General features: G+C 39.3%; 2 protein-coding genes across 2 annotated transcripts; both read right to left on the bottom strand.

The window, feature by feature from the left end:
- Positions 1-43,494: 43,494 nt before the first annotated feature.
- Positions 43,495-56,596, bottom strand: LOC128741512 (uncharacterized). The gene is made up of 4 exons (XM_053837383.1): positions 55,619-56,596; positions 44,366-44,848; positions 43,940-44,308; positions 43,495-43,856 (listed from the first exon to the last, which is right to left on the bottom strand). The coding sequence occupies exons 1-4, from the start codon at positions 55,668-55,670 to the stop codon at positions 43,768-43,770; spliced, it is 993 nt and encodes a 330-aa protein (XP_053693358.1). The 5' UTR covers positions 55,671-56,596; the 3' UTR covers positions 43,495-43,767.
- Positions 56,597-64,862: 8,266 nt separating this feature from the next.
- LOC128743470 (GILT-like protein 3) lies at positions 64,863-95,342 on the bottom strand. The gene is made up of 5 exons (XM_053840060.1): positions 95,248-95,342; positions 94,731-95,113; positions 65,266-65,424; positions 65,047-65,193; positions 64,863-64,977 (listed from the first exon to the last, which is right to left on the bottom strand). Exons 2-5 carry the CDS (start codon positions 95,016-95,018, stop codon positions 64,885-64,887), a joined length of 687 nt encoding a protein of 228 aa, XP_053696035.1. The 5' UTR covers positions 95,019-95,113; positions 95,248-95,342; the 3' UTR covers positions 64,863-64,884.
- Positions 95,343-144,179: the final 48,837 nt, after the last annotated feature.

Genomic DNA, 144,179 nt, shown 5'->3' with positions numbered 1-144,179 from the left:
TAAGCGGTCGCGTCGTGTACTGAGTACACGGCGAATAATACTGCCTATATCTCAGGACTGACATGAAATAGAAGGTTGCGGTTTTCGACAAAGTTGTTTATCAATTTAAGACGCATCTGGAAACGAACAATAAAGTTTGAAAACTGATCCGCTAGATGGCGCAAATGGCAACCAAAACAAATGATTCTAGAATCTCGATACTAGAATCTCTAATATCTCGGGACTGAGAAGAGATAGACGATTGCTGTCTTTGGCAAAGTTGTTTATCTGGACGAGATCAATCTGACTGCGGATAACAAAATTCGGAACTGATACGGTAGATGGCGCTTATAACGAGCATATTGAGTTTTTTTTGGAATATCTCAGAGTCGTGACGAGATAGACTGTTATTGTGTTCTACAAAGTTATTTGTTCGAACAAGACACATTTGGAAATTCATAACAAAGTTTGAAACTGTCTCAGTAGGTGGCGCGCGTGGTCAAATTATAATCTTATGATGATATCTCATGACCATGATACGATAGAAAGTGGCGGTTTTTGACAAAGTTGTGTGTCTAGACAAGACGAATTTGAAAATGATCGGTCAAATTCAGAACTGTCCCGCTAGATGTCGCAGTTGGTAAAATCATATTTCTTTTTGCGATATCTCAGCTTATGTCGAATAAACGGTAAAATGGCTTATCTGGTCTGGAAAAGAACACCAAAATGTTTGTAAATAGTATTCTTTTGACGATTTTCCCAAAACAGAGTTTGTGAATCATCGACAATGTTGACAAACTGAATAATGCACATATCACCTAGGGATACATGATACTTATTCAACTTACCCAAGTAGCACACTTACGATACTTTTATTTAAATCAATTTATTAATGACTCACATTAGTTGTATAACAATTAGTTGTACAGTTTTATAATGAGTATGTTATTAGGGAAGCTTGCTATGGTATGTTGAGGTAATGCTTTAAACATTAGAATGTTAAAATTATGTTGACACTTACCATAAAACCATACAAAACGAGCATTTGTTTGTTTTATTTCCTGCTATGATAATGAGAATGAAAAATGTACATTAGATTCCTAACAATTCTATAATATTCTTATTACGGTCACTTATATCATACAGGAAATAACACACACGTAATACAAGGAAAGAGTAAAGAATTCGAGCCCAATGAAAAAAGCAAGCTGTTTTGCAAATGAGTATCAAGAGAGTGCACTTCAGTCGTGTTGTCGCGTTAGCAAAACAAATAGCTTTGGTTTTATCATCACGCACACGTTAATAATTGCAAGCATCAACGTTGCCATTATGCCTGTCTGCCAAGTTAACTCCGGGATACGTTGCTGGCCTAACAAGCCACTCGTCGTATGTTCGAGTCTCGACTGGGCGGTGCCGCTTCAGAGTTAATAGGATCTTTGCACTAGCCCAGTGATTTTCCTGTACTCTAATAACCGGCAGCGATATCTATCGATAAAGAAGGGTCAAGTTCTGAAGGACGTTTATATCCATGCATGGTTTTGCTTTGCTGATAAATCTAGATTTTACCAGATTTTTTATTGCATGCCAGACAAAGTTCTAAATCTTCCAGATATTTGGTAATGTCCCAGATTTTTGCCAGATTTTTGTTTCTCCGTTCTGCAAAGGAGTCATCGCTCCTAATTTCAGACAACATTTTGTACCGGCGTTGATCAAAATTGGCAAGACGTTTCCCGAAAAAGTCCTCCCCATCGGTCAAATTGATCGCCAGATTTTGACATTTATTCGTGTTTGCCAGGTTTTCGAATAAACCTATTAGCGACCCTGGGAAGAATAGGGACTCAAACACTCTAAAATATTTTTTTAAGAATGTGATGGAAACGCAGCACGGGTTTCCAGGAATCTTGTTCTGGTGATATTTCTATATAGACGATGTAGACGACGAAATTGCTTCGTCAAAAGCATTTTGATCAGTCTGTGCTCTTCATCTTGTCTTTTGATAAAAGTTGAAGCAATACGTATCAATTGCTTCTTTCAGGAAACCATAAAAATAGCTGTTGATTGACTGGAATTGACAACGCAATCGATGATGAAAAGGACAACGATACGTTATCTAACGTGTTTTGACTACAGAAACCACTTTGTAGCGAACAGCAGTGTTCTATGCCATCATGGTTCCGCAATATTCCGAAAATAATTTGATTTTCTCATCATCTCCACCTACTACTACTTCATTCCGAATTTAATTTACCTTCATCGGAAGCATATTGACATGATAAACAACTTTGTCGAAAACATCAACCTTCTATCTTGTCATGGTTCGGAAATATCGCCAAATGAATTAAATTTCACCGTATACTCCATCTAGCGGACTAGTTCCAAACTTCAGAGTTCGTTACCAAATGCGTCTTGGCTTTACAAACAACTTTGTAGTAAATAGTAACCTTTTAGCTCATTACGGTTTTAAAATATTCTTAAATGAATTTAATTGCTTCATTATTAGCGCCATCTAGCGAATCAGTTCCGAATTTTGTTGTATATCACGGGATGTGTCTTAACTAGATAAGCAACTTTGTCGAAAGTCGCAACCTTCTATCTATTCACAAACTTGAGTTATTGCCCGCCGTGTACTCAGTACACGACGCGACCGCTTGCGTAACTTTTTTCATTTCAAAAAAGTTACGTTAGTGGTCGCGCTGGTGTACTGAGTACACGCGCGCGGACACACCATTTTTACAAGCATCTTTCGACCACTTTTTTTATTTCTTTTTTCTATATTTTGGCATCATTAGAAAGAGGAAGAGTAGATCTTCGAATACAACCAAAACCTGGTGTGATTTGATTAAAATTTCGATGATTTTTTCGCGTTTTTCGAAAACGCGTGTACTCAGTACACTAGCGCGACCGCTCTAGGGTTAATGATGAACGACTATTCTTTATCAAATGTCCATTAAAAATATTTCACCTCTTGTAATGCTTATAGCAATTAAAAAGAAATAAATTACGGAATGCCTCCGTAAAGTTCACTTATTTCAAAATAGGAGAACTACCAAATAAAAGACATGGGCAACAAGCCAAAACTGCAAGTTTTGCGAACCGGATAGATGTCTATCGTTCAAATGTCTCTTTACAACCCGTTGTCTGTTCCGGCTCATTGCATACTATCACGACTACGGTTTCGAAGTATGCCGGAATCTAGCGGCTCTGCGAGAAAATGTGTTCTCAAAGTGCTGGCTGGCCGGCATTATCGGCAGCTGATTTGCATGGGAAATTTTAATCGACATGCAAATGGCACTCACATCAGGAAATGTAAAATCAAATTTCCACCCAAGCGTTGTGGTGCTTGCGTTTACTGCGTTGATGCCACATAGTTTTCGCCTTTGAAAAGTAAGGAAGCCGGCTTTACTTCTGCCGTAGTTTGTAGACAGAGCAGTTTGTTTACCCCCTGTAGCCCCAGGCAGAAGGCCAATTGAACTGCGAAAGCTCATTAGGCTTTGACTGAAAGGAAAGTCAATTCAATGGGAAGAAAGCTAAAGAACTGACCGCATTGATGTACGGACCGGTAGCTCATTAAGATACGCACTATTTGCGAGTCATGCTTCAGTTCAGTTTCTCTATAAACACTCAGCACATTCAGCACTTGGAAGAAACTTCATTGCTTAGTCGGAGTTCCCAAGTAGGATGCGTTTGATGATCGCTGTGTGCACAGCCTGTGACCTATATTCCATTATATTGGAACTTGAAACGGCACCCGTTGCCATAGGGTTGCACCGCACACGTTATGAAACCGAGAAGTTGAGAAGCACCTTTATTTCCATTAGACGAATCTCATAATGTTTCGCCGAAAGTTGTTCGTTCCATGTTCGGCTGTGTTGAGGAAATTTTACAATGTTGTATCATGTAGAAGCACCACCGCCGTGGAGAGTTGAGCAAGTGGTTTAAATTTCACGCATTATTAATAATACGCTGCTTGGAATCCAATCAGCGCTCCAAGAAAGGATGCCTCTCGTTGTTACCGCAACTCTCGCTTTGTGGTTACAGAGATTGTAAAAACTTTTCCAAACTGTTTGAATGACAAACAAACCCGACTCCATCGAAATCAACAAAATTAGTTTGCAACCAACGTATCTTTTTCAAAACAGCAATTAAATGTTAGCTGTGTATCCTTCCATCGGGGCATCCACTTGAAAGTTGTAATAAAACAACGATCCACTTACACGTAATTGCAGAATTAATTACTCCAATTCTAAGAATTGCCCATCTAGCACCCCAGAAGCCGAGAAACCGTTTGACTTTTCAGTTTCCACCTCCCCACCCCTGGCAAGTGTTTTATGACTCTCTCTACCGGTAACCACGCTTTCCCCGCATTCTTCCCGCGGTGAACCACTTTCGTGAAAACCCACTTCGCGTCATCTTTTTCCCGATGCCAACAGAACAGCATAGGTTTTTACGATGGGGTAGACCGTTCATCCCTTGGTCGCACTCTCGTTCCTTGTGCACAAGGACGGCCACGGAAACGTCATCATCATCATCGCATCGGAGTGCTGCTACCTTTTAACGCACTCCACTTCCGCACCGAAAGGAAACTACACTCATTTCGTATAATTAGTTCAACATGAAATGTTCATTTTATACCGACTGCTCTACCTTTATGCTCACTATTTTGCATAGCTTTACAGTTGCGATATTGTACAGCTCAAGAATGTAATAACATTAGTAAGATTGTGGCCTCTCATATTGCTACCCAGCACCAGCACAGCAGCGGCCGACGGAAGGGGAACCTTCTCGGATAAGAAACCGACCGACTGACTGGATTTTGAGCAGCAGCTGCCTAACAAAATCTGGCCAGGCGGTTTTCTACGACGCTTCTTCAATTACAGGCTTCTCTCTCTCTGCTCAGCTCAGCTCCAAGGAATGGGATCAGCTTAGTTTTCATTCCCATTATTGCAAACTGTGTACCTACAATCCTGTTTACCAGTGTCGTCACACTTTTCGACCCACCCACGTAGGGAAAAGAGGGCTTACGGCGTCGGTGTAGAAAGAAATATTTGCTCAAACAATAGGGCTGGGTGGTTGAAATTGGACTGTGTTTTGGATTTTTTTTCGGGTGGTTCACTTGCACGCCATTTTGCTGTTGTTATTAAGTATGTAACATTTAGTTTAGTTTTGGGTCCTTAAAAGTGCACAGAATTTATATTTCATTTATTATTTAATTCCAAACTTTAAGTAACTTTGTAACTTTGTAACTTTAACGTGTGAGCTTCGTGACTTAGATTATTGAACATAGCTAATATTTATTTGTTTTGATTGAAGATTGAATTGGTTGCGGAAAAGGCAAATAGAGGTCATCCTCTTGTAGGCACAAAAACCTCACCGTCTTGTCTTAATGATGTACAAATTACAAATTGAAAATACGGAGACCAAACTAGGCATGCGTTTTCCAATTGCCAATTAAATAGTATGGATCCCTAAAATCCCTTCCGATGTTAGATATGTCATGTCATAACCTGACACTTTGCTGTGCTTACGATGAGCTGATTCTTGCGACACCAGATAATATACAGCAAGTTTTGCAAATTACAGCAGTCTTCGATGGATCATCGAATAGCCCAAAAGTAAAGCTGCATCGTTGAAGTACAACGAGAAGAGCAAAGGGCCCATGTTGCTGCCTTGTGGTACACCCGATTCGTTGATGAATGCGGAGGAAAGACATGAGTTGAGCTATACACGTAGTGGTCGATCACTTAATCAGAAACTTTACCACTCGACGAAATGTAGCGATCCACCAAGCCGGGAAAGTTTCCGTAAAAGTATTCGATGATCTACGCGGTCAAACGCAGCCTTCAGATTGGTGTAAACTACCGTCAAACGCGGTAACTTGCAACAGTTCTCAACTATGAGTGCAAATAAAAACTTATCTAGTTGATTTCTCTCAGTGAGGATATTTTCTTTTTGGCCTCTTCTATGGCCATTTTCGGTATATCCAGAGAAAAACTGGCATATTTCCGACTTACCGAAAGTATCTTACACTCTTCAGGTGTGCTTTAGTATTGCTTAATGCAAAATTAAATGAAAACTTGCCTTGTGAAGTTAACGGAAAATAGATTTTTATATCTACCAGCTGTTGCAAGTTACCCCGTTTAAGTACTTGTTTTACGAATAATGTGGTAACAAGCAGAATATACAAAACTAATCATCATAAATCAATTATTTTGTTTCCTTATTATTCATTTTACTGTAAAAAAATGTATGTTAGGCTTCTAACGAAAAATTGATAATGAATTAGACACCATGTTGCAGGATTTTTTCAAAAACACTAAAACAGCAAAAAATCAACATAACAGTATCTAAGACTTCTTTGAACTGTTACCAACAAGATTCAGTGACTGAGGTAAAGTAAAAATTGAAGTAACAGATCAAGAAATACAATAAGTTGGATCGATATAGCGTTGTTGCATGTAACCCCACTGTTGCAAGTTACCCCGTTTGACCGTATATTATTTTTTGATTTCCCCTTTTCGGTCTTATCTCTTTCCATTTTTGCTTTTTTCTCTTCCAAAATTCCTTTTTCTCTCTCCTCCTTCTTATTTTTATCCTTTGTCTGTTCCGGTTTTCTTCTGTTACATGTTCAGCCTTTTCTCCCTTGTTGTCATGTCAGTTATATGTTTGACTTTCTTTTTTCCTTTTGCTTTCCGGTTTTCCCTTTTTATCTTTTATTTCTCGTCTTTCTGTTTCTAATTTTTGCCGTTTTCTTTGGTCCGTTATTCCTACTTTTCTTTTCTTCTTTTTCTGTCCTACTTTGCCATCCTATTCCCATTTTGTCCCATCATTTTCCCGTTGAACCTTTTCCTGTTTTTCTCGTTTCCATTCTCGTTGTTTTTGTTTTCTTTTAGGTTTCCCTTGTTTTCTATTCCATTTTTCCTTTCTTGTCTCGTTTCCTCTCTTATTTTTTCTCATTCGTTTTCCCACCTTTTGTGTCACGTTTTTTTCTTTTTTTATTACATCTTCCCTCTATTCGTCCCAAGTAGCAATTTGGGTTTTATTATACTCTTATGATGGCATTTAAGACTAAAATTGGTCTTGAAGACCACCATAAGAGTACAATAAAACTCACACTGTTGCTTGGGGTGTTATTTTCCCTCAATTTATCGCTGTCGCACGCTATGTCCGAAGGTACTTATTAGTTAACTCACATGCACCTCAGATTTTTCTTCACAGGATGTTAGTATTAGTCAAAACAATTAATTTAGAGAAAGTCTTAAAATATTCTATCTTGGGTTTTTTGAAAAATTCAATTTTCAAGATTATTTAGGGGTCATCCCTCTCAAGAGATTATATTCGTTGTAGTCGACCACCTCCGATTTCAACCAAATTCGGTATAATTGCCTATTCCGACCCCACATTTAATTTCTCTAAGTTTTGTATGGATTGAACAATCCCCCTTGCAGTGACATGCAGTGAAAAATGAGTATTTTCGAAAATCTGTGAAAAATGGAGAAGCGTCACTGCAAGGGGGATTGATCAACCCGTACAAAAGTTTGGGAAAATGAAGGTGGGGTCGGAATGAGCAATTATACCAAATTTGGTTGAAATCGGATGTGGTCAACTACAACGAATATGATCACTTGAGAGGCAATGACTCCTAAATAACCTTGAAAATTGAATTTTTCAAAAAACCCAAGTTAGAATATTTTAAGACCTGCTCTAAATTAATTGTTTTGATTAATACTAACATCCTGTGAAGAGAAATCTGAGGTGCATGTAAGTCAAATAATAAGTGCCTTCAGACATAGCGTGGTCGTTTTTCTTTTTTTTTTCCCGCAGTTCTGCCTCCTTTTCTTCTTTTCCTGTTTCGTTTTTCGTCCTTTTCTGTCTCAATTTTTCTCTTTTCTGTTCCGTTTTTCGCCTTTTGTATTTAATTTTCAGGCCCGTTTTTTGTTTTCATCTGTTCCTTTCTTCGTCTTATTTTATCTTACTTTTCCCCCTTTTCTGACTCGCTCTGTTTTTCGTTTAATCCTGTTTGCACTCCGTTTCCAACAAAAAGAGAGCCATTTGCCTTGTTTTCAGTCCTCGTTTCTCAATTTTCTTGTCTCCGTATTTTATCTTTCTCTATTCCCCTTTTTCTATCCCGTCTTTTTTCCCTTTTTGTTCTGTTTTTTCTTCTCTTTTTCTGTCCAGTCTGTCGTCATTTTTTTCTCTTTTACTTTGTTTCGTTTATCACTTTTTTTCTATTTTTCCTTATTTTATCTTCCGTTCTTCCTTCCATTCTTTCTCTTCCGTTTTCTGTCCAGTATCCTCTTTATTGCCCCGTCTGCCGATTTTTCTCCCATATTTTATTTTCTACTGGTTCTCTTTTAACGCACTACATTCCCTTCCATTGTGTCATTATTTTAGTTTTCTTTTGGTTTTTTTTTTCATGCCAGCTTTTCTTCTTTTTCTCTCTTGCGTTTTTTACCTTTTTCTATCTTGTGCGAAGTGTATTTTACTACCACAAAGAATTGACCAACCCTTACTTGTTGTTAACTAACTGCAGACGACTGACCGTGATCAGCAGTCAAGTCGTTGAACGCGGTCAGAGTCTAGACGATACCGATTATTGCCGATAGGATGATGCACCGAACTATTCCTACCGTTTCTTACGACGGTAGAGCAACGTAACACTGCCGAGATGGTGAGATATGCGGGCATTTAACCCCCACATCTCTGAACACTCTCACAAGATGAAATATATCTTCTCACATGATAAAATATGATTAAAAACCTTAATTAAAAGCATAGAAAACTTTGTTGGTTACGTTTCGGCTTACTGTTTTCGTTTTATTCGGCCATCATGTGATATTTACTTTATTCAATAACAAATGTACCGAAACTTTTCATTCGTCGTGGTCGAACCGGACCGTTATATTCTATGCCAAACAGAATAATTTCATTTACCAATGGTCGTACCGAACATGTTCGGAACAGTCGGTTATGTTTTCTGTGTTCAAAAAAGGAAACAAACACGATATAGTAAATTATCGAGGAATAATATCTCTCTCCGCTGGGTCGAAATCATTTGAAATTCTAGTGGCAAATGTTCTACAGCGCGAGTTTAAGTCATACAACTCCATGGATCAGCATGGCTTCTACCCTGGTAGATCCACAACCACGAACTTGCTTCAGTTTACATCTCACAGTATACAAAACACGGAAAACGGCTTGCAAGTGGACACTACTTATATTGTCTTGAAAGCTGCGTTTGACCGTGTCGATCACTCCACCCTTCTGGCTAAAATTGAACGTCTTGGTGCATCAAAACATTTTACTGACTGGTTGAAATCTTACCTTATTGGTCGCTCGCTCTGTGTCAAATTGGGAAACATAGAATCAAACAGCGTGTCTGGTGTTCCTCAAGGCAGTAACCTAGGACCGCTGCTGTTCTCACTATTCTTTAATAACGTCTGTTTCATTATTCTGCCTGACTTTAAACTAATTTATATTAACTAATTTAAAAACCTCGGCTTTATCGTGAGAATTTCCAGAGAATTCACTGACCCGTCCTGCTTGCGTTCGTTATACGTTTCTCTTGTCCGCTCCATTTTGGAGACTTCAGCTGTAATATGGAGTCCATATACTGAAATTTGGATTAATCGGATTGAAGCAGTACAAGCTAGATTCATACGTTATGCCCTCAGGTTTCTGCCTTGGCGTGATCCAAACCAGTTGCCAGCCTATATTGACCGTTGTCAATTGCTAGGCATCGACAGGCTGGTAAAGAGACGAAGTATTTCTAAAGCTATTTTTCGTTGGAAAAGTGTTGACTGGAGAAACAGATGCTCCAAATATCCTGTCAAAAATCAATTCAAATGTGCCTTTCAGAAATCTGAGAGAACGGGATTTTTTGCGTCTTGCATTCCACCGCACCGAGTACGGTCAAAACAAACCCGTTAGGGCGATGTGTGACGTTTTTTAATACTACGTATGAATTATTTGACTTCAATATTTCAAGTGATACTTTTAAAAATAGACTTAAGCAATGTAATATGTTACTGTCAAATTAAAATTCGTTTCGTTTCGTTAAGTTACTACGACAGTTGTTGTTATCGGCTCTTCAGTTTTTCTGAGTTTGGATTGCAAAATTACTGTTTTTTGTATCGAAGTTTGCTTAAGGCGATCAATAACTATTCTTAGTTGAGTGATATCGTGGAGTTATAGTAATCCGTACGTTTCTCCGGTGGAAAAGGAATATTTTTTCGTTACTGCAAAGTGATTGTTTTGTTTGCGCGGCTTAATCACCGGCAGCACCAGCTTTTTCGTCAAACGCTTCTGGCAGTTGCTTGAGTCTGCTTTATCTACCTGCTACGTACCAACGCACGCAACGCAATGGAGAAAAAACAATGCTGCGAATGCAATAATGAAATAAATGATATCGAACCAATGCGCTGTGGTTTTTGCGAGGCTTACATGCATATAAGCCAGCAATGCTGTGGCATTAACGTACGTGGATTGAGAGATGCGTTTACTCTGGGAAAGGTTCTACTCATGTGTACTGCATGTAGAGATGAACTAAATAACCGCAGCGTAAAAAAATATATCAGTGATATGCACTGCCAATCCAGCGGTCCATCCGTTCTATCTGCGCAATGCCAACGTCTGTGTGATGTCGTCGAATCATTGAGCAGCAAAATAGACAACATTTCACTGAATAATATGCCACCGCTTGCTCCTCCACAAGACCCAACCGGCTCACCAATCTGGCCTGTACACTGAGAATATAATTTCGTATTGTTCTTGAAAAAACATTCGTAAAACTATATTCGTAGCTGGTACAAATAATTTCATACCATTTAAAAACATTCGTAGGCTTGTTGTCTACCGCAAATGTTGTTATTACGAATGGTTCGTATTTTTTACGAGAGCACATTCGTAGCTGTCTAGCATCAAACCCATTTGATGCACGGTTGTTGTCTGGCATCATTATCGACGAAAACGGGATGCGAAGATTGTAGGAAGAGAAAATAGACTTGTGCATTTAAGACCTTCTTGGTATGCAGTAGCTGTGGTTCTATGGTTTGCGGCGCCGTCGGCTGTTCGTAAAGAAGAATGACAAACGAGCTCAGTTCGATTTCCGATAAAATCAGCTTTTTTCAGAGATAATAAAGATTTCACTATTTTCCGATAGGTGTCAGTATGTTACATTACCGACACCTATCGGAAAATAGTGAAATCTAGTACTATTTTTATCGACAGCCTTTTCGAGCATTCGTAAAATCTACGAACCATTTCGTAAAATGCAATAATTCGTACGAATGTAGCTTTGTTAATATGTACAAAACATTCAGGATTGATTTTACGAATCTACTTCGTGGTAGAAAACAACGAAAGAATTCGTAAAGCAAACGCTCGTTTTCGTACTATAAACCAAGTTTTATTATCAGTGTACGTGGTGTTAAACGTCGTCGAGAAGAACAGCTGCCTTCCAGTGCGGCGGCTACCGATCGCGGAACAAAAGACATTACATTGAATGATCTTTCGGTTCCTTCTATTCTGCCTACCACCGTACCAGCAGCTAGATTTTGGTTGTATCTCTCTGGCCTGAATCCGTTAGCTACTGACAGTGACATGCAAAAAATTGTGTCACAGTGTTTAAATGTTCCCGACACTACCGAAGTTGTACGACTAGTGCCCAAGGACAAGGATATTAGTCAATTGTCCTTCGTGTCGTACAAAATCGGACTTGACCCGGCGCTGAAAATTCAAGCTTTGGATCCTGCATCCTGGCCGGCTGGCGTACTATTCAGGGAATTTGTAAACCAGCCAAAAAACTTCAACCGACGACCCACTGCAATGGACGAGATGATGATTTAAATTCAGGGCGTTTTTATGTGGACGATGGGAACCTTAGGGCTCCCATCAGAGGCGAGTATTTATGCGATAATTCTGTTCCTACTGCCCTAAGTGATTCCGTATTGCAGTGTGACGTCGATAGTGCGCATGACATCACTCTCTATCTACAAAGTGTACGCGGATTGAGGACTAAAATCGACGAATTCTTCTTGACGACTCACGAGTGTGATCTTGACGTAATATTTTTAACCGAGACCGGACTAGACGACCGCATCGACTCGCTTCAATTATTCGGGACATCTTATAATGTTTTCCGCTGCGACCGTAATCCACACAACAGTGACAAATCCAGTTTCGGAGGTGTACTTATTGCCGTGGCGCAATGCTATCCTAGTTCGATCGCCGAATCTGCTAACAGTGCCCACGTAGAGCAAGTTTGCGTGAATGCTACTATCCGTGGCAAACAGCTGTTACTTTGCTGCCTGTACATTCCGCCCGATAAGAGTCGTAGCACCGACATTGTCAATATACACGTTTCATCTATTTGTGAGCTGTGGGACAAATGTACTGATCGTGGCTCGCTTCTGGTGTGCGGCGATTTTAATCAGCCTCGCATTGAATGGGGATCGGATGGAAGTCAAAAAGTATCCACAGCACATCTGCCCTGTGCGAGTGCCGCTTTGATCGATGGTATGAATTTTCTGAACCTTACACAAGTGAACACAGAGCGAAATCATCTCGGGCGCACATTGGACCTGGTATTTTGCACCTCTGGATGCTTATTGTCTATCGACCGTTGTGTTACCCCGCTGCTGCCTGTCGACCCTCACCACCCACCGCTTGTGATGTCGATGCCTGTCTGTGATAATGGTGATACTGCTACTGCTCTGATTGATGAAACAAAAAAATTGAATTTCCGAAAAATCGATTTCTCTGCACTGGATCAGCACTTGCTCTCTATTGATTGGAGGGCTCTACTGGAGTATAACGATGTGAATGAGATGGCATCGAAGTTTTGTGAAACTATTTCGCGATGGTTGAACTCCAATGTACCTCTTGTGAAACGACCGGCTTCGCCTGCGTGGAGCACCCCGCATCTTAGGCAGTTGAGAAGGGAGCGCAACCGAGCACAGCGTGCACATCGGAAACGTAAGACAATGCTGACACAGCGCAACTTTAAACGTACTAGCGATGAATTTCGTCGTTTGAATGCGGTTCTGTACAAATCATATGTCCTGCGTGTGCAAACCGATCTCCGGAAACAACCGAAAAATTTTTGGAATTTCGTTAATTCGAAAAGGAAATGCTCCTCCATCCCTTCCCACGTGTGCCTTGACGGAATCGAATCCACTACCGTTTCTGATTCTTGTGAGCTGTTTGCAAACTTCTTCTCATCTGTGTTCGCCAATAAAACAGCCTCTGATCGTGATGCACAAACCGCTGCTTCATACGTTCCTGCTGATCTGGTCGACTTGAATGTGTTTGAGATCACTACCGACATGATAATAACTGCTGCAAAAAAACTGAAGCGTTCTTTCTCTGCGGGGCCAGATGGCATTCCAGCTGTAGTCTTGAATCGCTGTATTGTACCATTGGTAGTTCCTTTACGCATTATTTTCAACAAATCATTCGAACAAGCTAAATTCCCGAATATTTGGAAGGAGTCGTTTATATTCCCAGTGTATAAAAAAGGCGACCGCCGGAATGTTAGGAACTATCGCGGAATTACTAATTTGTCTGCCGCGTCAAAATTGTTCGAAATAATTGTTAGCAGTATGATGTTGTCTCGTACAAAAAACTACATATCTCCAGCTCAGCATGGCTTCATGCCTGGCCGTTCCGTTTGTACGAATTTAATGGAGTTTACCTCTTCCTGTATTTCGCAAATAGAGAATAAGAAGCAAGTGGACGTAATCTACACGGACTTGAAAGCAGCTTTTGATCGAATTGACCATACAATATTGTTGCATAAACTTATTCGACTCGGTGCCTCTCAACAATTAGTGCAATGGCTCAGCTCGTACTTGCGTGACAGGGTATTGCGCGTGAAGCTTGGCTCGTGTATCTCTGCGCAATTCACCAATACCTCAGGTGTTCCGCAAGGTAGCAATATGGGACCACTGCTTTTTTCACTGTTTTTCAACGACGTTACGTTGCTCTTGGATATCGGATGCAGACTTGTGTACGCTGACGACTTGAAACTGTTCCTACCTGTTGGAAAAACTGACGATTGTTGCCGCCTGCAAGCGTTACTTGATACATTTGTTGACTGGTGTAAACGAAACTGGCTCACACTAAGTGTGGCAAAATGTGAGGTGATAAGTTTCTACCGCATTAAAAACCCGATTGTATTCAACTATCAGATTGAGGGGTCTGAGCTGCGCAGAGTAGACTACGTTAGTGACCTTGGTGTGTTACTTGATACTAAACTAACATTCGACCTGCACCGTGAATCGATAATTTCGAAGGCAATGCGTCAGCTCGGCTTTATTTCGAAAATTGGTCGGAACTTCAACGATCCTCATTGCCTAAAATCGTTATACTGTGCCCTGGTTCGACCGCTGCTTGAAAATTGTAATATAGTTTGGTGTCCTCAGCAATTAACATGGATCCTGCGCATCGAACGAGTGCAACGAAAATTCATCCGGCTTGCCTTGCGACATCTACCTTGGCGCAATCCCGAGAACCTCCCGCCATACTCTGATCGATGCCGTTTACTTGATCTTGACTCATTAGACTACCGACGAAGAACCCAGCAAGCTGTATTCGTAGCCAAAGTCATCCATGGTGAAATCGATTCTCCCAGGCTTTTGTCACTACTGGATTTTCGTGCTTCACAACGGACTCTACGTTCTATTGGCCTACTACAAGTTCCATTCCATCGTACTGTTTTTGGATATAATGAACCAGTTACCGCATGTATTAGAACCTTTTTGAAAGTTGAAGAATTATTTGAGTTCGATGAGCCTTCGCATAAATTTTTGCAGAAGATAAAAGCCTCTAATCTGTTATAGTAATTAGACTTCATGTAGACACTAGTCAGATGAATTACAAATATAAATAAATAAATAAAATGTTTAAAGTTAATGTTCAGTGTAGTTTGCTTCATACTAATATTGTAGTTGTTTGTAGGCATTAATCATGTATTCTTAGCAAATTGTAAGCTGTAAATTGTAAAATTGTTAATTGTAAACAGTGTCAAAAGATGGTGGGGTTTTTACGCGCACTTGAGGGTCAACCTGGAGTGGGCTTTTCCCCACCCACAAACTTCATTGAGACCTATAAAGGTCAGATGAAAAATTTAAATAAACAAATTAAACAAATATGTATGTGTATTTAATATACTGAAAACGAGGGGACCATTTCCTGGAAAAAAAATTTTTTCTGCATATTCCGGAAGGCTAACATCTTCAGATATGTTGTGCCGGAATGTTTTTTCGATATCTGATCTTGTTAAAAAGTTTTTTTCGGAACCGTGTTCAGCGACGGTACATGTATCTCAGAATCAAAGGGTCCAAATCTAAATTTATACGTAGCTGTTTTTTGATATCTAGATTTTCAAAAATTTTATGAGCTTTTAATTAAGGAATTTTGATAGAAACACATTAATTTTGAAAAATGGCCGCCATTTTAATAATTTTCAAATTTTCAAAACCTGCTACATAGTAATTTAGGTAATGATCTAAAGTTTCAAAATCATTTCTGAAATCCGTTCTTCGATTCCGACACTGAACTCCGTTGGTTTCCGACACGTGCCACCAGCAATCAGCTGTTTTCTAGAGAGCATTTTTACATCTATTTAATATTAATAGTAAATATTCAATATTGTATCTGGCAGCTAAATCTGCATTATTTTCCTTAGGGTCAATACGTATACCAATGTATATGACGGAACGCAACAGCAACATTGCCGTTGTTTCTCTTTCTGTCTACAGTGACTTCAGCATGTCGCAGTTTGATTACAGTTCAGTGTAGTTGCAGTTTCAACAATGTGGTTTAAAAAATAGCACATATAGTTCACACAGCACATTAGTTTCAAACAGCAGTTTCAGTCCAGTTTGGCGGGTAGTATGGTATACATCTTCAATTACCCATACCTCAATAACAAAAGTGCCCCAATACTTAACCAAAATCCATTATTTTTCGACCAGAATAGGGTGTGATTTATTAAACAAATCATTATATTTTGTAACCAGTAAGAGATAGATAGTTACTATGTGCAGCTAAGTTGTTTATTTTATTATGTTCTACAACTTTTCCGAATTCTTTTACGGAGTCGCTCTGTCGGTAAGCAATCAACCGATCGGTTCGACCTACGGCGGAAGCTAAAATGATGACATCGAAAAGTTTCACCCCGCGACTGGACGGACGGTGAGAGTGCGCGCTGGAGAGGGCAGAAAGAAAAGAAAAGAATTATTTTTCGATCAGAATAGGGTGTGATTTATTAAACAAATCATTATATTTTGTAACCAGTAAGAGATAGATAGTTACTATGTGCAGCTAAGTTGTTTATTTTATTATGTTCTACAACTTTTGTGAACACACACTGTTGGGTGCATTTTGAGACACAAAAATTTGTATCACCCTAATAAGTGGATTTACGGTCACCCTAATAGTGTAAAAAGATGCGCTATATTTTATTAACAAAATTCTTCAAAGCTACACCCGTGAAAACTTACGCACTTTTCAATAAGATCAGGAAATTAAATAAAAAGAAAACTTATCCAGACTTAGTAAGTTCGAAAACAGACAGTGAGGAAGCCTTGCGTAGGCGAAATACATATCTGTCAAGATAAGTTTTCTTTTTATTTAATTTTCAGGTTTCGTATTCTACTAAGACGCTCCAAAAACTTCAGTCAATAAGATCAGATATCGAAAAATAATTTCGGCACAACCTGTCTGAAGGAGCCTTCCGGAAACTGTAATAAAAACATCGATTTTTTGGACTTTCCAGGGTAGGGTCCCCACTTAAATATCAATTCTACTCAAGAACCTGTACCTGTACTCTAATAGCCATAATCCCATAAAAGCCATAATAATAATAATCATGTATTCTAATAGCCGGCCCAAGGCTTTTTTTTGAATATTGATGAAAACTAACACATTCAAACACATTCAGTTAAAATATGCTTGAAGACATGTCGAATTCTATTTCAAATGTCAAATAAAATGGTATAACAAAGGTTCCTTTCACCAACAGGTGGATTAAATCGGGTTTTATAAGCAAAAATAGTTTAGCCCTTTTCAAAAGTTAACCTGGACCAATTTCGACAAAACTAAGTATCTATGCAAAGTTGTTAAAATTCATGAAATTTTACACACACCAAGTTTCATTGAACTCTCAAATACGAGACGGCCGTTCGTTGGAGATCAGGCAGCGGTTCTACTGGACTGACTCAACGACGGCGCTCTCGTGGGTTAGGTCGGATCAATGCAAGTACAAGGAGTTCGTGGGCCTTCGTATTGGTGAAATACTGGTGAAATATTGGTGAAATACTACCTGTACAAACCTGTCGGAGTGGCGCTGAACGTCGCAGACCATCTTACAAAGTGGACGAAAGATCCTGAAGTAAGTTCTACGAGCGCTTGGTTCACTGGACCGGGGTTTCCATATCTGTCGGAAGCAGATTAGCCGAAGCAGAAGTTACCGCGTTTAGATACGGAGGAAGAACTAAGAGCGCGTCTACATGTTCACGACGTGCAACCCGAAATTTTAGATAAACGGTGCTAGGAAGGACGCTAGCCTGCGTGTTCCGGTTCGTGTCAAACTGTCGAAGAAAGCCACAGGAGTTACCGCTAGAGAAGCTGAAGCCGACAAAAAAACAAGCACAGTAGACTCTACCAATTGATCATCCAGTGTCACGGACGCCACTGCAGCAGAACGAGTATAAAGAGGCGAAAAACTGGCTGATGCGCACAGCTTAGGTAGAGGCCTTTAGCGACGAACTCAAGATCCTTAGATCAAGTAAACATCATTAACGAAGATTGCGCAGACGGTCTGACATCAGCTCGGATGAAGTGGAATTTCAATCCACCAGCTTCACCTCACATGGGTGGAGTCTGGGAGAGACTAGTTCGTTCCACGAAAGATTTGCAGGACTCAATAGCCGATGAAAAGCGACTGACGGATGAAATACTGGCTACCGCGATAGCCGAAGCAGCGGAAATGGTAAACAGTCGTCCGCTAACGTACGTAGGTCAGGAATCGGATCATTTCGAAGCCACAACTCCCAACCGCTTTCTCAGAGGAATCTCTCCAAAGGAACCGAGGCTCCAAGTATGTTTCAAACAAGATAATTTCATCTTGTAAATTTATGACCATTGAGGTCTCTCTATGTTTAAAACCTAGCAAAATGATCCAGGTTACTTTCCCTATTCCGGCTGTAAAACGAAACAACACTCGCAACTGGCTTAGCATTTCTATTCCGCATCATCGCACCCGTATCATAAGGTAAAAGTTACTAGCAGCAGCGACGTTATGCGCTTCCAGCCAGGCTGCTGCAAGTAAACATAAACATACACACTCACACTCACACACGTACACACACACAGACACACGTGTGGTGCTATTATCTCTAAATTCTTTGGCAACAATTTACTGCTGGAAAATTGCTTAATAAATTACAATCTCTGACTTTGCTTTTCTTAACTCTGCAGAAGCTCTTGCTTGCATGGCACTAGCAGCGCCACATCCAACATTTGTGTGCAAAGTGGTTGGGCTTGCTTGGCATCGAGCCTGGTTGGTTGCATTGAATCGAGCGCTGCTGGGAAAATGTTTGCGGCTTCACAATACCCTGTCACCGTCCTCGTCCCCCTTTCCCACTCCCCCGCCGTTCCCTATTGTTTTCACTTACACACATCCGAGCGGGCTCATCCTGCCAAAGGTATCCCAATTGGTTTAATTTGGCTGGTTGTATACATTTTTATCTCCGCAAGAAAACAGCTGCAGCTACTCAGCTAATGGTTATTTCTTGTTCACTTCTTTCCCGCTCTCTCTATCTGCACTGTAGCTAGTGTGGCAGTCGAACCGACAACAAAAAGAAAACGTGCCTGGGAAAAGAATTGCCATTTTCCGTTGCACCAAAACCATAGCAAAAGGATTTTATTGTTGATCTTGACTAGCACCGGTATCATCACCTTCCTGTGTCCCAGCAGAAAGCGTCTGCTGCTGCATCGAACCGGCTTTCACCTGCTCGGGATCAACCGGAAGCAAAAATAATAGTCACTGTTTTCTTCCTTCTTGATGTGAAGTAATTTGCTGTTTGTTTGGTGGTTTTGTTCGGAGATTAATTCGTTTGAAATCGCTCGGTCATGGGGGATTACCAATCATCATCCCACGAGTCAGTGTAAAATGGCGCTGTTGAGCAGGTCCTATAATTGAAATGCTGACTTATGATTGGATGGAGGCAAACTGCCTGGCTTTATCCAATTAGCCATTAGCATGAGTAGCTACAATGTTTTAGCTTGTTTTTTTTCTTTCTTGAGAACGCTCTTGAAAAAATCCTCTGAATTTACTGCGAACAATTTCGAGTGGTTTGAGATAATTGACTGCTCGCAGTTTAGCCCAATCGGCCGGGGGAATTTGAATTTTAACTACACATCATTTCACTAACGAACCAACGAATGCCATCTCTCAAGATCAAAAAAGCAAACCACGAACTGATAAAAAATAATGACTTTTCGTTCATTCTCGGGACCAAATTATAATGGCAAAGAGCGGAAGTATCCGCAAATTGAAAGCTCAACCGGCTGGCTGTGCTGCTGCTGCAGCGAATGCGCCTTCTTTGAAGTATAATGAATATATTCAGCAATGTCAAATTATGACCGATCCAATTGCGACCCGGCCGCCCGGCAGTGCGAGCAGAGCAGCCAGTGTGCGGTTGTTGGTATTCAAATTAACCAACCAACCCTCCCCCGCAACCGTCGAGTCGAGTCGAGTCGAGAGGGCTTCGAGCAAAGAAAACTGAGCCCATCCACACCCGAAGAGGCTGAACAAAAAAAATAAAGCAAACTGATGATTTTCAGTTACTTTCGGTGGGGTGGAGGCAAGGCAAGATCGCGCGAACACCGACAGCATTAATAATCGTTTTCCGTTGATTGACTTTTGGCGAGCATTTTTGCTCCGAATTCTTTTACGGAGTCGCTCTGTCGGAAAGCAATCAACCGATCGGTTCGACCTACGGCGGAAGCTAAAATGATGACATCGAAAAGTTTCACCCCGCGGCTGGACGGTGGGAGCGCGCGCTGGAGAGGGCAGAAAGAAAAGAATTTTCCTCCGATTTAATGAAATAGGAAAATGTAGCCCGGCACAGATCAGCGGCGGAAGATTCAGTGGCGGACTCTTTTTTTTTTATTTTTTCGCGAGATGCGACATACCAGTTAGCTCGCAGACAGCAAACTAGCTGTCGGCATCGATAATGGTGGCGACTAACGCCGTTGATGGAGATGCAATCAGAAGACGATTGTGGAAGAATTTTTAATGAAATCGAACTTTTTTCAATCGTCTCACAAATGTAAATCGATGTTCGAGTCATTACATTTGCCGATAACTGCAGATCACAGCAAATGCGAAGGAAATAGGTTATTATGAATAAATGGTAATTTGGCGACAGTTTGCGTTACATTAGCTTAATTGATGGAGCCACCAAGTGCACTGTGCTACGCTATTATCATTAAATACACGTTAAATTTACAATTGAATTATTAATTATTTTTACAAATCGGGTTTTAAAATGTCGTGACATAACATAATCTCAGTCAAGTCACAATTCTATTCAACTATTTAAAAAATTTGTTTACTATACTTGGACGACAAGTCCTTGCGAAACATTAGAGGTTAAAGCCTGCTTAATAGTTATTCCGGACGCATAGAACAACCTATAAATCGGAGCTAGAGTGCCGCAAAAAAGCCCATAAATGACTGTATTGCAGTATTTTCATTCTGCTCTTAGCTTAAGTTTCACAGTGCTACATGATTGCATTTCACTGGTTCTGATAAAATTTCGAACTTTTGCAGAGTTGAAACTGCAACTGAATCAGTATGTTTCTTCCTTTTGGAACGCATTTTTTTAGTAATATTGACTATCCTTCCGCGGGGCCGAAGTTGTTGTTTGACAATTGCCCAAAATTTTTCAATGTCTTCGAAAATATTCGTACAGACTGTTGCTTAAATTAAATTCTTAATTCTCTTTACAAAATCGTTCTTACTAATCTGAAAATCAAACTGATTGTAGACAACGTTAAAAGCAAGAATGCACACACTGAATGGGTTACTGTAGCCATAGTTTGTTCTATTGAGTGGCAACAGAAGTGCGTCATGAGCAACTCTGTAGGGTTAGTCCAGGGCAGTTGACGAAGGGCGAACCGTATGAAGTATTTTTGGACTCGTTCTGACTTGAGAGCGTACGAGACGTGGTGCCCACACTGGTGCTTTATACTCAAGTATACTTTGTACTAATGAGCAATACAGTGATTTAAGAGCATGGAGGTCTGTAATGAATGCTGTATGGCGCCAAACGGCACACAGAACAAAAAAGCCAACGATTTTCCGGATGGCGACCGGTATGCGAGCTCGTTTAAGTACAGGATAAAAATATGCGGGCCCAGTACACTCCCTTGAAGAACTCCACAAGTGACGTTGAATGTTGCTGTAGTTTCATAGTTAACCTGATTTTTCGAAGGCTTTCGCAAATTAAATCTACTTGGTGACGAGATTCAACTACAAGGAGTGTCGACATAAGCCATTAAGTTTGACGTTTGTAGAACAACGTTCGACAAAATCATGCTGAAACTCGCTGATCAAAGGTTTTGCAGCATTGCTCAGGAAACGATGGACTACCGTTTCGAAGACTTTAGCAAGATAACATGCTTCCTGCTTTGAGAATTGGAACAATTTTAGCAGTTTTACAAATGGACGATAATGTATAGTCAGCAAGGGAACGATTAAAAATCAGCGATAACGGTGCAGCCAGCTTTTCCGCGCAGATCTTGATGATAAATGGAGTCAATATATTCACTCCAGCACCTTTTGTGACATCTAAATTGTTCAGCACTTCAATACATCCCTATCCGAGAAACGGTTTCATCTACAGAAGAACAACTCAATCGTTGTATCCAGTCAATTGTCGAAATTTTATTGCTTAACAAGCTGAGTTCGCACCTTCTGAAGTCGAGGGCGTCGTTGTCTATCGTGGCGTTTTTGCTGTAATTTGGTACCGTGAACTGCACGTCGAGTCGTAGACCGAACGGATTGTGATGCTCGTCTATCTTTAACAGTGGCAGAGGTTTGTCAAGTTGTTCGACGTAGTCCGGAATGTTAAGATATGCTAAATCGAGAGTTCTACCATTGACGTTACTCAGCACATTTATCTGTACAAAACCTGATGCGGAAGCCGATTCTGTAAGCACAACTTCTTATTCTGTTGACACATTCGTGGGTAAGTATCCGTTAATATCGTCGTCAAAGTGCCAGCAAAAGTTAGGGAAGGTGCAGTCACCTAATGCTACAAGACTGTCGCAAGGCTCTGGAATGAGTATTGTAACTTGCAGGATTAGTGGGCTAAGATAAATGCCGACTCATAGATTGAATGGTGTGCTAGTGCAATACGAATGATAGCTTATTCTAGTTGATTGCAATCGTCCATTGAAATTGCACTGCAATGATGACCTTCTGATGACGGCAGTGATAACTCCGCCGTCCCTCAATTCTATCGCACCTTGTTGTTTCTATCGCACCTGAAGTAAGACAGTTCAGACGACTCCTCAGCTCGTTCGACTACTATCCCCAAAAAGCGTCTACAGTGAATTTCCCTGTCCGGAATCCGAGCCGCATTTTTGACATACCATGTTCACCTTTCGTGTACGGCGTCAGCTTGTTTAGGGTAATCGTCTCTGACGGTGTTTTGCGCATGTATCCAGCAGGAATATTGGCTTATATAATGCTGGATCCCCCGCAAGTTTTCCTGGCATAATCAACAGCGCTAACTTCTGGATGTTCCACCTGTCCGGGAAACAACCATCTTCTAGACATTATTGCAGCACTGCCCTGAACATACTCGGGTACGCTTGTATCGCTGTCTTCAGGGCCACATTAGGGATTCCATCCGGACCGGACGCCTTCTTGATCTTCAGTCGTCTAGTCACTGTCACTAGCTCATCGTCGGAGACTTGCAGACAGTCAGCAGTTTCCACCTGTTGTAAGCCGTACGGCGTTGTTGGCTATGTGTCGTAGGATCGAGCTTCGGGAAAAGTCCCACCACGGTCGCCTTCAGCTTATCCGAGCACAGCTCCCTAGTAGTCACAGGTCCTTTGACTACTCACGATACGGCACGCATTACCCTACGGGTAGGCATCAGCCTTCTGAACAGCTCCTTGTAACAGCTGCTTTCGCCAATCTGAAAACCATGCTATGCTCTTCACGCTCCCATGCCGTTCCTTTGGCGTAGCTAGGAAATTTCCCTGGGGGCTTAGGGCCTAGGGGGTACCTCCCAAAAAAATTCACTATGTATGAAAATATCGATCTACTAATAACTAAAATCTCTCAAATGCAAAATTTATGTAAGCATCATCGTCGTTATTGTCGTCAGCAATATAGAGAGCCGAGGAGGCTCGTACTGTTTCATCGCCGTCAACGGTTACCGTCCGTGGAAAGCACGCGTTTGTTTCCTTCGAGTTTCTTTCTTTCATGTATTTGGTCTTCGACGCATTTATTTTTTGCACTAAAGGGTGTCCCACATCAGATTGCACCACAGAAGATACACTGTAGAAAATTACCTATTGGGTATTTTCACTTGAAAATTTGGGTAGAAGTTGCTTAGAGTATATTGTTTACACTGTATTTTTATCGCTGTCAATTTGTCGAAAATTGGAAAAAATGACTTTACCAGAAAAGGAACGTCACGAATTGAATTTGCGTAAGCACCTGTCAAATCCTCAAATATCTTATCGGGACATTGGAAAACCACTCTAGATCGTGCACTCAACTGTGAATCGTAAAACGTACGTTACTAAGAAACTCTGAGCATCGAACGGAAGGAGAAATGCGGTCAGAGTGGATGTTTTAATAGTGATCAGGATCACAAACGTGTCGTGGAAGCGGATCGTGGAAGGAGAATCCCAATGCTTCGGTCAAAAAGTTGAATCTGTCCAAGTCTTTCGTACTAAGTGCAGAAGGCTCCCTATCGTGCCGAACGGCAAAATTCTCACCCTTATTCTGCGAGTCACGTGACTCAATACGACAATTGTCACTCGTCATGACTCGCCACGGCGAGTCGAGTCACCTAGCTGACAACCGTGTCACCTACACGCTTAAAAAATTTGACCCACTTTCACGAAAAGTGGAACAGCTCAAAACATGCGTATATTTTACACACTATTTTGAGTAACTCACATTTCACCCAAAACTGAGTAGTACTGACATAAACTACGAGTAAATTTAACTCAGTTATGAGGTCGACCTAAACTACTCAGAATTGAGAAATTGCCATTACTCAAATTTTTGGGCTGTTTCACTTTTTGTCATAGTGAGTCGGTTTTTACTCATTTTTGAGTTGAAAGTCACTCATTTCTGAGTTAATCTTATTCATTCGCGGGTTAAATTTTTTAATCGTGTAGGTAACAAACCCCTGTCACCTAAGTGTCAAACCGTGTCACCTAGGTGACAAAGCGAGTCACCTGATTCGCGGCGACTCCAAAATAGTCACGTCACTCGCCTCGCAGAATAAGGCAACTGTGGGAAAGTCACTGGTCTGGAAACTGCACACCCAGATGCTGACGAAGCCTCATTGTCTCATTATGAATGATGAGACTTACGTCAAGGCGGACTCCCTGCAGCTTCCTGGACTATTATTCTTCATCACCCAGCACAAGCTTGATGTTCCGGAGGAAATAAGGAAGCAGAAGCTTTCAAAGTTTGCAAGAAATGCATGATTTGGAAAGCGATATGCTCATGTGGCAAACGGAGTGCGCCGTTCGTGACTACCGGGATTGCAAACGGGCAGATCTACCTCAAGGAGTGTCTACAGAAGCGCCTGCTTCCTCTGTTGCAGCAACACGAGGGCCCTGCGATTTTCTGGGCAGTTCTAGCTTCGTACCATTATTCAAAGAATGTTCTGGAGTTATATGAAGCCAACGGGGTTACTTTCGTACCCAAGGACATGAACCGCCCGAACGCACCGGAACTAAGGTCCATCGAAAAATACTAGGCTATTATGAAGCAAGCACTAAGGAAGCATCCCAAGGAGATCAAATCTGAGGAAGACATGAAGAAAAAGTGGGTTATGGTATTGAAGTTAAATGAAAGAAATATGCCAGAAGCATACTAATGGGTTATATTTTATTGTCTGGAAGTTTGAAATGGTCCAATCTATTAGGTAATTTTCTACAGCGTTTCTTCCGAGGTGCAATTTGATGTGGGACACGCTTAATTCGCATAGACTTTGCCTTTAGTCTTGCGTAGATTCCCCTCGCCGTCGCAAAATTCTTGACTATGGTAACTCTAGGTAAAACCTAGGAATTGTTTCAATACCCGCTTGTCGCATCACCCCCTCAAGAGTGATGCTGAACAGCATGCAGGATAAGCCGTCCCCTCGCCGCATCTCAAAGGGACTCGAGAGTGTCCCGGGATGCACACGAAACAAATCACTCTATCCAATGTAGCTCTAATCAGTTGCGTCATTTATTCGGAAGATCGAATTCGTGCATTATTGGCCATAGCTTATCTCGATCGACTATATCGTATGTTGCTATGAAATCAATCCAGCTTTTTACGATCCATTATGGCGGACAGCATAATCCGTGTTCGTAATGTTGGAACAGCATTTTTGACATTTCAGTATACAGTATACCGTGAAAGCACCTAAATCCGATCACCTAAGGCATGATTCATCTTTGAGTCCTCACTGAAAAATAAAGCTTTGACATTTATTTGCCTGGTATGTGCATTTAGCAAATATTTTTAATTATGTTTCATGGAAAAATATTAAAATGCCTAAATTATTTAACGAAAGTTGCAAAAAATGCATCAAAGTATGATGTATCAGTGCACCTAGTTCCGATTATCAATTTTAAGGGGTGATTCTAATTCCGATCACTGGTGGATTTCCCTCTTACTTACTTACTACTTACTGATTCTAATTCCGATCACAGGTGTATCTAATTCCGATTACTTCATGATAAGCTGTTAAAGTATAAAACTATTGTCAACTTGTTACAAATGGATCTGAAATGTTTTGCGTTTATATAGTCTGGCGACGATCCCCCTACCAGTCATCTTCTGCTTGCGTTTATGACCATTATTATCATTAGATTAATATAAGCGTGTAGGGTGCTATATCTCTGCATATTAGCGTTGGTAAGAGGAAATGCTTATCACCTTAGGGACTGTATTGACTCGTTTCATAATGCCTGATTTTTATTTTCAGGTATAATAAATTCAAGTTTGTCAGGTGGTTCAGTAACTCTTGCATGTGCATATTATTTTTCGATATAAATTGAATTACGGCTTATGACCATTATTATATTCAATTTATAAAAAATGTATATTTTATATCTTAATTTTCGTAATTATGACTTTACAAGAAAATTTTCGAATGTCTCATATAATTGGTGATTACATACTGAGTGTCGTCTCGTATGGCAATTTAGCATTGTTCGTTTTCGTGCCTCGCTCGTTGCATTTATTCGACAGCGGTGGTTTTTGAAGATCATTAAATTGACTTGAGCACACTTAATAATGACGTGTTTACATACCAGAACGTATATTGAAGCGTTTTAAACGACGCATTAGACACGTGAAATCGTTGCTTAGGAATATCGCGCGCGTGACTACCATTATATGATAATCTAATATCAAAAACTTGATAGCTTTTGAACAACTCCCTGATAAAGTAGTCAGGGTTTTTAAGTATTTTTTATGATCGAAGGATGCCGAAAGGTAACTCGCGCAACCATAGTTTTCGATGTAATTGCCAAATTGACGGCATTCGGGCATAGCAACAAATATCTATCGGTATCTAATAACTGCTCGCGCTATTTCGGACAAATCGAATAGGTTTTTAGCACATAAGCTTCAGTATCGGTGAACTGATTTCTCATAGTTTTTTTATATCAATATTTCGGATTTCTTAAAATTGAAAAGCATAATGGAATCACTCCAAATATAAAAAAAAAACAAAATAGAAAGCATCGTAAAGTTTAAACATAATTATGATCCAGTAACACAATTATAACACAAAAAGATCATAAAAAAGAATGAATAATAGTACATGACAGAAAATGGGTTATATGGACCAGAGCACTCACATTGAAAATAATTATATCAAATATATCCACAATCTAAGAAAGCATTCAACTATGACCTATAACCCAAAGACCATAAATAAGTGCAATGACAGAAGTAATTAACCGTTATGTGTGCGACAAAAAAAACACCTTTAGCAGGGCGACAAGGGTACCCGGGTACCCAAAATTGATATTGTTATAACATCAACATTTTTAAACCGATTTCGATGAAACAGGTGTCATTTGATTCGTTTATTTATCTAGTTTTGAATCATTTGGCCATTTGGCCACTAAAAGACATACGGGGCCCGAAAATCCGGAATTCCGACAGAGTGTCCGCTGTGAGGAAGAAAAATGATTGTATTGCAGGAAAATCAGTCATGCGGATATAAAAACTCTAAAAATTCATACAATGTACTATTTCATATAATGAGATGAATCAGGTTGGCCATTCCGGAGTAGGTTCCTGTGGGGTCATGGGTGGCCAGTCCAGGATTGGAGGTAAAACCTAGCAATATGGGTATCAAAGTTCTTGGAATTAGTTCGGTAGGTGATATTTTTTACATTTCGATGTATTCTGATTGGTTATTTCGAAAATGGTTTCTACGGGGTCACAGATGATACCGCAGGATTCAAGATAATGCTTAGCATTATCCGAACCGTTCAATACGTAGAACCATCCGTTATACATTTGGAACCAGTTCCGAAATTATCAATCAGTACTAAACTGACCATTTCAGTTCAAAACATCTAAAAGATCCGCTAAACCAATTCTAATATTGGATTAGGCACCCAACTCGCCATCTGTATCCCTACAGGAACCAAATTCTGGAGTGACCAATGCGATCTAAAGTCACCAATTTATATAATTAGATGAAAAAAGGGTCCACAGTGTCAAGTTCAAAGCTAATAGGTTTACTGAAAGCTGATATTCTTTCAAAACATGCGGCTTCCCACGTTTTACCGGATGTTGCTCCGGAATTACCGATTCCCGGGAACTACTTGTCATTTGATGGCCAAACGCTTTATCTAATCAAAACTAGATAAATGTACGAATCAAAAGCCACTGGTTTCATCCAAATCGGTTTAACATAACTAAAGTTATGAAGATAGCAAATCATGGGTACCCGGGTACCCTTGTCGCCCTCCTACGTAATAAAAAAATTCAAGTGACTCTCATTGCTAAACCCCTTTATGGATATGCACCAAAAAACCTCAATTACTTAAGATCAACGAGTTTTACGATGTCGCGAAATTTCAATGACGTATGTTTTAAATTGAATGAGTTATAACTATTTTAAAACTGAAAAGGTACCCGGGTACCCTGTCGCACACATAACGGTTAAAGAAAATCACTTAAAAATCATATCTTTAAAGTACACAAAAACAATAACATCAATGAATGGGAGGGTCCATCAGGGTACTTGTTAGAAGCAGTGTGCTTAGGGAGAGTGAAGTGGTCAACTTCCTAAGGTTAACCTTGGCCCGGCTAACAACACATTGTGGATAATGAGCGGGCCCTTCTCTCCACCTATTGGGGCCATTCTGCATTGAGAGGGCTTACTCAACGATTGACTCATGTGATCTACCTTCGACGTTTTCATAAAGTTTTGACCAAAAATAATAGTAAAAATCAAATCAAAAAGGTTGCATTCCAGACACGACCGCGTAGTTGGCGTAGAACTACGTTAGGCTGGTTTTCGCGAAGAAACCTCGAATATTAAAAAAAAATTTACGCCATATTGGTATATATGAAGCATAATATAGCGTAAATTGAGAAAAAAACAAATTTTGGATGGATAGTTGGCCTCGTGGTACGACACTAGTCTAATAAGCCAGACGTCACATGTTTGAATCTCGGCTGAAAGAGGCCAGATAAGAGGTGCAGCGTCTTGCATTCAAAATACAAGGAAAGAAATTAGGACCTTCCCGTGTGCGACAATGAAATAAATAGCCACTGGTAGCGGCGTGAAAGTGGAGCTTTCGTGAAATACCCTCCCTCGGCCTCTCGGAAAAAACGACCATCTAATACAGTCCACTTTGTTCTCCGCTGCCTACTGAACAAGCTCCATTGCAGCTTTGAATGCAGCTACCCAAGTAACAATTTCTGGCTGATCAAACGCTTTTATAGCTGAAGTTTTTCAACCAGAGGCTGAACTATGGCTTAGTTTTAGAAATAAAAACCTTTTTTCAGCTCTTAAACATCTAAATTTGGTGATTTTATCAGACTTCGGGCTTACTAATAGCTGCTTTTGAAGCTGCAATGGAGCTTAATAGAGGCTTTTGTGCGTTTTTAAATAACCAATTTGCGCAAAGCTGGAAACAAGGCGCACAGAGGTTATATAAAGGGCGATATAATTGCTTAATAAGTGTTTTTTTCTTCCTCAAACGAAATAGGTTGTATAAGTTCTTCAATTTTGGCTGAATAAGTATTGTAGAATTGTTTACATAAATTTTATTCGGTGCATATTCTGCTATGGCTGAATAATAATGGCTGCTAAAATGTTTAATCAGCGCATAAATGTTTTGTGGGAGGGCTATTTATTAAAATGAAAAATCGTTTATTCCGCTAGTATAGCACAATTATTGAGAATATTGACGGGTTGTGGAGAGGTTGAAGATGCTCCTAATCTGCTTGTGACACTATTATGTGAAACAGCTGAATTACAGCGCATTCGTTGGCTGCTTAAACACCTATAGAATACAGAGGCCTTTGCTTAAATTTATTCAGCGTCTACCACCTGTATTCAGAGTTAAATCAGCTGTAACCAAATCTTGTAGGCTTCATCTATGTCTGTTTTCGAAAACGACGTATCTGTCGTTAATAAAATTAATAGTAGAATTTAATCGGAAAGTTTTCTTTTCTTTAATTTCAACCAATAAATAATCATAAACTTTTACTTTCTTCCTAACAATTCAACTTTTATGGTAATTATGAATTTAATTGAATAGAAAGATATATGAAAACAAAAAAAATATTTTTGTAACAGTTGACTTCACAGCACTGGGTATAGTATATAATTGACTAAAACGTACCCGATTTTTTTTTCAACCACTGAAAATAAACTCAATCAACATAGTCAGATTTTTGGACACTAATCAGTCAAATCTCCCCAATAAACCAGATTGGCGTTGTAAATACATATTTTACGGACCACAAATTCTACGGCAGCAAAGAAAATAATATATTCACTTCGGTTTGATGCATATCGTTAGCGCGAAGGCTAATAATGTCTCCGCCACAACTCAAACCTAAGTGTGGGAGCTGTGGCTTATTGCCAAAGAAGCAAAAGCGCTCTCAAATCACGCGATTTTAGCATGAAATTGCTATAAAGATAACCTTCGCCGGAGGGGCATAAAAAGTGTATGTATAAATTTCGTCAGCTCTCGAATTTTTACTTGTTTTTCTTGCTGAGTGAGTTAGCTCGCCGGCACGCTAGCTCGGTCGGTCTACGCAAAAGACATCAGCAAACCATTTCAGCACGACAATCTGCATAAGAAATAAAATTAAAAAAACAGAACAGGAAAAGAAACACAACAAACCGCGCGAAAGGCTGGCTCAATTTGTTCTCAGGCGATAATGTCTGTTTCACGATTTAAAAATGCAAATGCTCCACTATACTCGGTGATTGCACGGGCAATGCAATTGATTCACCTAGCAGAATTTTCGCTTTCTTTTTGGGTAGTTTGCTGTAAAGCTCAAATTTTTGCAAGAATTCGTTGAAATCGGCTTGTTAACATGGTAAAATATCGCTACTAACAAAGTCAGTCCCATTTGCCGGGGACTCCCAACTCAAGTTGTAGAGCAAGAAGCAAAGTCAGCAGCAAAGTCGAATGCAAAACCATACAAGCGCTCGTATCAGTGAACCGCGACGATAAGCAGTGAAATCTGTTTAGCATTGAAAGAAAATAGAACCCATGAATACGGAATGACTTGAGCTCACTTGGAGTATGTTTCTTTTTCGCCGAGTGACATTGAAGCGGCAGTGGAGCTGAAGAGTAACACCATACGATGTTGATTCTGGTTGGTAGGGTTTTGGACAATCACGGAGCGTATGCATTTTACCCCTCCGCGCCTGCAGTTGGCTGTGCCTGTGGTTGATGGAGCGTAAGGAAATAAAAGGATAACCGCGTGCGCGCCTAAATCAGATCAACGTCAGGAATGAAAGCAAAAGAAAAACACCTACACAACACAGACACCCAGCAGACCCAGAACGAATTGCGTGCGAGTGAAATGTCTTCTTGTCGCTTCGCGAAGAAAATCCTAGCCGAATCCAGCCAGCAGCGGAAGAAACCGTCAACAGTCGCTGCACGCTCGAGCAATCGAGAAATGTTATCTGTCCAATCAGCGGGAGTCGTTGGTTGCTTTTTTATCACTAATGAAAATCGTAACCACCGCCGAGGGTGTCGTTGCGTTCCTGTCCCGCTCGCACGAATCTGCTGCGGGGGCAAAATTAAAATCATGCTAAATTTATGCTTCAATTTATGCGTACACATCAGTGCGGGAAATGTTGTGTTTTTTCCTATGGAAAACCTTTCGAAGAGTCGATAAATCTGGTTGCGCACTTAGGATGTAACAAATTTAATGTATCGACGAAATTGGATCGGTGTCACTTTGCGTCGTGGGGTTTTTGTAAAAAAAAAGGAGAATGTCGTTTAATTTGCAATGAATTTATATTTGCGTATAAGCGTTTGATGGGTGTGATTTTCGTCAATTCAGGGCTTGGAAACATTTTAGCGGTTTTTTATGTGTAAGCAGCCTTATGAAAAATAAATCGCTTCCGTACAGATACAGTAATAGCTATTACATGTATTGTAAGATGTGAGCCATAAAACATTTTAGGTTTGACATCAATTTTAATTAACAGATTTTAAAGAGAACATATCAAGGTAATTTATTTCTAAAAAGATCATAAAATAAAAATAAAGGATGAGAAAAAATTTATGGAAACCAGCTGTAAAAAGGACTAATCATCGCTGAGTGTCGTATAGAGTTTCAAATACCATTGAAGAAGTAGAGCAGCAAGAATGTGGACGGCCTCGTTACGGTTCTGCTGGGTAGCAGCTTGCGAAGCACGATCACTGCATTGGCGACTCGAAGAACAAGCACTGCAATGCAATGGCATTGTCTGTCTGGTATCCTAATTGAAACGATTCAGTGCTAATGTTTCCGACGAATCGGTCAACTGGAACCGTATGTACATCATTTTATCGATCATAAAGTGGCTTGCCCGAAATCGCCAGTAAGCATACATACAGTGACCGGCGAAAATAAAGTGCAATCTGTTCTTTTCACGCTATGAATTGTACATTGCAGTTTTGTAACAATTTCCAATTTAATCTATTTATTATACTAGATACATCATAATGTCTAGGTTGAACGCAAAGGGCCAGACACTATGCATACGGATTTTAACTCGACGCGGAAATTTGACAGAAAATCGATAGAAAACTGTGAAATTTTCTCAACGTATTAATATTCCTATGCATTGTGTCTTGGTTTTAAAAAAGCAACCAATTATTCATTTTGTGGATGAAATTGGTCAAAATTTCACTAAATGCACTCCAAGCAGTATAAAATGATAGTAGGAGTTTGTCAGAATAAGTTCCTTTGTTTGCATCACGGCTATTTCTTCTTCTTCTACCAGCAGAGAGACGGGGTGGCTCTTGCCGTATCAAGTTTTCGTTGTGCGTCTCGACACACGCAAGTCGGCTTCAACCTGGTCGAGCCACCTAGCACATTGGACCCCTCTATTCCTGGTGCCGGTGGGGCACAGTCGTTCGGCATTCTTGCGATGCGGCCGGCCCACTGTAGTCTCCCAACTTTCGCCAGGTTGTAGCCGTCGCGGATCGATTGTGATAAAGCACGTTGCTTAAGAGCCACTCCTTTCGGAGGCTACCGCCAAGATCGTATTTGCCCGGATGAGACTGCTTTCTGCGAGTCCAGTTGGAATCCTTTCCAAGAAAAGAATCCAAATCGGTCCAGCTAGGTACACAAGCTTCAACCAAAAACGGGTGCAAACACACTCGAAAGTCAACTTAACGAACTAACAAACTTGCCTTCAAGAATTCCCACCTATCAATCCCTATCACTGAAGCTTTTATCATCACAGGAACTTATAGTACTCACCACCAGACAGCGCTGAACTAAATGGAACTGAACGAATGCTGGTATTTAACATAATCATACCACGAGGCGGACGAGATCGACTAAAGGTGAAAACTAGGGAAATCTTTCAGTGTTCAGTTCTACATAACTCTTAGAAGCCAAGACAGATTGCATTTTCGATAACCGGTTAATTTTATATTCAAATTGGGGTTAGTTTCTAATTCTAGTATGTACAGCTTTTTACAACATAACGATTACATAACGAAACATTTCTCACTACTCTAGCTAGTGTGCGATTTCTCTCTTTCTCTACCTTCCTAACTATATTCCAATCTGTCTTCACTGTGCGGGCATGGCCTTATCGAACCTTATTAATGAATTTTATCCCGAGAGTCAAGTGTCACATGGTCAATTTTGCACTCCCGGGAGCGAATGCAAAAGCGTTTCGGGGACAGTCATAAACGCGGCAACAATTAGGTTTGAACCAAGCTCACGGCACAGCAGGTAAGTCTTGGCGGGTACACTCGACCCAAGCGGGATTCAACCACATGGCCGCCTAGCGGCTTCACTTGCCACGTGGCGTCTTCAATGGTCGGCACTTTAATTACGGCATGCGAGAAAACTGAACAAACTCACCGACTTCTCGCTTCTACTCGATGCAATATGTAGACTGGATCTACTGCTGCTGACGGAGCTGGCTGGCGATCACCGATCACTGAACGCTGTAGCGGGAGATGGTGTTGGCTGGCAGTGATCGGCTTTATTTAACTACCGTTTACCGAACACGTGCTTATTTTGCGGCCTTTGCCGCCGGGAGGGAACTGCAAAGGCCGGCCGAAAAGAGTAGATTCGGACCGGCAAGTATAAAAAACGGCCGTTTTGATCTTCCGGGTGTGATCCGTGTGGATTCTTAGCCGACGCTGGCTCGATGCTGTAGTAGCGGTTGACGAGCGATGGGGCAACGTGCAGAGAACATGCTCTCGTGCCGTTTCTCCGATTCTGGCACTAGAGAAATTTGAGCCGTCTGGCTCGCAGACAAGAAAGGTCATTTTTATAACAATGCAGAATCATGTTTGCATTACTCATGCATAACAGGAAAAGAAACGGACCGAGATGGATGTTTTGTGAAACGCCGGACGCCGGAACTAGAAACGAAGACGAAACATAATCTTCTATCTTAAGGGGCTTATTGCGTCCGGTCAGGTGTAAACGCAGCCAGGAGTGTAAGCTACCATCAAGAAATATTTATTAGAATGGTACTATCGACTCGACCCTACATTAGTATTGATGTCCACGTGGCGTGTGAAAGGTCAAATTTCCTGATTCTTGTTAGCTTCCTGGACTATTGTTCTTCACGACCCAGCACAAGTTTGATGTTCCGGAGGAAGTAAATAAGTAGAAACTTTCAAGTTTTACCAAGAACGGGGACTGTAAACGGGCAGATCGACTTCAAGGAGTGTCTACAGAAGCGTCCCCAAGTAGCACACTTTAGGTCCATTTAGTCAAAGCAATCGGATTACGACTGAAATTTGTCATATTTTGGTAACCATAACAACTTTATAACATCCGCGCTAGTAGGGTCTGTTTCCTCTGTTGAACCAACACAAGTGCCCTACGATCTTCAGGCCGAATCTAGCTTCGTGCCACTTCGTCAAAGGATGTCCTGGAGTGGTACGAAGCCAACGGTGTTACTTTCGTACCCAAGGACATGAACCTCCCCAATGCATCGGAACTAAGGCTCATCGAAAAATACTGGGTTATTATGAAGCAGGCACTACGGAAGCACCTCAAGGAGATCAAATCTGAGGAAAATATGAAGAAGAAGTGGGTTTCCATATAGAAGAAGCTACAGCCAGATGTTGTACAAAACTTTTTGAGTGTCTGAAAGTTTGAAAAGGATTGGGTAATTTTCTACAGCGTTTCTTCCGTGATGCAATTTGATGTGAGACACCCTTTAATTGCGGATTCTCTATGCTGTATTTTCAATCGCTCGTTCCAGGAAAGAAAATATCTGTTCATGTGGAAGGCAGTCCTATATGTTTCCTATTTTCAAATCCGGTGAACGTAGAACTTCGAACTGGTGTAACTACTGTACTGATATAACAACCCAAGCAACAATGTGAGTTTTATTGTACTCTTATGGTGGTCTTCAGAACCAATTTTGGTCTTAAATGCCATCATAAGAGTGCAATAAAACCCAAATTGTTACTTGGGAAGTCTCTCCGCTGCATTGAAATTTTTTGAGATCATTATGAGTGATGCTCCTTTAGAGCGATTGAAAAGTTATATTTGCTTTGACCAACATGGTTTTATGCCTCGCCGTTCAGTAACAACTAATTTGATGCAATTTACTTCTACATGTACCTGGAAAAGTAAGCCCAGGTGGATATGATATATATATACCGACTTAAAAGCCGTACTTAACAAAATTGACCATCCAAATACTGCTCTATTAACTCCATTTTTCAATATATCTGGAGTTCCAAAAGGAAGCAACCTGGGAACATTCCTTTTCATCCTGTTGCTCGAGCATGACTATCTGAAACTGAAACTTTACTCCACTGTGCAAGCCATAGATGATTGTGAGCGTATATAATCATTGCTTGGTATATTTGCCAGTTGTTGATTTAGAAGAAAAAAGTTATCGCCGAGAACCGAAAAATGCGTAGTGATCACTTTTCATTGCCTCTTAAGGCTTATCACTTTTGCATACCAAATTGATGGTGTCACATTCTCGAGGCTAGATCAGATAAACGATAAACGATTCCCCCTGCTGCTTTCCGCTTTGAATTTGTGGGCCTCGCAAAGGACATTACGTAACGATACACTACTTTTGCTTAATTTTCGTAGATCATCTTTCGGATATAATGAACTAGTCGCGGCATGCATTCGCGTCTTCTCGTTGGTGAAAGAATTGTATATTTTTAACGAATCCAGCCACTGTTTTAGAAATAAGATTTCTAGATCTGCCATGCTATGAATTAAGTTTTTATATTAGTACTAGCTGATCCGACAAACTTCGTATTGCCACAAATTAAAATGTGTTGTACATAAATCGTGAATCTTGGATGACCTTTGTCACAATCTCGAGTTTTGCAAGTTTCTGAGGAGTTCATGGGTGTTTTACTATACAAATTTTGCTCAAAGTAAAGTGGAAAACAACTCCGCCCATTCCTTAGCCTGATAAAATAAAGCGGATAGCATTTAAATATTCGCTATCATTACAAACCATTTCGCCGAATACCATTTTGCGGAACACCAATTCTCGGTTGACCCCCTCCGTAGTGGCCGGCGCTGCCGACGGCAGGTCGCTGGCAACACTCGCGGTCTGTGGCCGACTCGCCCTGAATCATCTAATGTTACTATTGATAGTTTTTGGTGGTCTTGTTATTGACTAATGCTTTATGAAAGAGTTCAAAATTTCTCGAGTTCGATTAGTTTATGAGTTACGCAAAAGTTTCTGTTTTATTTGTATGAGAGTCCTTATCCCCCTACCACAGGGGTGAAGGGTCTCAAACCAGCACACATAGGAGTATTTGACCCAAAAAGTTGGCCATAAGTCCGAAATATGAAATACATGACTTTTATTTATATGTAGTATCTGTAATCTCAGCGTAGTCTACTAGTCACGTTAGTATGATTTTGAACTGAATTCATGCTTTTCTTCGCTCAGCAAACTGCCTATTTAGAACGCCATTCGGCAGTAAGTTTTTTCGCTTTTAAAATGCGTTCTTTCGCTCGTTGGTGCAAAAACCTAAAAATCCGAGTGAAATAGTGTCTATTCACCATGGGTAAGTATTTATCAGCAAAGAAGAATGTTTTTCAATGGTTTTCATGTATAATTGCATAAAATAAATGAATGTCTTCGATACGAATAGTGATTACGAAAATTACCCCAAAAATAGTGGTAAGATTTTGATACTTTAATCAATGTTTTAGTAACCTTCCGAGCATGTCCCGGCAAAATTTCAATCACCATCAGATAGGTCAAACATCACAGAATATAGTAGAATCGAAAAATCTTCCGCATGTTTCCGCTTTGTCGTTTTTTAGACATTTAATTATTTTAAGGTAGGAGTCGTGCGGGTCAGACCGGCACAGGGGATAAGACCAGCACCCATAGAGTTTTACTAGAATGCATTAATCAATAGTGTTATTAAACACTCAACATATTTGTATTCATTATTTCAGATGTTTTAAAACAGGTCGAGCTTACTAAATCGTCAAATATCAAAATAATAAACAAAATAAATGCGAGTGTCGCTGATGCGCAGCCCGTTGTAACTTTTCGCGAGCAGGTTTTAAGCTTTATTTCTCAGAAGAAGTTTCAAACTAAATTTTAAGTTTTTATATATTCTAGCTAGTATGGTTTTTCATCAGTGAGATTTAAGTAGAAATATGATTAATAAATGTATAAAAATCGTCTTCTTAAAAAACGTGCCATGGGAGTAAGACCGGCACCTTTCGAACGGGGTAAGAAAGGCATACTTGCAGGTCGCCGGCAACAGTCACAGTCTGTGTTTGTCTCGCCCTGAATTATTTCACACACTCGTTCAAAGTCATTTATAGAGAAAAAGATGTTATTCAATGTTACGGAGAACCCTCATTATGGTTACCGTACATGTACCGTATTAATGACTATCGTCCGATCAACAAATCAGTAAACTGACCACTTTCGCGGATGTTAACGGAAGTTATTCGGCTCTAGTCATTAAGGTATATGATTTGACTTCTATTGGGTTTGCCATCGAGTTCTAGAGTGATTCGAGGAAGTACATGATGGGCTTAGTTAATTTTAAATTTCTTTTATTCTCATATTAGGTATGTATTCACGGTTTCAAACACTTTCGAAATTATAGAGTAAACTTCGGAAGGTATGTTTAAATTATTCTTAATAAAAAACAATATACTGTACTAAATACAACTTTGGTAGGAAATTTTCTAGAACACAATGCAACAGAGATGTTTTGAATAGACTTCTGCTTAGTTCGGATCTATTGATTAGTAACTCAAGGCCGATACCAAGAAAAAAAAGCAAACCTTTTTCGACCGAAACGTTGAATATGTTGGAGGTAAATCAATTTCAAACCGAAGAACATGAGAAATTTAGCGACTATGAAACAGAAGACTAGAATGTGATGATGCTTCTATACGTATACGTACACACCTACACATTTACATACATACATACACTTTTACATCACACATACACCTCTACTAGCTCACATACATACAGACACACATACATACACACATTCCAACACCTAATAAACGGTTATGTTCTTAATCGGTTTTTTATAAATATAAGAGAAAGACACGAATTGCACTTTACAGGGAATTAGTTGGTAATTTCTTTAACTTTGTATGCAGAATTAGGAAATATTTAATTTCTGATCATGTTTTATCAATATTGACTGGAAAGAAGCAATTTAGAATTTTGGCCAGCTTTTTGGGGCAAATACTCCTATGTGCAGCATTAAAAATTCCTACCTCCAAAACCCACACTTGCCAAATTTGGTTCCATTTGCTTAATTGGGTCTCGAACCCCCCACTATTGAAGGGGGGGGGGGTCATAATTCCCCTCCTAAAGAGGAGAGGGGTCTCAACTCACCATAGAAAAAAAATTTGCCTGCAAAAACACCCACATGCCAAATTTGGTTCCATTTGCTTGATTAATTCTGGAATTATGAGGCAATTTGTATTTCATTTGTATGGAAGCCCCCCCCCCTCCTAAAATGGTAAGGGGTCCTAATTCACCATAGAAAAAAAGTTTGCCTCCAAAAACCTTCACATGCCAAATTCTGGGGTATCAGTTTACCATAAAAAATTCTTGTCTCCAAAAACACCCACACGCCAAATTTTTTTTCTATTTTCTAGATTAGTTCTCGAGTTATGCAGAAATTTGTGTTTCATTTGTATGGGAGCCCCCCCTCTTAGGGAGGGGAGGGGTCTCTAACCATCATAAAAACCTTCGCTGGCCGCAAAAACGCCTACATGCAAATTTTCACGTTCAGTAGTTTTCGATTCTATAAGGAACATACGGGCTGACAGACAGAAATCCATTTTTATAGGTATAGATATTCATCAAGATATTTAGTTTGACTGACGACCGTGCAGTGATCGAAAGGTGGAAGCAGCAATACGATGAACATCTGAATAGCGTGCAGGCGGAAGACCATGATAGCGAAGGAAGTGACCACATTGGTGCAGCAAGCGACGAAGATGTGCCACCCCCATCGATAAGGGAAGTTAATGAGGCTATCCAGCGGGTGAAGAACAACAAAGCAGCGGGAAAGGATGGCATTGGAGCGGAACTTATTAAAATGGGCCCGGACATGTTGGCCGGCTGTTTGCATCAACTGATTGTCAAGATTTGGGATACGGAACGACTACCGGTGGAGTGGGAAGACCGGGTTCTCTGCCCTATATACGAAAAGGGCAATACGCTGGATTGTGAAAACTACCGAGCGATCACTATCCTGAATGCCGCCTACAAAGTGCTGTTCCAAGTCATCTTCCACCGACTATCGTCAATAGCCAATAGATTTGTGGGAAGTTACCAGGCCGGCTTCATGGAGGGTCGCTCTAACCAAATCTTCACCCTGTGGCAGATCTTCCAGAAGTGCCGCGAATTTGGAGTCCCCACGCTTCACCTATTTATCGATTTCAAAGCCGCATATGATAGCGTAAACCGACAAAAAAAAAATTGGACGAAAACGGCTTTCCAGGTAAACTTACTAAACTTATCATGGCTACGATGGGTGGGATCCAGTGCTGTGTGAGAATCTCGGTTGTGTGAGATTGTCGGACTCTTTTAGATCTCGCAGGGGACTTCGATAAGGAGCTGGTCTTTACTGCCTGCTATTCAAGATTGCGCTTGAAGGTGTGATAAGACGAGCGGCAATCGAAATGCGGGGCACGATTTTCAATAAATCCAGCCAATTTATCTGCTTTGCTGACCGTATGGACGCTGTCAGAAGAACATTTTAGGCGGTGGAAGGTGAGTACACTAGACTAAAACGACTAAGCAGAGAAGATTGGATTAAAGAAAAATACGTCTAAAACGAAGTATATGCTGGCGGGCGGGACCGTGGTAATCGACGGGAATGAGTTTGAAGTAGTCGACGAGTTCGCATACCTTCGTTCAATGGCAACAAACGACAACGGGCTTAGTACGGACTTGACATTTACGGTCGAACAATCTGAGCTCCCGTACAAAGTGCACACTGTACAAAACGCTAACCAGACCGGTTGTTCTCTACGGGCATGAAACGTTGACACTGCTAGAAGAGGACCTACGAGCACTCGTAGGTTTCGAACGGCGGATGCTAAGAACCACCTTTGGCGGAGTACAAGAGAACGGTGTATGGAGGCGAAGAATGAACCACGAGCTCGCGCGTCTCTACGGCGAACCAAGTATTCAGAAAGTGGTTAAAGCTGGACGAATACGTTGGGCAGGACATGTTGCTAGAATTCCGGACAACTATCCTGTAAAAATGGTTTTCGCATCGAATCCGGTAGGAACAAGACGAAGAGGGGCACAACGAGCGAGGTGGCAAAACCAGGTGGAGCGAGATCTGGCGAGCACTCACTGGGTGCCCGCGGAACTGGAGACCAGTTGTCATGGACCGAAACAGATGGAGAAATTATACTGCGCAGGCCTTGTCGTAAGACATTAGGCCAATTAAGTAAGTAATTATGAGCGATGGCTAAGTTGTAGACCCACTAACACAGGAAGAGGTTAAGAAGGCAATCAGTGTGCTGACATAGGTAAGGCTACTGGGAAAGACGGTATCCCGCTTGAACTTCTAAAAGCGGGGAGCGAGCGGCTGTACGAAGTAATCCATCGGATCATTGTTAGGATCTGGGAGGAAGAACGAATGCCGGAGGGTGGACGGCCTCATTTGCCCTATTTTTGAAATCGACTTAAATGTAAAGATCCTATTGGCACCGTCCAGTTGAGATTCGGACCTACGACGACTGGCTTGTTAGACTTCGTACTCCGGAGCTAACTGGGCGTGCAAGTTCCGGAAGTACAACTTGCAGACTCATCATATTTCTGGACTTTAAGACGGTTTACGATTCCGTCAAACGAAATGAGCTGTGGCAGATATTGCTAGAACATGGCTTTCCGACGAAACTAATTACGCTGATTCGTGCAAAGCTGGATGGGACAAAATCATGCACCAAAATAGCGGGCTCTCTAACCTGCTATTCAACATCACCTTAGCAGGTGCAATACGAAGGGCAAACATGGAAAGGGACGGAACTATCATCACGAAATATCAGATGCTTCTTGGTTTTGCCGACGACGTCGATATCGCCGGAGTCAATCGTAAAGACATGGAAGGGGCCTTTAGGCCTTTTAAACAGCAAGCAGCGAGATTGGGACTTACCATTAACACCGCCAAAACGAAGTACATGATTGCTGGCAAGGAATGTAGGAGACCGAGTGGTGTTGGTGCCGAGGGGGAGTTAGATGGAAAACGATATGTAGCAGTGAAGGAATTTATATACCTTGGTACATTCGTGACATGTGACAATGATGTAAGCTGTGAAGTGAAACGACGAATTGCAGCCGCGAATCGGGCGTTCTTCGAATTACGTAGCCAGCTGAAGTCCCGTAGTTTTCAAATTTGCACAAAACTGGCACTCTACAGAACACTGATCCTCCCGGTGGCCGTTTACGGACATGAATCATGGACGCTAAAAGAAGCTGATCGACGAGTGCTTGCGGTTTTTGAGCGAAAAATTCTGCGATCCATACTTGGTGGCAAAATGGAAAATGGAGTGAGGCACAGACGCATGAATCACGAGCTGTACCAAGTATACAAATATGCTGATATAGTGAAGATAGTACAATGTGGCAGGCTGCGGTGGGCTGGGCATGTGGCCAGAATGCCCGACGAAAACTATTGACCCCGCACCCGATGGTTGTGCGCTGTCGGAGACGATGCACGTTCAAGCGATGTTCGTGAGGATTGAAGAACGGCAGCCCAAGACCGACAGTACTGGAGGATCGTAATTCGTTCGACGCAGGATCGGTCACGGACCGTTACCACTAAAGTAAAGTAAGTGATCAAAAAACCATTTCATGAAACGATGAGATTTAAAAATGGAAAAGGAAAATCTTTCTAGGAAAAATTCCCAATCAAACATGGTGGTCCATTATTCACGCCGGTCACTGTAGGTGGATGGGTAAAAAGTACGACATACGCTGCGATGCCCCATAGACGACGAGCGTTGCGTAACGCGACTTGCAAATACGTCGATAGCAAACCCGTTCTAATGCGACAATGATTCTGCCGCTCCCGGCGGCGGGGGAAGTCAACCACCCCTTAGCTTACAGTACGGATGCTGGACAGGAGACGGACGCCCACCACCATCCCCACTGCCTCCTGTTGCGTGTCTCTAGTGCCACTGGACACATTCATTTGGAATTTACAATCATGACTCGCATATTTCCCTTGGTTCTCGTAAAACTTCCGCTCGGTGGAAGCTCCATTGCCTCCGGGAAGTAAAAGTACCCGCCAACATTGGCCGAGTTTCTGTGCGACGATGAAAATACTTGCCCCTCGCACTTCAGTCGTCATCATCGTCGTTATCGTCGTTGAGCTTTTGGGTGAGAACAACGCACTTTCCACCCTTTTGTGAAAGTGGATAATAATGGTGTAGTTGTAGCTGGTACCCGTGACAGCTGGGGCGTTTGCAGCTTAGAATCCCGTTCGTGTATTATTTCCTCTCGCCCGCTGGCAGGGTGGCAGTGACTGGCTGAATGGCTAACCGGTTGATGCGAGAGGCATTGTAAATGCAAAACTTTCCCGAACCAGGGACTGCGCATTTCTCCATCCACACACGCACACACACGTACACATACACACAACACATATGAGTGTTGTTGGCTTTCTGTTTCAGGCGCCTATCGCTTGAGTTGCAGTTTAGTCGTCAACCGGGACCGGGGCGGAGGATGCGCAAAGGAAATCCAGCAACGCAACGGTGAATTATCATTACGACAGTTGCAGTGCGTTGCCGGAAGGGTGACTGAATAAATAAGAAGCCGCATGGTTTACACGCTTGGTGGGATTTTATGGCAATATGCCGCGCTCGCGACACAAAGCGGTCGGTCGTCGGCTTATGAAGCGGACCGTATGCGTCGTCGTGCAATGATTGGAAAACAATTGCGCCCGATGCAGGGCAGTATTGGAATATGCGAGGATTTCGCTAAACCAGATTGAATTTTCACTTTGTGCCGTCGGCTTTCTTTCATGATCCGCATAATAAACTTACATTTCGTATAAAACCTTACGTACTTCGTAACTTTATTTACAAACTTCGTTCAAGTTTTGCACACTTCAGTGGATTTTATTTGCTATTTACACTACTGCACTATAAGACTTACTACAGTACACTATAAGTTGTCTGGTTTGCGTCCATCCTAATCACGAAAAGCAACTGGTTTTTGATCACTGCATGTACACAACAAAGAAATTAAGCTCGCCGAAAAACAAATCACATTCGAATATTGTTTCATTCGCTGTTTCTCTCAGTCTCACCAAACAAAACTACCAAGCGCGACTTCATAACAAACTAATCAACAATTCTACCACTAAAACACCTAGAACAGTTAAGCTGCTACATAATCGTTGCCTGGTTGTGCCGCTCCTCACTGTGAAAGACAAAAAAAAATCGGAAAGGAAACGAAAATTAGCCATTCACCCGAACGAATGGAATGGAGCTCGAAAAACCTACCGAGCAGCATTGCTTCGCGATTGTCGATGGTGGGCTGTTCCCACTGCAGGATGCTTTCCTTGCCCTCGCGCCACAGCACCGGCGACAGACTGGCCACGCACTTGATGCGCATGATGCCGTTCTCGTAGTGATGGGGAGCGACCACCACGTTCAGCCCCAGGTGGCTGATGATGAGACCGTGCGCATTTTGGAAGCGTGGATACGGCACCAGCAGACTCGGATCGGTGACCAGCTGATCGTTGAGGTACCACTGCAGGGTCGACGCCGGATAGGATCGTCCGGAGGTGCAGTTCAGCTCGAGCGTTTCTCCCATGCTGTAGGAGTTACGCTCGACGTCGCCGTTGATGTGCGGACCATCCTTCGGAATGTCTGTGAAAGAGTTTAATTGCATTGATTTGCCGGTTGAGTGCAATCGGGCTAACTCACATATCACATCCATGCGTCCCTCGCCCTGCACCGAATCGAAGCTGGGAGCCTCCGCCGATATTTCACATCGGTACAGACCGGAAGATTTTAGGGTCAACGAGCGTAGTAGGACCTTCGTGTTGTCCGAATGATTCGGGTCGACTCGTATGCCTTCGATCTTGTAACTTTTGATCGGCGGGTTCGCCGATGGTACGTATCGGTAAAATTCTTCGTTGTCTTTGTACCACTTGACGGAGTAGATTTTTTCCCCGATCGAACCGTAACCGGGGCCACCGACTCCGCCACCACCGCCGCCGCCGCCACCTCCGTCGTTGTAGTAGTCATCGTTGGAGGAATGCGTTCGGGAACTTCGATAGTCCGAACGATCCCGGTAATGGTGTTGATTGCCGTTGGCTAGCTCGTACTGGCACTCCAGCAGAGCCGACTCGCCACGAAATTTATAGGATGGAATTCGAACGTGCCGCAGGTGCAGCGGGAAGATACCTGCAGAGAGGATAATTTTATGTACTTTTCTATTTATAGCAATTATTTTACAACAGATATCGAAAGTTAATAGATCACTGATGAATTCATGTTCTGCGTTGGACGTGTACCTAGAAGACGTTTATGACTTTTCAGGCTCAGCGTGCATTTGGAAATGTTCAAGGGAAAATCCAAAGTGGCTAATGTTTTAATGTTAGTGTAACAACTGTACTCCACACTGTACTCAACATCTCATGTGTTCAATAACAATCAAAACGTTTATTTGAATAATGTAAGGATTTGTAAAGCATGTCTAAAAACGAGGTTTGCAAACATAAACACTAGTTAAAACTAGTGTAAACTTCCAACCAATTCTCGTAACTGCGGCAGCACCAATCGACGAAAAAATCAATCAATGGTGGTACATAGAACAAAAATAGTTAGGATCCCAAGTTATTACCTAGGGAGGCTCTGAGACAAGCTAGATTGTGACGTATACAATTTCACAGCGCTTTTTACCTTTATTATACCGGCAAAATCACAGGCGTGCTCAGATATAAACAAAAGGTGGGACACCTAACCTTTCAGGAGCATTTTATTGCCTGAACAATCGAGTAACCGTAGGTTGGTGAATCTATTATCTATACCTATAAAGAAGGATTTCTGTCTGTCTGTGGTCTGTCTGTATGTTCCTTATAGAATCGAAAACTACTGAACCAATCGGCATGAAAATATGCATGTAGAGGTTTTTTGGGGCCAGGAAAGGTTTTAGTGATGGTTAGAAACCCCTCCCCCCACTAAGAGGGGGTGGGCTCCTATACAAATGAAAAACAAATTTCCTCATAACTCGAGAACTAATCAACCAAATGGAATCAAATTTGACATGTAAGTGGTTTTGGACGCAAGATTTTTTTCTATGGTGAATTGAGACCCCTCTCTTCTTTAGAAAGCGAGTTATGGCCCATCTCCCCTTTAAGAGGGTGGGCTTCCATACAAATGAAATGCAAATTTCCTCTTATCTCGAGAACTAATCAATCAAATGGAACCAAATTTGGCATGTGGGAGTTTTAGATGGCAGAAATTTTTTCTATGGTGAATTACGACCCCTTCCCCTTTTAAGAGAGGAGCTCCCATACAAATGAAATTCAAATTTCCTTATAACTTGAGAACTAATCAAGCAAATGGAACCAAATTTGGCATGTGGGAGATTTTGGAGTCTTGAATTCATTTTACGATAGTTAGAGACCTCTCACCCCTGTGGTAGGGGGATATGGACTTTCATACAAATAAAACAGAAATTTTTGCGAAACTCAAAAACTAATCGAACTCGAGAAATTCGAGACTCTTCCATAAAACATTAGTCAATACAAGACCACAAAAACTGTCTATAGTAACACTAGATCATTCAGGACGAGACGGTCGCGAGTGTTGCCGGTGACCCGCCGTCGGAAGCGCCGCCCACTGGGGGGCTTGCAAAATTCGAGATTGTGACAAAGATCATCCGAGATTCATGATTTATGTACAACACAGGTTAATTTGTGGCAATACGAAGTTTGTCGGGTCAGCTAGTAACTTATAAAAAAAATACAAATCACAATAACTAGAAACTTTCAGACTCGATTTAAAATCAAAGCTTGAATTGGCTAAGAAATTAGATTTGAAATTGGATTTGACTTATGGCATTAAATTAGGCTTGAATTTAGACTGATTTTGGCTTGAAACTGTGTTTCAAATTAAACTTAAAATTGCATTTGAAGTTGGACTTCAGTTTGAAGTAATTTAGCCTCGAAATTTTACTTGGAATTAAACATGCTATCGGACTTAAAAGAAAATATTAAGTTTTTATTCGAAATTGGACTTGATATTTTACTTACAATTGGGCATAAAATTGAATGGGAAAATTCGCTCCAAATTGAACTTAAAATTAGAATTGATATTGGACGTAAACTGGGGTTAAATTGTGCTCGAAAATAGATTTGGAATCATATTTGAAATTAGACTTGAAATTAGAAATCAAATTGCACTACAAATTGGACATGAAATCAGAGTTTAACTTACAATAGTTTTGAAATTGCGGTCAAAAACTGGGCATAAGGTTTGAAATTAAACTTGACATGGGTCATCCAATAAGCTTCCCTTTAAATTAGGGTTGTCAGATTTCGTCTTACTCTTTCATACGTTTTACCCTTTTTCTGGTATTTTTGTTTCTTTTCCAGTCCCATTTTTGCACTCTTTTTCCTTTTATCTGTACTGTTTTCCTGGTTTTTGGTCTCATTTTTCTTCTTTTTATTCAGTTTTTGCTTTTTGTCTCTCGTTTTTCTTGATTCTATTTCGTGTTTTCTATTCTAGTGTTACTTTTCTTTTTCGCTGTCCCCGTTATTTTCAATTCACTTTTTTTACTGCCTTTTGCCTCCATTTGTTTCCTGTTTTGTAACTCTCCTTCTTCCCGTTTTTCGTCCGCGTGTGTTCCGTTTTTCCTCTTTTAAATGTCCCATTTATCTTCTTTTTAGTTACGTTTACTCTGCCTCTGATTACTCACTTTTTGTCTTTGTTTTCCCTTTCTATCTCCCAGTTTGCATCTTTGTCTCTCCAGTTTCACCTTTTTCTTTAATTATTTTTCACTGTTCTTCTTTATCTGCCTCATTTTCTAACTCAATTAGGTCCATCTTTCTCCTTTAAACATCCCGCTTGATCTCTTTTTCTCGTTTCTCGCTCGGGTTTTTTTTCTCTCTTGCTATTCTTCCTTTCTCATTTAGTTTCTCTTGTTTTTAAATCAGTTTTCCCACCTTTTATATTTCGGTTTTTCTCTTTTGTCCGTCTTCCCTAAGTGTGTATCGTTTACATTCCTTTTGTCTCTCGTTTTTCTCGTTTTTTTTTATTTGCCCGCTATTTCTATTTTCTCTTTTTTTCATGTCCCGTTTTTCGCCCTTTTCAGTGCTGATTTTCTTGTTGTTATCTTTGTATTCCAGTCTTTTTTTGTTTTGTTTTCTGTCCCATTTCCTTTTTTCTATTTATTGTTTTCTCTTTGTTTCGTTTACGTCTGTTCCCTTTTCCGTTCACATTCTGTTTTTCGTTTCATTCCATTTTGCTTCCGCTTTCAATTCTTTTCTCCATTTTTCTTACTTTTCTTGCATTCGTGTTATGTCCCTTATCAACCCGTTTTATCCTCTTTCGTTTTGTTTTTTGTCTCATTTCTTAAAATCATTTTTCCTTCTTTTCGCTCGCCTTTCTTTCTTTTTTCTTTTCTCGTTTCTTACTTTTCTTGCATTCGTGTTATGTCCCTTTTCAACCCGTTTTATCCTCTTTCGTTTTGTTTTTTGTCTCATTTCTTAAAATCATTTTTCCTTCTTTTCGCTCGCCTTTCTTCTTTTCGCTTCCGTTAATTTTTACCTCGCTTTCTCTTTCTTGTTGGAAATTAAATAAAAAGAAAACTTATCCAATTTAATTCTACCACGTATATTTTATTCTTGACCGATACGTATTTCGCCTACGACTTGCAGGCTTCCTCAGTCTCTGTTTTCGAAGCCTGCAAGTCGTAGGCGAAATACGTATCTGTCAAGAATGAAATATACATAGTAGAATTAAATTGGATAAGTTTTTTTATTATTTAATTTCCAAGTTTCGTATTCTACTAAGACGCTCCAAAAACTTCAGTCTTTCTTGTTTCCCTTTTTACGATTTTTCGTCCCATTTTCCCTCATGTTAAATGTCAAAGAGTCAAAGTTGAAGTTTTTGAGTCAAAAATTGAAGGCCAGAATGAAAAAGTCAAAAATTAAGGCCAAAAGACAAACTTTAACTCAAAAGTAACTGTTGGGGAAGAACAAATGCTCAATTTGAAAAATTTAGATTCAGGCAAACTGAAAAGTTCTTGATGTTAGGCCAAAAATATAAACTTAGCGAAGGTGAGAGAAAAAGTAACAACTCAAACTGCGAAAGTTCAAAATTAAACGTTAAATATCCAAATTCAAAATTCAAAAGTCAACGAAAAGCAAACTAAAATAAAACAAAATTTAAAGGCCGACCCGGATCGAAAGTCAAATCAAAATTATACATTTAAAGGACAAAAGAAAAGACAACGATTAAAATTGGAAGTTCGAATTAAACTGAACTGGAACTTGGACTTCGAACCGGACTTGAGAAAACTTGACTTGGAAAATTGACATTTCACTAATAAACTAGCTTTAAATTGGATCTGAATTTAAATTGGATCTCGTAGATGAAATCGGACGTGAAATGAGGCACGAAGTTGAACTTGTAATTAGATTAATTTGTACTTAAGGCTTTACTTCAACCCAAATAACATGCTTCTACCATATTTAGTTGAAATAACCTAATTGTGACTTGAATTAGTCATATATCAGTTACTTCAATTACTCTATAATAATTGTGTTGCTAGGGAATTTGAACTGCAAATTGGACTTGAAACCAGATTTGAACTTGCATTTAAAGCTGGACTTAAACTAGACTTCAAATCTTACTTGAAATTATACTTGAATTGGACCTAAAATCGAACTGGAAATCGGGCTAAAATTGGATTCAAATTGGGCTAGGAAGCGGAAATGAAATAGGACATAAAGTTTAACTTGAAATTGTTTTAATACTAAACTAGCACAACGGACACAAAATTGGACTTGCTATTTTTTTTTTGATTTGATTTGTCTTTATTGATGTGTAGGCTTTGCCCGTTATCAGACTTAAAAAAATATAAATACATACAAAAAATGACTTATCAACATTACATGGAATTGTTAAAATATTCCCTAAGACTAGATTTTAATTGAACACTAGACATATTAACAGAAATGACGGGATGAAGATTATTGTAAACACCCATTATCCGATACATGGGCTCGTTCCGGGCGTAATTCTGCGACCTGTTTGATAGGTGAAACGGCCTAACCCTTCTTAGGTTGGTTCTACCTTCGTAGTTCGTCACCTGGCTGCACAAATATGGAGCACTGTATTTTCCAGAAACAACGTCTTTGAGAAACAACACATCTATCAAAATTCTTCGATCGCTGAGACTGTTGATTCCTACTAGTAAGCATAGCGATCGGTAGTCCGGCATTTCGTCTATCCAACCAAGATTACGCACAGCATATCGCACAAATTTTTTCTGTACCCGCTCAATTCGATTGATGTATACGTTATAAATTGGTCGCCACACCACGCTTGCGTACTCGATGGTCGTGCGAACCAAACCATTGTATATAGCGATTATCGTGTACGGATCATCTAGTTCGCGGCTGTATCGCTTCACCATGCCAAATAATGAGTTCGCTTTCGTTACAATTTTCTCGACATGTTTACTAAAGGTCAGTTCACTGTCCATTTCCATGCCTAAATCGCAATGGCACGTTTTCCTTGGGACTAAATCCGCACCGAGATGGTATTCATACTCAATTTTGTTAGAATTGCGACCGAATGAAATCACGTTACACTTGGCAACGTTCACTTTTAACCCAAACAGTTCACAAAAGTGGAGAAAACGATTTAAATTCTCTTGAAGAATCGTACAATCTTTCAAGCCGCGCACAGGTATAAATATTTTTACGTCGTCAGCATAAATTAACACGAATACATCCACTAACGTATCTGGGAGTTCATTCATGACAACCACGAATAATAGAGGTCCCAAATGACTCCCTTGAGGTACTCCTGAACTTGTTACAAACACTTTGGAATCAGTGTTGTGTAGCCTTATATACTGCAAACGGTTAGTCAAGTATGAATGCATCCATTCTAAACAGACCCCATCAACTCCATATTTTCGCAAAACCGCAATCATTGCATTTATGTTGACCAAATCAAACGCCTTGGACATATCTGTATAAATAGTGTCCACTTGGTAACCAGCCGACATCCATTGCACAGTTCTGGAAACAAATTCTGTTAAATTTGTCACTGTTGAGCGTTTTTTAACAAATCCGTGTTGACAGTTTAGGATTAGAGGCTCGATCCACGTATACACATAATCATAAACAATGCTTTCAAACATTTTTGGAATAGCCGATAAAATGGAAACACCTCTATAATTTTCAACAAACGTTTTCGAACCATTTTTGTGAATTGGTACAATATATGATATTTTCCAGATGTCTGGGAACAATCCTGTCGTTAAAGATGTGTTGAAAAGTATGAACAGCGGAAGCAGCAAGCCATCCACACATTTCTTAAGCAAAGAGTTCGGTATCCCATCCGGTCCAGGTCCTTTTGATTCATCTAGCGATTTTATTTTATTACAAATTGTTTCGATATCTAAACTGATTACAGGCATGCTCATGTTGGGTGCGACAAATTCAGAGACATTGGTAACGGTTGCACGGTCGTAGATACTTTTAAAGAAATCAGCAAACAAATCGACGGTATCTTGAACATTTTCACTTTTCCTGTTATTTAGAACAACGTTTACAGGAACACCTTTGTCTTTACGTTTGCTGTTTATGAAATTCCAGAAACATTTTGGGTTAGACTGGATATTTCTTTGCAGCCCGTCTAAATACGAGCGGTGCAGTAATCGGTTTCTTTCTTTGAAGTTGTCTCTTGTCCGATTATACGCAATTTCATCAGCTACATACCGCGTCCGTCGAAATTTGTTGTAGAGCTTCTTTTTTTCCCTAAGCAATTTTATCGTTTCATAATCGAACCATACCGGATATTTGTGGTTGTCTTTCACGTTTCTTACACGGCAATGGCGTGATAATATGCCGTATATAATATAATAAAACACAATCACATTGTAGTCAAGAGCTGTTTGGGTATTCCACGTATCACCGTCAATTATATTCAAAACGGAAAATTTCCGTAGAAAATCCAACATAGAAGCAACGTGAGGTTTCATATCGTCCCTATTAAAAGCATCGTTAGAAATAAATACGCCGCGCCAGTCTACATCTTGTAATTCCTCGGTAATCCGTGCACTCATAGCATCGTCGATTAGGCGAGTGTCTAAAACCTTTATCGCTTTAAATTTATCGCATTCGGTAAATGAAATAATTTGGTATCGCAGCTGAATGATGTATAGTAATGTTCCGATTTAGTCAGCCCAATGTTGAATTTTGGGCTGACAAAATAAGAAAACTGACAAAATCGGTCAAAAAATTCGATTTTTTTTAAATATCCAATGCTTAAGTCCTTGCAATATCGAAGACTTCCACTAAAAATTAAATTTTAACCTTCAATTGATTAACCGAAAGCTCATCGCAATCTATTCAACCAGGCACATTAGACCGGACCGGGCAGTCCGGTGCGCATTAGGGCGGGAAATTAAAAGAGTTATCGTCTAGCGTAATTCAAATTTTGATTAGTCCCCCTAAAAGTGCAATAAAAAATTTATTTTTCTTCAGTTTCAATATAACACATTGACGTGTTCTGCAAAATTTTATATCATATCAACACAAGAAATTTTGCTGAAGACAGTTACCTTCTGTCAAATGATGTTTAAAAGCACAAAAGTTAAACAAAATTTATAGGCTGACAAAATCGGGATGTAAACGCTGTATAACTTTCACATTTACCAACCGATTTCTTTCATTAGATATGTTTTGGAAACGCCATTTCAGTACAACTTTCGCCATGTATCGCTTCACACTGAAAGAACGCGCTTAAATAGTGACACTTTACATCGAAAATAGTCGTTCCATTGTGTTAACTCAACGTGCATATCGGAAAAAATATCGCGGCAAAAAGGCACCATCTGACAATTCTATTCGTCGTTTCGTGTCGAATTTTTTTAAGCACGGAACAGTAGGAGATCGTCAACACGCCATTCATCAAAAATCAAGACGCCATTCATCAAAGAACTGGTTGAAGCAGTGAGGGAGAGTGTTGCTCAGGACCCAACAGTTTCGTGAAACTTCATTGGAAATCGAAATAGGTGGATGTTGGCTCATTATGTCTGCCCACGAATGCGCGAAAAAGGTCTAGAAGGTTACTGGTTTCAACAGGACGGTACACCATGCAACACTGCGAATTCAACAATTCAACTTCTGCAACTAAAATTTACGGGACGTCTGGTTTCAAAAAGAGACGATATTGACTGGTCACCCAGATCACCTGATTTAACCCCCCCCCCCCCCCCCCCCCCGGACTTCTTTTTGTGGGGTTATCTGAGAAGCAAGGTTTTCGCCAACCAGCCACAAACTATTGACGAGCTCAAGGCAAATATTCGTACGTACATACAAATCGACGCTATAACACCCGAGATGCTCAAAAAGGTAATGGAAAACGCGGAAAAAAGGAGTCAATTTGTAATTTCTAATAAAGGTGGTCACTTAATTGATATTGTTTTCAAAAACTAAACCAAGAAAATTTTAAGGAACCAAACTAAATAAAAATGCATTACTAATAGAAATCGGTTGTTTTTTCTTAAATTTATTCAATGTTTTCATACCGACATAGAAGGTGGAGCACCCTGTATGTCGTTCGGTACGACCATAGTTGAATGAAAAGATATGGATCAGTAGGGCCATAGATGAATAAAATTGCTTGATACGACTATTGATAAATAAAATGGTTTTATGTGATCATTCTCGAAAAGATGGCTTTATGCAGTATGAATCAAATAGCAGATATAATGGATATTCCATTTTAAAAAAAAATTTTAAAGCTGTAGTGCGTTCAGAAAAATTGGATATAAGATATAAGTTTATAAGTACTATTTTTAATGAGTAGCATGGAACTATTTTTTTTGGTGCCACCGCATTCTGTATGCCAGCATGTAAATAAGTACGGGTTATTACTTTATTTTATTTTGTTTATTCTTATTACCTGACAAAAATTTATCGCTGTGAATCGGCATAAGACTCAAAATGAATTATGTGTAGTGATTTCACGTTCAATCGTGTGAGAAGGTTCTGTTTAGCGCTTGCCCATCACTTGGCACTCAACAGTGCTTATTATTAAAGAATTTAGTTTACACCACGTAACGAATTTATCTAATAAAATCTGGAGTCGATAACAATTCTTGATGTAATGAAGCGTTAGATAGTTTTCTTTGTCATCGGCGTTAACTAGTCGGTAGTCGGTAGTCGGTTGAGGGGCTCCGTAGCCGCAAGGTTATCGAGTCTGCTTTGACAAACGAGTGCTCGTGGGTTCGAATCTTAGTAGGATCAGTTAAAGCCTCGCCGGGGATGGCTGTAATTGGAGACAGTACTGGCATTGAGGAGCAAGGTGGGTAAAGTAGAGCTGGTATTGAAGGATGGGTAGAATCTCACTATCAACAAGCACGCATGAAATTTATTGAGCATATCGCTCATCCAATAGCGATTATGCATTAAAAATGCCGTGCAGGTTATACAGCAAATACCCGGGCGATATCACGATAGATCAACGATACTGGTCGCAGTGATAAGTCCCTACAGGAAAAAAACTAGTCGGTAACAAATTCCTATGACTTTTCCTACATCATTGAAAAAAATGATAAAAAGGAGAGGGCCAAGCGTGCTACTATGCAGTACACCTGATTTATTTGTATATCTGGTCGGTGTTAAGTTAGGCCGAACCAAGTGACAAAGTCTGATTTCGAGAAAAACGCGTTCAAAGTTTGCTGCTCTGTATGGTTCATAGCTATCAATCATTCGAAATCATCTCATAACTCTGGCTGTTTGCAATATTTATCTAAATTTTGCGACTTGGTCCGGTCTGATTTGACGCGGATCATGTAGGTTATAAATCCGATCCAAGCGGAACTTGCAAAACAGTGTCACACAAGAATGATGCTAGCCATGTGAAAGACACAAAAAATCGGGTATAGAAAAATTTACTTAATAAACTAGAAGAAAGTGTGACATGAAGTCAAAGTTCCTTTTAAGCTTACTCCATATTCAACGCCTAAAACCAGCAAATTTGTGTGTAGGCCAACCAGATCAGACCCTTCCCAGATTATCGTTAATTTTTTCGGAGAAATTTTGGATTCAAAATTATCCGTACAATCCAAATATAACTAAATATCATCAACAAAAGGATGAACTTTGCAATTTTTTACTACCTTCGGGAAGTCATTATTGTACCAAACCTCATTATTGTAACCAAAGTTATTAACGTATTAATTCTGGACTGCAGAATAATGAATAAAAATTGCAATTAATTTCAATTTTCAAATTCAGTTTCAAATTTAAATCCATGACAAATACATTACACCCATCATTAAAATAAAGCTAGTCCGTTGTCATTCTTATATCGACCTCAATGAGTGACAGTAGACACACGTTCTGGATTCAAAGTGATTTGAGCCCGCTATGCACTTCAATTCATCGCTGGTCTCTCAGTTCACGGAATGCAGAAAAAAATGGAAAGTTGTCTGATATTATCGTTTCGTCTCGATTTCACTCAAAGAGACACGTAAATCAAAACAAAACACAGCTGCAGTTGTTGATGTTATTTTGACAGCTGTACCGTAAAACATAAACTGTTGCTTGGCAACTGAGTTTTTCCAAAAAGCTTTGTTTGCAGTACTCCAATAGATCAAACTTTTGAGTTTCTATTTAGCTTTTCTCGGTTTTCGATGATTTTTATTCATGCTATGAACATAGGATATTAAAGGAATAATTTCCAACTTTGGTTAGAATTTGTTAAACAATGTTTCCTATTCACTACCGCTTTTGTTATTCTAAATAGTTTCGCTTATGCCACGGAAAGAAAGTTTTACTTCGTTAACAAAGTAATAACTACATGTAATGCTAAGAAAATGAAAATGTTTCCTTTAATTGTTTAAAGTCTAGTCCCACGCAACCGACCGCCCCCGTAACAGAAAATCGTTTTGTAAAGAACACACAAACGGCCAAAACTCACCCCCGAGCAGCAGCAGCCGGCAGAATACTCCGAAAACGATTTTCAGCAGCATTTTTGCAGCATCTTCTTCCGCTTTGTTCTCAGCACAACGTAAAACGTCCACAGAGCCTTTTGATGGCAGTCCGGGCTATAGTCATACCTTTTTCTTGTGCAATTTCCGGCGACAGTCACATTTCATCCGCGCACTTGCCAGCCAGTCAGTGGTGCCTTTTGCCCGACGCGAAACGACACCGATGGGTATTAAATTAATCCATGTTTCGATCCTCCTCCGCTGCTGCCCACCACAGCCGGAAACTCTGCAGCAATCGGGGCAGACTATCGACTGAACTGACTGCACTGCACTCTACTTTCGCTTCCTGCTTCCGTGCTGTGCTGGTAGGTACCAGACACTCTCACGCGAGCCAAGCCGAACGACGGCGGAGTGTTCTTTGCATTACCTCTTCGTCAAGAGTAAGTTCACTTTCCTTCTTCTTGTGCACAAATTATTCGTCTCGGGCAGTCAACAACTGGCAGCAGTGGCACTCGAGGTCGGAAAGCCCTCTTACAAGGCGCCGTGAAGAGTTCTTCTTTAGGGACTTTTCCACCCTTAAGAAGCTTTTCTCCTTCGTAGTGCACTCAAGGCACCGATAGCACTAATCCAACCGATTGCACCGGATTCAATCGTAAACGCGGCTCTGTTTTTATAAGACCACCTAATCACTTCGGCAAACACTCACAGCCGGCTCTGAAATGACACCCACAAATCACTGCATCCGCTGGTGGTTCCGCCCAACCACTAACTCCTAGGCTCGGGCATTGGCAAAGATTTCTTCATTAGCTTTAATTACAGGTCCTCGCAAACACCACAACGCAACGTGCCAGCAACAATGGAGGCTTGGAAAGCAAATCGTTTCCCACCCATTAGGGGCCCCCAGGTGATGTGAAAAAAAAAATAAAACACCGAGAACGGATCAGGATCGACTAGTTTCGCGGCACAGCTGACTGAACACGTCCGACAAAGGACAGCTTACGAACGAGACTAAACCGATGACGATGGCGACGACGATGGTATGGTATGGCAAAATACATACCGGCCCGAGGCTCGCTCGGAAAACTCAGCTGCTCGTAGCGCGTGGGAAAGTTTTCCGAATGGGAAAATTACGGGAGAGAAAATTTGGTACGAAGTGAACGAGAGCTAGCGAATGAGAAGGAATGGAATATGTTTGGTTCTGGAGAATTTCGAGTGAGACGATGAATGGAATTGCGAGTGGAGTGCAATAGTTCACTCACGCGGCGTCGCCACGCATGCTTTCGATGAATGCAGCGAGTAGTGGTGAGTTTCCGGTGAATGCCGAATGTTCATGGGCAGAATAGTCATCATGTCTGTTATTACACCAGTAGGTAAAATGTGTCAAATTCACATTTATTTGATACGGTTTGAATGGATTTGGGTAGAAGATTAATCGATTCCGGTCAATGATTACATATATCAACCAAGGCTTACATGTATCTTAAATAGGGTTAGGAACCTATTTTAAGTAGGTAATCTAGTCGTTCACTTATTGTTTTACCTTATTATAAGCAATGGGTTGACTAAGTGGGGGATATCAGCATACCAACCTTAAACTTTATTTCTTCAAGCTATTACGACTAAATGTTCCTATTATTAAGCAAATTTTTGCTTTTTTAAGTTGAAAATTGAGGCGCTGGAACTAATTTTATTCATCCCGAACGCATTTTTATCACCAAGGTACTTTCTTGAGCATTTCAAAATTTTACTAGCTTATCAAAAATTACCACTGTTATAAGCTTGTGACTATGACCTCAAATGACGCTAGCACTCATATGTCTACTACAATATCTCAAGTTAAAACTGAGTGCTTGACTGGACTAGCAAAAATGCAAGTTTTTTGAAAACAATTTTTAGCTCATCATATTTCTTGTCGAAAACACAGTAAATTTAAAGGCGGACAAAGGTAATAAAATCGCCATAATGGACAAAACTGACTATGATGATCAGATGCTCCAGAAAATTAATAACAGTCCATACAGGCAACGGAGGACTAATCCCCTTGCCGAAATGGTTCCAAAAATCCACAAACCTGGTAATGAAATGAGGGAAATTATTTATGCAGTAGGATTCCCAACCGAAAAAGTAGCAAAGTGGCTAGTCAAAGAGTTTCAAGCTATGCCAAAGAAGTTTCCCAGTCGATCGGTTAAGAGCATCGGAGATTTCATCGAAAATTTGAATGCCTCAGGTCACATTAGAGCTGAGGAAATCATGATGTCATTTAACGAAACGGCTTTGTTCCCTAGTGTTCCGGAGAACGAAGCCCTAAAACTTTTAGAAAATTGGTTACTTTTACAATGTACTGGAAATAAGTGGAGAACAAAGGTTAAGGGCTACTTAAGATTAACCCAACTTTGTATGGAGGAAAATTATTTTGAATTTAGAGGCAATTTTTATAAACAGGTGAAGGGAGCCCCAATGGGGAACCCCCTGTCACCTTTCTTATGTGAGCTATTTATGGCAAACATATAAAACAAATTAAATGAAATGAATGTTTTACCAGATCACTGGAGGAGATATGTGGATGACATATTTTGTATTTTAGAACAAGAGGACTTTGATACTCTCTTACACATACTCAATAACGTCCACAGAGATATTAATTTTACATTTGAGAAGGAACAGAACAATAAACTTCCATTCTTAGAGGTTGTTGTCATAAGGAATTCCACAAAATTTGATTTCGATATTTATAGGAAACCCACTAATACAAAACGGGTGATACCTATCACATCCAACCACTCCTTTCAAAATAAAATGGCCGCTTTTCACCACATGATTCACCGTGTCGAAACTCTTCCTTTGAGTAAAGAAGGAAAAGACAATGAATTAAGTTATATTTTCGATATTGCCAGGCTGAATGATTATAAGAAAGAAACCATCCATGCCATTTTGAATAAAAAAAGGAAATTATTACTTCGTAATTCTTTTACGACACTAACCCCTATATCAGAAGATCTGAAAAGGGTGGCTGTCGAGTATGGTAGTGGTTTAACACATCAGCTTCATACTAAATTTAAAAAAGTATGGAATGGATATCGTCTACACTAGTAGAAATAACCAGCTCCGAACACGATTAGGATCCACAAAAGATCCTATCGATATATTAACCCTTTATAAGGCCGTTGCAATAAAATTGCCACCAACGAAAACTATTTGTTTTGCGTCTATAATGACATCAATATAATTATAGAAGCAAATTAAAAAATTTTTGTCGGTGGCAATATAGTTGCCACTGCCTTATAAAGGGTTAAACAAAGCAGGAGTCTACAAAATTGCATGTAGTCTGTGATAAGATTTATATCGGACAAACAAAAAGAAATTTTGGAATCCGATTCAAGGAGCATGTTTCAGAAGTAACAAAAGCTAGGAAAGAACTACAGGAGAAAGAATTTTACCACTTCAAATCCAAAGTGGCCGAGCATATTTTCGAAGAAGAACATCCCATTACTTCTGAAACATTGACCAAATATTATTGACATTCTCCGCCCTGTAAATAATATTTGGTGTTCGATCCAAATAATCAAACAGGTAGTAACGTTTCATCACTTTTTACCTGATAGGTAGTTAAAATAGGTTTTTTGGGATATGGCAACTACCTACCGGATTTCCCGCAATCCCTATTCGGTTTAAATAGGGGACCAAGCTGCTATTGTACAAACAGTCTAAGTTAGTTAGATACTGATGAAGGTCTCACGTCGAGACCGAAATACGTATTTATACGTATACCTCAAATAAACATTAGTTAATTTGACAGTAAATTGTGTTTGTATGAATTTCATCTACGATCAAGTGATTCAAAACGATATTCTTATCAAAAGATTTTGAAAATATGAACAAAATACTGCATTTTGACCTCATTTATGTTCAACCCCTGCGACCCCCGGATAATCCGTTCCTTACTCCAATCCAATTTTGAATAAATAATCACTAAAATAATTAATTATTTAATAAAAAAAGTTTAGTTTTAATTTAAGTTAAGTTTAAGTTTAGGATTAATAAAAAAAAGTTTAGTTTGATATCATTAAAGCTTTCAACGATCATTAGAACTGTCGCTTTTCAACACAATGTTCTTCTGGCGTGCGGAAAAAATTGGAGAAGTTTCCAAGCTATAACCCACTGACATTTTCTGTCATTTGCTTGCCAAAGAGATCGCAGCAAGCTACGACTGCGACTGTATGTCAACAATTTGTTTTTATACTCACGTCTCACCTTTCAGGTAGGATTGTCCAAAGATTCACTGAAGATGTTTTCGTGTGCTTGAGATTCACATTTTCAATTAGTCTGACAAACGTAGCAAAAAAAAAATTACGTTCAGACGTTCAGCAGGTGAGTAAAATGTATTTTGACGTCTTACGGCAAGGTTTAGGATAGGGTGTCATTCCATAAAGTCTTTCTCGAAAAGTGGTCAGGTTTCGAACTAGGGTTGCCAAGTGGCCGGTTTTTGACCGGCCTGACCGGTTTTTCACTTGCAAAGCCTGTTGCCGGTCAATCCGGCAAAAAGGCCGGTTTTCCGACATATGAAGCCGGATTTGTACTTTTAGCCTGATTTGTAAAATTTTCTAATAAATTTATTAGCAATCCTGAGCAATGGATCATTGAAGATAACCAGTTTTGCAGTGATAATACCTTACTTCTGGCGGTGGTAATATACATTAATTTGTCCTCTAGTGTCAGAAGCAAGTAGTTATCACTCTAAAACTAGCTATTTTCCATAATCCATTCAACGGACGTTGTGGTTGCGACTGTGGTGTCCTGCCGTTTGCTATCTCCACAACTGATTGCTCATCCCATATCCTATTTACGCGAGAAACTGTCATTCGACTCCCACTTTCTCTCTATGCCGGTAACATGCTATCGGCGACTGTCATTAACGCACATTACAAACTCCAGGCACCCCCCCCCCCGCATTTTTTGAAAGCAGGACCGACCGGCCGGTTTTTGTAATTTTCAGACTTGGCAACCCTATTTCGAACGCTAGTAACTTAGCGGTTTCCCGATCGATTGTTAATATTTTTACACCAAATGAAGAAAAATATTAATAGGAAGCACTACCGTCAGCTTCTGTTATTAAAACGCTAGAAGGCTGCTACCCAAAGTGGAAGATTTTTATGTTGCTGCATCTAATGCTTAGTACGACGTTATTGTTCTAACGGAGACTTGACTGAATAATGAAATTCAATCTCTGCAGTTTTTCGGTCAAGAGTTCAGAATCCAGTTCGGTTCCAGAATCCAAGCTGTTAGAAACGTAAGCAGCTCCTACAAGCCTTCAAATTTCATATTTCAACCGATCAGCACGGTTTCTCTCCCGCAAGATTTATTGCTACAAACCTGACACAATTTACGTCACACTGCATAGTCAGCTTGAGCGAAGGCATTCAAGTTGATACCATTGAAACGGATCTGAAATCAGTGTTTAACAGAGTCAACCATAATATTTTAATAGCCAAAATCGGCCGCTTGGGTACACCAACTAGCTTTTTGCAGTCGGTAGCATCATATCTCGCCAATCGTCGATTACGTGTCAAACTGGGCTCCCACGAATGGAATGATTTTGAAAGCGCTTCTGCAGTACCACAGGGGAGTACCTTTGGACCGCTACTTTTCTCCATATTTATCTGCGATGTTTGCAACGATCTTATACTAGCTGGATGCAAACTGTTCTATGCTGATGACGTGAAAGTTTTCCTAAGGGTAAACACTACTGAGGATTGCAAGCAGCTACAATGAATGATAGACTTGTTTGTAGATTGGTGTTCTGCGAATCGTATGAAAATCAGCTTAAAAAACTACAAGGTATACAGCTCTACGGGTTGTACGAAAAGGTGACGTAGGACTATCAAAGGACGTAGACCAAAGAGTAATGTAAACTGCATTTCTGGCATATGTATGTTTATAAGAACCTGTGAGTGTTATTGTTTACATGAATGTTTGAAAGAGAAGAGCGAAATATTCAGATTCAATTCTTCATTGAATGCAATGGTGGCTTTGAAAATACGTGGACAGGGGTTCATAAGTACAACGCCTACAACCATTGAGACATAGAGATATCTTTTAAAAATCACTTGTGTGCAACATAAAGGTTGGAATAGTAATGAATGACCAGCCCACAGATTATTGTATTAAATATGATTATGCGTAGCTTGACATGTTTCAATACTCTTACTTTAACTCGTTGAGATGTTACAGTTAAATAAGCAAAATTGGGTTCACTGAGTACAGGACAGCCCTGCTACCAAACATACAGGATATTCTGTTGCTCAAGAAAACTAAGAAGAGTCCCCAAATTCCTAACAGTTTTATCAATTATCAGGCACCGCCTTTTTAAAGATGAAGGGGTATTAAACAAGGTTATTAAGTTTGATTTTGTTCATGTAATTTGATATAACCAATGTGGTGCTAGGTAGTTGATCTGACTTCGATTGATCTAGTTTTTAAATTCTGGTAGAATCTTTTTGTTCCACCGCGATCCCCTGTGACATACATATGAAGTGAAACATACTACATTGCAGTACATAAAGTGGCGTAGGTTGGCTGCCATAACTGCGCCCTTTTAAAATAAAGCGCCGTAAAAATTGATTGAAAATTAGTCAAAAGCTGGAATAGCTCGAAAACCAGGAAGGGTAGAGCTACAATTCTTTTAGCAAAATGATATATTTTCATAGTATGTTAAACTTTGTGGAACATCAAAACTGCGTAGAAATGTAAATTCCCACAAAAAATTAGAAAAACTGGTATTAAGGGGATACATTAGTTTGTAGAACTATAATTTCTTTCCCTTAAGAGATAGAAGTTTTCTTTCTGCGACTAAAATTCCTTAAGGCAGCGGTTCCCAAATGGGGGTTCGCGAAAAAACTTTAGTTCGCTGCAGAATAGTATAGGGAAATCCGTCAGGGGGTACGCGAACCACAAAAAGGTTGGGAACCGCTGCCTTAAGGGGATATACAGTTAGAATTTTCAAACAATTGATTTTCTAGTTTTATCATTATCGTAATGTACATATATTTATCACACTGAAAGTTTCATGCCAATCCATCAAATATTAACGAAGTTATACGCATATTTGTAACGACGTGTCAGAGCGATTCAGAAAGAACGCGAAGCTTTGAACGCGTGTTCTCAAAACCGTGTTTTCAAAGTCGGTGAGCAAGATTTCTCGAAAACGGCTAATCCGAATCACATCAAATTTTGACATAAGTGTTGTAAGTCTATATTCTAGAGATTAATCGAAGGTTTTTCCTCACCGACTTATTCTCCTCATTTATTTATTCCGATTATTCTCATTTTATGGACAATTTGAGAGCAAAATTTTTGCCAAAAATCGATTTTTTATGTTTAGGAAGCCGCAATTTCGTCAAACATGATTATTATGCTAATCCCTTCGATAAATCTATAGATAATATATTTTATCAACGATTCCTTTTTTGTTTTTCGATTTCCGATTCTTCAGTCCAGAGATATCGTGCTCACCGCAGAACGCCTTATTTTAAAAGAGTTCCGGGAGATTAACTATAGCAACTATTTCGATAATTTTTTTCAAAACCAAAATATGTTAAAATACAGCCAAAAGCTACCATAATATGTAGACAAATTTTCATTTCAATTAGTTAAAGGGTGTTCTCTAGAAAATTTCTAGAGAAATCGACATTTTTGAGCCTCATAACTGTATATAATCCCTTAAATAACATTTTGTACAACTTTTTCTTGGATTTTATTTTTTTTTGGCTCTTAATAAAAAAGTTAAATTGATCAATTATTGACCCACCCCCTTAATGCCAATTTTTTTCAAGAAAGTTTTGTGAAGACACAAATGCAGCTTAAATGCAAGTTAAAAGTTAAAAGTTAAAAGTTAAAAGTTAAAAGTTAAAAGTTAAAAGTTAAAAGTTAAAAGTTAAAAGTTAAAAGTTAAAAGTTAAAAGTTAAAAGTTAAAAGTTAAAAGTTAAAAGTTAAAAGTTAAAAGTTAAAAGTTAAAAGTTAAAAGTTAAAAGTTAAAAGTTAAAAGTTAAAAGTTAAAAGTTAAAAGTTAAAAGTTAAAAGTTAAAAGTTAAAAGTTAAAAGTTAAAAGTTAAAAGTTAAAAGTTAAAAGTTAAAAGTTAAAAGTTAAAAGTTAAAAGTTAAAAGTTAAAAGTTAAAAGTTAAAAGTTAAAAGTTAAAAGTTAAAAGTTAAAAGTTAAAAGTTAAAAGTTGAAAGTTGAAAGTAGATAATTGAAAGCTGAAAGTTGATAATTGAAAGTTAAAAGTTGAAAGTAGAAAATTGAAAGTCGAAAGTTGGGAGCCGACAAAACGGCATATTAATAGATTTAACGTCAAAAATCGAAAGCCGAAAGGCGCAAAACGGCAGGTAAAAGAAAAAATTAAAAGTCAAAAGATGAATAGTTAAGAATCAAACATTTAATTTCTAAATATTAATAGTTTTGGCTTGCAATATAAAATGGATACACGAGGATAACTACCAACGTAAATATGACAAAAAATAAAGCAATAAAATAAATCACACACATTTGGCTCCCTAACCCCCCCCTCGCTCAAAGCAGCAAACCCTCGAGCTTACGAGAAGAAAGCGAACGATCGAAGTGACTCGTTGTCGCAGCATACAGCGCAGAGAACAATCTTCGAAATTAATTATTTCCCTCATCCAGCCACCGGATGTTACCCTATAATTATTCATAAGTGCAGCACGACTTGTGCCATTTGCTCGTGAGTTGTGCATATGCAAAGCAGGCTCGCTGAAGGCTAAATGCTGGTGCTGCTGCTGCTGCTGGCTCACAGCTTTCTGCCCCCGTTTAGTCGGGTTGACACTGTAGGCTTGTTGCTGGCAAAAGCACACTGTTGGCTGCTTTTGTTGTCGGTTGACACTTCTTCTTCTTTTGGCCTGCGGTCGGTGGAACGGGCAACGGAGGCTGGCCGACGTACAATGGCAAGTAGCAAGCAGCAAGCAGCAAACACATGGGGTTAATTAAAAATTAAATATTTTGGGAGAGCAAGGAAAATTGATATTGCTGCACAATATTGTAATTTTCTCCCGTTATGGTGCATAAATTTGCTGCAGTGCTGAAATAAAGCGACGCAGTTTCGCTACGTCCGTCTGCGGCGGTCGCCCGGGTGGTTGGTCTTTGTTCGCTCGAGAAAATGCCGCAAGGATTTGAAGACGTGATTATAACAGTGCGAGTGTATTTTGGAAAATAATAACTATTCAGAATATTAATAATAGCCATGCTACAAAGTTTTTAGGAACTTTTTCTCGAACTCTTGCCGGAAGGTTCGATCGAATCGGTACAACCATTCGCTTTGCTCGAAGATGTCATACTTCTGTAAAAGAATCGAAAAATAATAACGAAATCACAATATGTTTGTTGATCGACGATGGATTTATCTTACCCCGTTAACCTCGATGGTTGGCACAAATGATAGAGGAACTGCAACGCGATTGGTTTCAGCGGAGAAACGTTTGAACAGGGCGGCACCTTCCGTTCCACTGGCGCAGGCGAGAATTTCTGCCTTCGCTTCTGGATTATTTTCAATACACTGCAAAAACAGGAAAGAAGATTAATCAATGAGCTGAAAATGGATCTCCCTTCAAAGGAGCATTAAGCATACTTTTTCGAAGGATGATCGCATACTTTGCATCAAGCAACCGATCACGGGGAAAGCTTTCTCGAAAGGTAACTTATCCAGGACGCAGCCGTGCAGTATATTGAGGGTGCATTCTCTTCGGCCGTGTTGACAGTGGTAACGGGGCGGGGTCGTATCCTCGATCTAAAAAGAAGGGATTTGAAGCGATGCTATCATACCTCAGCAACATAATTTCCATTTGGTCGGCCGCCAGCAAGCAACATAATTGTTTTGTCGATAATGAAAGATGTAAGCGAAATTTTATAGGCATCTTTTCTTCATTCTTTTTTGAAAAAAATAGTGGCACGGTGTTCAAAATACCGTTATTAAAAAATAAAATAGGCCATTCAAACGGAAAATGCCAGTTGGTTTGTATTGCCATCCTACACCTCTGAGCCAATTTTTAAAAAAATCGATCGACGAATTTTTGAGTTACGCCCTTTTGAAGTTTTAATGGGTAGATTGCTCATATAAAGTAAATAAAAATCTTCAATGACACTTCAAAAATGAACGTAAATCACAGCCGGTATTAATTTTTTATGCAATATATGCCCATTGCCGACCATTTTAGGAGTTTTACGCTGTATTGGGACTAACCGGAAATGTTCCGGATTAAGTTATTGATGTGGAAAATAGCTAGTATCGAACATGAACAAATACCTATCATGCGACACCGCAAATTACGCCAGAATTTAAAAACTAGATCACTGACAGTCAGATCAACTACCTAGCACCACGTTGGTTATATCTGGATAAGTTCCGGGGACTTCCGGAAACACCCAGACGAGTGGCCAATTTCGTCCATAAACAAAAGCTTATCGTGTGGCACCTTAAATCACACTAGAATTCAATAACTAGATCAATGGAAGCCAAATCTGCTAGCTAGGATCAGATTTGGTCATATCTGGATATATTTGGGGGACTCCGGGAACCTGCTGGCAGCACCCTTTCAGAATTCAATGAAACTTTGTGTGTAGTCTAATTTTTGAAAAAGCTCAATTTTTTACTCTCTTTTCTGTTATAAAAAACTAGCTGATTGTCCGATTTTTCTCAAGGCCTCTCCCGGCCACTTGCGCATCTGTTATTGTAACGAAAATTCTCATAATACAAGCTACATTTGAATGTGTCTACCTTTTGCAAGCTCTCCCATCTTGTTGTCCCCCAGCCACTTGTTCTTTGCGGCATCCCTATAAAGCGAAACAAATACTTTTTTATTTTTTTAACCTCCCCCTTGTCAATAGCCCCTCTATTTTCCCCTTTCAGAAATTTTCTCTAGTCGTCCAGTCACTTGTACAACTGCTATCATTCCAAATGCAAGAAAAAAGCACTCTTTTATACATTTGCCACCTTCCTCTCCACTTGTAAGCGACAGCCTCGCACTTTTGTCGACCACCCTACGCTGATTCTTTTGTGTCAAAAAAACATGTATGTCAAGTTTGATAAAGAACCGTCCAGGGGTTGTGAGGTTATGGCGGAACAAACATCCCAGGTAACATTTTTGTTGTATAATAGCTTATGAAACTATTGTACAGCTAATTCCCGTGGAACAAGTGGTTGATAAGCTATTATACAACAAAAATGTTACTTGAGATTCATACTCACGTTCCTTGGTTACGTCACGGTCCACGTTAAATTCCTTCCAGTCAACTCCCCTTTCTGTCAAGTAAAATCCTTATAATGGAAGAGAAGCGAAGTCTTTTTTCGTGTTTTTCTCCTCTCTCCTCAAACCGCTAACGGTTATGAAAATTAATGAAAACGCTAACCGCTAACCAAAATGTTAGTTGAGCTAATTAGTTGTTAGCGGATTAGCGGACTTGTTCCCACCTCTGCAATCACCTTTTGCCAGCCCCCCAGTACTGATTCCCTCCTGTCAAAAAGCATGTGTGTCAAGTTTGGTGGAAAACGATCAAGGCGTTCTAGAGTCATGGCGGAACATACAAACATACGTTCACTTTTGCGGTAAAATTACGTCTTACCGCAGGGTGTCAATCCAAAATTTAGATTCAGGCCAGTGTCACGAAAGTATGCAAGATTTTGACCGTTGGTAGCTCTTCCAATTTAGCAGGCAGGATTCCTCCTCAGAGGAATGTTAGGCATGTCACAACGGCAACAGTGCGAAAAATGTTATTTAGATATGGCAACATTGGAATTCCCATGCACTTGCTTCTTGACGCGCACCTACAGGAAAGTTCCATTATAAACAAAGGTAATTCTCCGCTAAGATTCAAAATTGAACGACTTTTGATTGCCTTGACGCCTGTGAGTCTATAGTTTCTGGTCGCGCACCGGTTTTTTCGTTTTAATGCTTACTGCTGTAGCTACAGAGAGGACCGAGAGCGAAACCGAAAGTTTTTCATTTAAAGAACGCAATAAGAAGTTCTTCTGCGCGTCAGTTTTTCTCTTTATGTTTAGTCGGTTTCTGCTTGTGTGGATTTATTTCGCATTTTTGACAGCAGTTCTGCTCATTGTGTCGAAAAAAAAAGTTACACTTTTTGCACAATGAGTGAGGAAATAACAAGCCTGCAATTCAGAACGCATTTTGTTGCTTCGCATACAATTCGATTCACAAAAGATGCAGCAATAGTTTAGTTTTAATGGAAGGATTGTTTTCCAATCGCTAGATAGTGAAAATCAATGAAAGCTTCACAGGCACGGACGACTATTACATACATCAAGCGTACGGTTGCTGCTGTTGCTTCATAAAGAAAAAGAATAGACTCACGACACTTGCGTAGTCCCACCTTTCTTACGTGTAAAGGCTACTGAAATGCTACAAAAAGAAAAGCCGAGCCGTTATTGTCGTTTATTAGCTGCTCGAGTGTCACGCTGTTCAAGTCAACTTTCCTCTTCGATCTAAGCATGGACCCCACCAGTGGTAATCCAACTTAGATAACGTCGTGTGTAAAAATTATTGTATAAGCTTCACCCTCGATCACGCTGGACTGCTAGGCTCGACAGCTTGTCTCAATTGTTCGACTCGAATGCTCGACTGAACTGCTCGAATCGACTGCCGACTCGACTGGTTGACTGCTCAACTAGACTGCTCGACTGTTCGAGTGCTCGACTCGACTGTTCGAATCTACTGCTCAATTCAACTGTTCGACTGGATTGCTGGACTCGATTGCTCGACTCGACTGATTGACTCAACTGTTCGACTGGATGCTCGATTCGACTGGATACTTAACTCGACTGGACTCCGCGACTCGACTGCTTGACTTCAAGATAGATTTCTATTTTGGTATACTCTAATTTTTGGTAATAACAAAATATTCGCGAAATATAAGCCATAATTTGTAAGTCACGTCGAGCAACTCGACTCAACTTAATCACTGTCTAGTTTCGAGGAGAGAATGATAGCAGCATAGCGGCTCAGTGGATCGCCAAAATAATCCAAACCCTGCTAGTCATAATACCTTGCCGTGAGCCGTGGGGATAAGGACTCTCATACAAATAAAACAGAAATTTTTGCGTAACTCAAAAGCTAATCGAACTCGAGAAATTTTAGACTCTTTCATAAAGCATTAGCCAATTACAAGACCACAAAAAACTATCAATAGTAACATTAGATAATTCAGCGCGAGACGGCCATAGGCCGCAAGTGTTGCCGGCGACTTGCCGTCGGAAGCGCCGGCCACTGCGGAGAGGCAGCCACCCGTAGAGATCCCCTCTATCTAGATTTATTTATTTTCCTAGATCTACTGACCTCTATTACTTTACTTCAGTTGGGTCACCCCTGCGAAATGCTACTTTCTACGAAAAGATTTTACATGAAATGGTACATCCCGCGTAAGGTTTTTTGTGAAATGGTATTCTGCGAAACTCTATATTCCGCGTTATGATCAACCGAGAATTGGTGTTCCGCAAAATAGTATTCGGCGAAATGGTTTGTAATGATGGCGAATATTTAAATGCTATCCGCTTTATTTTATCGGGCTAAACAATGGGGGGAGTTGTTTTCTTCTTTACTTTGAGGAAAATTTGTGTATTAAAACACCCAAAGGTCATCCGAGATTCACGATTTATGTACAACGCAGTTTAATTTGTGGCAATACGAAGTTTGTCGGGTCAGCTAGTATTAAATAAAACTTTTCACACCATATTGCCCTATGTACGGCGTAAAATAGCTTTAAGTAAATAATAGTGCTAAATAATAGTAACATAATTTTAATACGTATTTTGCGTAATTTTTCATGCCAAAAACGAATATTTCTAGCAGTGCCAAAATCGGAGTATTTCAAAATAGAAAAAAATAGTCAGAATAATATGTTATTGGTTGGCATTAATAAGACCCATTTCTTGATCTGGCGTCACGTTTATCCGCACTGTCAATTATCAAAAAGCAAAATTGTCGTGCAGATGCCATTTAATTCTATTCTTTGTCATCTGAATATATTCGCTCTTGTCCGCTCTCGCATTCTGCGGCTGCAACCGTCAAGGCACGAATATTGATTTACATTATACAGTCCATGACTACATATGTCGCCTGTTTGCAGTGTTGCAAGCAAAAAACATGAGGCTGATAGAATCAATAGTATTCTCGAGTAATTTTTCAAATAGACACACGTGACAAATAGAGATTGTCTTCACGTCTCCACTCTTCCGCTTTTCGCGGCTACATAAATGAATCAAAAAGGCAATTTTCAAAATATTTAGCTAACTAGTGACTCCGGCAACCGATTCATGCAAAGCTGACGTGTTTAAATGCATTAGTACCGCCGTAAAAATCGGAAGAGACGACCCGAGCAGGAGCGAAGAGCAAAATAATATCAAAATGTGTTATGGACATCAAATAACTCGTATCAAAATTTGGTCTTGTTTTGGCTGACGTAGTTGGTAAAATAACAAAAAATAATATCAAAATTTAGCCAAAAGAATAACTACTTGTGTTATTCGAATAACAAAGCAATAACAAGACTGTATTCAGAGTTTAGAATAACATATTTTAGTATTATTAAGGTATTGTATAACAAATGCAGTAGCATATGAGATATTAAAAAATCGTTTTATAAAATATTTATAATCTAAAATCTCTTTAATCAATAAAATTTTTTTTATGAGATATATCGAATGTCATTTTAAGCTCAATATAAGATATGATAACAAAATAAGTTATTAAACTCATCTTACAACCACTGTTTTAAATATCTATTCAATAACAAAATGTGTTATCAATGTATCTCCATATCTATTCAATACCAAAATATAGCATTATACCACAGTTTGATATTGTTTTTATGTTATTTTGCTCTTCGCTCCTCCTCGGGGAGACACGAAGAGAATCTCTCATTGTCACATAGATCTTCTTGAAAAATTACCCGAGAATTGTTGCACTAGACCTACACTTGTAGTACGTTCTTACAGCTGGCTGCGAAGTCTGTCGCATAAAAACAGAAGATCAAGTTTCCAAATCGAAATGTAGCACCTAGAATTTGCTTTACTTTAAAGCAAGCAAAAACACGATCGAAAGAGAAGCTTGAACAATAAATTTCCAAACGACGATATCTAAGTCGGATTACCACTGCACAGTGGTTCAAAAACCGAAATACGTGATCGTGTGATATTGCGCCGAAACGTGAAGTTTTTCGCATGTAGTGTCTTTAGGAACATTTCTTGGTATAATAGGCCCCTTCTTGTTTAAAAACTTTTTTAAAGGGTTTGTCCACGAATAACGCTTAATAGGTAATTTCCAAAAAGAGATATAAGTATGGTGTCTTTGACAAAGTTGTTTGTTAATATTTTTTTGAAACGATGGTTTTACAATTGATGAAGGGACGGTAGGAGCAAGAAATGAAAATTTTTGGTGAAGGACGGGAAGAGCGGAAAGGAAGGGGGGGGGGAATTGGTAGCTATGCTTGACAAGTAGTCATTTTGACTCCTACCTTTTGTCCAATGCTGGAAGGTGCATGAGTCGAACCAAGCTGTAATCTGAGATTATAACCGGATTCGAACCCACAACACCCGCCAGGGCATGTGGTTCGCTGGCACTTGTACCTTTGAACCATAGAGGCGCTGGACAAAAGGAGACCGCAAAATCCACTTCTCAAGCATAGCGACGTGTTTGGTTGGGTTATCGACACATATTGTGCCGCTTCCTGCATCAATTGCAGATTACCACCGAGCGAGAAGTTTTAATCTAACTACTATTTACTTTCAGGGCGACGACACTATGCCGGCCCTTACGAATTGCAAGGTACTGCACGTGACGTTGTTCGTCTGTTGTGGGTTCGAATCCGGTTATAATCTCAGAATACAACTTGGTTCGACTCATGCACCTTCTAGCATTGGACAAAAGGTAGGAGTCAAAATGACTACTTGTCAAGCATAGCTACCAATTCCCCCCCCCCCTTCCTTTCCGCTCTTCCCATCCTTCACCAAAAATTTTCATTTTTTTCCCCTACCGTCCCTTCATCAATTGTAGAACCATCGTTTCAAAAAAATATTAATATATGTATGACCTCATTCCAAGGTCAAGACTAAAAACTTGTGATTAGTCTAAAGTTGTTTGTATTAATTTCTACTACAACTTTGCCGAAAGTACCACACCTGTATCTCGAATATACGGGAAAATAAATTTCGTATCTCACTTTTAAGGGAATTAATCACCCAAAGATTTCTCTCACAAGAAGGGGCCTGTTATACCAAAAAATGTTCTCAAAGACACTATTTGCGAAAAACTTCACGTTTCGGCGCAATATCACACGATCACGTATTTCGCTGTTTGAACCACTGTGCACTGGTTTGATTGCTCTGGAATCGTGAACTTTTTTAATAACTCTTTTCATAGTATTTTTTTCAATATGACGTCTTCGGAGTAATTTCTGTATATCAATAGACGCAACGACTGGTGGTTAGTATTAGTTCAGAACTCAAACACAGGTGGCGCTGCAAAATTTAACTTTCTAATTTGATGATATAGAGCTATAGTTTGTTCTAGAAAGTTTTAGATAATCTTATTATGAAGCTTTTTGTTGAAAACATTACTCCTCTAAGTATCACAGTTTTTGAGATATTAGGCGTTTTTCATGACGGACCCCCAAAAATCGGAATTTTCACTCTAGCTTCAAAACTATGTGACTTATGGAAAAATAATGTTCTGCAAACATTTGCATCTAATAAAATAACATGCTTTTGCAGAAAAACGTGAACACGTATCTTCTATACAGAGCGAGTTAATGAATAATTTAGGTAAAAATTAGCCATATTTCGTACTGCTATACAATAAAAAGTTGGAAAAACTGGCGGCCAAGATATAATTAAAGTGAAAGTACATTCAAAACTGATCTTAAAACATGCTAAGTCATTTGTCTCTTTTAGTATCTTCATCATTTAATTTACATTTACAAAAAGTTTTACTCAGTCTTTTGGAGACATATACCATAATGTTTACTATATTCCATCCCCCTGTTAGCATTGGCGTAGCTAGGAAATTTCTCTGGAGAGGGCCTAGGGGGTGCCTTTCAAAAAAATTTCATATTTCAAAAATAGCGGAACCGTATGAATCACGTATGAATACTGTTTGGAGCAGGGATGGAAAAAAATCTCTTCTAGCGATAAATCACAATGGAAAAACGATCTATAAAAATCTCTGGCATCACCAGTTTTAATAATGCTTTCTTCATCTTGATACACCAACACAGACGACTAAATGGAGTGGTGAGTGGAAGCGATCTTAAAAGAGCGAGACGCACACACAATCAGTGCTGTTAACTCCCATAGGGCTTTTGCCTATGTGTAAATGTATTAGTGATCTGGGGGGCATACATGGCCTTACAGCCAGGCCAAAATGAATGGGAAAGGTGTTGAATAAGATTTATTTTAATTTTTTTTAAATAACTATTTTGTTTAAAATACTCAGAAACAGCATAGCGATAAGTTTGAATGATGTACAATGTTTTGGTTTGCTTTAGAAAAGTTTTGGAAAGGACTTGCTTCCTGTCAACTGTACTAAAAGTATTTTTGAACCTATACTTTACCGAAAAACGTTATCTAATTTGATATCGTTAAGTATCTAACCAATTTTTATGCATGAAAATCATATACATAAGTCCTTAAGCTTGCAAAATGTTGAAGGTATAAACAATTTAATAATTACTATCAAAGATTGAAGGGGGCAAATTTAATGGCATTTTTCTAAAGTACTATATTTAAATATAGTTAATGTCAGCAGAAGGGTTAGGTAATGTTTAACTACTCTTGTAGACTAGATGTTTTCAAAGATTTAAGATTTAATAGGAGGTCTATATATTATCAAAATAGTTCAAACCTTGGTTCAAACTTCATATTGCAATTGCCTTGACAATATTCAGATTGGAAGCAGCAAGTTTACATGTTGCAGCAATAACTTTTTCACTGCAACTTTTCAGTAGCTAGAGTATGCTAGATTCTAAGTATTATAAGAAATATTATAAAAATTGGTCGTTGATCCCCACGAACACCGCGTCTAAATCTCGCTCAAGTTTTACGAAGTAAAATGCCTTTTTTTATATTCTGGCTTAAAGATTTAACCAATTAAACATAAACAATATTCTTTTACTCACTTTTCGTACATAAAAAATGGTAAAAAGCAGTGAGAAATGCAGCTAAACACTTTTTTATTCAATGTTTACATTTTAACTTGAGCTGACCTAATGCAATGTGTGCCCCCCAGAAGTCACATTAGTGTTAGTGTGAAAAGCCCTATGAAGCAGTGGATACGAAATAGATACTGGGTTGTGTGTGTAAGAGACAAAGACTTTATTTGGCCGAGTGCAAATAAGAACAAAAGGCTTATCTGATTCTGTACAACTTGTGAGCAAATGTAATCCGATCACGATCATCAACATCATGATCTCATGATCATAAGATTTTAATCGCGCTATTTAAAACTTTTTTGCAAATTTTCGCGTAGTGTTTATTTTGTTTTGTAAAGCCGTAGTAACTAATTAGTGAAATGGAAAGCCTATCCGAACAAATTCGTAAACTTTTTGTTCCGGATAGTGATAAATTTCGCTGCAATGTAGTGGAAAATTGTAACTATCTACCGAAATCTATCGTAATTTCGAACTGCCACCGTCACATAAAAGAACAGCATCCTCTCGAATATAATATTCTGAAATTAGGAAAAAGAATTTCGGACGAAGAGATAGAAACGTTTAAAAATAAAAAGCGTGGTAAACATCCGGTACAAACACAGACAGATGATTCTCTTCCTGTGCGCCTCTACCGTCAAAAAGTGCTTGGTGGTTTAATTAAATTAATATCAATGCACAATTGCCCATTCTCTTGCATAGAGTGGGAAGGCCTGCGGGACATTGTGGATCCTGCACTCGAAGCTTTTAAAATTCCAATGAATCGGCACAACATTGTGCAGATCATTGACCGAACGAGCGATGCAATGATTAGCATTATTAAAGCGGAAACTAAAAATAAACTTCTTTCACTAAAATTTGATTGCACATCTAAAATGACAAAAAGTGTGTTAGGTGTCGGCATTCAATTTTATAAGGAACATGAACTGACCTCTCGTTCACTTGGTAAATCTTACGGACTTTAACAGTTTCCTATAACTTTCATGAAGTCAATGTACTCAATGCTTGAAATTCATTCTAGGTGTAATTGAGTTATCTCAACGGCATACAGCAGAGTATCTCAAGTCGGAATTACTCAAGATTGGACAAATTTATGATATCCAGTTATGGCAATGGTATGCAGCTACAGTAGATAATGCTAGAAATGGGGTGAAAGCAGTTGATTTAATCCAAGAGGCCCAAAATGGAAGTGTTCGTGAACAATTCTTCACACCCGAAGAGGGAGAGGATGCTATTGAAGACGATGCAACCACCGACCTAAATCTTGTAATCGAAACCTGTGAAAATAATCTGACTACTAGTGAGATTCAATGTGTAAGATGTGGTGCGCACACTTTGAACTTAGTCGTTAACGATGCAACAAAAAGCTCTGAAAAAGAGTTGAAGGCCGTAACGAAAATAGTTAAATCGTACCGCAAAATTGAATTTTCACAACAATTCAAATACTCCGGAATTGCAATGCCTCCAATTCCCAGCAAAATTAGATGGAATCACTACTTCTTAATGCTGAATTCAATAGTGTGCAATAGACAGTTTTTCGCTGGATTGGGTGTAAAGCACCCTGAGTTGGGTAATCATGATTAAATTTCTATTGTGAAAGATATTTATAATACACCGCATGGATAAAACAAGCTTGCTTAACCACTCCCGTGAGGTTTACACGGGAAAAGCATAACAAACTATTTTATTCCAGTGGCCGCTCTAATTTGAATTATTTGTAATTTTTTGTAGATCTTTCTGATAGCTGGGGAATAATCGACGAATATTGCGAAGCATTTAAACCATTATATGACGCCACAGTGTGTGTTCAAAAGCTCGAATGTCCTATTAGCCAGTTCCATGTAGAATGGTTAAAAGCTTATGGACGCATTCAAAATTTAGAAAAAAATCGATTCAAGGATGCTATTATTCGATCGATGGAAAAACGCCAAAAAACTTTAATGGATAACATGGCATATAAAAGTGCGCTATACATGGACCCTCGCTTAAATTTCGATGGATCCACACTATTTACAATTACTGACAAGGAAGAGATAGCGGTAATTATGTTATGAGTAATTTTTACTCATGTCTCAGAAGCTTTAATTTAGATGGCGTTTAGTGTTTATAGCGCTTTCCAAAATTTAAATAAATATAGATATGAACTATTTTAAGTGTTCAAACACTACTTTTAGGTGAATCTCGAAAATTTGTGGAAGAAAATTGACCGTCATGAAGAGCTAATTACAGAACCAGTCACTGAATCTTCTTCGATGGAACAAGAAAATTCACAAGATTCATTCAACATGAATGATTTCATTTCAAAAATGTATGGTAAAGGTTCAACTGAAGGTGCGAGCAATCAAAAAAATTCATCAAATCAAGTTTCAAAGGCAATAAGAAATATTCAATACCAAGCTAGAGTAAATGCTGATGATTATAATTTCAATATTATGCACTACTGGTATGGAAACAAACTCGACGATAAACGCTTGTGGAAAATTGCACAAGTAGTTTATTCCGCAGCTGCAACACAGGCATCTATAGAACGCGATTTTTCGCAGTTCAATAATGTTTATACATCTTCACGAAATAGATTATCCGGAGAAAGTATCCAAAACGTCCTAAGGGTAAAACTGAACTTTGAGCTCCTGCCAACAGCCATACAAACAGTTATGTTGAATGATTTGGCGCAACAAAATTCGGATGATTGAGTCTGTCGACAATACCTAATATTTGTAATCGTTTTAACTTCTTAATTTTAACTATAAATTCCTTTAAATGTTGATATAAATAGAAATTCGTTTTGTTTCTGTTTCGTAGTATGTACATATATCAAATTGCTGAGAAAACCATACTTGTATAAATCTTATAAAACATATTAATGACATTTCCAAGTTACAAGGTACTTGACCATAGCTAACCAGAAAACCATTATTGTGGTAATACCCTTCGGCAGAGGAACTATGCCATTAGCGCTAGGTATTTTTAGTCCACTGGTACTGGCGCAAACCTCAGAAAGTCTGGTTTATAAGATCATACAGCATTAGTGAACTCAAACTTCAAAATTTTGAATACTGGTACTAATATTTTATGCTCAAAATAATGTCCAGCCGTAAGAAATTTTACTGACTTTACAGTAGAAATTGTAAAAATAACTGGAATAGAGCACAATAAAGTTTTCCGCAAACATTTTGGGTTGGACACAGTTTGAGGGTTATACTATGCTAGCATATGAGACTCCTACAAACACCCTAATTCTCATTCACCGTTTTCATGTGTTCATGTGTTGAATATATCAAAAGTTTTTTAAATTGGCGGAACTCTGTGGTGAGCCTGTGCTGTATTAATAAATGCAAAAGGTTACCTGATGAGGAGTTTGGTAGGACTGCTCAAAGTTCTTAGAGAATGCCAGTTCATTCGGCGTAAATCCTATAAAAACCATATCAAGACTGAATCAATCGTTGAATTTGTATAACTTGCTTGCGTTATTGATTATCTTGGGTATGCACTATTACCCTCCTGGAAAACCTAGAAATTAGATAATGTAGTATGAAATCCGATAGATTGAATATAATGTAACTGGAAGTGCTTTTTTGAATATTTCCGATATCCAGTACTGTCTCAATTAGCTCAGTATTCATGTAACTAAGTTCAACTTCAAGTTTATGTTCATGTTCAAAATGAGCGGGTTTCTCTGAAAAATATTTCCGTTATTACTAACATATTATAATTATCATAACAAAATGCCTACGATTAAAACATCTGAAACTGTTTTCGGTTAAAAATAACTTCTTCCATGTTCTTTTACGACTTGACATTTTATGTGAATAAAATTTTTGGGCCAACATGCAACAGTTGCTATGATCTCAATTTATGCGGTATTGCCGACGCATTAAATGAAACCACAAACTAGTTTGTGATGAAACTGCTGCTACCAGCTAGGTTCTAGATTCCTTTTGTTATGAAAGATTTAGAAAGAATCCATTATATAAATATAATCAAATTTGAATCCTTGATAACAATAAAATCGAGTCACTTGTTTTGTCACTGCTTAAGCTTTGGATGAATGATGAATCAGAACTCGCACAGATGCGTATACGCATATATGCTCATTCTTGTTGAGATCTTTTCTCAAAACAAGCTACCCGTGCTGCTTTCAATTGTGGGAGTTTTCCTACATCCTTCTTTGTGCTTGTCTTTCGCGAGCTGTCAACGCAACAAAACGGCGTTGTAGTGGTTGCCAATTCGTCGTTTGTCGCAAGTTGTACAAATCATGATCTGTGCATCTTGTGACAAATCGTTTGTTGTTGTGGTTGCCGATTCATCGTTTGTCGCAAGTTGTACAAATCATGATCTGTGCATCTTGTGACAAATCGTTTGTTAGATCAAAATCGTTAGATTTCCATCCCTGGTTTGGAGAGATTGCCATCATCATCTGGCGAAATTGACTGCGACGACAACAGTTCTCTTTAACAATTGCACCAGCATCAGGAACAGGGAGGTTCATCGTGCAAGATGGCTCGACCAGGTCGAAAGTGATTTGCGACTTTTGAACTGGCAAATTGGCGAAGAGTCGCCCAAGACGGGGTTGAATGCAGACGATTGCTTGAAACTTGAAACTTGAAACTTGAACCGGGGTGGCTATTAGGCTACTAACGACAACAACTGCACGTTTGGGATGCCTAATCGAAAAAGAAAATAACTACGCAGCGTGAACAAATACACTTTTATTTTTTCAAATTCCAATGAGGGATTCCAATTTCTGGAGGGGGCCCGCAGAACTCTGGAGGGGGCCTGGTACCCGAGACACCCCCTCTAGCTACGCCAATGCCTGTTAGCAGTAAGGTACGATGCTAATGTAGCAAGCCAGTCATCGTATGTACTAATCTCGGCTGTGCGGTACTGCTAGAGTATTACAGGATCATTACACTCGCCCTGTAATTGTTCTGTACTCTAATAACCGGCTGCGAAGTCTGTCGTTAAAGAAGGGTATTGTCTTAAAGACGGTTATACCCAAAGCTTTGCTCTACTTGCATCGCAAGAGACTAGTAAGAAAATCAAACTAATGTCAGGTAACTAAAAGTCATTACTTTGAGCGTCTTGGTAAAATCGCGAATACGAGAATATTGTGATAGATTTTTGCTATGCAACAGAATCAAACGGAAAACAGTTGGTAAATGAGAGAAAAAAGAACATTCAACGGAAGTTCACACTCGAATTGGGACTTATGGTAGATAAACCACGTTCTGGAGAGGTAGGTAATTTGCTAACTTACATGTTGCAATCTATTTTTTCCAAGCATCCTAATATTTTAATAGGGAACTCCAACGATGGCAATACGGCCAGAAGATTCTTTTGAAATCCAGATAAAGTAGCTAAAAGCTGGAATTGACGTAACCTCTATAAAAAGATGTGCAGCAATACTCTCCGTTATGGCATCAGGAATGGAAATCAACGTAGAGAAGTTTGAGAAGTACTGTTTGGATACGGCAAGACTTCGTCTGGTGGCATTGTACCCCTGATGCTATATGCCAATGCCGTCCATAAAGTGTTAATCCACGGATCAAAAGTCATCGAACATTTTCTGGTCCCTATTGGACAGCTTTCTGAGGAAGCACAAGAAAACCGAATTAAAGACCTTAAGAGGTATGCAAAATTGATTTAAAAATATACTGTACTAAATATTGTTTCAATAGATATAGATTGGACCACACCAGAAAATGTTCTAGAACGATAGCAAACATGAATTTGCTGCATCGGCTTCTTAAATGATCAGATCCCTTAATTAGTAGCATAAGGGCGTCGCGAGACAAATCGGCGAGTGAACTATGCGGCAATGCAAAATACATAATCGATATTTAATTTTCTATTTATTAGTTTGATTTTGTTACTAGTCTCTTGCGATGCAAGTAGAGCAAAGTTTTGGGTATAACCGTCTTTAGGACAATACCCTTCTTTCACGACACTCCGCAGCCGGTTCTTAGAGTACATGACAATTACAGGGCGAGTGTAATGGTCCTATTAAACTCTAGCAGTATCGCACAGCCGAGATTAGTACATACGATGACTGGCTTGCTACATTAGCATCGTACCTTGCTGCTAACAGGGCGATGAGATATAGTAAACATTATGATATATGTCTCCAAAAGACTGAGTAACACTTTTTGTAAATGCAAATTAAATGATGAAGATACTAAAAGAGACAAATGACTTAGCATGTTTTAAGGTCAGTTTTGAATGAATTTTTCCAACTTTTTATTGTATAGCAGTACGAAATATGGCTAATTTTTATCTAAATCGTTCATTAACTCGCTCTGTATAGAAGATACGTGTTCACTTTTTTTCTGCAAAAGTATGTGATTTTAATAGATGTAAATATTTGCAGAACATTATTTTTCCCTAAATCACATAGTTTTGAAGCTACAGTGAAAATTCTGATTTCTGTTTTCCTGGCTGTAGAATAACGACAATGCCTTGCGTGAGTTATTTTCATTTATGAATGACGGAAATTAAAACGATTAGTCGACATTGTCTTCTTTGTCGCACGAAAAAACGTAGGAAATTTGGCTGGTAGAACTTCTTTAATGATAAAAAGCATTTAAATAGATCTCAGTTCACTTTGATTGATCGTGTATGATAGACAACTAAGTAAAATATTAGGGAATAAGTAGTTTTGCATTGTGTGTCATAAAAATGCTGAAATTTTTAATAATTGGATAGGACGGGAATAGGCAATTACGACGATGTAGTAACATACCCTACTTAGAGGAATAATGTTTTCAGCAAAAAGCTTCAACATAAGATTGTCTAAAACTTTCTAGAACATACTATAGCTCTATATCATCAAATTAGAAAGTTAAATTTTGCAGCGCCACCTGTGTTTGAGTTCCGAACTAATACTAACCACCAGTCGTTGCGTCTATTGGTATACAGAAATTCTTCCGAAGACGCCATATTTAAAAAAACACTATGAAAGAGTTATTAAAAAAGCTCACGATTCCGAGAAATCAAACCACTGTGCACTGGTGGGGTCCAAGCCAAGCTTAGATCGAAGTAGAATGTTACTGCTATCAGCTTTCTTTTTATGTCATTTCAATAGTCTTTACATGTCAAGAAGGCAGCACTACGTAACCGCCACAAGTTTATCCTGAATCTCGGTTTTGAAGCAGCAGCGGCAGCCACAACCACAAGCTTGGTGATTACGACGTCTGTGCCTGGGAAGCAAGGCTATCACATGGACGTATGGACGTATGGGAAAATTTTAACTTGAAAGTTTCCGTTGATTTTCATTATGTAGCATTATGCATCTTTCATGAATCGAATGGTATGCGAACCATCAAAATTCGTTCTAAATTGGAAGAGTTATTAGCGTTCAAAATCCTTCATTCTTTCGTGACGCTAGCTTCAATCCAAATTGTGGATTGACACCCTGCGGTAAGACGTAGTTCTACGTCAAAAGTATATTGTAATAAAGGATCTTTCCTACCGTCAAGATTTTCTTATATTTCTATTTGAGTACTTAAAGTGATAGTAAAACTAATGGAGAATTTTTCATGCAGCAGTCTTCTTTAAATAGGAATAACAAAACATCTAAGGCATTTCTCCAATTTCATTTATTTATTAAATTAGCACATACAAATAATATCATGTATGCATATTTATAATTGAACTGTTTTTAATGACGAACGTCCTAAGCTGGGTCGACTTCGATGGTTCAAATTAAATAAATCATACAATGATGTCGATATAGCTTACAATGCTGCTGCCTGTACAATTTCTGCTAATTGGTTCTGCAGCAACACACTGTTTTGCATGATTACTGTTTTGTCTTGCTTAGGGCCGTAACCATTCTAAGCAATTTTGTACTAAAACATAATGTAGATTTAATGCTAGTTTAGGACAATTCGTGCAATACGTTTCCATAGCAGTCGTCTCGTCGAGCAGTGGCCCATAGGCGATTGACACTACTAGACGCATTGGCACTACGATTGATATTCCAATATACCGACCAGTTGCGGCTTGTGTGCTCTGCTCTGTGCAACTGCAACCGAACATTCCGCCCAGCGAAGGACGTCTGCAAATCCGAACTGATCGCTTGATCTGTTGATAGTTGCTTAAGCCTCGGACAGTGAAGCGCAACCAACGACAATACAATAGGCATGAAGGGTGCTGCAATACCGGAATGGATGGTTAGTTGCTCCAGCTTACTGTACCAATAATGCATAATGCTAAAGTGGTGCGTAATCCTTGCTAACCACAATTGATCCGGGTTTGCAACAACTTCAGGAGGTGGTCGGTGCGCTAGAGTCGCCAACCAAAGCGTAGTTGACACTGTAACATTGAACGGACAAGGCTTGCAATCGATAAAAATCATCGTCAGCGAGCGAACGAGGCATGGCTCGTGGATGTCGATCATTTGGAGCGCCGTGTACGATGCAGTTATACTCTCTAGAAAGGGGGCATGCAACAGCAAACGAAGTTGGGCCCCCCTAAGGCAAGTCGTACCTGTTAACAGCACGGTGAGTTGTTTTAGTTTTGGCAGCTGAAGTGCATGAGTAAATCTCGGTAAGTTTGAGGCTTCGTCCGCAAGAATATCCATTTCATCAATGACCAATTCTTGAAGTTCCGGAAAATCGAAAAACTGCAAATTATTTTCGGTCAGAACAAACTTTATCAGTTTCAGTTTAGTGAGATTGACGCAGTGGCTCCGAACGGCAGCGATGGCCTTACTGTGACCGCAGTCCATGATGAGACTATTTAGATTGGGAAAATTCTGAAATATCGCTGACCAGTCATCGGAATCGATTCCGTTATGGCAAACGTTGATTTCTAAATGCTGTAGATGAGGCAAGCTTCTACCTAACAAGTGCATTGAACTCGGAATTGTCTGATGAAGGTGGCAGAATCCTGCTATCTTGGCCGACAGAATGTGACGTCGACTCCCGAGTAAATCGATTATAGCGAGCATCTTATTCCAATCAAGCCGCCTCCATCTGTAGGTTTTTGGAAAACATATGCTTTGAAGGTCCCTTGTGCTACGCTCAATCACTTTTTCGTCAATTAGCTCTAATTTGTCCTTCACGGATCGATACACTTTCACGGAAAGAGCTTCACGTAAGAACTTTCGCGAACTAAATAATTCTGAATGCCATGTTTGGCAGACCACTGAAGCATTTAACAGATCCGGAACACTCAGATTTTGAAAAATCATCTCGAAAATATGCACGGGAAAGTTGACATATTGCTCACTCCACGATGACTCCATGTCGGGTTGATTCCACACTGGTTCGAACTACAACTGGTTATTGAACTGATCAAGTCCATGCAAACTGACTCGCTTTGGGGGTAAACCAACCGTAGGTAATGAATTGCTGGATAAGCAAGCTACCGAATGATACAGGGATGCCAGTTTTTGCTGTTTTATGAAAGACAGTGGAATTTTAACCAATCAAAAAGTCAACATTTGATAGCAAAATTAAATGGGATTTCTTTTTTCTGTAACCCATATGAAATTTTAAAAATCTGGAACGATCCGCCGAAATGATACTGAATTCCGTAGACTTTGTGTTAACGTAAAAAGCAAATATCTCCGCGGATTTGACATTTCTGCCAAACAGGCAGTAGGACGGTACCATCGGATATTGTGACCTGCTTTAATTAAGTCTGGAGGTAAACGTATACAGCGGTAGACATTCGATTAGACGTAGCTCAGTGATTATGGTTGAATTCTGTAGAGAATGGACAGGTACTCGGTATACTGTTTGTTGGAAAATAAAGTGCAAATTCTGTGCTTATTGTGCTTTGCATCAATTTCCTGAGTACTACCCAAATTCATATTTTAACTGTACTTAAAAAATTCATTGAAAATATGCTTGTCAAGCAAAGAAGTGGTACAGTGGGGATGCATTAACAAAAAATTGATGGTTAAAATTGCTAAATTGCAAGCAGGTGTGGGACACGCAGAAAATAACCACGCTAATAGTTTTCGCGTGGGAGTCTTAAAAGGCGGAATTGATTTTTTTTTAAAGGAAATGCGAAAGATAATGTTGATCGCAAAATCTGCAGCGTATTCCAGAGCTGATATTCTTTTTTCTGGTTTTTGACTGGTTTTAACCCAAAGGGTCATTCACCACTAGATGATATTCGGCAAATGAAGTAATTCTACAAGTTTCTATGAACTATGAAGGTATGGTATGAAGGTATGAAGGTAAACTAATACACAAATTTTCAATTTTTCCTCACAGTAAAGTAGAAAACAACTCCCCCATTGCTTAGCCAGATAAAATAAAACGGATATCATTTAAATATTCCCCGTGATTGTAAAACATTTCGTCGAATACCATTTCGCGTAAAACTTTTACGCGGAATTAGATCATTTCACCAAAAGAAGGAATATCATCTTAGATTCGAAAACTGGTTACAACTCAGTGCATTTTTGACTGGCACCTAGTAGTAATAGGAATGCTTTTTACTCTGGTATAAATTAACGATGTGCGAGATAACAGGTTCGCCCTTGTATAGCGGCTTGTGTTTTGTGTGAAAAATTTTTGTACAACATACAAGAATTGTAGGTTATAGGAGAATGTCCCCGGTTATGAAACAGGTTTTGTTTTTTAGCTATAACTTTTGGTCGGATCATCCAATTTTAAATCTTCTTGAAGCATTGGAAAGTGTAAACGTCCTATCTTTTTGCAAAAGGAAGTATATGGTTTTTGTTTGAAACACAAAAGTTATAGCAAAATTTCAACAACATGGCAAACATGGTTTTTTGTGACTAAAGGAAAAGTGTCCCCGGTTGTGGAACACCTCGGGAAAACTTTAGAAAAGAAAAGAAAATATAGAAATCTCGAAGGAAAATCAAAAATTAAAATCATTTATTCATGGAAAATACTAAAAATACAAAATCATTAATCAATTTGTTCGTTTAATCATCTAAATCTGAATCTCAATGAATACATGTAAAAAAGCAAGCAATCATATTGGCTCATTTCAAATGCACTGGCCTGTTACATGTGTTACAAGGAATGAAGTTTTTGCTAAACCTAAATGAATCCTGCTGCCATAAAAACTCATAATGCCCCAATTGAAGTAATGTACGATCATTGAAGTATAAAATAATTGATTTTCTAGATGTTTCACAACCGCGGAACTTGACTGTTTCATAACCGGGGCGGCGGCCATATTGCAAAATAATTTTGAGTCAATTATTTCACCTAAAAATGGTCTGTGTGATGAAATAGAGGTCCACAACTTAACTTATATGCCTTTACCAGAGCTTTTTTCTTCCATTTAGTACACAAAATAATCGATTGCAAAAACTGCGAAAAAACTTTTTTGGGTGTTTTTTCAAACACTTTTCCTACAAAGCATTGTCAATGTTGAACTTTGACCGTTGTTTGCTCAAAAGTTATATTACTATGAGACTGGACGTTGGTAGTAACTTGACTGCACTAGGGTAATAAAAACGTTAAAAATTATGGGTGTTTGTGAAACCGGGGCCGTTTCACAACAGCGGACAATCGCCTACCTATCAAGTCTTTGTACTGTATTTTACTTTACTAGCCGGAACCCTTCTGGTTTGAAATAAAACAATACTCAATGATGGTAAAATATGTGTAATTTCAATTTAGGTAAAATTGTCAAATTCCATAGAAAATTTAAACCCGTTTTGTGATCTTGAGTGGACCTCGTATAGATTTTAAAGTGGACCTAGTTTTGCACTTCGAGACATCACAGGCGGTAGCTATCATTGCCTACCACTAACGAACACGCCGTTGTATATTCATTGAAACTGCCTGTTGTCACTTGTATCTCCGTTTATAATTAATCTATAAGGACGGGTATATTGAAAGTAAACTTAATTTATAGCCCAAATAAAAACTTAGTTATATTAATAAAACTAACTATTACTCTTCCTTTTTCGGAGTTGCTTCATAGTGTTTGTACATACCTTCTAGTTTTGAAACTAAAAAGTCTTCCTAACTAGTTAGCATGACATATGTCATTTGATGCTTAAAATTATGTAAATTCAATTTATTCTCAGTATTGCACAAAAATTTTAACCATTATTGATTGAAAGCTAAGATGGATTAAAAGATAAGAGGGATACTAATTGCCTTCTGTTAAAAAGAGTTATTTTTGCGTCATTCGCATTTAGCAGAAAAGCAGTTACACTTAAGTTTTTCAATTGGATTTTACGTATTTGCTTTATCACGAAGCACTTTTGGTAATCTACATAAGTAGAGTAAAATTTTCCCAATTTGGTCGCCCTGTGTAAAAAAAATTCTCAAATTATGCTAAACGAAACAATTCTTGTATCGTTAAAAGTAATGCACAGAAGAATGAAAAAAGTTATTTGTGAATACAATTCCGCAGATTTATATAGAGCTTTATTGTATTGGAATTTCGGAATAAGTTACGAAGCTAATATTCCAAACTCTATTTAAAGTGGTTATCTCGGCTTAACTCTCTACGGGCTCAACGGGCAAAATCGTAAAAATGGTTGGAATCAAACAAATTTTTTAATGAACGAATAACATCCTATATTTTCCATATAAATACAGCAATAAATTAGCTTAAGTTTTGACAAAACTCAGATAGGAAATAGTTTAAACACGTTAATCAAGCATATAAGCAAGCATATAATGTTATGGTGCAAAAATACAAAATTAGGATCAGTATCTGGACCGTTTCCGAACTGGATATGCCTAAAGAAATAATATTGTATTTGATAATTTTCTAAATAGTTTAGTTAAAATAATTGTGAGGCTCAGAATAAAGTAAAATTATATTCTGCTTATAAGTAAGTAGATTGACTTCACGTCACCTTTTAGTTGATTGACAGATAGATTAAAAATCAGGTTAGTAAAATATTCAAAATCATGCAACTGTTGTACTACGTCATCCGTGGTCGTATGTTATACACAACCCCTTTGATTCTTTTCTAGGGGGACTTAAATTTTTATTTAAGCACCTCTCCCCTCTGACAAAATTAATACCTTCCTATCTTCGCCTAAATTGAGTGACCCTGAGATCTAATATATTCATTTTTGAAACTTTCTGCTTTCTGGTATAGTTCTTCATCGACTATCATTTAGAATTAAAACCTAGTTTCTAACCTAACCTATAAACCCACTAAAATTACTAAGTCTAATTTTATCAAGCACTATTTACAGTTTGATTTCGAATTTGACAACAAATGCGTGTCGCCTATGTTGCCAAAATCGAAACCGTGACAAAATCATCTAGATAGGGTTGCCAAGTCTGAAAATTACCAAAAACCGGCCGGTTTGTCCTGCCTTCGAAAAATGCGAGGGGGGGGGGACAGCATATTTGTATATTTTTTGAGAGGATTTGCCTGGAACGTGTACTGTGCGTTAATGACAGTTTTCCGCGTAAATGAGATAAACAGTCAGCAGTGGAGATAGCGAACGGTAGGACATCACAGTCGAAACCACAACGAATGGATTATTGAAGATAGATAGTTTCAGAGTAACAACTACTTGCTTCTGGTGCTAGTGGACAATTTAATGTATATTACCGCCTAAAGTATTGTCACTGCAAAACTGGCTATCTTCAATAACCCACTGCTCAGGATACTAATAAAGTGATCAGAAAATTTAACAAATCAGGCAAAAAGTACAAATCCGGTTTCATATGTCGGAAAACCCAGGGGGGATCTATTGCTGTCAAATTTCATACATGTGTGCGTTACCGCAGATGGTGTTTGGTCCATGACGTTTGTACTGTCATGGACCAAACGGCGTGTGATTGATTTCGAGCCAAGGGATTCGCAACTCTATTTTTGTCTGCTGCAGTTGACAGAAACTCAAATCCAAACACGCAGCGCAATTGTCGTTTGTATTGTTTTGATCCCGATAATGCATTTATCTGCTTTTTAGCGTAAATAAAACAAACTAAGAAACTTTTCGAAAGCTAAATATACAGGCAAGAGCAGCAAATCGGTAAGAAAAAAAGTAGCAAGAGCGGCATTGTAAATTATGGTCACCTGCCTGTCCCTTCACATGTGAGTTTCACAATTCCTTACCGATAGATCCCCCCTGGGAAAACCGACCTTTTTGCCAGATAGACCGGCCACCGGCTTTGCAAGTGGAAAACCGGTCGGGCCGGCCAAAAACCGGCCACTTGGCAACCTTTTCTCTAGACCATTTTGAACTGAACAAATTGCATATAAATGTGACAAAAATTGAATAATTACGCTAATTAACGAATTTTTCACGATTGCTACGGTTTTATGTTCAAACAGTTCGACAAGAGCTGTCGCAAACCTGTTGAAACTTTGCAGTAAGACGTTGTCCCACGTCAGTAAAAATCTTACCTTTCGAAATATTCAATAAAAAAAACTCGACATTACGCTGTCCTTGATAAACTACTTATAATACAAGCTATATTAGGGTAAAGAACCGGTTTTAAGCAGTCTAAGCGGGTTACTGATCGTTTTACCTTATTACAAGCGATGGGTTCACTAAGTGGGGATATCAGCATACCAATCTTCTTGCTACCTTTAGTTCTTCAAGCTGTTACCATTGGAGTCACTATTGTTGAGCTAAACTTTTGATTTTTCGCTTTAAAAGTTAGAGCGATGAAACTAATTTTGATCAGACCGAACATATTTTCACCCTCAAGGTGCTTTTTTAAACAATCCTGAAATCTGAATTTTTATACGCCCCCATAAAAAATCCCTCGAACTTTTCCCCTTATTCAGTAAGTTCGCGTTTCTATCTGCGACCTACTAACCGGCATCTGCATTAATAGATTTGATATTTTTGGTCGGTAGATGCGTAAAATGGCGTCTGTCTAAATTGTTTATCGGGGCATACACTCACCGCACCGTTCGACAAACGGTATTCGTTGTCTCTTTTATTCTCTAGTATTCTTATAAGAACGTTACGGTACGGAACGGAAACGGTAAGGCTGCTGGGAAGGACGGTATCCCGGCGGAACTTCTAAAAGTGGGGAGCGAGCGGCTGCATGAAGCCATCCACCGGATCATTGTCAAGATCTGGGAGAAAGAACAAATGCCGGAGGAGTGGTTGGATGGCCTCATTTGTCCAATTTTCGAAAAGGGACATCGACTGGAGTGCAAAAACTATCGAGGAATTACATTACTCAATTCTGCCTACAAGGTGCTTTCCCGTATCCTGTTCTGCAGACTGAGACCGTTAGCGGAGTCCTTCGTCGGCGAGTACCAAGCTGGTTTTCGTGAGGGTCGCTCCACGACGGATCAGATGTTTACCCTGCGTCAGTTGCTAGACAAGTTCCGGTAGTACAACTTGCAGACACACCATCTGTTTGTGGACTTTAAAGCGGCGCACGATTCAGTTAAACGAAATGAGCTATGGCAGATAATGCTAGAACATGGTTTCCGACGAAACTAGTTACGCTGATTCGTGCGACGCTGGACGGATCCAAATCATGCGTTAGAATAGCGGGTGAGACCTCAGCTGCTTTCGTGACGTTGGATGGACTGAAGCAAGGGGATGCACTCTCCAACCTGCTATTCAACATTGCCTTGGAAGGTGCATTACGAAGGGCAAACGTGGAAAGGAATGGAACTATCATCACAAAATCTCACATGCTTCTTGGTTTTGCGGATGACGTCGATATCATCGGAATCAACCGTAGAGCAGTGGAAGAGGCCTTCAGGCCCGTTAAAAGGGAAGCTGCGAGATTGGGACTTACCATTAATACCGCCAAAACGAAGTACATGGTTGCTGGTAGGGAACGTGGGAGCCCAAGTGATGCTGGTGCCGAGGTGGAGTTAGATGGGGAACGATATGAAGTAGTGGAGGAATTTATATACCTTGGTACACTCGTGACATGTGACAATGATGTAAGCCGCGAAGTGAAACGACGAGTTGCAGCCGCGAATCGGGCTTTCTATGGATTACGTAGCCAGCTGAAGTCCCGTAGTTTGCAAATTCGCACAAAACTGGCGCTCTACAGAACACTAATCCTCCCGGTGGCCCTCTACGGACACGAATCATGGACGCTAAAGGAAGCTGGTCGGCGAGTGCTTGGGGTTTTTGAGCGTAAAATTCTGCGATCTATACTTGGTGGTAAAATGGAAAATGGAGTGTGGCGCAGACGCATGAATCACGAGCTGTACCAAGTATACAAATATGCTGATATAGTGAAGGTAGCGCAATGTGGCAGGCTGCGGTGGGCTGGACACGTGGCCAGAATGCCCGATGAAAGAGTAGCCAAAACTATTTTCAGCAGAGAACCAGGAAGAGGCCGTAGACTCCGAGGCAGACCCTGCACCCGGTGGGTGTGTGCTGTCGAAGACGATGCACGTTCAGCTGGTGTTCGTGGGGATTGGAGAACGGCAGCCCAGGGTCGACGGTACTGGAGGACCATAATTCGTTCGGCGTAGGATCGGTAACGGACCGTTGCCACTAAAGTAAGTAAGTAAGTAAGTTCTTATGGGAAACTGCGAGTTTGACATCTCACTCGCTGTTCATAAGAATGCTGGGAGAACAAAAGAGGCAAACATACCAGTGCACACGGTCGGACTAGAGAACAGTGTTGTCAAGGCAAATAACATTGAAACACATCGCTGGTTCATTAAATCACTGAGAAAATCTACGAAAATTATTGAAAAAGCTGTCTTTTCTGTTGTTTTTAATAAAAAAAATTAATTATGAACATACATTTCTCTTGAAAGTATTGAACCACGTTTTCACCATTGGAGGTTTCAGTTAATTTCAAACCTATAATTCTTATTTCCAGAACCGAAACAATGTCTTGGCAACACGATAGTTCATCAGTTACGCTGCAGCTGCTGCTACTGGTGAACAAGTTCCGCCAATTCAGAATTTATTTCCACTTTTGTTATAAAATAATAAAACTTTCGGCTAGTGAATAATATGGTAGGTGACAATTGGGTGCTTGACTTTAAGAGTAGTTGCAATCAGTGCTGAAAAATGTGATGGATTGGTTAGTAGCGAGGTGGCGATTGCCTTCAGCAGCTGAAAAATGTACGTTTTTGGACAAAAAATTTTTATACATCATATTTCTTGTCGGAAACCCAGTAAATTGTGTTTGTGTGAATTAAATTTATGGTTAAGTAATTTGTGAAGATGTTCCTATCAAAATATTTTGAGAATATGAATAAAAAAGTGCATTTTCAGCTCATTTATTTTCAACTGATTAAAATAGGTGACACTGCTTAATTCGTTTCTTACCCTACGTATTTTTTAATGAATGGTTTAAATTTTTGAAACTAATAGGCCAGATAAAGCTGGAAAGGACGGCATCCCCGCCGAACTTTTGAAAGTCGGGAGCGAACGGCTGTATTGTGCAATCCCATCAGGTTATACTAAAGGTATGGACTGAGGAGGAATTACCTACGGACTGGTTGGAAGGTCTCATATGCCCAATTTACAAAAAGGGCCATCGACTCGAATGCAGCCATTATCGAGGAATTACTTTCCTCAATTCTTCATACAAAATTCTCTCCAGCATCCTGTCTCTCAGACTGAGGCCGTTACAGGAAACCTTTGTTGGCGAATACCAGTGCGGTTTTCGAGAGGAACGCTCCACGACGGACCAAATGTGCGACAGATCCTCGATAAATTCCGGGAATTCAACTTTCAGACTCATCATCTGTTTATAGACTTCAAGGCGGCGTACGATTCAGTTAAACGAAACGAGCTGTGGCAGATTATGCTTGAACATGGTTTTCCAACAAAACTGATTAGGCTGATACGTGCTACCCTTGATGGTTCAAAATCAAGCGTCAGGATAGCGGGTGAGACTTCGGACTCGTTTGTGACGTTAGATGGTTTAAAGCAAGGTGACGGACTATCGAACTTGCTGTTCAACATTGCATTGGAAGGTGCTATTCGAAGGGCCGGCGTGCAGAGAAGCGGTGCCATCATCACGAAATCTCATATGCTCCTAGGGTTCGCGGACGACATCGATATCATCGGTGTTAACCGTAGAGCTGTGGAAGAAGCGTACACGCATCTTAAAGAGGAAGCTGCGAGGATAGAGCTTATCATAAATTCTACCAAAACAAAGTATATGGTGGCTGGTAGAGAGCGTGGTAGCCCTTCGGGTGTTAGAACTGCGGTGGTGATAGATGGAGATACTTTTGAAGTGGTCGACGAATTTGTTTACCTTGATACGTTAGTGACATGTGACAACGATGTGAGCTGTGAAGTAAAAAGGCGGATAGCGACTGCCAACAGGGCCTTCTACGGATTACGTAGCCAGCTGAGGTCCCGTAGCCTACAACTCCGTACAAAACTCGCGCTCTATAAGACGCTAATTCTCCCGGTGATACTCTATGGCCACGAAGCGTGGACGTTGAAAGAGAGCGACCGACGAGCTCTTGGCGTTTTCGAGCGTAAGATCCTGCGATCAATTCTTGGCGGCATATTAGATGAAGGAGTGTGGCGCAGGCGCATGAATCATGAAATATACCAAGTGTACAAAGATGCGGATATTGTGAAGCGACTAAAATACGGCAGGCTACAGTGGGCTGGCCACCTAGCAAGGATGCCGGATGAGAGACCAGCGAAAACAATATTTAGCAGAGAACCCGACAGAGGTCGACGACTTCGAGGCAGACCCCGTACCCGTTGGATGAGCGCTGTTAACGAGGATGCTAGAACAGCGGGTGTTAGGGGCGACTGGAGAGTGGCAGCCCAAGACCGAGTAATGTGGAGACGGCTCCTGAATTCGGCATTGATTCGATAAGCGGATTGTCGCCAAAAAAGTAAAGTAAGGCCAGATAAATTTTTTATGACCTGGAAATCGTTTCAACCATATCTGAACAACAGATAATAATAAATTTACAACATACAAATGAAACACACAGACACTTATAGCAATACATACTAAAGGGACGATTCAAATATGACGTCCACCAAATTTCTGCTTTTTTGGACCACCCTCCCCCTCTGTCCGATTGTGTCACAAAACTCAACCTCCCCCCTTCTTTGGACGTCACAAAAACTCAAAATAAAAATGAAAAGCGTGTTGAAAGTAAAAAGCTTAACCTTTTAAGAGTTAGTGTATGATTAAAAACGATATATAAAATAACAATTAATAGCAAATAATAACTGCGAACAAAGGCTCTAGTAACATTCAATTGCAAATTGTTACAAATCAATGAAGAAATGAAGCTTTGGTTTCAATTGAAGTAGCACGGCTCCACTTAAAAACAAGCTTCAATCTGCGTCGGCGAAGCAGGTTTCACTACATCGTGACGATAGCTTTAAGAGTTCATTGCACTTTTCTATCCAATATTTAGTAAAAGGCTAGAAACTTTGATTGCAAATGAATTGAAATTGATTTACACAACACATATCATTCAATGCAACGCGCGATCTATTTCGTTTCGTGATCTATTTCGTGGAACAATAAGTTCGAAAATCGAAATAAATCGATGTGTGATGAATGACTGAGAAACATGTTTTTGCTGCCTTTTGATGAAAATGCAATTTTTTCGGCGGATGTCACATTTGCCTAGACCCCCTCCCCCCGCTATGCCCGATACGAACGCTGATCATTTGGTTGAGGTACTGTCATGAGCGTGTGACACCACCATGCCTAGGAATGGCTGGCCTAGGTATAGGACAGCGGTTCCCAACCTATTTTGGATCGCGAACCCCCTGGCAAAATTCCCTGTACTATTCTACAGCGAACTAAATTTTTGGCGTACCCCCGGGGGTTCGCGAACCCCCATTTGGGAAACGCTGGTATAGGATCTAAAATTAAAAAAGAAAAAAACTTATCCAATTTAATTCTACTATGTATATTTTATTCACGACAGATACGTATTTTGCCTACGACTTGCAGGCTTCCTCAGTGTCTGAGGTTCGAAAACAGACACTGAGGAAGCCTGCAAGTCGTAGGCGAAATACGTATCTATCGTGAATAAAATATTCGTAGTAGAATTAAATTGGAAAAGTTTTCTTCTTTTTTAATTTTAGGCTTCGTATTCTACTAAGACGCTCCAAAAACTTCAGTAGGTATAGGAGGTCACCGGCTTACTGGTGGACGGATGAAATTTCGGAACTCCACGGAGCGTGCTTTCGTGCGAGGAGAATTATACAAAGAGCTCGTTCGGACGAAGGCAGGGCTGAATGTCGAGTAGCACTTGTTGCTGCACGTGCAGCTCTTAAGAACCAATGCGAACCCGTGGAGTGTTGCCTATAGGGTCGTAATGGCAAAGACCAAGGGTGTGATGGTGCCCGCAGAGCGATCGCCAGAGATGCTGGAGCGGATCATCGAGGGCCGCTTTCCGCGCCACAAGCCAAGGCTCTGGCCTCAGGTCGCTGAGTCGTCCAACGGTCGACGTTCCAGTATCTCAGACCATAGCGTAGAATGGTCGGCCTCCATGCCGAACATCCAAAGTAACTATTGTAATTTTTTAGTTGACAATGTTTATACTCCACGTTGACGACTTTTAGAAAAATTAAAACTTCCTTCTACCTCGCTGTGGATTTGTTCTATATGGTTAGGTCTTAGTAATTTAACTCTAGAACCAAGCATGGCAAAACAAAACTGTTTTTCTGAAAATGTAAGCGCATTTTCTTAGCAGTTTAGAAAAAATTAAATCAAGAGCAATAGTAGTACACTTGTTCAGGTCTATTCAGGTTCAAGGTTCAATTGAAATAAACAATATTTTCAAATTATTCATAAAAGTCCTTACGGATCAAGTCTATGATTTTTTTATAACGCATGTACATTCATGCACAAACAAAAATACGTTCACATGGAAGTACACATTGAAATCACAACACTTACGCCATAGTTTATAATTCCTCGCATCACAATTTGAATATTCGTCCGTTTCCGTGAATCGGGCACGTCAAAGCAAAATGTCAACACAACGGTGGAATAAGCTGATACAAGTGGCATACTCACATAGGCCTTCCCGAACGGGACCAACTTAAGATCCATCTGATCCCGATAGCGACCCCACGCTGGCACCAGTTGATACGTGATGAATGACACGCTGTCTGGGCAGAGGGCTTCGTAGTATACGGCCACCGATAATTTATCATCATCGTTAACGCTGCCGCTGCTGCTGCTGCTGATGTTGAGCGTTGTACCGTCACCTTCGAGGCGGCTCTGTTGTGAATCCTCCGCCAGGACCGTTAATGAGAAAATAATGCCCAACCAGAAAATCCTTACCGTCGATTCTGGGCTCATTATTGCCGATCGAAGCCCGATCTGGGTTTGGAAATTGAATTAAGTATCGCGTGAAAAATGGGCCTCCCGTACCGGTTGCGAATCGAGCGGCGGATCTGTTGGCGGCAAAAAGGCATTACCAAAACCAATCAATTTCAATAGGCAACGGATGCGGTCACGTAACGCGGTCGTGAATCATAATTTCGGATTCGGAAGTATGGTTAGTACGGTGGGAATATTCAACTCTTACCCGGAAGTAGCCTCTCCACCAAAGCACAGCGAATGCAAATTGATTTATGCAGTGCGATAATCAAAATACGATCAGCGAGGGACTAAGCGCAGCGACCGACGCGATGATGGCACCGGTTGAGGGTGAACTGTCTGCCACCACCAGCCAGACTCCACAACGACGACGACGACGAGTCAATGGAGCAAAAAATAGCTTAGTGGACTCCACCCAGTGTTCGCTGCTCGCCGGAACCGAATCTGCTCATTGAACAATCTGCGGATGACGCAACGAACTTGACAAAGACGCGAAGCATTCGAGCTTCGACCTCGGTGGCTTATTGTGTGACGGTGGAAGTTCAGCATCACGCGTGCCGCCGAAGAAGAAGCACATTCCGCGCGCGCTTCAAGAACGTGTGTACGGTATAGAGAATAATAATAAGCTAACCAACTGAGACTGAGACTGAGACTGTGGCTGAGATAACGTCAGGAAACTGGATTTTGTAGTCATTGTTCTTTCCCATACAGAACGTGATAGTGACCGACATAAATAGAAGTCGCGCTTGCAGACCACCACGCATGCATACATTAAAATAATGATGAAAAAAAAACTTTATCTTTCACACGCGAAGGCACTACTCCGGCAGCTTCGGCTGAGCTCGCGTGAGCAATTACTGTAGAATGTGCGAGCGCGTGAGCTAAGTAAACAAGTAATTTGTGAACATTACAGACGATGCGATGGTCTGAAGTTCGGTCTAATGTGGGTTGCGAAGTAGAACACTATGTAATTATCATCATCATACATAGGCATGTGCGTACATTTTGTGTTCTACGCATCCGGAGCATTCGACATCAGGCCGTGTGGCCTAAAAATGAGTAGATTTTCATCCAGTCAATATAAATTTTTTACGTCTGATTAAAAAGCCAGACAATTGTTTTAAGCTTTTGCTTTCCTTGTTGAAGACGTAAGCATAACAACTTGTTGTATTCTGGTACCACCACTAGCGTGTCCAAACCTTGATAGAAAGTGGGGCACAAAACTTTTGCACTACGCAGTACAGTTGATACATCTCACTAATTTTATTAGTAATACAATATAACTTTAATTCCGTCTAAACCGTCATGATAACTAATATCTATTTTAGCATTAACTGTTTATTTCAATTTTTTCTTGATTTTGTGTTAGATGCTTGTACTGACACTGAGTTTAATTTTAACTAAAGTTTATCTTAATTCAGTATTAGTTTTCCAAGTCAGAATTTTACTTCAATTTGCTTATTCTCTGCTAAGGAGTAACAGGCTCAAATTTATGTAATACTAGCTGACCCGACATACTTCGTATTGACACAAATTTAACTGTGTTGTACATAAATCGTGAATCTCGGATGACCTTTGTCACAATCTTGAGTTTTGCAAGTTTCTGGGGAGTTCATGGGTGTTTTAATATACAAATTTTCCTCGCAGTAAAGTAGAAAACAACTCCCCCCATTGCTTAACCTGATAAAATAAAGCGGATAGCATTTAAATATTCGCCATCATTACAAACCATTTCGCCGAATTCCATTTTGCGGAACACCAATTCTCGGTTGACCATAACGCGGAATATAAAGTTTCGCAGAATACCATATCGCGAAAAACCTTACGCGGGATGTACCATTTCATGGAAAATCTTTTCGTAGAAAGTACCATTTCGCAGGGGTGACCCAGCTGAAGGAAAGTAATAGGTCAGTAGATCTAGGAAAATAAATAAACCTAGATAGAGGTGATCTCTACGGGGGGTTGCCCCCCCGCAGTGGCCGGCGCTTCCGACGCTTCATTTGTATAGGAGCCCCCCTCCTAAAGTGGGGAGAGATTTCAATTCACCATAAAAAAAATTCTTGTCTCCAAAAACATCCACATGTCAAATTTGGTTCCATTTGCTTGATTAGTTCACGAGTTATGAGGAAACTTGTATTTCATTTGTATGGAAGCCCCCCCCTCCTTCTTCAAAAAGCGAGGGGTCATCATTCCCCTACGAAAGAGGGGAGGGATCTCAATTCACCAATGTTGCTATTCATCGATAAAAGTACTGATTCGGTTCGAAACACACTCAAAGGTGATTCCATAGCGTCTAATTCTCTGGCTATGCTTTTCTAGCTGAGAATTATTTAATGACAGTAAGAGAAAAGCGAATTACCACTCACTCTTTTTCATGCAATGATTTGATCGCTGGTGATGCCAATCAAAAACGATTACCTCGCATTTTACTCATCGCGATGAGTAGCTATGATTTATCAATTTTGGAAAACAGGCAAAAACGCTATCGGATATCGAATTATACCGTCAAAAAACATGTAGGGTTCGGGAGGGTATTCCCATCACGCTACTAATTTCGGCATACATTACCTTTTTTGGCTGTACTTTCCCAAATAAAAACTTTACCGCTATATAACAATACTGAAACGAATGTAGCACTCATAGGCTTTAATGTGTTGTAACTATTTTCATAAAAATGTAAGTAATTTGCTTAATTTTATTCAATAAACATCAAAACCACTGTTTTCCACTAGCACGTAACCAGGCTGAAAAAACTAGCAGCAATCGCTTATGCGTATCCGCTCTTGATGATGGTTTGGAAAACACACAATTATTATCACGTTTACTTGTTCTAGAAACTAAACAGCTGTGAATATGCTATCACAGAACAATTCTACTTCTTTTTATCACGGAAAAACACAAAAATTCCCCTCTGATATGAAAATATAAATCAATTTTCATTCACTAGCCGTTAGCAGCATTTTGTTTGTAATTCCAGCTTACTACTACCAATATATGTGCTGACATATCTGGTATTTGAGTGAACTGGCGCTACTGTATATGAACGATTCAATGATACACTAGCGCCAGCAGCAAGCTGTTGTCACTGCAAAACTGATTATCTTCAATGAGCCCGGAATGTAGACAATAGCGAGAAGTTATCAATCGGTCTCTCTTTTCTTGTCTCTTTCGGTCTGTTTTTTAAAAGCATTTAATCGCTGTGCATGCTAATTCGGCCTGTCGGATTTAAAAAACACAGACACCACTATAGAAAATGGGCTCAATTTAGCCGCAGCGACTTCATCATTTCTCGTGACTATAACTCAAATTCAGTAGCGTTTTATTAAGACCAAAATACACGCCGATTAAATATTATTCTATCAACTAGTATAAAAATCTTGTCTCGAATAAATATAGTTTCAACGTAGTTCCTAAATATTGTTCAGGCTACCGCTTAATGGGCTGGAAATACCCACCCGTACCCTACCTAACATTTATGTTGGTTTTTCAGTTCGACTATTAGCACCTGAGATACTTGGAATCTACATTTTTGCGACATAATACATAAATGCACTTCAAAACATCAACGTTCTTCTACACCCAGAAGACTTTTAATCTCATAAAATTATTTTAACATGCTATTTATAAGTTTTCGACATTCACGTAGAGTGCAGCATATCGTCTTTTTTTTCGTGACAATGATAAGCTCAAAGGATCAAATTTTGAACAGTAGCCGACGATCTTTTTATTATCAGCCTTCATCGTTAGTCACACAAGAAGAAGATGTATTATTTTGCATAGCTTCGAACCTTCGAGGCACCATTTAATAATAATAATATTGCACCAGGTTTGCATTTCATTGAAACTAAATCTTGAAACAATTTTGTTTGTCCGTGTGCCGCTTGAAGTTACTGGTTGTGTATGGCGTTGCAAGTATATGTTGACGTTTGACAAGTTCATAATTATTATATGTGATACGAATAACGTTTTATATTTGAACGAGCAATAGTTCTTTTGTAATTTGCCAAAAAATATGTTTGTTTACGTTTCATCGCAAAATACATTCTCGGTTGGATGACAGCGATTGACGATGACTAGCGATGAGTGTGAGACAGAGATACCGAGCGAGTATTTTCGAGCGTAATCAATTCATATTTTGCTCACCAGTTTTTGCGTCGGCGATTCATCGCGAGCAATCAGGATACGATAGAGTTGCCAGTTGATAAGATTTAAATTGCTGATGAGCAGGTGATGAGCCTTCATCGTGATGAAAATTTGCAACATTGCAATTCACCATAGAAAAAATTGTCAACAAAAACACCCACATGCTAAATTTGGGTCCATTTGCTTGATTAGTTTTGGAGTTATGGAGCCCCCCTCCTAAAAAGGTAAGGGGTCCTAATTCATCATAGAAAAAATTCATGCCTACGAAAACACCCACGTGCCAAATATGGTTCCATTTGATTAATTAGTCCTCGAGTTATGAGGAAATTTGTATAGATTTTTGAATACTGTGCATAACTACGATTATTGCGTTTTTTTTATAAATGTCTGTTGAATATTACGCCAATATTTACAAACGGGCCATAATATTTGAGAGCGAAATAATTTAACGTGAAACTGAAAGTATTTTATATGGCAGAAAATATCGTCGTTAGCAGTAGATTGTCCTTCTAGAAAATTAACAAATTTATGATCGAAATTCCTTGCAATGATCAAATTACCCAGCATAATTAGAAAGAATAATTAGTTTTAGTCATGCCTCCCAGTTGGCTTCGAGGTATGACGCTGGCCTAACAAGCCAGTCGTCGTATGTTTGAATCTCGACTGGGAGAGGCTGTTAGAGTCAATAGGATCGTAGCAATTGGCCCTGCAATTATCCTGCACTCTAACAGCTGGCTGCGAAGTCTGTCGTATAAAAACAGAAAGTCAAGTATCGTCAACGGAATGTAGCACCTAGACTTTGCTTTGCATGTTTTAGACAAAAAGAGTGATTGCATGCATTGCTTTCCTTAGAAAAACGCGATGCAATAATGCGCAGATTTAGGCACAGATTTTTTATTCATGTTCCAAATTCTGCGCAGAAATGTATCCTACGAAGAAATCGTGAAAGAATACGCAATCTCACCCAAATGGCTGAGGTATAGAGGCAGGAATTCAATTCAAGTAGAATCTTTAACTTGCATTGATTGGAATCCTGTGCTGTGTCTCGGGGTCCGAACCTACGAGCGCCAATTCATGAATACATGTCTTCTATTTTTTTTAATGTCCAACCTCATGGGGCTGTCAGAGAGTGGGGAAGTGGTTTCTATATGAAAACACAATTTTTAGTATTAGTCTAAAGTGTAATGTTCAGTATGCAGAAAATCCGAATCAATTCGCCTTTCACGTTATCGAGAATAAAATATTTTAAATGTGGCAATCAAAATGATAACAATATTCCTTTGCCACCCGGACAGCAAGAAGGCCGAATCATGGATTTAATTATGGTAATAGCTAATGCCGGATTTTTTGGTGTGCTTTCAGCGTATAAAGACATAAACAGCATGGCAGGAGTATTTGTTTTCACTTTTTGGGTGCGCAGAATTAGGAGCAAACATGCACAGAATTAGGAACATGGGCAAGAAAAAGTGCGCAGAATTAGGCACCGTGGATAAGTTTACAAAACGAAAAATATACTCAATTGTTGGTCGACTTATATTTCCCATATTTTTTACCAGATATTATAGACCGTAGCACTACTCGTCGCTGCTATCCACGTTGTTAATTTAAATCTAGGATACTTAGAATAGCGGAAGAATCATAAAAATGTCTTAACTGCGCAGAATATGGTACGTTCACGGTACACGTAATTATTTTTCATTCAAAAATCTTCGGAAAAAAGACAAAAACGAAAGAAATTTTTTTTGGCTGATTTTCGGAAATTCCATTGTTTGAATTTCCATTCCTGTTTCGTGCCAATCAAAATGTCAAATTTTGTATTTCATTACTTTTATGCAAGAACGAGAAACATGATACTTTTATTCACTCTTTTGCGGACACACTTTTGCGAAACATCACGATGAAAAAGAGAGCTAGCACTATGGATAGATCTGTTTTTCATCTGCATCACTCGCGGACACTCAAAAAAGAGTAGGGTAGAGACGTCTACATTGAGACTCTTTTTTTCCAAACATTTCAAAAAATGTTTGATGATAGCTACCAACGAGCTCTTTAATCCATTTGAAAGGTATATCCTTCTAGTTGTTTGAAAAAAAGTTTTAGCCGATTTGGTTATAAGCTAAATTAGTTATACCCACCAATGTGAAGGTGTAATTTTGTCTCACTCTTCACCAGTAGGTGAGAAGAGTTCATTTACAGTCAATCTCTATGGATTGATTTGCAATTGAACACAAAAAAAAATTGCATGGCGAAAGCTATGTCACAGTGTCACCCACGTGTCTGTGTCTCAGCGTTGCCAACAGGAATGTTTTATGAAAAATAGTGAACTAGCGGAGTTAGCAAACAATTCGATTGTCATATTTTTCAAATTTTAACTCTTATTACCATGTGTTGCCATGCAGTAATTTTAATTTAAATTTAATATGTATTTTGTTGTTGGAAATCACTTCAAAATCATTGCAAAAAATTTATTTTGACCCCCCCCCCAGAACTGATATTTTTTGAAAAATATATTTAAAAAATCAACAATTATTTCTCAAACTACATTATGCGATGTAGGTTCACAAACTTTCACTTTCCATGAAAATGTCATGGGTCTTGAATGTTTTATGACGTAGCTAATCCTGTTGACTCACTGTTCCTGTTGTCTCACTGTTGACTACTCTCCCCTAATTCAAAATAGTATGTAATTATGTAGAGCAGTCTTAGGTTGCCAGAATGAAAGAATATCGATGGAAGGTTGTAAATGACAATTTTTGAGAGACGCTTTAGTCCCAAACTAACCAAGAGATACTAATGAATATACCTGAGTGTGGAAGCCAAAATATTAATCTTTCAAATGATTATTACAACTATAGTTTTCTACAACTATAGGCCACTTTCGGAGATATTGTGGCACGAAAAAGCACTATTTTTCGACAAAAAAGTCATGAAACTAACATGAAGCATTAAGATATTGTTATGATATTATGACAAAACGATGTGTTTTGAAAATATAGTCTCTATTCTCTAGTCAAAAAATAACTTTTTTGTATTTGGAAATATAGGCAAAGTTGAAAATATTGTAAAAACAAGCAACTTGGCTGAAGGAATAAAATTTATATCTTTATTGAGTGTTGAACTGTAGGGCATATTCTTTAAAACTTCTTTAAAAATTAGTTTTTCATATTTTCTTAGTTGCATTTTACAAGAATGCAATGTTCAAGGCAATTATTGAAGCACTCAAAATACACGCAGAATGCCGTGAATCTTTTGGACCTTTACTTGCTAAGTTATCGCATATTCAAGCTATAAATTCCATAGCTTCACGAGCCCATGGGATAAAATGGGGAAAGCGGATTTATAAAATCAGTACTTCATATTAAAGCTTAAGTCGAGTACTATAAACTTGTATGGGTTTCGCTTGTCCCCAACCACCCAAATGAGAGTACGGAAAGCATAGGTTTTTTACGTTTTGCGTTTGCTATAGGCTCGATTCACGTCCATTCTTTTGTGTTAGTAGATAGACACATGGTTTCTTCGGCAAAGTTATAGAAAATATAAAGGCAAAGGAGAAATGACATTTCTATCTCTATCGAGCGCAGGGCCATAGAGCATTTTCTTTACAAATTCTTTAAAACATAGTTTTTCATACTTAGCTTATGTTGGTTGCATTTTACAAGAGTATATTCTAGGTGATTATTGAAGGACTCAAAAGACATCTTTTTGCAGAAGGTTGAAACAGGGCGGAAACACTACTAACTGCAACTGCACTAACTACAACTGCAATAATGATTTTTTGATGTCAACAATTGAGTATATTTCACTATCAGTTGAATGTTGCACAAGATTGTTATAATTTAGTGCAGGGGTGAGAACACACAGGGTTGCCAGTTATTATACAACATGCATTGGAACCGGTTCAACTAGTATGCGAAACCTAAGAATGAAGCAATGGCTGTTCTCGCAGTACCTTAACGACGTGGCATTACTTCTAAGTGAACTGGTAAGCTGGTGTACGCGGACGACCTGGAATTATTTCTAACCGTCGAAGATTGTCGCAGCCTGATATAGCAAGAACTGGCTTATCGTTAGTACTGCAAAATGTCAGATTATGACATGATATTGTCAGCCCAATTGTCAGTGTTCTGTTTGAATATAGCATTGATGATCAGGTACTCAAAAGAGTCGACCACGTCAAGAATCTACCCTACTAGCACAGTTGTGGCAACCGATTTATGACTAAATTCAATCATTAATAAGTTTGTGCAACCATATATGCGAAAAGTGTGCTGCTTGGGTAGGTTGCGCTCTCTCTCTCTTTCTCTCTCTCTCTCGCTCTGTCTATCTATCTATCTATCTTGCTTTCGATTCCGTATTCTCTTTTATGATAATTTTACAATTTTTCTACCCGCTGTTTCCTCTTTCTCTGTTCCTTTTTTCGTTACCTGTCCTGGTTTTCGCTTTTTTTCCCAAGTTCTAATTTTCTCTATTCCTTTCTTCATCCTTCTTCTTCTATTTTCCCACCCATTTCAGACCAGTTTCTCCTCTTTTCCTGTCTCGTTTATTTTTGTTATATTCTGTCCCGTTTCGATTTCTGTCTTTTTTCATTTTCGGTCCCTTCCACTATTGTCTTCTGTTTTCATTTTATTCATCCTATTTTTCTGCTCTCACTTTTCCGTTCTCCTGCTCCCATTCTTTTTCCTTTTCTATCCCGTTTTTCTCTGTCCAGTTTATCCTCGCTTTCTTTGTCCCTGCCTTTGTTTTCGTTAGTGTTCTGCGTTTCTCCCATTTATCTTCTCTTTTTTTCTTTGCGTTATATTTTTCTGTACCGTCTCCTCGTTTACCTTTGTTGCTGTAACATAGGCTTTTCCCTCGTTTTCCATCTTGTTTGCTCTCCTGTTTTCTTAATTTCCATTTTTCATTCTCTTTTTATACTCCGGTTTTCCTCACATTCTGTCACGTCTCTCCGCTTTTAGTAACCCGTTTCTTTGTACAGTTTTTGTCACGTTTTCCTTCGTGCTCTTTTCCGTTTTTTCTTCTTCGGTCTTGTGGGAGTTGAATACCCCTGACACAGACACGTTCAACGACCTGACTGCTAGTCAGCAGTCGGTCGCCTGCAGTTGGTTTCAACTTGGACTTGGACGATTCTTTGTAACTATAATCTACGCTTTGCATAATAGCGACCACGATAGGACAGTTTCTGCTCTTACAGTATCCAAGGAATTTATTCCTCAGATGTTTTATTGTCTGGATTAGAGAATCGCCAAAGAATCCTGCATTTTGGGAACGTGAGTGTCAAATAACAAAAAAATTATTTCGTCACTAGTGGGTGCTTATCATTTTTTTTTCGAACCATGTCAGGCTTAGGAGATAATATTGGATGATATATTCCGATTATAATTTGGATGCTTTTCTCCCTAATTGCTGGTCGAGTGATATAAAAAAACTTCGATACGACCGAATATGAGGGAAATATTTCGGTTCGTTCATTGCGTAATAAAATATATGGTTCGGTATAACCATAGATGAACTAAATGGTTCGGTACGAGTATTGATAATTAAAAAAATTTGGCACGATCATTTTTAATTGAAGTATAGTGTTCGATAGGACCATAGATTATATAAACAGTTCGGTAAGATTATTTATAGGTAAAACGATTCAGTACTGTCATTGTTGAATGGAATCAACGACATACTCCAGCGCCTCTATGGTTCAAAGGTACATTAGTACCAGTGAGCCACATGCCCTGGTAGGTGTTGTGGGTTCATATCTGGTTATAATCTCAGATTATAGTTTGGTTCGACCCATGCACCTTCCAACTTTGGACAAAAGGTAGAAGTCACAACGACTACTTGTTAAGCGTAGCTACTAATAACCCACTTCCCCCTCCCCCTCTCGCCTTTTCGCTCTTCCTTCTTCACTCTAAAATTGCATTACTTTCTTCTGCCGCCCCTTCGATTGTAAAAGAACTACCGTTTCTAAAAACATATTGATTAAAATATTGGGTGGTCTAAGAATTGAAAGATTCTTAGCTGGAAAATTTAGTAACAAAAGTCCTGGGAATCCTGTGGGTCCAGAAAGACACCGCCTAGCCAATAAAGCATGTGAAGGAAAAAATTTACTTGAGGCACGTGCTCAAGTGTGCCCCAGCCTGGGCACGCCAGTGGATACCACAACATCCAACATCGCTCATTCAGAGCCGGCGCACAATAATTAAATCAAGCCGCCGCCATCCAAACTTTCATCCTATTTAAAGCAAAACAATCTCAGTTGAAGGGCTGCAACTGTCTGTTGGTCCCGCAAAAATAATTAACTACCATCTTCCCGGCAAAAAGATTGCATTCTCCCGTTTCGCCAGCGCAACGCCGTCGCTGTGCAATAAATAACGGGAAACTAGTGCAGCACAAACAGGAGAAAAAAAAGCACGAGACGCAGTTTCGCAGGCAGATCACTTTTACTACTACCAGATTTCGAAATCCTCTTCGCGTAAAAGATGTACAGCAAGACAACCCGGAAAACAACGGAAATTATAATTGAAAAAGTTTCACATAACCGCCAACCAACCGAACCAACCGGCCGGCCATCCTACCCGACCGTCCAGAGGGAACATCCCGTTTGCTGTTTTAGTCGTCGTCTTCGCCGTCGTCATCGTCGAAGTCCTGTCAGCTGTGCGGATCTTGTTGCTGCTGCGGTGGCGGCGACGGCGGTGTTTCATCCTCGCCAATGAAAGAGGTAAACGCAGCGAAATAAAATAGCTTACGCTAAAGTTTCCACGCTGTCTCTTTCGAACTATGGCCGCGTGCAAATCTGTTTTCGCTTGAAATTAAAGTGGATAGCAATGTAAAATTAGTTTGTTTACAGTCCGCGAGCAGAGGGATGATAGAACAGAGAACGTGGTGCGTGGAATCCGCACCGGCGAACGAACAGATTAATCGTAAAATTCGTTGAACTTTGAGAGTAAAGTCTCTCAGTATCAGTCTCGCTAATCAGAAAACTTTTTTCATCAAGCGAGCGTTCGTACTTTCATTCCCCGCGCGCAGTGAGCGAACGAGCAGACGTATCTATCCTACTACTAATCATACGACACGAGTTCAACTTATGTGCTCAATTTCAGCTTAATTGCGCTTGTTGTTGGTACACAACTTCCCACCCCCAGCCAGGCAACTCGAGGATAAATCCTCTCGAACTGAAGTTAGAGTGCTAGTAAGTCCGATCGGACTGCTTCCTTACTTTTGTAGATATCACATTTGATTGTAACTTTTTAATGCAGCCATTCTGGCTTAACTTTGGCTGTCTGTTGAAGACTTTAAAAATTTTAAGAAAATGCTACGAAAAATAACGTGGATGTTGTGGTTTTTATTTCTTTACAAACGAATACAATGACATCTAATTTAGTACGTGATTAAAAGAATCCTTCCTCTAGCGACACTTGGTAATGTACCATCGGAAGTTCTCCTGTTCAGTGCGATTCCCTTCTCCAAGCCAGGTATAAACCTGACCAACTCCATCGCCGGAACTGTCATCGGCAAAAAGATACTCATCGAAATAGTGACTCTTGAACCGATACGTTCCACATTCTACCTCCTCGATGTCCCATACTTCCTGGGTTTCCGTGGTGTTTCCCAGCCAGGTAAAAACATGCCGTCTTTCGCCGTCCTGTACCCAATCGTTCAGCGTGGGGAAAAGAAATTCCTGATTATAGGCATTCCTAACCGTGTACGATCCATCTTCAAAGTCCGTGATGTTCCAAAAGGTTAGCTTTTTCGTGGTTTGTACATTCCTTCGGTTAGAATCGTGCAGAGAACCAACGGTTAGATATTGGTTGCTGGTTGCACTCTGCAGCTTCACGCAACCAGTGGGAACCTTGGCCTCGAATGTTGCACTGGCAATTAGCAGAATTGCCGAGATCCACTGAATGTAGCAGTTCATGCTCAATTAATTCTATGGTCTTCTGTTTTCTGTCTGGAATAACTACCGAACCAATGGAATAGCTACTTTATATACTAATTTTCAGTCATTGAATTCAATGGGTCAATCCTAAATTATGCCACGGTTTTAGTGTTCTGGTTAACATATTTTCGATACCAATTGTTAAGGATGATCCCTTATCTCAAACGCACTTGAGACTCCAGCTCAGTTTTTAAAAATAGAGTGAAAGTTTGTTGATTGAACATTGCACGAGCAGCGATGTACTTCAGATTGCAGTGATTGTAGACTCGTTTACTTTGTGGACACACGCGTGTATGTTTGCCACTTGACAGTATCACAGCGATCGACGTAAGTGGCAACGAAGTGGAAATTTACAAGTTTGTAAATGCAACTCAAGTTTTTATTTCAGTTCGCCGGTCAGAAATCCAGTTTATTCAATACTAGTTGAGCCCGAATCTTACGATCCGGAAAATATAAATGTCTGTTTAGAATTTAGAAAACTGCAGATATTCCATTGACCAGTGTTTGCGAAGATGTATTATCTTTGTATTAGTTCTTTGAGTTCTTATATTACATAATATAACTCTAAGATGTTGCACATAAAAGAGTCAGCCGGAAACTGAAACAAAGTTTTTATGGTCGTATAGGATTTTATTTAGCTGAATAAAAACTTCTGGCTGTTTGCAACATTTATGTAATCTGATTAAAGTAAAATGTTGCTTAGAAAATTCTTGATCGTTTGCTATCATTAACTCATTTTTTAAAACTTTGCGACTTGGTTCGGTCTGATTTAACACCGACCATAGGATATCGCGAGTCGAGCTGTCGAATCAATCAATCGAATCAAGCAGTTGGGTCGAGCAGTCGAGTCGAACAGTCAAGTCGATCAGTTGAATCGAGCTGTTCATTCAAGCAGTCCGGTCGAGCAGTTGAACCGAGTGGTCCAGTCGAGCAGTTGAATCGAGTAGTCTAGTCGAGCACTTGAGTCGAGCATTCGAATCGGATGGTTTAGTCAAGCAGTAGGGTCAGGCGGTTAAGTCGAACAGTTGAGTCAAGCAGTTTATTCGTGCAGTCGAGTCAAACAGTTCATTCGGGCAGTTGAGTCGAGCGGTTGAGTCGAGCAGTTGAGTCGAGTAGCCCAGTTGAGCAGTTGAATCGAGCATTTAGGTCGAGCTGTCGAATCAAACAGAAGTCAAGCAGTTGAGTTGTAGTCCAGTCGAGCAGTTGAATCGAGTAATCTAGTCTTGCAGTTGAGTCGAGCAGTCTATTCAAGCAGTCGGGTCAAGCGATTCAGTCAAGCAGTTAAGTCGAACAGTTGAGTCGAGCAATTCAGTCGAGTAGTCCAGTCGAGCAGTTGAATCAAGCAGTTAAGTCGTGCTGTCGAATCAAACAGTAAAGGCAAGCAGTTGCGTCGAGCAGTCGGGTTGAGTGACTAAGTCGAGCAGTTAAGCGTAAGCCAAGCAGTCTAGTGGAGCTGTTGAATCAAACTGTCAGTTGAGTCGAGCAATCAAATCGAGTAGTCTAGCTGAGCAGTTGAATCGAGCAATCGGGTTGAGCAGTTGAGTCGAGCAGCCGATTCAAATAGTCCAATCGAGTAGTTGAGTCAAGCAGTTCATTCGAGCAATCGAGTCGAGCAGTTGCGTTAAGTAGTACAGTTGAGCTGTGGAATCAAGCAGTTGAGTCGAGCAGTCTAGTCGAGCAGATAAATCATGCTGTCCAGTCAAGCGGTCCAGTCGAGCAGTCGAATCGAACAGTCCAGTCGAGCAGTTCAATCGTGCAGTTAAGTCGAGCAGTCGGGTTGAGTAGTGAGTCAAGCAAATGTGTCATGCAGTCGAATCGAGTGGTTAAGTCGAGTAGTCCATTCAAGCAATTAAATCGAGCTGTTCAGTCAAGCAGTCAAGTAGATCCAAAGGGTTTCCAATAGTAATGATTACTACGCACCTTCGAAAAAAGTTACTTTTGATTACCTCTGATTACCAGTAATCAATTTCTTGTGATTACTATAAATTAATCATGATTACCATTGATTACTTAAGATTATCATTGATTACTCTACTAAATACCATTGATTACCTAATTTATTCGTAAATGGTTACAAAAGTAAACTCTGATTACTACTCACTTTTACGCCTTACTGGAAACCCCTTGAGTAGATCCGTCCAATCAAGCAGTTGAGTCGAGCAATCGAATCGAACATTTCAGTCGAGCAGTTCAGTTAAGCAGTCCAGTCGAGCACTCAAATCGAGTAGTTTAATCGACCAGTCCTGTCGAGCAGTCCAGTCAACCAGTTGAGCAATCGAGCAGTCCAGCAGTCGACCAGTGAGGTGACTGAGAATACAACCCATTGCTACGAAAGCATGACGTCCTGTCAGGGACCTGCTTTTAGTTACCGATAAACCTCTCATGACGTCCTGTCAGAGACCTCGGTCACAGGCTTTCGGTACAGACATAAGCCTCTTATATAAATATATTTTTTGAAACGGTAGTTCTTTTACAATTGACGAAGGGACGGCACAAGAAAGTAATGAAATTTAGAGTTGTGTTGTGGGCAGGAATGCCACATATAGTTCTGTGTTTTTTGTTGGAAAAATCTGGTCATCGGTATAGCGAGGAAAAATATCTGTGCAAAAATCTGTCCAATGCAAAACAACGAGAGTGAAAGAGAAGGAGAGTCATTTTGCTGACTATTTCCGTCTCTTCTTCGTCTTCTTCTGGCGTATCTCTTTGTCTCTTTTCCGGGCGATCTCGTGAGCTCCTCGGCGTCACCTGTGCTTCCGCTCGTGTGGCTTTCTCTTTAGCCTCAACGAGTGCGTTCTGCGGTTCTAGTTTTTAGCTCCTGTTCTCGCTCTACAGCAATCATACCGGATTTGATGCCGGTCACCAGCTGTTTAATCCTGTTATGGACGTTGGTCCTGTCCTTTATGAACTCGTAGAGCTCATTGATCATTGTTGCGGCAGAAAGCCGCATTGTAATATTTCCTGGCAGTTAGCTTCTATTGTCCTGCCGAATCTAGTAACAAAAAACTATTGTTCGTTCGACCGAGCGGGATACGCAGGAGCTATTGTTCTGAATGTGGAAGAAATCTATTTAGTACAAGTGTATAAAAGGCGTTCAATAAATAGCAACCAGTATTCGGTGCACTAGTAGCCACCGCCGCTGGCAGATGGTTGCCGTTAGACAACCCTGTGTATTATTTTACTGTGTGAAGAAGCCAGTCCCGTTGGTAGCTGGACTACCCTAACGACGATCACGGACTGATTTCTGCCAGATTTGCCTTCCCGAATTCGACAGTTGGAGTCTGATTAGCTACGGTGGCCGGAACGGCTTGGTTCCGTGTTGGTGACAATACTGCGATCACTCCGTACAAACGGGTTTTCATCTTCTCTGCTCCGCTTCTCGTAATAACTTCTTGTAGAACTTCATTGTCCATACTATTTGGATCCCCACTCCAAACCGCTGTCTTCACTCATAATGTGTAGTCGCAATTGTGATCCCATAGTTATCTTTGCAAGCAGGGAGGCCATGCTTGGGTTGACACAGTCCTTCATGGGCAACTGTGTACAGAGCCGGATCAGCGTAAGTCAGGAGTGTTACATCTGAGCCTACAACCACCAACATCCATGCTGGTGACGAGTTTAGAACGTATCTGGAGGCTTGCCAAGATTTTAACGGGACGGAGACAGCTGTGCCACTAGTCTGCTCGCCATTTCAAAGAGGTGCCACCCTCTTTTACTCAGGTAGCAAAATAGCACCGCTGCCAGCCCTATAATGCCATAATTAAACCGTTAAGCCATATCCTGTCCATTATGCGAAGCCGTAACAAGTATACCATAATTAGGATCTTACTGGCGTCGATCCTAATGTGCCCGTTGGCGCGTCCAAGCGTGGCTATTTTTTATTAGAGGCCTGAGCTCTAGCATAACTGCAGCCGCCCCTAACAAAGGGAACACGCTTATCCACTGGATCCGAGTCATCCCTGCCACAGGGACTGGGGACGGGCGCTCGAATGGATGAAAAGACGCTTAAGGCGGCGTCGACTCGCCTCACAGAGCTGCTATCGAGTTTTTGTGGCTTGTCTTGGAGACTCGCCATGCCCAAGGCTTGTCCCACCACATCCATAGTAGTCCGTTTTCGGGGTGGATCATCCGTATGTGTGTGTGTGTGTGTGTGTGTGTGTGTGTGTGTGTGTGTGTGTGTGTGTGTGTGTGTGTGTGTGTGTGTGTGTGTGTGTGTGTGTGTGTGTGTGTGTGTGTGTGTGTGTGTGTGTGTGTGTGTGTGTGTGTGTGTGTGTGTGTGTGTGTGTGTGTGTGTGTGTGTGTGTGTGTGTGTGTGTGTGTGTGTGTGTGTGTGTGTGTGTGTGTGTGTGTGTGTGTGTGTGTATGTGCACACCTCATTTTATATCGCCTGTTTCTCGTAAATGGCTGTGCCCATTTTGCGCTATTAGTCTCATTTGAAAGGTGTCATTGCCTAGTATATCACTATTGAATTGTTTCGTGGTCCGATGTTTTGTTTAACAGTCACTAGCTGACCCGACAAACTTCGTATTGCCACAAATTAACCTGTGTTGTACATAAATCATGAATCTCGGATGATCTTTGTCACAATCTCGAGTTTTGCAAGCCCCCCAGTGGGCGGCGCTTCCGACGGCGGGTCACCGGCAACACTCGCGACCGTCTCGTCCTGAATGATCTAGTGTTACTATAGATAGTTTTTGTGGTCTTGTATTGACTAATGTTTTATGGAAGACTCTAGAATTTCTCGAGTTCGATTAGTTTTTGAGTTTCGCAAAAATTTCTGTTTTATTTGTATGAGAGTCCATATCCCCCTACCACAGGGGTGAGAGGTCTCTAACTATCGTAAAATAAATTCAAGACTCCAAAATCTCCCACATGCCAAATTTGGTTCCATTTGCTTGATTAGTTCTCAAGTTATAAGGAAATTTGAATTTCATTTGTATGGAAGCCCACCCTCTTAAAGGGGAGATGGGCCATAACACGCTTTCTAAAGAAGAGAGGGGTCTCAATTCACCATAGAAAAAAATCTTGCGTCCAAAGCCACTCATATGTCACATTTGGTTCCATTTGCTTGATTAGTTCTCGAGTTATGAGGAAATTTGTTTTTCATTTGTATAGGAGCCCCCCCTCTTAAAAAGGTAAGGGGCCCTAATTCGTCATAGAAAATATTTTTGCCTCCAGAAACCTCCACATGCCAAATTTGGTTCTATTTGCTTGATTAGTTCTCGAGTCATGAGGAAATTTGAATTTCATTTGTATAGGAGCCCCCCTCCTAAAGTGGGTAGGGGTCCCAATTCATCATAGAAAAAATTTTTGTCTCCAAAAACACCCACGTGCCAAATTTGGTTCCATTTGCTTGATTAGTTCTCGAGTTATGAAGAAATTTGTATTTCGTTTGTATAGGAACCCCCCCTCTTAAAGTGGGGAGGGGTTCTAATTCACCATAGAAAATATTCATGCCCTAGAAAACTTTCACATGCCAAATTTGGTTTCATTTGTTTGATTAGCTCTCGAGTTATGAGGAAATTTGTATTTCATTTGTATAGGATCCCCCCCCTCCTAGAGTGGGGAGGGGTCCCAGTTCATCATAGAAAAAATTTTTGTCTCCAAAAACACCCACGTGTCAAATTTGGTTCCATTTGCTTGATTAGTTCTCGAGTTATGAGGAAATTTGTATTTCGTTTGTATAGGAGCCCCCCCCTCTTAAAGTGGGGAGGGGTTCTAATTCACCATAGAAAATATTCATGCCCTAGAAAACTTTCACATGCCAAATTTGGTTCCATTTGCTTGATTAATTCTCGAGTTATGAGGAAATTTGCATTTCATTTGTATAGGAGCCCCCCTTCCTAAAGTGGGGAGGGGTCCCAATTCATCATAGAAAAAAAATTTGTCTCCAAAAACACCCACGTGCCAAATTTTGTTCCATTTGCTTGATTAGTTCTCGAGTTATGAGGAAATTTGTATTTCATTTGTATGGGAGCCCCCCCTCTTAGTGTGGGGAGGGTTCCTTATTTACCATAGAAAATATTCTTTCCCTCGAAAACTTTCACATGCCAAATTTTGTTCCATTTGCTTGATTAGTTCTTCAGTTATAAGGAAATTTGTATTTAATGTGTATAGGATCCCCCCCTCCTAAAACGGGGAGGGGTCCAAATTCATCATACAAAAAATTTTTGTCTCCAAACACACCCACATGCCAAATTTGGTCCCATTTGCTTAATTACTTCTCGAGTTATGAGGAAAATTGTGTTTCTTTGGTACAGGAGCCCCCCCTCTCAAAGTGGGGAAGGGTCCTAATTTACTATAGAAAATATTTTCGCCCTCGAAAACCTTTACATGCCAAATTTGGTTCCATTTGCTTGATTAGTTCTCGAGTTATGAGGAAATTTGTATGGAAGCCCCCCCTCTTAAAGAGGAGTGGAGTTATAATTCCCCTTATAAAGAGGGGAGGGGTCTCAATTCACCATAGAATAAATTCTTGTCACCGAAAACACCCACATGCCAAATTTTGTTCTATTTGCTTGATTAGTTGTCGAGTTATGCAGAAATTTGTGTTTCATTTGTATGGGAGCCCCCCCTCTTAGTGGGGGGCGGGGTTTCTAACCATCACTAAAACCTTTCCTGGCCCCAAAAAACCTCTACATGCATATTTTCATGCCGATTGGTTCAGTAGTTTTCGACTCTATAAGGAACATACGGACAGACAAACAGACAGACAGACAGACAGACAGACAGACAGAAATCCTTCTTTATAGGTATAGATAAGCAAAGTTTGAAAATTACGTGACACGATTTTCTCCGTACGATTTTACACCACTAAGCCACACCTTGATATAAGACCACAGAGTATAGACGGCTTAGTGGTGTAATTGGTTCAACAACACGCTCAACTGGGGATTGGGAGCTGTGAGTTCGACTCTCACCTTCGCTAAGTCTATATTTTTGGCTTAATATCAAGAATTTTCAGTTTGCCTGAATCTACATTTCTTGCATTAAGCATTCATTCTTCCCCAACATTATAATATAGTTAAAATGTGTAATTTTCCAACGGGTGTTTCTGTGTAGCAGTTTATTAATAAAATATAGCACAATTTCATACATTTATTGGTCACCCTAATCCGCATAATAGGGTGACATAAATTTTTGTTTTTAAACGCGTCCAAAAAAATAGCGCCTTCACAAAAATTGTAGAACACACTAAAATAAGCAACTTTGCTGCATATAGTAACTATCTATCTCTTACTGGTTGCGAAATTTAATGATTTGTTTAAAGAAACCACTCTAAAATCATTTCTGCTCAAAAATTTTGCTTTCAAATAATCAAAAGTAATTCAGTAGGTTAAAATACACTCTAATGTGTGATTATTTTAGTATCAAACGAGAGGCCTTAACGCTGTGAACATATCTGTTAAATTTGATTAGAATTGGCCTTACCAGTCAAAAGTTATTTGATAAAACATTGATGAATTTAAGGGGACATAAACGACTAAAATTTTTGATAAATTCATTATTTCTGATTTCAGATTTTGATTCTGCAATCTACAGTGTTTTCCGCTTATTTTGTAATAATCCGACTCTGTCAGTTTTATAAAAATTACAAATTCAAATACAAATCCAAAATAACATTTGAGCTGGAAATTCTCACATCAAATGACATATAAAATGGTTCCTTTCACCACTATCACCACTATTCACCGGATTAAATCGGGTATGAGAAAAACCAACTGCTTAAATTACAGCGATTTCAGGGAATACTTCCAGCAGTTTCGCTGATTCGCTAATTTGAAGTATTAACTAATAAACTAACAGCGTTACATCGAGTACAAAGAATCCCGACCAGATCCGCTCAATCCTCCGCAGATATTGCATTATCCAATAATCAGGTTTCAGTCCGGATATGCAGCGCAGCACGAAAACCACGGACCAGAGCAGAGATACCGCACCCGATTTCAGGCTGCGAACAAAGAGCTAAATAGCCATTATCCCATTACGTATAATTACTAACCCCATTCCTGAGCATATAGATGAACAGAAAGTACGGAGATAGATTAACAGTGCAAATGTGGTGCTGCTGCGAGTCATTCCTTCGGGGCGTCCGTCGGGAAGAACGTCTCGCTAATTAACGGACTCTGCGGACGGACTGCTTGCACTGAGTTAAGACAATCACAGATTTGATTCGCGTAAACACCACCGGCGGCGGCTCTCCGTCCGGACGGATGTGATGTAAAGCCTGCCTGTAAAGGCTTTTATGCTGATGTATTGGAAGTCCGCGGGCGGCTCTAATTGTCATGTTGTTGTTCGCTCATGAATTAAAAATAGCCCGGGGCCAGGCGACGGGCGACGACAATAACTGCCGAATGCAGTCGCGAGTCGCAAATGCCCATTTGGCTTTGAATGTTGTATCCTCATTTACCGACCGCTTGGGGATATGTACAAAAACAGAGAGAGACAGGCAGCCTAGCTAGGCTAGAGCTAACCGGGAGAGTTCAATTAAACACATGTCACGGGGGACATTTGCAAGCAATAAATATGTTTCCCACATAAATGTCCCGTTTCGCCGTTTCGGGCTGAACAACAGCAGCGGTTCGAGTGCTATAAGGTCAAATGAATTTCCTATTCCGCACATTATTTATATGGCCATTTTCCACAGTACTACACGATATGATAGTGGTCAGTTTTGACAGATTGTGCCATTTAACAGGCAGCTTGTTCACTCGATTATTTTCAACTGTTTTTCCAGCCCGCTTTGAAATGATCGCACGGTGTGACACTATAGCGTGGCCAGACATAAACAACAGGTTCGGCACCCAACCTTTTAGAAGAATGTTTGAGGCTGAAAAATCGAGTAATCGTAGGATGGGAAATCTATTATTACTTATAACAAAAATACTGGCCAATTAGGTTGAAAACTTCCGTATGCAGTTTGATTACAAACAAAGTTGAAATTGAAAGACTTGACAAAGAACCGTTAATTAGATATTTGGGCTTATTTGAACTTGACGCTTGTTTCAAATTGAAATGGCAATTGTGCTTAAAATTGGATTTGGAATTGGACATTAAATTGGACTTCAAATTATATTCGCGATTGAACATAGCATTGGTATTGAAATTGGATATAAATTGAATTTAAATTGATCTTGAGATTTGACTTGGAATTACATTTGGAATTACAAATTGCACTTGACGTCAGAGTTAAAGGGAAATTAGACACGAAGTTTTACTCGAAATTAGAGTTGACAGATTTTGTCTTACTGTCTTACACGTTTTACCGGTTTTCTGTTCGTTTTTTATTTCCGTTTTTTTATTCTTTTCTTATTTTTTGTAATTTTTCTATACGTTTTCCGTCTTTTCTCTTCCCTTTTTTCTTTTCATCGTTTCCAATTTGCGTCTCTTTTTTCCTACTCTCCTCCTTCTTGTTTTTCGTCTTCCTATTTTATATCATCATGTTCATTCTATTTTGGCCCTATTTTCTCTTTACTCTCTGGTTAAATTTTTTATTCATAAGTTTCATGGTTTTCATTGGTCCGTTTCTCCTGTTTTTATTTTTCTATTACATCCCATTTCCATTTTACCCTTTACCATCCCGTCGGACCTCTTATTAACATTTTCCTCCATTATTCTATCGCCCATCTCTCTCTCTCTCTCTCCCACAGTTCTTTGTTTGTTCAGCCAAACCGAACCATAAAACAGTATAGTGTGACCAAAATCAAAAGGTCAAACATTTTACTCGGCAACGGTTCCAAGCCGCAATTTGTTTTTGCCGACAAATTTGCACAAAAAATTATGATTTGGGAGGACATTTGCAGCTGTGGCAGAAAAACAAAAGTTTTCGTTACAAATCAGACAATGACGTCGGAACTGTACCAAAAGGAGTGTCTCAAAAAACGAATGTTGCCGTTCATTCGATCTCGCCACCATCCCGTGATGTTTTGGCCAGATTTGGCAAGCTGTCATGTCAGCAAAGTCGTTCAAGAATGGTATGCAGAGAAAGGGGTCCAGTTTGTTCCGAAAGACCTTAACCCACCCAGTTGCGCCCAGTTCCGCCCTATTGAGAAATACTGGACAATCATGAAGAGGAGACTCAAGGCAAAGGGAAAAGTTGTCAAAGAAATCAATCAGATGAAGACCTGGTGGAATAAGATAGCCAAAACGATGGACGTAGAAAGTGTTCGCCGTCTAATGAGCCATATTACAGGAAAAGTTCGAGAATTCCTTCGTAACCGAGAATTATTCGTCTCCGTATCCGTATCCGTATTTTTTCTTAAAAGTAAGAAAAGAACTTGAATTCAATAAGAAATAACTGAAATACACGCAATTGTTTTTGTTCTAATACTATCTGAAGCAAGTTTTAGTAACTGCTCAAATATAATGTTCTCAGTATGAATATTTCATTTGTTTTATTTCCTATTGTCTAGTCACCTTGTCGATGTAAAGAATGTTGTAATAAAAATGTTCCAGTGGGAAACTCTCAAATGCAAAACTTTTTGCGTTTTCCGTTTTGCGGAACGGAAATCAACCCATGGAAGATAATAATGTTCCAGCACCTGATCTTCGAGAAGTCAAACGAAAAATTGGGTTGCTGAAGACCAACAAAATCGTTCGTAAAAGCCGCTTATCGGCAAATTTTTATAAACATGCCCGAGAAATGCTGGCAACGGGCTGGTACCGAATGGACGAAACACAAATGGCCGAATCACGAATTGCCGAATTCCAACAGGCCGAAATTCAACAACAGTCACAGAAAGCCGAATCCCGAATGGCCGAATCCCGAAAGGCCGAATCCCTAGAAGGCCTAGATCAGCGGTTCCCAACCTTTTTTGGTTCGCGAACCCCCTGGCCACAGACAAACAGGAATAACTGTTGGAAGAAAAATCAACAAAAATGATCGTACCTCACATTTAGTCTGAACACTAGCACCATCTATGATCGACATTCTCAAATATTAAATAGTAACCTGGGTATTCCTCGAAGTAGCAAGTATTTTTTATGGGGAATTCCCCTTCTTTCGTCAAAAAGCGCCACTTTGACCAAAACGCATACATTCCCAACTAAGCCCAAATTTGAAATGACGGTTTAATCGGTACGAAGAATGGAAAACGAGTGTTATATCTGTTTGTCTGTGCCCTGGCGAAGTTCCCTATAGAGTAGGGCGGGGCATAAGTGCGATGTTTGAAGTTGTAATCAATTTTCGTGAGATATAAAGAAAGACAACAACATAATATATTTTATAGTGATGCAGTAACTCAATGCCTTCATTCAACTATAAATCATCTGCGGTAATAGTGTTTTGCAAAATAAATTCTTCTTTCTTCTGATAAAGTGCCGATTCGTACTTTTACCCCACTAGCGGGGCAAAAGTGCAAAGCTCGAATCCATGAAATTAGCACAACAGTAGCTTACAAAACCATATTATTTTCAATCTACGTTATGTTTCGGTAAGAAATATTCTCAATTTGCCCCTTTCCTATTTTGCGCTGGTGTATTGCAGCCTTCGTTAGATCGAAACTTTTCCAAACGCTTGTTTTTACCTTTGTTATACTATATAACAAAGGGTTAGAAATTGGTCGAAAAATACGAAATTGATCCAAGGCCCGGAGGGCCGAGTCACATATACCAATCGATAGGGTTCGACGAACTGAGCAATGTCTGTGTGTCTGTGTGTGTATATGTATGTGTGTATGTGTATTCGCTCCGAATTTTCTAGTGCCTGTTACTCGGAGATGGCTGAACCGATTCGACCGCTATTACTTTTGTTTGCAAAGCAAAGCAGAGCCATGGGTTTATAACCGTCTTTAGACATTACCCTTCTTTATCGACAGACTTCGCAGCCGGCTGTTAGAGTACAGGAAAATTACGGGGCCAGTGCAACAATCCTACTGACTCTAACGAGCAAGCACCGCCTAGCCGAGATTCAAACATACGACGACTGGCTTGTTAGAGCAGCGTCGTACCTCGAAGCTAACTGGGCGGCTTACTTTTGTTTGAAAGGTATTATTACCTAGTATATCACTATTAAATGGTTTCGTGGTCTGACTTTTCGTTTGAAAGTTATAAGCAAAAATGTGAAAACTACGTGACACGGTTTTCTCCGGAACCACGCAAACCAATTTTAACGATATTAGTACCAAACGAAAACTCTTACTATTACTAAACATTTTGCTAAGTTTTATTGGAAACGGACAAGCAGTTTAAAAGTTAGCCTTGAAAAACTTGTTTTGACTAGGTATAAATGAATGCCTGTTTCTCAGAGATGGCCAAACCGATTTACACGCTATTGGTTTCGTTTGGCAGGTAATATAGCCGGATAGATCACTATTGAATGGTTTTCTGATTGGACGTTTAATTTGAAAGTTATGAGCAATCGAATACACCACACCAAATTTAACCAAGATAATTTACCCAATTTCAATTATTTTAATATCAAACGAGAGGTTTTCACACTACGAATATATATATATGCAAAATTACACAAGAATTGGTTTTACCGGTCAAAAGATATTAGCCCTCGAACACTCGCGCCAACTTTTATAACACGGTTACTTGCGCGCACAATAGCCCAAAACCAAAGAAAACGTGCGCACTAGAGTTTTAACTAGGAAAACTTGGTTTTAAGTTTATCGAACCTTTGGAAGAGTTTCTTAAAATTGAAAGCTCTATCGTCAGGTAGAATTTGAATTTTGATTAATCCCCCTAAAAGTGAAATAAAAAAATTATTTTCCTTCAGTTTCAATATAACACATTGATGTGTTCTGCAAAGTTTTAGAGCATATTATTACAAGAAATTTTGCTGAAGACAGTAACCTTCTATCTCTCCAACCAAGAGATCTTATTTATTGTATATGAATTTGAAAAATCAGTTTTTCTATTTTAGCTCTTTTTGTAATTGTTGTATGACTTTTTCATGTATTACAAAGTTGTATTAATAATGATAATGTCTCAGTCGCAAAAATAAAGGTTACAAAAAAGAATTTTGTCTTTTGTGCGTCAAACTGATAAAATGGAATCAAATAAGTGTTGTTAAGAAGTGGAGGTAGTCTGAGAGAACAGCTGACGGTCGGCATTTTTTTAGCTGCTCCTACTACTTGAAATTTACGATTTATATACATACTGCTTATTCGTGCAGTGTTGTGATTTATACAGCTGATTTTCTCGTGGTAGCTGGAGGATAGCCGGTTTAAAAAGATAAGTTGTATTTTTTAAGTTAGCATTTGTTTTTCGGTAGATAATTTTATCCAATAAGAACATCACCAATAATCACACTCTGCGCCATCTATTATCGAACACCGTAAAGAGTCGAAACCAAACTCGGCTAGACCGTAAATGTTGTTTTTTTACGCGAGAGTTTTGTATGTGATTTTGTACATTGTTAAATCGTCGCGTTCTCTATTATTGTCGCGCGCTAGAGCATCAGCGTACTGTGTTACGTGAATAACGAATACGAATACATATTAAAAGGCCGAATACTCTGAATAATGGCGCGTTTGATTTGATACAGTCGTATTGATTACTATTGCAATTCGTCTTAATATGGTACATCTTCTATTTCTAGTTACGCGGATTATTTTATTAGGTAATTTAGATATCGGCATGTGTTTTGATATATCTGATTGCCCGCCGTGGAAACCGTGTTATTTTTATAAATGAATGAATATTGAATATAAGAACAACGCTATTAGAATAAATATAAAAAAATACATAATCTTTACAAAAAAACGATCACATCACTTATCAAGCTGAATCCCGATCCAACGAAACCTACGTTACTAACAAAATTCAACTCCTTCCTGTAATCTTTGCTGGGATGCAGAGGTTAACACGGTCCCTAAAACAACAAAGATTACACTAACACTCCTTCCCCAATCCCACCTGATTGCAAGGACGTGGCCGGCGCAGTTATTGATCCTTCATATGTCGAGTCACTGAATTTTGCACAGTGAGAATGACCGGTCACTCCCAACCCCATTCGTTTGATTCATTGTGCAATTTCACTGATTCGGATCAATCACTGAGTGCAACCATTGATATGTGCAATCAGTCTAAGCTAAGCTAAGCTTACAAAGTTGTATTAATAATAAAAATACACAACTTTGCTGAACATAGTATCCCTCTATGTTTGCTTGTTTACGAACTGTAGAACTTTGATTATAAAAAATACCCTGATTTTGACTCCGAATTACTCGACTACCAACAGACGGATACATTTTAAACATTTTACATTTGCTGGTAGTTTTGCTGCACACAGACACCATTTCTCCATATGAAGAAACGAAAGAAAATTCCAGTTGGGGCCAATTGCGGTACATCTCACATGGTACTTGCTTCGTTTCTGTGATGACGGCTTATGCTAATCTATTTTCCCAACAATTTAAAGTATTATTGCATTGAATAATTCTGACATTTTGCTCATAACAAGTTTATTGAAGAATATACGTTAGTATATACGTAATATAGGATTTGTAACTATATAACAATATGGCATTCAAAAACCTACATATGGTGTACAAAATACAACAACGTGAGTAACCGAAGATTCATAAAAATTGTTGAAATTTATTCAAGAAAACTTTATTGTTGTGAATCAAATAGAATGGCGTTACAGGAAATTTGGCATAGTTCAAAAACCTATAAACTAGACTTTTACTACACAATGTATATGTTAAAGAATAATATTTCATCTTACAACTTACTTTTACTTGCACTTACCCTCATTAGTAACAACTTACTCAGCAATTTCATGGAAAAAAACTATCAAAATTTATAAGTGCTTCTATTTGGTTCAAATTTTGTAAACTTATTTAATTTCCAAAAGTTTCATGTAAACCAAACGTGTCGATTTCTATCTCAAATTGCTAGTAAGACCGTATAACAAAGGTTCCTTTCACCACTAGGTGGATTAAATCAGGTTTTACACTGTACAATCGGTGCTCGTGTACAATTTAAGCCTAGAAAAAAACCTACGTGAACAGTAGGTTTTCTGTTCATCACACAGGATAATTAAAAGTCTTATTCTAATTCTCAATTAGACGACTCTCGCCTTACCTAGTATGTGTATTAACCAATTCGCTTTAAATTAAGCGTTCATAGGCACTATTGCACGTTCTTATTCTGTAAGCTAAACTAATAGTTAAGAAATCTAGTGCCAACTAGAGACTAATATTTCACTTACTTTTACCATTCAAGCACGTGGCACTTGACAATGGCACTTCAATTAGAACTCCCTAGATCTTTTCTAGCTAAACTAGCTATCGAACCGCCTCGAATAAAAGTTCGCACAAAATTGATTCGTGGCTCGCGATTATTCTTAATCCTGCCCGATCAATTCCACATCCGAGTTTCCAACTCATTTCCACTTCGGAAACTTTTTGTCATGCGATCTCCCTCTTTCATATGCATCTTTTATTAGTTGCTTTTATCGTAACTCCAGCAATCAACACCTATTGTTACAAGGCGAAAATTGCAGAAGGACACAAATTAACGCATGATAAGGAATTTGCCAATGCGCGCAAAATTCTAAATGAGATCTTGTGGTGGAACTCATTGTGTAAGCTTTACGCGAAGCTTTCAGTAAACTCATCACCTACCGGCAGAGTGCGCATAAGCCTTTGATGCATATCAACAGCTGCATTGCTGTACACGAATAAATTAAGAAACATAATTAACTTTACAATATAATTAGCTATACATTTTTGCCTCGTCCATGAATCGCACTTTTGCCCCGTCCGTGAATCGCATTTTTACCCCGCCGAGCGCTTGACGGAGTTAGATTAAATTACGGAAAAGCGAAATATATTTTGTAAATTCTTTTCACCGTATTTTCAAAACAAATGTTCAACAAATAATATCCTCCTGTTGATATCGTATTTGCCGTATAACGAAAAATTACATCAAAGCTGCCCTAAAATAACATTTGCATATAACTCAGCAACCATGTTTCGTAAGCAACCAAAGTTTACGTTAGATTCAAGCTGTCAAAGTAGTACCCATCCATGCCAATGTAGTTAATTTACTCGGAATCTGCATCGATAAATCAATGAATCGGACTTTTACCCGCATCGCACTTTTACCCCTCCTTACGCTACTATTCTGCAGCAAACTAAATTTTTGGCGCAGGCCGCGAGTGTACGCCAGTGATCCGCCGTTGGAAACGTCGGCCACTGGGGGGGGATGTTTGGGATAAAAACATAAAGTCTGAAAGTCGTGGTTTTTCAGTAGTGGCGTTTTATTGCATCGAGGTTGTTCCACGCCGCATTGGAATACTTATGTGTATGATTGTTTTTCGGCCACTTCCCGTGGTCGGATCAATACAAAACTAGTATCAAAATAAGCGGAAAAGACTGCAGAATCAAAATCTGAAATAAAAAATGATGAAGTTTTCAAAAGTTTTAGTCGTTTTAGGGGACACCCTTAAATAATCGGAACTTCATGCTGTGGGTAAATTTTAAATTTGCAATAACTTGAGAACGGCTGCGCCCTGAAAAAGTTTATATGACATGATATGTTCAATATGATGCATAAAATTTGATTTTGTTTGAGTGTTACAAAAAACTGTGGAGTATGAATATTTTTGATAAACTTGTCAAAATTCAAAGATTAAAAAAAATCCCTTCACCATAATTTAAACTATCTTTAAAAAAAATTAGGCAAATCGTAGGGGATGGTTTTAAGATAATTGACATTTTATGATTTTTATCATGGTTTGGAAACGTTTTTTCTTTCAGTGTAATTTTTTTCCAAAAATACACTTAATTTCCTGCAAGTTTTCCTTTGACGTCATTTTGATCAAATAAACAGTTTTCAAAATATGACTTTTTGAAAAGAAGTAATCTCATTTCTAAATACGCCCTTTTAAAAAGTTACTCCTGACAAAAAAACCAACTTTAGTGGAAAATGAATTTTTGCGTGGTATCCAACACATCCGGGAAATTTCATTCCAATCAAAAATCGAGCCGAGTCAAACCATTTTGCTAGTTGAGCTGAAATTGCTCTATGGCGATTGTCACCGATAGCGATAGACCGATCTTGCCGAAATGTCAGGAGTACATCACATCTTTATTTATTTCAAAGCAGCAGACGATACAGTCCATCGATACCAGCTATGGCAGATAATGCACGAATACGGGATTTCGGATAAACTGACGCGACTGATCAGAGCTATATTGGATCCAGTGATATGTTTCATGCGCCTCTCGGGGACACCCTCGAGTCCTTTCGTGAGGCGACGAGGGTTGAAATCCTAGACTTTGCAAATGACTTTTCAAGAAGCATACGACGCTGTACGAAGCTGGCGATGTACCCTTATTAGTTCAATTGTTCTTTATGGACTTGAAGCCGTGACACTGCTCAAGGAGGACATACGCGCCTTGACCTTCGCCTTCGAGCGGAAGGTACTGCAGACGATATTTGGTGGAGTACTACAAACGGAAATTAGCGGAAATTGAATATGAAGTAAAAATTACCGTTTTACTTACCAAAAATACAATTTTTACGGTAATAAGATGGATTAAAAAACAAAAATAATTCTAAATGTTTGTGTTTGAGATGGCATATTCCTGGACCTGGACCGATGCTATCTCAATTAATTTCGGTGGCCAATATATTACTAAACATCCATACAAAATTTCATGTGCTGCTTTTGAGCAGTTTTTACGTTATTGACATTTGAAAAAAGCATATTTTCTTATAAAAACTGTCTGTAACTTCAGAACCGAAGGAGATAGCGACCTGATTCCTTCAAACAAAATGTGCATTTTAAATGGATGTGAAAGTCCTCCTAAGGCATGATTTGTGAGAAATGAACACGAAAGGAGATATTAAGGATAAACGGATTTTTTAGGTCCACCCCGACCAAAAAACTTTAAATTACTCCAGTCCATCAACCATAAAAGATAGGGCTTTCATTTTTTTGGCAAAGTTACTCAAAATTTAATCTTCTTTAACTTTGCGGAACATTTTATTCAGCTAATTTCAACCATAAAAAAGTTTATATTTTGCACACGCCTACTATGATGGTCACCCTAATGCCATATACAGCAAAACATGCAGAAGTTGAAATAACAAATTTTCTCCGAAGATACTTTATACCTAGGACTAACAGTTTAAGCGCAATTACTTTTGTCCACCTAGATTTGGGTTTCATCCCACGGTGCGCCGTAAGGATGCCGGACGACACTGCGACGAAAACCAGGAATAGAGGGACTAAACGTGCATGATGGCTCGACCAGGTCGAAAGTGTTTTGCGACATCTGAGGCGATTGGGGAATTGGTGTTTGCAAAAATACGTCTACGCAGTGGGAATATATACTAAATTTTTTTCCGGTTCTCAAATTCCAGTAGGGAAAATTTCTGGAGGGGGCCTGGTCCCCCAGCTACGCCAATGACGGTCTAGAAAAACTAAAGAAAAGAAAGAAAAACGAAAAAACGGAGAAAAGCAGAAAAGAAAATCGGGCAAAAAAATGTGAAAAAAGAGAATCGAACTACTAAAAAGTCAAAGAGAAAAGAAAAGAAAAAGGTAAAAGGAAAATGAAAACTAAAAAATAGAAGGATAAATGATAAAAAAAACTCAAAGGAAGCAAGAAAGAAATTGAAGCCAAAAAACTGAACATAAAAGGAGAAAAAGCGAGACAGGAAAAGAATAAAAACGGGCCTTAAAACTAGGTAAATCGAAAGACAAAAGTAAAAAAAGAAGCAGAAGAAAATCAGGACAAAGGAAAAGGGTGATACAACAGAACAGGGCATAACTCTAGAAAAAAAGTAAAACAAGAGAAAAAAACGAGACAAGAAAAAAAATACGGAAGAGATGAAACGAGAGAAAAGAGGAGAAACCAAAAGGGAAAAAAGGACAGCGAAAGATAAAATAGAAAATTGATAGAGAGAACGAGAAAAACGGTAAAAAATGGTTAAACTTGATATAAAAGGGTAAATATGATACAAAAATTGAACCAAATGAGTAAAGAAAAGCAAGAAAAATTGATTAAACAAACAGCTATCACTCCACTTTCCACTGTGATTTCTAGTCCGGCTCCAATCAAACTGCATCCGACACTCGTGAGTTTTCAAACTAATCGGCCGACATTTTTGTGATAAGTAATAAAATAGATTCACCATTCTCCGATTACTCGCTTTTTCCAGAGCAAAATATTTTCGTGAAATGTCGGGGGTCCCATTTTTCTTTATGTCTGGGCACGCTATTGTTGGGAAGTGAACTTCGCTTGGACTTAAAATCATAAGAAAATGAAATCCGCGTTGAAATTGGGCATGAATTAAATTTGGACTTTATATTTAGCTGACTGTAAGCTTGTAACTAAACTTGAAACTGAACGGGAATTATTTTTGTGCAATTAACTTGCTTATCGTGGTAAGCAAAAATAGTGGCAGATCAAATTAAAAATTACTTTATAGTCAATTTTAAAAAGAAGCACGATCCCCAGTGCGCCCCAGCTTGGGCTCACCAGTGACGGTGTGTAAAGTCGGAAAATTCTCTGATCTTTTTGCTGCGCTGGTCAGCAATAAGCGGTGATGTATTGTAGAATCAGTAATTAAAGTTGTATACCAATTGACTATAACAAGCACCAACAAGCCGTTCTCCTTGTCTTAGTGGCTAGTGCCACTAGGTATTCCCGGAGGGAAATTCGAAAAAAAGAATTGAATTGCGCGTACAGTAGTCCGCTCGTGGAAAGAAAATAAAACATTTTCGCGGTCTCGTCCCAATAAATGGGTTAAAGTTTTTCAATTAGGATTTCTTTTGTTTTCACGAAATTGCACCACCAGCAGCAGTAGTAACAGCAGCATTGGAACGACTGAGTGCTGGATGCTGCTGGTTTCGCTTCGAGATGGCTAGTTGCATCTCACGTTCTGCAGTTTTCTTTTCTTTTCCTTTTTCCTCAGCTGAAAGTTTCTTCTTCGTTCGAAGATATTCGGCGACGGAGCATGCGGAGCGTGCTTGAAGTTACTTTCCGGGAAAATTACTGTTTGCTTTATATTGTACTAGCTGACCCGACAAACTTCGTATTGCCACAAATTAACCTGTGTTGTACATAAATCATGAATCTCGGATGATCTTTGTCACTATCTCGAGTTTTGCAAGCCCCCCAGTGGGCGGTGCTTCCGACGGCGGGTCACCGGCAACACTCGCGACCGGCTCGTCCTGAATGATCTAGTGTTACTATAGATAGTTTTTGTGGTCTTGTTATTGATTAATGTTTTATGGAAGAGTCTCGAATTTCTCGAGTTGGATTAGTTTTTGAGTTTCGCAAAAATTTCTGTTTTATTTGTATGAGAGTCCATATCCCCCTACCACAGGGGTGAGAGGTCTCTAACTATCATAAAATAAATTCAAGACTCAAAAATCTCCTACATGCTAAATTTGGTTCCATTTGCTTGATTAGTACTCAAATTATAACGAAATTTGTATTTCATTTGTATGGGAGCCCACCCTCTTAAAAGGGAAAGGGGTCGTAATACACCACAAAAAAAAATTCTGCCATCTAAAACTCTCACATGCCAAATTTGGTTCCATTTGCTTGATTAGTTCTAAAGTTATGAGCAAATTTGTATTTCGTTTGAATGGGAGCCCCCGCCCCTCCTAAAAAGGTAAGAAGTCCTAATTCATAGTGGGAAAAATGGATGCCTCCAAAAACACCCACATGCCAAATATGGTTCCATTTGCTTGATTAGTTCTCGAATTATGAGGAAATTTGTATTTCATTTGTGTAGAAGCCCCCCCTCTTGAAGTGTGGAAGGATCCTAATTCACCGTAGAAAATATTTTTGCATCCAAAAACCTCCACATGCCGAATTTGGTTCTATTTGCTTGATTAGTTCTCGAGTTATGGGGAAATTTGTATTTCATTTGTATTGGAGCCCCCCCTCCTAATGTGGGAAGAGGTCCTAATTCATCACAGAAAAAATTCTTGCCTCCAAAAACACCTACACGCCAAATTTGGTTCCATTTGCTGGATTAGTTCTCGAGTTATGAGGAAATTTGTATTTCGTTTGTATAGGACCCCCCCTCCTAAAGTGGGGAGGGGTCCCAATTCATCATTGAAAAAAAAAATTGTCTCCAAAAACACACATATGCCAAATTTGGTTCAATTCGCTTGATTAGTTCTCGAGTTATGAGGAAATTTGTATTTCATTTGTACAGGAGCCCCTCCTCTTAAAGTGGGGAGGGGTCCTAATTCACCATAGAAAATTTTCTTGCTCTCGAAAACCTTCACATGCCAAATTTGGTTGCATTTGCTTGATTAGTTCTCGAGTTATGAGGAAATTTGTTTTTCATTTGTATAGGAGTCCCCCCTCCTAAAGTGGGGAGAGGTTCTTATTCATCATAGAAAAAATTCTTGCCTCCAAAAACACCTACATGCCAAATTTGGTTCCATTTGCTGGATTAGCTCTCGAGTTATAAGGAAATTTGTATTTCGTTTGTATAGGAGCCCCCCCCCCCCCACTTAAAGTGGGGAGGGGTCCCAATTCATCATAGAAAAAAATTTTGTCTCCAAAAACACACACATGCCAAATTTGGTTCCATTTGCTTGATTAGTTCTCGAGTTATGAGGAAATTGGTATTTCATTTGTACAGGAGCCCCCCCCTCTTAAAGTGAGGAGGGGTCCTAATTCAACATAGAAAATTTTCTTGCCCTCAAAAACTTTCACATGCCAAATTTGGTTCCATTTTTGCTTGATTAGTTCTGGAGTTATGAGGAAATTTGTATGGAAACCCCCCCTCTTTAAGGGGAGAGGAGTTATAATTCCCCTTATAAAGAGGGGAGGGGTCTCAAATTACCCTAGAATAAATTCTTGTCACCGAAAACACCCACATGCCAAATTTGGTTCTATTTGCTTGATTAGTTCTCGAGTTATGCAGAAATTTGTGTTTCATTTGTATGGGAGCCCCCCCTCTTAGTGGGGGGAGGGGTCTCTAACCATCACTAAAACCTTTCCTGGCCCCAAAAACCTCTACATGTAAATTTTCACGCCGATTGGTTCAGTAGTTTTTGATTCTATAAGGAACACAGGACAGACAGACAGACAGACAGACAGACAGACAGACAGACAGAAATCCTTCTTTATAGGTATAGATTAATTTGAATCATGCTGTTGTGAGGCAAAAACTTCTTCCGTTATCGTAAGCCATCATCATCGCAGACAGGCTGGAAAGTTCTCGGATTGTGGCGTATGAATAAACAATGGTTAATCGTCAATCAAGTTGAAAAATAATTTATTGAATAAAACAAACTGAATATAATACATAACAAATATCATTATCATCCGACTAGAGACACTTGCTGATATGCCATCGGAAGTTCTCCAGTTCGGAATAATTTGCTTTCTTACGCCAGGTGTAAACCGGACCAACTGCATCGGTTGGAAAATCATCAGCAATCAGATACTCTTTGAAATAATGATTTTTGAGGAGATATGTTCCACACTCTACCTCCTCTATGTCCCATACAGCTTGGTCGCTCGTGGTGTTTCCGAGCCACGTAAACACAAGACGTCTATCGCCATCGTACGCCCAATTGTTTTGAGGAGCGTAGAAAAATTCCTGATTATAAATATTCCAAATTCGATAGGATCCTCCTTCCGAGGCGGTGATGTTCCAATAAGCTATTTCGTTCGTGGTTTGTACAGTCCTTCGGTATGGATTGTACAGACCCGCAACCGTTAGATACTCGTCTCTAGACGCACTTTGCAGTGTTACACAGCCAGTCGGAACCTTGGCATCGAATGTTGCGCTGGTAATTAGGAGAATTACCGAGATCCACTGGATATAGTAGTTCATTTTTACTTATGTCTGCGGTGTTCTATATAATTTGAAACTGCTGACACAATTGCACGGCTGCTTTATATACTAACTTTAAGTTGTTCAACTTAAGAGGTCGATCCTAAACCAGGCTACGTAAATAGGAGAATTCATGACGAAAATAAAAACTTTAGAGTCATTATCTGTAATTTGTACTACAGTAAGTAGATCAAAACCTAGAAGATATTTGATAAAATTGAATTATTAAACATCAAAAATATTTTTTCTGACCGTCTCAAGCAAATTACATTACATTTATGGAAGATATTCTACAGTAATAGTACTGTTTTAATTGAATCATTCACCATTAAAGAATTTTTGATAAGATTGGAACATTGGTCATGAAAGATTTCGTTACAAATTGCCATTTTTAATAATACAAAGCTTCTGCTAATAGGAGTTTTTGACTTGGTACATATTATAAGGACGAACCCTCGCCAGAAAAAGCCCTTGAGCTCGTTAATTGAATATCATACAAGTAGCATGGCACGTGAAATTGCAGAGTGCAGTCATTAAACACTCACCTATTCTGACTTCTGAGGACATTCGCGTGTATGTTTGCCACTTGGCAAGTATTAAATATAGCGTTGCACGTGAATTATAACATGGTGGAATTTTACCCTTTTTCCAATTGTCACTAAATAGTTTACAATGCAAGTTGCAAGTTTAGTCGACTAGGCCGCTATAATCTGGACACTTACTCCAAATCAAAATAGGGTGGTAGAGGGTAACGATTTTTAAATTATAATTCTTGTTATGCTGCGTTAAGTTTAACAACCTGAACCGTGATTCAGATCTGTTTAAAATATAGCAAAATTAAATGATAATGGTTTTTAACGCACTAACGGGCGACATCGTAAAATGAGGCATTTAAGCTAATGACTATTATTTCATGACATTACACTCAAAAGAAGCTCAAATATTGATTTTCAAAGAAAAATAGTCCACTGCCATAGTCATAGTGCCAGCGCAATTTAAAAAAAAAAATTATCCGACAACATGGTCTACATAATATAAAATACTTAAAATCTAACAAATTAAAATGATCTACGATTACGTAAACGACACTTAAAAGTTTCACAGCTGTGTGTGTGGGCTCTATCTATCTCCGACTTTCCGGCAGTGATATTATGGATTATGAATGATAAAAGCCAACTGCAGCAATGCTTAGTCTCTGCAATCATCTTAGTTTCGGCCAAAGATGTTAGCTCTACCGACAGTCCGAAGACCCGTGAAGAATGGCTGAGTACTTTTAGCGCATCCCGGCATCATTTTCTTGCCAGCAAACCACGCCAGGAAGTAACACTAGAACCATATGGATTTGACTATTGCTTTCGGATTTTCAAATTTTAAGGATTTTATACCTTCCGGATTCAATTACCTCGGCATCGCATCTTCTAACTTACCTACTCATTTTCGAGTATTACCGGGTATGGCCACGTGGAGGCGCTAGGTAGGAACTTGGGTTGGTTAGAGCTATGTTTAACGCTTCTTCTCAGTTACCATCCCTATTTCATACCCAAACACTTGAACGTTTCACAGCTAATATTAAAATTAAACGCTTGCATATTGATCTTTGCTGGAATCCAAGGACCTTCAATTTATCCACATAATAACTTTGCAACAAATACGGCACGAATATCGTCCGTTCTCTTTTCCGTATGTTCAGCAGCTTACACCTGTGTTCGTATGGGGGAAGTTCGATTGGATCCACCTAGGGCAAATCCCGAAGCGCGTACTTGTTGAACATTTTCTGTGCAGATTCGGTCCGTGCAGTCCAGTCCAAAAGCCAGAGTAAGGGCTACAAATAACAGCTGCCGTCTCCAGTGACGAGAGTATAAGTGCGTAATACAAAGCTCTCAGGCAGTATGGACCACGAAATTCTCGTTATACTGCTGTAGTGGTCCTGGAATATAAGTTCGGTATCCAATAGAACACCAAGACTCATCACGACCGTTACGCGTTCAATGTTCTGACTGTTTATGGAATAACTGTATCGGATTGGAGCCTTCTTTCGGCTGTAACTGATTATGGAACACTTGGCAATGCTGATGTTGAACCAGTTAGGGTATGTTGCTGCTTCGTCGTAATTGCAATTGCATATTCCCGTCCTATCCAACACAAATTATTAAAAATATCAGCATTTTTATGACACAAACACACGCAAAACTAGTTATTTCCTAATAATTTAGTTTGTTGTCTATCATATGCGATCAATTAAAGTGAGCAGAGATTTATTTAAATGCTTTTTTTCATTAAACAATTACTACTGTGTTACCTGACTCATAACGAATATACGTTGTATACGGGGGAGGGTCTCGTAACTCACAAACTTTGTGGTTTTTCGTTTAATTGATCATAAATTCGAATAGAGCATACAAATATGAACTATATAACATAAGAAATTACATGTTTACTCCAAAAATAAAAGCATGAGAGATTTTAGAATTTCGGAAATAGGGGTGCGTTATGACTCAGGTAACACAGTAGCAGCCAAATTTCTTACGTTTTTTCGTGCAACGAAGAACAAAATGTCGACTGATCGTTTTAATTTCCGTCATTCATAAATGAAAATAACTCACGCAAGGCATTGCCGTTATTCTACAGCCAGAAAAACTTGCCTGACCTGCACAAATTTTGCAGAATAATATTTGTCATGCCGTCCTACACAAATAAATGCGCGTTATTTTATTTATTTATTTATTTATTTATTTTTTCGACGACGTATAGCACTCTAAACTAACAACACAAATCCTTCTATAAACATTACACAAACTCTTCTTCTTTAATCTCTCTGATTGAAAAATGTCAAGCAGCCTCTCTCGAACAGCACTGCCGAATTAAGCAGCTTCAATTCAGGAGGTAACATATTTCAGTATACCACACACCTCACGAAGAAAGTTTCGCCATATTTCGATGTAGAATGCACGGGAACCACCAAATTGTTGGTTCTACGACTATGCGATGCCGTCAGCTTAGTGAAGATGTAATTTGGAGCTCGTTGTTTTAAAACCTTGTGCAGAAACAAGCACGATCTTAAGGCATAAAAACATCGGAAAAGACATCCCAAAAGCTGTTTTTGCAGATGACGTACTGAGGTTCACCGATCTATGAATCGAGCGCAGTCATTTAAAGCTATTTCTAATTTCGAAGTCATGCCAGCACTCATGTTTAGGTGTACAATGTCACAAAACGTAAAATGTGGTAAATTCAAGGACTTGAACAGCTGCATCTTAGTTCCTTGAGGTAGATAGTACGATGTTGCCCTCAGTGTACGGAGACAGGCATAAATTTTGCCACATTATGGGTACGCTCCTTGATCCAAACAGCATTACTTTGGTTTTAGCAGGATTCAGTTTCAAAGAGTTTCTCGCCCAATCAACTACATGTTGAATATCATGATTGATAAGCCCGATCAACTCTTCTATTGTGACGTTGGGATTGATACAAATCAGCTGAACATCATCTGCAAACATTTGCACATTACAGTGCCGAAGGACATTAGGTAAATCGTTAATGTAAATAGAGAAAAGTAGAAAATCAAGAACGGACCCCTGTGGCACTCCTGATGTCACAGCCAGTTTACTCGAGTGCCTATTACCACAAAGCACAGATTAAGTCCTTCCTGTGAGATAGGATCGAATGAGTTCTGCAGCTAATTAATGGAATTGTAGACAATTTGATACACAACCACCGATGGGAAATTGTGTCGAACGCTTTGGAAAAAACAGTAATAGAAGAAGCACATACTGCTTTCTATCGACTGCGACGGCAATATCATCATACACTCTTAATAGAGCAGTGATAACTGCTTGGCCCTCTCTAAAACGTGCTTGTCGATCTGTCAGTAGATTACGTCGTTTTAGGTAAACACATATTTGATTCGTTAGCTTCGTAAACATTGTTGTGATTTTTAGTTCGGACGATAAAAAATTTTAATGTACGGATTTTAAAACGGTACGACGAATTTAAGAAATAAAGTCCGTTTGCGTAATTTTAATAATATGCTCTAATAATCGCTTTTCAGTGATTTCAAAGTTCACGGATCGGAAGGTAAGTGTGTTTAAGTCAAATCAGCACAAGAATTTTTGGAGTATTTATTAAATCCATCCAACAAATGATGAAAATTAGAATGGATTTACTTACTACGACGGGAATTAGAAACAAACCCTACATATACACCAAACAGAAAACATGTCGTCAGCTTTGGTAATTCGATACAATCAGCAACTGAGCGAACTGCAAAGTAGATTTTGAGAAAGGCCTGAGGTACTCTGGAAATCGCAAGACTCAGTGTTCCCCAGTTTCACAAAAAGACAGCGGTTTCAAGGAAGGATTTACCCCATCGGGCAAAAGCAGCAGAGGCACGGTATTCACCGTGTCTACTTGTGTTTCACCTTCCGTATGTTGTAGATTTAAATGAACTGAACTCCACTAGATTTGTGATAATCGAGCGACCAGGAAAAAGCGATGCTGATCGATTGAGATGTTTTGCGCAACACTTCTGTGCAACGAGCCACCATTAAGGATTCCAATTTCGAGCCAGCGCAAAGCGACCTGCGGTAATTAGCAATATCACAATTCCTTTTTTGAACACAGGGAATGATACCTGAAAAAGCAATTAGTTAATAATACACGGTAGGGGTTTCGAAAGAGTAGATGCGCAATTCTATAATATAATCGAAGGTATTCCACCTGGTCCGTTTAAATGACGAAGTCATAAATTTAACCAGGGTGGTTTTAGCTTTGCACTGGGTCGAGAACCGAATTCACGAAAGAATAATAAGAGCAGTTGGTTGAACAGGGATACAATCATATTCATGTTAACCGCATCTAGAATCAATCATTCCGTTAAACGCAAAGCTTTGCTTATGCCAGAAAACTCAGTGCGGTAGAAATCAAACTATCATTCATCTACAAGTACCTCTTTGCACTGAATGCGGGGCGGACAGCTGAGAGTGACAAACAACTGCGGTGAATGGAACCAGCCATTGAGCCAAGTCTCGGTAAGAATCACCACGTTCAGTCGCCAAGTCAACTTTGGTGCGATGTCCTCTAACATTTTGATAGTATAAACGGATACATGGATCGCTTTTCGAAGGGAGTCCTCAGTAGCAGTATGAGGGCAGCAGTATTCCTTCATTTATGTCAACCGCTGCGCTACAACCATGAAACAGTTCAAGAAAACAATGGCTCGAGACTGGATCGTACTTGCTTTGAGTAAAGCGATGGTAGACCCCTCCTCCACACCTAGGGCCTGGACGACTGATGAACCGAAGGCTGTAGTAGCGCGACTGTGGTGGTGGATCGGTGGCTTCCATAGTATCAAAATCGTTGCGTCTCTATGAAGCTCACATCGTTGTGTCTTTATGAAGCTCATATAAACTCCTATAAAGCATCAGTTTTTGACAATCTTTGAACAAAAATTCGAGTGGGTTCCCGAAATTCGTAGAGTCCTTCAACCCGAGTGAAAATCCGAATGCATGCTGCCACTGGTTCGCGGTACCCTAACGTGGTTCGGTGGGATTCCGTGTGCAATAAAGCCATCTTTCGTAAAGATCTTTGAGATGCTCGAAAATTCACTTTTGAAAGTACTTCCTTGAGGAACATCAGATTTATTTGTAAACACAGATGAAACAGTAGATTCGTAAATCGTAAATATGATTCAAGCCACGCCAACAGTTGCTCTGAGGCTCCCAAACGATGCAGCTTCCATAGAAGGAATACGATGATCGAGGATCAAATGCCGCTTTCATGTCAATGTAAACTACGTCAACGTGTGTTTTTTGTTCATGTTGCGTGATGCAAAATCGGCCAGCCATGAACACGTGGCAATGCCAATAATAATTTCAAAAAACTTGGAAGCTGCAGACAAGCTGGCAATTCCTCTGTAGTTCCTAACATTCCGACGATCGCCACTCCTATGAACGGAAAACAAAAAAGATCGTTTCCAATAACTGGGAAATTTGAAAATGTACTAATATTTTTTAGCAAATTTACAGATGAATTGCCGGTGGAGCTTGAGATAATCCATCTCCTGCTGTTCTGCTTAAGATGACTATATTTTTAAATGCCAGTTATAAAAATCTTTATTTAACGGTAAAAATTCACAAAAACGTACTGCGAAAATTATATTTTTTTTTCGTAAATATTTGCAAGCGTAATTTAATTTACTTTTACTTAATTTAATTTAATTGACACCTTATTTATAAAGACTAATCTCAAGTTTTTAGTCTTGACCTTGAAATGCGGTCAAACATAAATATTAATATTTTTTTGAAACGATGGTTCTACAATTGATGAAGGGACGGTAGGGAAAAGAATTGAAAATTTTTTTTTGGTGAAGGAGGGGAAGAGCGGAAAGGAAGGGGGGGGGGGTATTGGCAGCTATGCTTGACAAGTAGTCATTTTGACTCCTACCTTTTGTCCAATGCAAGTCGTAACGGCCGGCATAGTGTCGTCGTCCTGAAAGTAAAAAGTAGTTAGATTAAAACTTCTCGCTCGGTGGTAATCTGCAATTGATGTAGGAAGCGGCACAATATGTGTCGATAACCCAACCAAACACGTCGCTATTCTTGAGAAGTGGATTTTGCGGTCTCCTTTTGTCCAGCGCCTCTATGGTTCAAAGGTACAAGTACCAGCGAACCACATGCCCTGGCGGGTGTTGTGGGTTCGAATCCGGTTATAATCTCAGATTATAGCTTGGTTCGACCCATGCACCTTCCAGCATTGGACAAAAGGTAGGAGTCAAAATGACTACTTGTCAAGCATAGCTACCAATACCCCCCCCCCCCACTTCCTTTCCGCTCTTTCCCTCCTTCACCGAAAAAAAAAAATTTTCAATTCATTCCCCTACCGTCCCTTCATCAATTGTAGAACCATCGTTTCAAAAAAATATTAACCTTATTTTGACGCGTATATAACACATAACACAAGATAATTTTTGCAGAATATAATTTTTTTAAATCTTTAATTTTAAATTTTTTTAATTTTTTTTTAATTTTTAAATGAAAACAAAGAAATAGTGCAAAAGCAGCATAGTAAACATGCTTGAGCATGGGAAAAAATGATCGGTTTCGCAACAAAGAGAATTTTAACCGAGCAAAAAATATATGGATTTTAGGCATTTTTACTAGAAGTTTAAACATGAAAACCAAATCTATTCTTGCTTTTAATATATACGTTATTATTTTCCGAAAATCTACAAAAAAAGACAAAAACGAAATTCCGTTGTTTGAATTTTCATTTCTGTTTCGTGATAGAAGCGTTATTTCAACTCGTACACTCATTTTTCGAGTTTTTCAGGTTGTAGAACCCACAGACAATTGATTTTATGAAAAAAAATCAACTCATATCCTACAAATTATTGTTTTGCCCCTCGATTTTCCAAGCCAATTTCCCAGGTGGGGGGGGGGGATGAAAAAACTTTTGAAATTATTTGCAATGGCCTAACTTGGTTTCGTTGGATAGACCTCCACAGGAATTTTAAAATAAAAAAAATGGAGGGTATTTTTCATTGAAATAATACTTATATGTAACAAAAATAAGTTTTAAATACTTTTTTTTCTCATATTTCTTTCTGTAACTTTCAAGACAATTAGAGGTCATAGTTTTAAAATGCTCTTTTTTTCATTCGAAATCAGTTTTGTTCAAATCGATTGAGGAACCCCTGAGAAAATCAAGTCTCGTATTTTTCGTATTTTTATACATAACTTTAAAAACTAAAAGTTCGATCAATATAAAATTTGTTAGCGACTTATGGGACAACTAGACCTTTCCTTTGACACTAAGATAATTAAAATCGGTGCAGCCATCTCCGAGAAAACACACACACACACACACACACACACACACACACACACACACACACACACACACACACACACACACACACACACACACACACACACACACACACACACACACACACACACACACACACACACACACACACACACACACACACACACACACACACACACACACACACACACACACACACACACACACACACACACACACACACACACACACACACACACACACACACACACACACACACACACACACACACACACACACACACACACACACACACACACACACACACACACACACACACACACACACACACACACACACACACACACACACACACACACACACACACACACACACACACACACACACACACACACACACACACACACACACACACACACACACACACACACACACACACACACACACACACACACACACACACACACACACACACACACACACACACACACACACACACACACACACACACACACACACACACACACACACACACACACACACACACACACACACACACACACACACACACACACACACACACACACACACACACACACACACACACACACACACACACAGAAAATGCTCCGTTTTTGAAACTGAGTTGAATGGTCCCTTCTTTCCATTTTCGGTTTTCCGAGTGATTTCTATGCCTTTATACTATTGGGTAAGTTGCTGCTTCGTCATAATTGCCTATTCCCGTCCTATCCAACACAAATTATTAGAAATATCAGCGATTTTTATGACACACAATACAAAATTAGTTATTGCCTAATATTTTAGTTTGTTGACTATCATACGCGATCAATCAAAGTGAGCTGAGATTTATTTAAATGCCATTTTTCATTAAAGAATTCCTAGCAGCCAAATTTCCTACGTTTTCTCGTGCGACGAAGAAGAAAATGTCGACTAATCGTTTCAATTTCCGTCATTCATAAAATGCAAATAACTCACGCAAGGCATTGTCGTTATTCTGCAGCCGGGAAAACTTGCATGACCTGCAGAAATTTTGCAGAATAACATTGTGTGTGTGTGTGTCATGCTGTCCTACACAAATACATGCGCGCTAGCTTCGTAAACATTATCGTGATTTTTAGTTCGGACGATGAAAAATTTTGATGGACGGATTTTAAAACGGTACGACGAATTTAAGTTTTAAAGTCAGTTGCGTAATTTGAATAAAATGCTTTAATAATCGCTTTTTAGTGAATTCAAAGAGCATGGATCGGAAGGTAAGTGTGTTTGAGTCAAATCAGCAGCAGAACTTTTGGAGTATTCATTACATCCACCTAAGAAATGATGAAAATTAGAGTGGCTTTCCTTACAACGGCGGGAATTAGAAATAAACCCTATATATAGCAGAAAGGCAAAAAGAGAGCGAAAAACGTGCGAGAGAAAAGATTAAAAACGGCATGAAAATAAAATGAAAGAAAAACACTAGACATATTGGAAGGGAAAAAGGACACAATAGGAGAAGAACGGAAGAGAATAAGAGGGCAAATGAAACAAAAATGATAGAAAAGAAGCAAGAACGCTAGAGCATGAGCATGAACGACCACACACATCATAGTTGCACCTCCGTGGTTCATCTGAGCTAATGAATTTACACAGTGAACCACACAGATAGCATTTCGGGAAAGTTTTAATTCAGTAGCTACGACTTTAAGTAGATCAATAACAGCGCCTGCCACGTCCTTGTGATCATTAGGGAAGGGAAGGATTATTAGTTCAACATTCACTGTTATGAGGCCGAGTTTACCTCTGCACCTCCACGAATGTCACGGGCAGCACTATTGTGTTAGTATGAGAAATATGATCTGGATCTGGATTCACTGTGGTAAGTGATGCGATCAGGCGATCCATTAAATCAAATAATCGTTCCCTGGCGCGCAGTGTGCCGAAGCTTAAGACGAATTGTATCATTTCAATACGATTGTATCAAATCTCGCGTTATTACTTGATATTTTTCGCTCGAATTACTCGAATTCGTTTTGAGTTTTCATCTAAGCGAAAAACACAAGAAAGCGAGAAGAAGCAAAAACGCTAGAATAAATAAAGTAAACTAGAAAGAAAATGAGGATTCACTGGACAGAAAAAGTTAAAAAAAACGGGACAACAGAGCAGAGAATACGGGATATAAAAGATGGAAAATAATGAGAGAAAACACGAGAAGAAAAGAATGCAGAAACAAGAACAGAAAGAAAGAAATACAAAATGGAGAAAGACAAAAGAAGAGCAATAAAAAAACGGAACAGAGGTAATTTCGTACATAGAAAAAGAGCGATAAACGGAACCGGACTAGAAAGGGAAAACGGAATGGGAAAAAAGAGAAACCAAAAGGGGAAAAATAAGAAAAACGAGAGAGAAAAACGAAAACATTAGAAAGAAAATAAATGGGATAAAAACCGAACACTGGAATAGAAAGAGAGAAAAACGGGAAAAATGGACTAAACAAAAAGTAAAACGGAAGAGAAAAAGAAGAAACGCGAGATAAGGGAAAACCGGAGTGGAAAGAGAAAAAAGGGAGTCAAAACAGTTTAAAAAGATAGAAAGACACAAAAACGGGGCATCAATGAGGGGAAAATAGCACAGACGAAGACGAAAAACGAAAGGAATGGAGTTAAAAATAATTAGAAAAATACGCAAGCTGGAAACGAAAAAGAGGGAAAAAGGAAAAAAACTGAAAACAGGAAAAAAATAACAAAAACCACGAGTGAAAAGTCTGAGGAAAAAGAGCAGTAAATATAAAATAAACTGGAGGCGCAAACGACGAAAAATGGAAACAGGAATGAAACAGAAAACACGAGACAAAAAAGTAAAACGAAAGAAAAAGAGAGAAAATGGCTGCAAAGTGGGATCAAAAACCAAGAAAACGGTTCAGAAAAGGAACAAAAAGTGGGAAATAAAATTGGAAAAAAGGCAGCAAAAAAGGTAAAACGCGTGAGTGATTAAGAAGAAAGATGACAATTTCAATTTCAAGTAAAATTTCGTGTCTGCTTTCGCGTCCGTATGTGGTTTGAAACAAAATTTCATGGTTAAATTAGTCAAAATTCAAGTCTTAAATCAGACTTGACAGATAGACTCCAATGCCAAGTTCAATTGCATGTCCGGTTTGAAGTCTAATTTAATTCCAATTCTAGGCTCAATTGTAAGTCAATGTTTCAAATGTTTCAAATGTATTTTCAAGTCTAATCTGAAGTCCGATTTAAACCCGATTTATGTCCAATTTGAGTCTCAGTTTAATTTCAAATCTAATTCCAAGTCTAATTTAATACCAATTTCAAATAAAGTTTCAAGTCAAAGTTGCGAATGAAAACTTCAAATTCTCTTTTATATCCGATTTCATATCTAAATTACTCTAAACTTAAGTCTAATTTCAAATCTAATTTTAAGTCCTATATTCAGTTCAGTTTTAAGTTAGTTTGAATTCAAATTTAATTAAATGCTTTATGCCAAGTCTGATTTCAACTCTAATTGAGAAAAAAAAGTCCAAAGTCTGGAGTTTTGAACTCCGCTGGTATTTTCGTGACAAGTAATAAAAATATCGTCATCCTACGATTATGCATTCCGTTTATCCAGGCCAAAACATTCTTCTGAAAGGTCGAGTGCCCCAGCGTTTGTTCTTATCTGGGCACACTGGAGGGTCCAGTTTTTATTTTTGCTGGTGCGAATAACGCTGACATTCGAGGAGAGCCATTTTCTTTTGCATCGAATAGTTTTGACCGAAAAGGCGGTAAGGTTAAGTTTCGAGCGAATAGGCTGCTTTGTCATATCGTTCATTGGCTAGCTTTTGTAGTTCCCAAGTAGCACACGTTGTCACAATTGAGTCACAGCGGCTGATATGCGACAAATTTAAATGTAAAACTTCGGTTACAGTAACCTAAAATATAACAGTTGTGTAACCGAAATAGCGCAACTTATGTAACTAAATATGGTTACATTAACAGTTACTCAATAACCAATATGTAACATGTATAGTTACAAAATGGTTACTATTGAAGTTACACATAAACTGTAAATTGACTTTCAATTGATGGCAAATTAGTTATCTTGAAACTTTTATTGCATAGCGAAAACAATGCAGCAGGTTTATTATTTCAATCTATGGCTGTCAACGTCAAGCAGTAAATTTAACTGTTGAATATAGAAGAGTGTATAAATTTCGCTTGTTATTTCAACACAAATTTTAATGCAGTTTCAAATTTATGGTGAAATGCATGATTCTGGCTTTGAAAAAATTACGCGCTCTTATTTAATCTAGCTTCTCGTTACTTACTTTTTTGAAAAATTTATTTTTTGTAAAACAAATATGTACAAATATAAAAATTTTAATTTTAATTTTCTGATTTTTAAATTTATTTTTAGCAATAATGAATTAGTGGAGCATTCACCTAGAAATCATTAAAAACAAATTGTTTTCGCTATCACTTAGTAAAATCCATAGCCATTTGCCTTTGGTTTTAACTACTACACCATCGTCCTTGAAGTTTTGTATCGTTTTCGGCATATTGCATGAAATGATTTTAAGCAGACACTGTTCATAGATATCGGGAAAAGGTGTTTTTTAGTGATTCTTGTGAAAAGAAAGTGTTAATTTAATATTAAAGAATAGTTTCACTTTGAATAAAACAGTTTACCGGCAGTGTTTATCATAGAAGGTTACAATTCAGTTACATTCTAGTTGCACGTAATCTTAGCCTTCGACCTGGTTACGCTATCGGTTACGGTAACCAATATGAAATCTGTTGTGGTCACTTATTTCTTATGTCGTCATTTCTAAGTTACACTGTAACCTATTTTCATTGCCGATTTCGTTTCGATGTAACTTGATCGTTTTGACGTTTGAGAATAATCAAAATTTGTTTATTTAATATCAATGTCTGTGCGGAGAAGATTCCAAGTACCATCAATTAAGTAAATAAACGCATTTACAAGAGCATTTTACAACCCGTGTACCAATTGTTTATCTTTACCATAAGTAAAATTCTTGAGATCTAGTTTTTGCTTAATCCGTTGTGTTTACAAGGAACAGTGAACAAGTTGTTGCGAAAATGTTACTAGCCGACTATTTTGGACTTCGTAACTACTCGTAACGGAAAATTAACTGTTTTGCGACCAGCAAGTTGATGACAAACTTGGAAAAAGGTTTCATTTCTATCACTTGATAACTAGTTGGTAACTCGTAACTGAAATGTGACTGTTTTGCGACGACCAAGTTGTTGACAGTTCGAAAAAAAGGTTTCAATTTGGTCATTTGGTAACTACCTGGTAACTTTTTGAGATTTTTGTCACTAGAAAACTAAAAAGTAACTATTTTTAATTTTATGTAACCTAACTCGTTACAAGTATCCTAAATGTAACTGCTGTGCAACCTTTTTGTATTTTTTTATTTTTATGATTAGTTACAAGTGCTACTTGAGTTGCCGCTACTATCTATAGTAGCTACATATCGCTTCGCTAACTTTTATTGTGACCCTCCACGAAGGTACAATTAGACTGATGTGATAAGGATAAGGGAAAAAGAAAATTATTGTTTGTTTCTTCAGCAGGGAAAGTATTGTAAAAATGGTTAAAATTTGTGCAATTAAACTTATTGATTATTCATTAAAATCAAATGAAATATGCTGTCGGTGTTGTAACTTAACAATCATGGTCCGATGACTTCAAAACACATAAATAAACCCATAGACCATCCTCGTGTTTTTGTCTTGCCGTTCCTAATGAGGTCAGACATTTAATTTAGTACGAAATAAAGTACGACAAGACGTGAAAAAGAAAGAACTTGGGGATTCAGGCGACGGAGATTTGAAGTCACGCCTAGAAACACCAGGCGTTACTTGGTAAGAAATGTTATTCAATATCAATTCATTTCTATTCAATATTACTAGCCTTTAGCCCAATATTTGTGAATGTCATAGTTATTATGATTACGGTTATGGTGTATGGTTAAATCAGTTCTGGCTTGTGAAACGATTTCGTTTATCCTCTTTCTTTCAACAACCTGAAAACACTTCCGTTATCCGAGAATACCTCGAACGATAATGACATAATGTCAAGTGTATCAACTACATTGTACTACTGCAAGGCTAGACCGAGTAAGCCCCAAAACAGTGTCCCCTGGAATAGGCAGGCTCTAATCACACACTGTTGCGTGATTCGATTAAACAACTTCCTGGCGACGATTGCGAGGGGTCTGGCACAGCATAACAGGCGACCCTAGATCAAAATAAATATTATGATTATTGCTATGTTGCTTTTATGAGGAGTACCGCACACACACCGGATTGCAGCAGCTCCGTCTGCTGTGTGTTACGGACGGGAAAAATGAACCCGCCGCTTTAGGGCTGCTCCTGTGTCATTCAAAACGGTGACAATGTTGCCCCGAGGATAGCATGCGACCGAGCGGCCCCCACAACTATGATACGCAT

Source organism: Sabethes cyaneus, chromosome 3 (assembly GCF_943734655.1).
Source record: "Sabethes cyaneus chromosome 3, idSabCyanKW18_F2, whole genome shotgun sequence".
Lineage (NCBI taxonomy): Eukaryota > Metazoa > Arthropoda > Insecta > Diptera > Culicidae > Sabethes > Sabethes cyaneus.
This window is presented reverse-complemented; position numbering and strand designations above follow the sequence as displayed.

What these genes read in the sequence shown, in the direction of transcription:
- LOC128741512 (XM_053837383.1), bottom strand. Translation starts at nt 55,670, where the DNA reads ATGCTGCTGAAAATCGTTTTCGGAGTATTCTGCCGGCTGCTGCTGCTC. An exon ending in CCGGCTGCTGCTGCTCGGGG is followed by an intron (nt 44,849 to 55,618) that starts GTGAGTTTTGGC and finishes TCCTCTCTGCAG; the next exon opens with GTATCTTCCCGCTGCACCTG. An exon ending in GGGACGCATGGATGTGATAT is followed by an intron (nt 44,309 to 44,365) that starts GTGAGTTAGCCC and finishes ACTCTTTCACAG; the next exon opens with ACATTCCGAAGGATGGTCCG.
- LOC128743470 (XM_053840060.1), bottom strand. Translation starts at nt 95,018, where the DNA reads ATGAGCCCAGAATCGACGGTAAGGATTTTCTGGTTGGGCATTATTTTC. An exon ending in TCCCGTTCGGGAAGGCCTAT is followed by an intron (nt 65,425 to 94,730) that starts GTGAGTATGCCA and finishes CCTTCTTTTTAG; the next exon opens with ATCGAGGATACGACCCCGCC. An exon ending in TGCGATCATCCTTCGAAAAA is followed by an intron (nt 65,194 to 65,265) that starts GTATGCTTAATG and finishes CTGTTTTTGCAG; the next exon opens with TGTATTGAAAATAATCCAGA.